This window comes from Cryptomeria japonica, chromosome 3 (genome assembly GCF_030272615.1).
Source record: "Cryptomeria japonica chromosome 3, Sugi_1.0, whole genome shotgun sequence".
In the NCBI taxonomy this organism is placed as follows: Eukaryota; Viridiplantae; Streptophyta; class Pinopsida; order Cupressales; family Cupressaceae; genus Cryptomeria; species Cryptomeria japonica.
This window is the reverse complement of record NC_081407.1, coordinates 198,538,701-198,682,879: the sequence shown is the minus strand read 5'-3', so window position 1 is coordinate 198,682,879 and position 144,179 is coordinate 198,538,701. Positions and strand designations below refer to the sequence as shown.

At 37.9% G+C, this 144,179-nt stretch overlaps 1 protein-coding gene across 1 annotated transcript; it reads left to right on the top strand.

Moving 5' to 3' along the window:
* The first annotated feature begins 67,065 nt into the window (after nucleotides 1-67,065).
* LOC131034252 (protein BASIC PENTACYSTEINE6) lies at nucleotides 67,066-127,452 on the top strand. Its single transcript, XM_057965681.2, has 3 exons — nucleotides 67,066-67,219; nucleotides 67,320-67,387; nucleotides 125,956-127,452. The coding sequence occupies exons 2-3, from the start codon at nucleotides 67,384-67,386 to the stop codon at nucleotides 126,957-126,959; spliced, it is 1,008 nt and encodes a 335-aa protein (XP_057821664.1). The 5' UTR covers nucleotides 67,066-67,219; nucleotides 67,320-67,383; the 3' UTR covers nucleotides 126,960-127,452.
* The last annotated feature ends 16,727 nt before the right edge of the window (nucleotides 127,453-144,179 follow it).

The window sequence follows — 144,179 nt, the reverse complement described above, 5'->3', positions numbered from 1 at the left end:
GTCTCAACCTCTGTATAGCATTTAATGGCCTGATCCCGCTCCCGCTCTGTGTCCCTCAGCTGTCTCCTGAACCTAGCTGTCTCCCGCTCGAGATCCTGGATCTCATTTGCTTGTCCTTGGCAGATCTCCCTCAACTCCAGTATCTCATCCTACTCCTCCTCCTCTCCCCCCTGTACCTGTGGCTGCTCATGTGGCTGCCCCTGCCCCTATCCCTGTCCCTGTACCTGTCTGGGACCCTGTGCTGCTGGCACCTGTAATGGTAAACCACCTCGGCCTCTCACCACCCGAGCTTGTCTCTCCTTGCCACCCTCTCTCCGCGGAGCCACTCTCCTCTCTCCTATCACCCCTCGCCTCCTCCGTCGACCTCTACCTCCGCCATCTCCATCTATATATAGGGGCGTTTTAAGTGTGTCATAGTTTCTCTGACACCCCTTACAGGTCGAAAGCCAATAGCATTCCTTCCATATGCCTATGCGGGAGTTTCACCAATGTGCCGATCCAGATCCCATTGAAGCACCTCTCTAGTAATAGTTGTTATAGCCATGGTATCCCGATTCAAACTCGCCATAGATATATAGGGCACTCCGACAAGGCCCTAACTCTAATTCGAGGAGGGTGACTTATAGATAGGAGAGTATCCACTTGTTCACCTAACAGATGGCCTCTTGTGCTTATGCTTGTTCTGACGCTGGCGGTGGTGCAACTGAAACTACTGGTTCAAAATCAACTGAAGGGACTGGAACTGCGACTGATGAATCGACTGCCCTTACCATTGCTTCCTCCCCTTGGTCTATGTGTGCGTCTTTCCCAAGGTCTCTCTTGCTCAATGTATGGCTCTCAAATGAGAGGGATGCTTACGTAAGCCAATTGGCCCTACAATTCTATGGTGGTCCCTAGTGAAGGGGACGATAGGCTGCCTGGGAAAGGGGTTTACTATGGTGAAGTGCCCACTGGAAAAGCGTTTATTTCTAAGTAGTTGTGTGACCAACCTTGGTGTAGTTGTACGTGCCAACCTTTGCGAGAGAGTAAGTGACTTTGGTTTCGTAGTTGGTGACGACCTCAGCTCAGGAGTTAGGGACCTTGATTCGAAGATTGCTTGTCATGGTTATGCCCTAATAAATGGGGATATCATCCGTTCTAGGGATGTTGTACCTCCAGGATAAGCGGTTGTTCGCTATAGTGGCAGGCCCGATTTGGGGAGGTGCTTCCTCCGATGCCAGCTCCTCCCGACCCTGGTGACTTGGATAGTTAGGGGTTATTTTCATGGGCTGGGAAAAAAAAAGCTGGGCTGGATGCTTTCACAAGTAGTAGAGCTTAGTTTAGGTGGTCCAACGATGGCACTTAAAGGACCTATGTGTGTTCTCCCTACCTATCTTCTGACTGATGATGTTGGGCCTCCGATAGTCAATGCATTCGTGTGGTTTCGTGAGCTGCTCTGGTAGGTATTATTGATCGGTACTGCTTTGGTTTAAAGTCAACTAGAGTTCATTAGGGAGGGAAGGTTCTCATAGCCCTACTATCTAGTTGGCAATGGGGCCAGATTCCGGGAGCTTACCTACCAGAAACCCGTCCCTTTAGAATAGTAGGGCGCCCGTAGGAGGGGTGGGTGGGAGGAGACGGGGCAAGCCAGTTGCCTTCCTTTTTCGTCGAAAATGAGATCCGGAAGCCCTATAGAATTTGAAGGTGTTAGTTTATTAGTTGAGCCAGATGGAAACCCAGCACCACGGAAGGAGGGAGTTGTTACCAGGGGGTGTGGGCAGGAATCTTCGACAGTTTGTTTAGCTTAACTGCCCTGCCCATAGAATTGTAGGGGCCCTCTGCACCGGGGGGGAAGGTAGAGTAGAGCCTTTATTCTCTGCATCCATCCCTGCATCCTCTATCTCTGGCCACATATCCCAAGGCATGGGCACCATCTCTACCAGCTGCATCACTGCTTGATCATATGACAATAACGGCCCGAAGTGTGCCTGATCTCTCATTGTCCAAGCATACATCCTGGAACCCCGTGGCATCCGCTGAATCCTGCTGAACTGCCTGCATACCCTGTCCACCAACTGCCTCTCCAGTACATAGGGCGTCCGCCCAATCAGATACCTACTCCTGAAGGTGTATGGCAGCTCCACTGCGTCATCCTCCCACTCCTTGCACTCTCAGTACGACCTCCATACTACAGTGTCAATATCATCAATGACCTTGTGTCAGTGCTCCAATCTCCCGATCCGCAGCTGAGATGTAATCATATCATATAAGTCCACAAAACTGCGTCCATGGCATTTGCCTCTAAAATGTATCGGTTGGGTCACCAGCAGATGCTCATAAGCCCATACCTGCAATAATGTCACTTCATAGCCCAATCCTACAGATCCATGGTATACAAACTAATGAAGCTCATAATATAAATGTGCCAGCACGCACGGTCCCCAGGCATATCTGGTATGCTTTACCACCAGTGTCTCCAGTGTGCTCCCCCAACCCACAGCCAACCCTTGTGTTGCCCTATCCAGACATAGGAACTGACTGATCACTCCTCCCAGCACCGCTGGTAGCGCCAATCTGGTTTATGTCATAGTATCCCACGCCACATGTCCAGCCCTCATCTCTAGTCCTAGATCCTGAAACACTCGTCTCAGGGCATCCCTATCTCCGTCTCGATCATAGGGTATCAACTCCCCATCGATCGGTATCCTCAGAATCCTGTACACATCCTCTAAGGTGACTGTCATCTCACCCATCGACAAATGGAACGTGCACGTCTCAGAGTGCCATCTCTCAGCAAGTGCAGTCAGCAATCCCATGTTCGCCCGAAACTCAGGCACATACAAAATGAATCGCAAACCCATAACCTCAATCGCGGCTCTGTCCTCAAATGTCAGCTCTGGTCATAACCTCTGAGTCGATGGGAATCTCTCTCGTGACTCCAGCATAGGTAGGTACTTCTGTAGTCAAGCAAATCAACTGTGTCAGTCAAAGTGGCATTCCCTGTTCATCACAAAATGCTGCTTGTTATCCTAAGTGCTTATGATACTCTATCCTAGTGACACTCACTGTTCATCACAAAGTGTTGCTGTTTATCCTAGTGACACTCACTGTTCATCACAAAGTATTGTTGTTTTTACTAGTGGTACTCACTGTTCATCACAAAGTACTATGTGTTTTGTACTCCCTATTCATCACAAAGTGCAGCTCATATTTGCACTCACTGTTCATCACAAAGTGCAGCTCATATTTGCACTCACTGTTCATCACAAAGTGCTATTTTTTTTTAGTACTCCCTATTCATCACAAAGTACTATGTCTGGTACTCACTGTTCATCACAAAGTGCCTCGATCTATCCTATCCTAGGGCCTCTTCTTGAGTGTATCCTCTTGAGTAGTTTCCTCAGAGGCAATGTATGTTCTATCACAAAATTGTCAATCCTAGCCCTATCTGCTATTCTAGTCTTCCCTAGAGGACCTGCTTGAGTGTATCCTCTCAGCAGCTTATCCAATCGATAGCGTATGTTCATCACAAAACTGCCAATTTGGCCTAGAAGACACAAACACACCCTCATGACATAAACACGCTTACATACTGCACAAACGCGCCTTTCCTACACAGACGCGCCTAAAATACATAGACGTGCCTATGCTCTGTACAGATGTGCCCACATTGCACAGACGCCCCTGCACAACACAGACGCTCTCATATTTGGCGCCTTTTCATTCATAGACGCGCCTGACACAAACACAAACGTGCCTAGCTAACCTAGACATGCCTCAGCATTTTTTGACCTTGTTTGACATATTCTAGAATGCATTGATTGTGCTACCTAACATGCATTAATGACAACATTTATTGCAACAAAGTACAAGGAGGTTTTGCAGTACTTACCAGCTCTCCTGCATCTGTTGGCCTCTGAAATCGGCAAACGCGATCGAATCTATGCACTCTGATCTCTTGGATGTGTGGATGACAATGAGGATGTATTCCCCTCGTGGTCTATCTTATAGACTACCCTAGCCCTAGCCCTAGCCCGAGTCAGTCTTCTTTATCCCGTGACTCTGTCACTTTATCCGGTCAGTCCATTCTACCCTTTCTTTCTTATCGAGAGATTGTTTGTGATCTTGTCATACATTTTCATCCAATCTCTCGAGGGGGCATATCATTCCCATCTTGGGGCAACTTTGTATCAATTCATATTATCTTCTTTGAAACAACGCGACAAGCTGCGTTGTCTCAAAGAGGGGCAAAATGTAGACACCTAAAATTGTCATGTCTAATTAAATAAATATCTTTATTTATTTAATTAATTCATTTATCCTCTTCTAGCCTTATTTCTCATTTAAATAAATACATTTATTTATTTCGTTTATCTTTTTCCTAAATTAAATAAATACTTTTATTTATTTAATTAATCCCACTTCTTCTATTAATTAAATAAATCTTTATTTATTTAATTTATTCATTAAGCTTTTCTACCCATGACACATGTCATTCATCTCTTAATTCCTACACTACCTACCCTTTCATTATTTTATTATTTCCTCTACCTACCCTCTAATCATAGCCGACCATTTATCTTTTACACCTCTCAATCTTATCCCTCCATTTCATATAGTGTCTTCTATATAAGGAGATGTTTTCTTCATTATCAGATCCTCAACTAGGCACCTCGACTACAATCTCGATTACGCACTCGACTACACTACGCCTTTGAACTTTCATATGCAATCCTACTTGCAACCACATTTCCGTTCTTTGTTGAGCTCTTGTGCACATATAAAATCTGAGAGCAAATATATCAAACAAGATCAATGGAGATAGGAAGAATGGAGATCCAAACCCTATTGGAGATGTGATGGTATAGTCTTTGTGATTTCATTTGATTTGCATAGTCTTAGGTAATCTTCATATGTTATGGTGGATCTTTGTTGTTGTAAGGTTAGGGTTTTGTGGTTGAATTCATTTAGTCTTTCAATATTATTGTTTTATCCATTTTCACCATATACATGAACTATAAATTTGAAGTGTTGGTAGAATTTTATAATATTATTATGATACTTATAGTTTATGAGTAGACTGAGAGACTATTAGGAATATTTATAAAGAAATTGATAGCATAATAGAATAATTACACTCACCATCAAGATCCATCCTAATAGAGTCATAAAAACATTTATCAATTCAAGAATAGTATGTAGCTCTTTGACCTTACGTCATCATGGTAGAAAACATTGTGGGTGAGGATGGACCAACCAATAGGACTTTCTCATATCTTATTTCCTTAACCCTTGAAAAAATTGATCCCCCTATAAAAACCATCTCCCAGATCAATTTCTATTTGAATTCAAAGTCCTTTGCCAAACCTACAACTGTTGGATTGATAATTATTACCTTTTTATTCCACCTTGAAGGAATCAACCTTATACTAGTTTATGGCATAGACAACTAATTCCATGCGTACATGGGAGGAAATGGAAACTATATTTCTTGATAAATATCAAAATTAATATAAATATTAGGACAAAAAGTAAGAATTTTTTAGAATGAAATAATTGGAAGATGAAGGTGTTGGACACAATATGCCACTGAGAGAGGGGGGGGGGGGGGTGAATCAATGATTTCCAATTTCTTAATCTCTTAATATTAAGAGTGATTACTGGTTATCAATCTTGCTGACTAGCAGTAGATATCCATGGTGAGTAGTCATGTACCTTACCACTTGAATAGGAGCACTCCACTTTGCCTCTTGGCCTTTTGCTTTATACCAGTAACCACCTTGTTTACCGGTTGACATGTTTCTGCCTTCATACCGGTAATGTGCATAATATATTTATACCATCCATCTCTAACTGTTATGCATCTATGGCGACACCTTTCTCCATATGCATCTTGGTAACACCATTTGTGCAGCTGCAGAGCCTCATCTTCATTTGATCGGTTACCCTCTCAACCGGTTTGCCAAGGTAGCAAACTCGTCATATCAACTCTTCCTTCTCTGTCCCGGTAGCACATCTTGACTTCACATACTAATCCAATGCTCATCTATGATCTCAAACTCTAGAGGCTTCCTCATCATCCACATTAGTCATCTGGTCTATGCATCCAATCATCTACCTTTTCTTACTCTTACTATCTTATCCTGGATATTCATGATGTATGCCATGTATATTGTGGGATAAGAAAGGTATTACCACTTACTGGTGGGAAGGATAGACAATTGCACTTCAACTGCCAAACACCGGTGGTGGAGGATCTTTGTCACCTATCGATATTATAGTGGCATCCCTAAGGACTAGATACATCTTCAACTTGACATATGTCCCAGTAGATTTTCCTGTTAGGTCCCGGAGACAACTGAGAAGGGAGGGGAATCAGTTGTCCAATAAATTCAAACCAAAACTAACTTAACCAAACTTAATGCTTAATACCAGTAAACCAAACTTTATGCCGATAGACAGTTTTATCAGTTAATTGCAGTACCGGTAAATATTAATGCATGAAACAAAAAGACAATAACATCCACAACACACAACACCAAAATTTTGTAAGTGGAAACCCTCTAAGGGGAAAAACCACGGTGGGAAACCTTACCCACAATTAGATGATGCTACTGCAGATAGTATTTGTGTATAATATGGAGTCTGCACATGCAGAAAGGCCAACTGCCTAGAGCTCACTGCTCAATCACAAAATGGGAGTCACACTGACTACAATTGGATGGTTAAATCCAATGATAATGTACTGCTCAGAATAGCATCTTCATATGCGAGATTCAGTACTGGCTTAGCTTTGATATGCCTTCTTCAAACCTTCCTTCAATCTTGAATGATGTCTACGTGTATAGCTCTGCTATTATTCACATATACCTTATTACAATCCTTTTTCCCAATCCTATATCAATCTCATAAATGAGATCTTACATTTATACCATAACCTGAGACCAAATGAGTAGGTCGGCTCACTTTACAATAAAATAAATTATAAATGAATCAATATGTGATGCATCATGTTGGTTGAATGCATTTACAATAATTACAAATCAGCTTCATGATGTGTCGTGTTGATCTAGAATAGATATGCTTGCCGGTGCATAAACTAGACCTATTTGCCAGTAACAGCAAATATGCAAACCCGAATAGACCAATGAACAAATTACCAAATCCAAGTGTTCAAACAATGTCTGCGACATAACCAAGTAATTTCCAAGTCATTCCAAGTGCCTGTGAGCAATATAACCTGCCGATAAACCAGATACCAGTGACTGTGCATGTCACTGACATTCTGATAAACATAATCAAAAATATCCAAGTGCTGATAAGTGTTGACAGATGTTGACAAGTGTTGACATCAATGACAAAACCATATCAACATATCCAAAATACCAACATTTCCATATGTCACCTTTACTCACTAAAGCAGCACACTCTCTGTCAACCTTCTCTTCATCCGGTGGGAGTCCTGCTAGTTGACAACATACTAGCATACCATTTGCACTGCTTACCCTTCATTAGTTCATACTACAACAAACTTTACCGATCACAAGCTTGCCGATTCATATCACTCACCGCTCTCTTCTCTCCCAAGCTTGTACAGTATCAACCGCCCACTCTACCGGTGAACACCAAAGACACCACAATGATAGTTGACATCAATGACAGCACATCAACTATTTTCTCATACTAGTTGTCCTGCTATACCAGTAACATGCGATATCAGTTGACATCATTGACAACACAATGCCAACAAAAGGGAGTACCCTCTCATGTTTTTGGTGTGGCAGTTCTTTGATATAGTATTGTTAGTGTCATGTGATGCTATGTTGTGCATCTGTGGGTGTTATGGAGGTTTGCACCACATTTTGAGTATGTTTGACTAGATTGCATTATTGGTTATATCTTTCAAAGCCGACTTGAGTATTTTTGGTCCATGTGGTAGTGTGTGGAGTGAAGGTGATGATTTAGGATTGATTTGAAGGTGTCTTGACATGGTTTGATGCTTCACATATCTTTTTTTCCTTCTACATTTATTTGGAGAAAGTATTTGTGGCTGATGTTATACTCTACATGTTATATCTAATTAGACTGACCTAATTGATGTATCTTCCACGTGCGGATGATATATAAAGGATGAGATATTTTGTAGGATTGTAAGTGTGTAATGAGAAGTGATATATGGTGTGTCAAGTAAGTGAAAAGGTGCATAATTGCTTATGCGTAGTAATGAAGTTAGTTTCAAATGTTTAGAACAATGAAAGTTATAATGAACATCTCAGAGAATGTGCTTCTACTAAGCTCAATAGTAATTATTCTTTGTAATCAAACCTATTGTATCTTGCCCTGAATAAGTGATATTCAATGTTTTGCAAGCCCATTGTATCTTTCCCTAAGGTTGTGAGTCTTTTCCATATTGGGTTTTCCATGTAAAATCTTGGTGTCCTTGTGTGATTGATTGTTTGTTTTCAATTGTTTACATCTGCACATGTGATAATTAGAATGATTGATAAATGAATGGCTAAGTTTTAATATATGTCGATTCATCCCCCCTCTTAGCATCTAGAAGTGTTCAACAAATCATTTGTAACTACCTACCCAACTTGTACCCATAACTAAGAATATAATCTATCATAGCAACCAATTTATAATATACATTAGAATATTATAACGTTGAGCATGATAGAATTTAATGATACTCAACTACACTCCTAAAAATTTACAATAGAAATTCCCTCCATACATTCACCTACAAAAAAATCTAACTAATAGAATTAAAGTTCAAGGAAACTTTGAGAAGTGTCATCAAAACTAAAATATTTTAGAGAAATTCCTAGCTCTATACCTAGAGAAATTCCTAGCTCGATATCCATCAAAACTAGAAGTTGATACTTGATAAAGCTCCATCTCTAGAGAAATATTTAGGACTCTCGATTGATTAGAGAAATTTTAAAAAATCAATATTGAAGTCTTTGTATTATAGGCCATCCAATATATTCCTTAAATAAATTAAATAACCAAGAGTTTGTGCTCTAAAACCCCTTAAAGGAAGAAATTGTCCAACACCATCCAAGTGGGGGAAACATTATTTGATGAATTGTGAAGAAAATTGATTCTAAAAAATATATGAGACCAATAAACCCTATAATTCTAGTGATTATCAAGGGGATGTCAATATCAAATATATTTATTAGGGGTTGTCATCATTATGGTGACCACATATACTATAGATAAATTATCAAAGTGATATATAACCTTGTAAGAGTTGGTATAGAATGCTCTATACATTGCAATATTGGCTAAAGATTATAGCAACCCGAGATCAAGAAACTTCGAGAAAGCACAAGACATATCAACTATGAAAGAATAATGCTATCCAATCAAAAGATGCAAATGATGGATTTTAATAGATTAAATTAGATGTTAGGCTAAGATGAACATAGAATTGTATAAAATCATGACATGTGTCATAATCATATGACTTGATACATAAAATGATAAATATCCTATGCCTAATTTAATTAAATTTAAGTAACATTTATGAAGAGTACATTTAAGTGATGAACAAGAGAGATAAAACGCCCCTATCAACACTAGCACCCCTCCTTGAGTACAAATTAGGGAGGATGCACATGAATGTAAACAATGAAAGATGTAAGATGGGTCTTGAATACTATCCATGTACAAATGCAATGCAATCTCTTGCAGACAGAGAAAAGGAGAAAACCTAGTGGGATAAAACTCCTCCCCAAAAGAGATGATGAAATTGAAATGCTCTTAGTAAAGAATGAAATGGAGAAAATTCCATGTGAGGAAAAATCCTCTTGCAAAAGAGAATAATAAGAAGAGATATCATGCAGGCTCTCACCAATGTAAAGTCTACTACAATTATAGTAGATGCCTAACATTGAATGTTAGAGATAATCCAATCTCATCGAACAACATTCATCCCCTTAGGAAGAAACAAAACCAAGATTGTAGGTAATATGTCTTCACATTCCCAAAAAGAAGAAGAAAGAAAATTAATGAATTTATGTCTTTGAATTCTACTCAAGTATCTCCATGTTGATGATTAAAGTTACCGACATCAAAGTAGGCATTCTAGGGCAGATTGATGATGATGATAATCTGGGATCTCCTAAAAACTAATGAAGAGTATCATCCAAATACAAATATATATCTTCTAAAGTTAAGGAGACCTCCTCCAAATGCTACTGAAAATTATCTACTCATGTTAAATTATGATGGATGATCATGTAGAGAATGAACAAAATGGTCAAATTGTTCCCTCACAACAATTGAAGAAGGATCATCTCCATCAAAGAGAATATGAATGCAATCAGAGGTGTCTCCCAAATATTAATTGTAGGACTCTATAATAAATCTTGCAATATCTTTCCAGTGATCATCCCAAGAAGCCATGTTTGGAAGACAAAGTATTTATTACCACATTGAATCACAAGAAGCCAAAAATATGGTAACACAAGCATTACTAAAAGCAATGACATATGAAGGATATGGAATATCGATACATATATCTAGAACCTCAATAGATGATAGAGATCCAAGATTCAAATGACCATATTGAATCTCCTTAAAGGTGTCCATACTAGATGCCATAGTGTGTACATTAGTTGAAGGAACACTAGGAGAAAAATGTGATAAGGTTTAGACTCATCACTGTTGATCACATACCTATTGGAATCAAGGAACACTTAGAGGGGGAGTGAATCGGTATTCTAAAGATTAATAAATCTTCAAACTTATTCTCAGAACACCAAAAGAAGATGCAAGAAAGTAAAATGCAGAAACACAAGATAATCAACCACAAAATCATAACACCAAGGTTTTTACGTGGAAACCTGGAAAGGGAAAAACCATGGTGGGATTGGAGCCCACAATATGCATATACTGTGATCAAGAGTACATAAATATTACAAAAGGGGAATGCACATGCATTCAGGCACACTGTGTAGAGCTCACTGCTCAGATTACAATATGGAAGTCTCGCTGACTTACTTATTGTTTACAATGAGAACTATAATGACTAAACTCCAAAATAGCAATAATCAATGCCTGGATGAGTTCCGGTTAAGTCCAAAAAGTCTGACTGTAACACATCTCCAACTCTGCTCTATTCTACTTCTCAATTAGCTACTAGATCAAGATGCGCACGTGAAACTACGCCAAAGAGGTTTCTCGATCAATACTCGCTCATAACATCACCAAAAAAGATCTTCTACATCGGTCATATATATCCACAATTGTAAAATAAAACAATCATCAGGTCGGCCAAGCATAATATGCAATGTAACATGTAACTAGGTGTCAGCTAAGATCGGATCATTAAAACATATGCGGATCCATCAAATGATGTCAAAATGACTTCTACAGGTCGTCCCTATCATCCCATGCATGAATCTAACCACCACAATCACCGCAAAGATTCTGGACCAAAAGAGCTCTACTTATCCTGAAATACTGGAGACAGATTACCAGACCACTTCCTCCACCAGTTTCCAAGAATCATGACTACCTGATAGGATTTCCAAGGAGAGTTTCCATCAATGAAAACCCTAATCCATTATCCATGCATTAGAATTCACTGGATGAGTGTTAATTGTCAACAATGTCCCCTACCTACAAAATCCATTTTGGGCCCTTATATCCCAAAATCACATCCTCCATCTTATCTTATCATCACCTCATCAACCAATCCCTTATCCCTATCACCAATAAACTTCCCACTCCTTCAATTCCCTCTCAAGATCAACACAGACACATATTCCTAAATCCTATTCAACATACTAACTGCATCATTCCTTTCATATTTTTTCAATATTATCCAATTATTGTACCCATATGATTACTACTAGAAGCAACTTTGATGCCATAGTGTGTACATTAGTTGAAAGGAACACTAGGAGAAAAATGTGATAAGGTGTAGACTCGTGATTATCGATCACATATCCCCTACCCACTAAATCCATTTTGGGCCCTTATATCCCAAAATCACATCCTCCATCTTATCTTATTCATCCCCTAATAAATCAATCCCCTATCCCTATCATTGATAAACATCCCACTCCTTCAATTCCCTCTCAAGATCAACAAAGGCACATATTACTAAATCTTATTCAACATCCTAACTCCATCATTCCATACATTATTTTTCCATATTATCCAATTATTGTACCCATATGATTACTACTCGAAGCAACTTGGATGCCAAATAGAGCTTGTGTATAACCAAACATCTACCAAAATGTAAAGATCACCATGTCCCCTCAAAATTATATGCTCAAACAAAGAAACATCCAATCTTAAAATGCAGTAAATCCCAAATCCCACAAAGGCCCACCAAAGCAGAAATAAAAACTAAGCGGATCCCAAAGAATGAAGAAGCAATGTATCCAAATTCAAAATCCAATCACAACATCCAAAGTTTGTAATCCACAAGCTAATCGTGTATGTCTTCTATCTCCTAACTCCATTTTGGGTCCTTGTGTCCCAAAATTACCCATCCTAACTCCTTCATCATACCCACATCCTCCATGTTTTTTTCCTCAACTCATGCCATGCCCTCACAACATATGCTAGTGTTAGTCCTAACAACATCCCCCTATCACACTCCTATCCATCCATCCATACAAATACTTTTTGACACCATATTCATTACCCCAAATGTATTCCCCATCAAGACCATCTAATCTATACCTTTGCATAATCCACCCATCCTAATAAGTTTGTACCAACATCCAGTGATCACTCCAAATGGGATCCTATTACCCCGATACAAAACTAGATACGTTATTCCTTCATGTATATCCTTGTCGTCCTAACTTTCAAATCCAATTATCCATATCCTTATCATTATCCATCTCCACCATAAGTTCCTCAAAAAATCTAGAAAGAAAAAAAATCGTTCGATGGATTTCATGTGCAAATGTGTCTTCTTTCATTTTACCCTCTTCCACTAGTTCTTCCCTTCCATTCACACTTGTTATTGCATTATTACCGCATTTAATCTTGCACAATATAGGCTCCTTAGTCTATCCATTAGCTATTACCATAATCATCCATACATCGTGCATGCATCATCTCATAAATTTTGAGAGCACACATATGTTATCTTGAACTTGCATGTCCTCTTGAGAGGGTATTATCACCCTCATCTTCACTTAAATGCCATTATTCCTCCTAGCAACTCATTTGAATGACTATGGCATCTTTCCTAATCTAATCATTTCCTTCTAGGATCATGTTTTAATCTTCTTTGAAATGATGCGACTTCATAACACCATCTAAAAGAGGAGCGGAATGTAGACATCTAAAGTGACCACATTTGGTCAATTAATCCCTATTTCATCTAATTTGTCACCACTTATGCTAATTGAATAATATTATATTATTTAATTAATATTATCCATTTTTTTGTTATTTTTCCTAAGGCCTAGCCCAAGGTAAATAATTAATTTTAATTATTTATCTTTTTCCCTTATTCCCTTCTTCCAAACATAAATAAATAAATTTATTTATATATCTAATCCATCTCACATGTCAAATCCTTCATCACTTTTACTTAACCCCTAACCCTCATCCTATGTCTCCTTAATCATTTCACATTCCCTAATCCTATTTAAGCGGGGTTGACTCACTTCAAATCCCCACATAATCTCACCCTTCAGACTCAACCTAAAATGGACCCCCTTTTGGAGAAGACCCCATGTACTTGGGTACATGAGTCTTTCTTCCCAAGTACCCAAAAGGAATTTTAAATCCCTTTATTTTCACTTGGCACCATCCCATGAGGTGAAAGAAAAGATCATCCTCCACCACAGAACTTCATCAAGCATTCTTGACTCTTCACCCATTTCATCCCAAATCATATATATATGATCTTTTATCGTTTGAGCATCATTATGCTGCCAAAATTTCCTTTGAGTACTTATTCAATCCAACATCAAGGGAAAATCTACACAATGAGAGATTTAATATAGTTTAATTTTGTTAAATTATATGCTTGTTTGACCTTCTTTAGCCTAATATGAGTTTTTGATTGTTTTTTGTGTTTTTGTCTTGTTCTATTGCTAAATCACTCAAATCTTAAGCACAATTTTCATGCACATAGATACATCCAAAAACATTTCCCTTGCATCCTTTTTTTGTATAACAATTTGTTGGTTAAAAATGTCTAAAAGTCCAATTTATTAGAATCAACAAACAACACTCCAAAAAATTGACCATGAGATTTTTGTGAGACATGCAAGTACAAACACAACACCCAACCAAAAACTATTACACATACAACCTTTGATATAATAGAGATCATTACTATTTCTCATATTGAAACCAAAGAAAAAGCTACAAAACTCACAAGTCTTCAAATGGTGCATCTTAAATCCACTAGTACGATATAGACTAAAAAATATGTAGATTCAACTTTCCATTGATAATAAAACAAAAAATTATGCATTGTGCAAATTTATTCCCATGACACAAATATTATATCTAAGAGACCTCAAAGCCAGTATGCTAGAAAAGACACAACTAGGAACTTTTTCTCATTCGAGAGCCCAACAACAAACCACAATATAGATGTTAAGTGACTAATCACATACTAACACACCTGCACAGAGAAAGATGCAACTAACTTCCTCTTCAAGAAAATACAAAACTATCTTTATCCAAAAATCCCACAATAATACAATTTATTAAATAATCTTTCATAGATCTACAAGTCACTTATTCTAACTAAACAAAACATGTACAAAAAACATACATGTAAATTTGAATTTGTTAACGCATATGAAACACCTAGAAAACTAAAACATGTTTCAAATTATGATATATCATAAATATATAAAATGCATGTTCATGCAGACCAAAATGAAAATAAATCCATATAATGTTAGTACGGATTATCATAGGGGATTCTAAGTCATTAAAATATGAACTCTAAATAGTATATACTTGTGTAGCTATTATGTAGGTTTGATATACTATAAATTCATAAAATGCACCAACTTACAACCCACATATCATAATGCAACTCATAGATCACGAATGCAACTAGAAACACCCATATTAATTTTACATGCAACTAAACTCTCCATTTTGAGACTCAATGACTTAAAATATATATTATTGTTGAACTATGATCTCCTCATTGTTATGGTTTCATTTTTTTAACCAGGAAAAAGATTGTCTATGCATAACTTTCACTAAAACAAGGGTTAATACCACAAGGAAGGAAACCCTCCTACGACCAAAACTTGAATTTTCTACCTAATGAAATGAAACTAATATTGTAAAGGTAAATTAAACAATTCCCACATCAATCATAAGAGAGAAAATTGCAATAAATTACAATTTAAACACTAATGATAAAGTAAACACATTACACAAGATATAAATTGGGAAACCACTGTAGTAAAACTTTGGCTTCCAAAGCACATAGAATGTGTTACTGAGCATAGGAAAATATTATAGTACAATATATAGCCTTTCTATGCTCTATTAAGAGAAAAGTGATATTTCTAACCACTAGCTATGTGGAGTCAATTCAACAAAATAAATCCAATAAAATTAATGTATTGCATCTCATTATCACTAATGCATGCATCTAATATATAAGAAAGTTAAAAAATAAAAAGCATGGATAGATTCCTAAAACCATGTATTGAAATCATAAGCAAAATCATCATCCAAATCATGGCTCAAAATCTAATGCTTCACCAAACATAAGCATTATTATTTTGCATGTTTCAACCTTTCATAAAGATGTTCCCCCACATCAACTAGAATCCTCCTTGATTTTCTAGTCCACACTTCATTCCTCTTTTCACGTTTTTCCCCAAAGCACACTTTCACACCTTACAAACATAATAGTTTCTTTTAACAATTTTATTATACTAAATTCTACTTACAACTTATCTAATAATTATTACATTTTATAGTTTTACATTTTTACAAGTGGTAAATAATACCACATCAAATGGGATGCCCTTTTCCATGTGGATACATAATTAATACAAATATAATTTAATTATTGAGAAATTACGAGGTGTAAAACACCTAATCCCAACATCGATATGCCAAAACCATCATGTGTGTGTCTATATATATATATATATATATATATATATTGATGCACGCTGAAAAGGATGCAAGAAACATAAGATTCAAACATTAGTGTTGTTAGTAGCAATAAAAAATGAAAGATGAATGAAACTACAATCCTAAGCATGCATATCAAGAGAGATATGAAACAGATTATGGAAAGCACACAAAAACGAAGGAAAGACACAAAACCCTCCAATATGCTCATAGTTGCTCCTCCCTTGTTCCTCTCCTCTCCAAGTTCCACATGAGTGTAGCCCTCACCTTTTTGCACTATTATGGATGTCTTATGGAGATTCAAGATTATGATAATGCTTAATTATGTAAGTGCAAACAAGCTAAATATGAGAAAATACCTAATTAGTCTATGTTAATTTTAGCCAAAATAAAAAAGAAAAGTGCTTCTAAATGTTCTCTCAAATTTACTATAAGTTTGATGCATACAAGATTTCTGGATTTGGATGAAGAAGGAATGGGCTCTATTTATAAGAAAAATGGAGAAATGGATGGTTGAGATTGAGTAATCTCAACAAGGGTCAAGATTGATGGGTTTGTGATCCATGTGAGGGCTTTCAACCCAATCTTAGGATGACAAATGTCAACATGAGATGGCTTGAGAGGAGAGGGAAGAAGCATTAAATGCTTGAGATGACTTGAAGGTTACCTTAGGAGGTAAGGTTAGGCTTGAGTTGAATGAATAAAACTTTTATCCAATGAATAATGCCTTTATCCAATGGACAAACTCTTGTGCAAGAGTTAGTAGGGATAACCATGGTCAAGGCAATGAATGCTTGAAGAGACCAATAAGTTAAATGAGGGTTGAGTTAGAGGGAAAGTCTCTAACCATGTGGGTGAGTTGAGTTTAACCATTAATGGTTATGTAAGAGCCATAAATGGTTATGTAAGAACCATTAATGGTTATGTAAGAACCATTAATGGTTATGTAAGAACCATTAATGGTTTGGAGGACATTAAGGGTTAACTTGTTGAAAACATAAAGCCTTTAATGTTTTTCAAAGACTTTGGAGGCTTTGAGAAGTGACTTCAAGTTGCTTAGGAATGTGACAATAATTAGGGAGGGTGATTAGACTAATTAGGAAGGGTTTAGAAGAATCTAGAATGGGTTAGAAGAGTCTAGAAGGGGATTAAAAGAGCAAGTGGGTTTGGTGGGTGAGAGAAAATTGATTTTAATTAAAACAAAATTACTTTATTTCAACCAAATAGGTGCAACTTGCATTTGTAGGAGAATGCAAGTGGCGGGCGGGGGGGGGGGGGAGTAGTTTAGGGATTTAAATAAGTATTTGTTTATTTATCTAAAGGAGGAAAGGGGTTAAATTAAATAAATGTTCTTTATGCATTTGTAGGAGAATGCAAGTGGGGGTGGGAGTGGGAGTGGGAGTGGGAGTGGGGGTTGGGGTGGGGGGTAGTTTAGGGATTTAAATAAGTATTTGTTTATTTATCTAAAGGAGGAAAGGGGTTAAATTAAATAAATGTGCTTTATTCATTTAATTGATTTAGAGTGTGGCTTAATGAATTAATTTAATAAATTGAATAATTTATTTAGTTAATAGAAGAAGAGGTTGAGGATGAAATTAATTAAATATTAATTTAATTGACTGATTATTAATGGTTAAATAATTAAATAAATAGAAAATATTCATTTAATTAAGTGGACAGATTTATGTGACTACATTTGTCCTTCTTTGAGACGGTGCGGTTTATTGCGTCATTTCAAAGAAAGAAAAATAGGTGTGAAGAAATATGCCCCATAAATGTTAATTTAGTGGGTGGTATGCCCCCTAAAAAAAATGAGCCGATTTTTTTTCCGAAAAATCGGGGGATCTCTCGAAAAAGAAAAAGAAGTGGTGGGTAGGTAGAATAGAATAAATGAGAAATAATGGTGAAAGAACGGGAGAAAATGGAGTTAAATGGAGAAATTAGAGGCTTCTGAAGTTCACAAGGACCACGGTGGTGAGCGGAGTGAATTAGGGTTAGGGCTGGGGGTATATATGGAGGGGAAGGGGTAAAAACTGGCTCATTTGCACCTATCTCCCTAGCAATTTGGAGCTCTAATAGTGACCTTTTGTGAAGGAGTGAGTAGCAGTCATCATGGTCGTGTCGATAGCAGATCACCGGTTAAAGCGGATCCGTCAATACCAGCGGCCAGAGAACTATGAACCAGCGGTACACAAATCTTGAATTTTTTTTTTGTGTATTTTTGTCATGTTTTTTAAAGCGTCAAAGTCCAAGTAAGACAGTCACCTAAAGTAGCACTATTGTGCTACAGTGGCGCTATTGCATGGTTGTTGTAGCGCTTTTGTTAGTTTAGCGCAATTGTGTTATATTAATAGCGTTGTTGGGTAGAGGTTGTAGCGCTTTTGTCAATTAATAGTGCTATGGTATAGTTGTATTAGCGTGTTTGTTGTTTTAGTGCTTTTGTGCACAAGTTGTGGCGCTATTGCCAGCAAGTAGCGCGATTGTTGTAAAAATGCCCCAGTGTTAGAGAAAATATCTCCTGATGCCTGTGTTAATTGATTGATTAGGTGTTTGGATGAATCATAGCAGCCCCGTTGAGACTAGGTCATTGTGATAAATGTCTGTTGTAGTCTAGGTTTGCCATGATCGATTATTTGTTGAGACCCGAAGATACTTGATCAAAGTATCTGTTGATAATCTAGGTTAAAACTTAAGAAATTTTGTAGCAAAACAACTGATATGAGTGTTGATATGTGTAGGAGGATCTTTTTGTCTTACAGATGCAGGAGAGGCATCCCGCCACACAGCAACTGCGGGAGCAGTTGACGGAGGCAAAGATAGATTGCGTCTGTGCGACTGGCTGGTATGACATGATGTACCTACCCGTGATTTGGACGAATCACGATCTACTAACGGCTTTAGCGGAGTGATGGCACAACGAGATGTGCATGTTTCACTTGGCAATGGGAGAGATGACTGTGACGTTGGAGGACGTATGGAGGATACTGCATATCCCGATAAGGGGGGAGCTTGTTACATATAATCGGTACCTAGGGACGGTAGTTGTGCAGAGAATATTCGTCGATGATATGTACATTGAGGATAGCTCTATGGTATGGGAGGATATAGCAACATTGTATGAGCTGCTACCATCAGTGTTATTAAGGATTGTCGAGGGTTTGCTTTGCCCCGATCGACATTCACACGGATTGGTCATTGGGTGGGGTCTAGTGATAAAGAAGATGATGACTGAGGGGACCTGCTATGCATGGGGGCCATGTGTGTTAGCACACCTATACAGGGATTTACATGAGGCAGTGTACAGAGAGGCTAGGTCACTAGGGGTAGGGATCACTTTGCTGCATATATGGGCTTGGGAGCACCTGCCAGTCACACGACCGGTATGCTTGAGGTTTAGGGTGATAGATCAACCCTATGTGTATATGTATGGAGGTTTGATGAGCCATCCCCATTTAGGGAAGTTGGCGTTTTGGCTGCGGACATTGGATGATTTAGATATGATCATATGGAGGCCATGCCTTGATTGCGAGCCCTGGGAGGATGATGGAGAGGCCCTACCATATGTACTTGTGACACATTTTTTGATTGGTCGTACATCGTACTATGTGGAGAGATAGTTGCTAGGGAGAGTGATGAGATAGTTTAGATGGAGGCAGGGTTTGCCGAGAGGTCCAAGGGAGTATGCACGAGTAGTGCGGGAGAGATTTTAGTGGGGGCTAGTGTTACCTTATGATCAGGCCCTAGCAGAGTTCCAGACATTATAGGCGAGACCATGGCAGATGAGGCCAGAGATTGTAGATGCAGGGGTGACAAAGGAGTACGCATAGTATCGTACCGCGCATCCGATTCCACGGATTTCAGATCCTGCCGAGCCTATACCACCTTTTGAGGATGACAGGAGATGACGATAGAGGAGGGGAGGAGGTAGGGGTGGAGGAGGAGGAGATGGAGGTGAGGGAGGAAGAGGAGATGGGGGAGAGGGAGGTGGTTTTGGTGGAGCAGGAGGAGGGGGAGGAGGTGGGGGTGGATTTGGAGGTGGAGGTGGTGGAGGAGGATGATTACAGAGGAGAGGCCGAGGTGGGCAGCCTTTACGACTATCACAGGGTCCACTGATACAGGGAGCAGCTAGAGAAGGAGGTAGGGATGTTGGTGGGGGAGTGGAGCCTATGGAGATGGGAGGGAGAGCCACGGGTGGAGGAGAAGATCCTATGGAGATGGGAGGGGGAGCCACAGGTGGAGGAGAGGGAGATCTGTGGGAGTTTATGATTATAGGGTTGTAGACTCGGTTAGAGGACAGGGAGGCAGAGATTACAGCCAGGGATGTCCAGCTTTTTGGACGGGAGGCTGAGTTGACTGTAGTGATGCAAGAGAGAGATGATCTGGCAGACAGATTGAGGGAGTTGCAGGATAGAGGACGATTTGTAGCTAAAGCACAGGGTCCGACTGGGGAGGTGCTGAGGGAGATGCGGCAGGCTCAAGAGGAGATAGATTACTGACGGGGATTATATGAGGAGACGGTATCGAGTAGTCAACGACACTGAGCTATTCCTAGATGTGGCAAGCGAGAGCAGAGCAGTCTTAGAGGGTTCAGAGTAGTGGTGGTGTTATGGGTCCTCCTCGGTGAGATGGTGAGGGTGGTGGGCGAGCAAAGGGTGGTGGTGGAGCAACATCTGGTCAGAGTGCTATTTGAAAGATTCTATGCATTTCTTACTTTGTTATTTAGATTGTGACTTGGATGGCTCTTGGTATCCACTATATTTTGACATCATTGTACTCTGATACATGTATTCTTTTTTTTTATGCGATATATGAGGAGATCTCATTTGTTTGTGATGATATGATATGTATATATGATGACATGTATGTTTTTATGCAGGATGATGTTTATGAGTTATGCTTAGATACATGCTATGGATGATTTGCTTTCGAGATGTACATGTTGATGATATGATTCCTATATGCATGCTATGGATGATTTGCTAACATGTGGATGCAGGTAGAGGATGGATTATGCTTTTGCAATGCTATTAATGTGATGCAAAGATGATGTCGGATGTGAAATGATAATAAATAATGATATTTGTGATAGATAATACTTGCTTATGTTGATGATATGATATGATGATGATATGAGTAAATGATGCATGTTTCAAGATGAATCTAAATGTTTATGGATGAATGCCCTTAAATGGATGAACAAACGTTTATACAAATGTTATGTATGTATGCACTTAAATGGATGAACAAACGTTTATACAAATATTATGCATGTTTCTTAGATGAATGCACTTAACAAATAAATGTACTTTAATGATTAAATGAATGCCACTAAATGATAATGAATGACTGCACCTTAATGCAATTAAAGGACAATGAATGCATCTTTTATGAATCTAGATGAAACTAAATGGGTAAAAATGCACCTACTAAACGAGTCTAAATGATAATGAAGTGAATGCATATTTAATAATTTAAAGGAATGCACTAAATGGATAGATGAATGTTCTTGATAAAATGTAAGTAAACGATGATAAATGAATTAAACAACTAAATGATGACGAATGGTTGTGTATGATTTAGATGAATGTAACTTAATGATTGAGATGCAACTAGATGATAGTAAATGTACCTTAATGACTAAGTACATGTATGTCAATGATTAATATGTAACGAAAATGAAGATAGATGAATGAAATGATTTGAAAGGTATTTAAATGAAGCTAAATGCACTCAATGCAACTAAATGAAATGACGAAATACAAGTAAATGAGAACAAATGCACTTGATGTTTTTAATGCACTAATGTGATGAATAAAGCAATGCACTTAAATGAATATCTAAATGAATCTAAATGTAAGGAAATGATAATGAATTGATTATTGTTGATGCAACTAAATGATAATGCCATGCCTTTATGATATATGAATGCGAGTTGGTGAGAATTTGTAGATGTGGAATGAAAATGTGAGATGATGTATCAGAGAAGTCCGTCATGATTTTGTACCCAATACAAACTATATTAGGTGCTTTCTCATAGAAGCCTGAATTACTTGCATGCCAACAATAGATATGAACAATGAATGAGCAAATAGATGGGTGAGATGCAACGGGATGCAATATAAACATATTTGATGAAATGACGATCCATAAAGTATTCATAGTGCTTTATTTTCCTCATCGAGCATTGTAGTATCGTTCTTGGCCGAGGTAGTAGAAACCAAGTTTGAGCATTTCACATGTAAGAAAGCATTGTAGATAAGGAAAAGTTACCCTCCATTCCAGTTCATGCACAAATGGTCGAGGTATAAGTTGTAGTCAGTAAGCCATAGTGATCTATGACTATATTTTGCATAGGATCACGTAGCTTAGTGAACTTCCCACGTAGACACCACTAGTACATGCCCCAAAACTTCATTGGATCAATCTACAGACAACAAACAAAGAAAAAGATATCAGGAGCCATCCTGGCTTACTCTAATCACTTGTGGATATCCTGGAGTAGTGTAGGAGCCTAATATAAATAAAAAAATAAAAAATTGACCAAGTACTTTGTAGCCAAACCGAATTTTCTTGTCAAAGAAAATGTTACCATGTCTTGTTTGTGAGGAAGGATGCATCCTTGTGAAGACAGTTGTGTGTAGATGGTTTGGTTGGTTGGTTGATTTGATAAGTGATCATCGTTTGAGTAGCTCATATGTTTTGTTTGGTGTCTTTTTCGATGTGTATGTACAAATAATTTTATATATTGCAATGTTTTTGATTGATTTTTTATGTTTTTGACATGTTTTGGGATTTTGTGAGTGTTTTTGAATTTTTTTGGGTATTTTTTGAATTTTTACGAATGTTTTTGTTATATTTCCAAAGAGTTTTGAATGATTAACTCAATGAATCACAAGTAATGTAGAATCCACTTCCATCAATAGGTTTAAGAGTATTGCCCCCAGTTAGATGTCGCTATGAAAGTGTGACGCGGGATACATGAAGTAACAACCCTGATTGCAAATCAATAATAAGCCATGGTATAAATGATGGGTGAATGGATGCAATGGATGTGATCGCAACAAGTCTGAAAGAAAATGGATCCATAGCCTTTACGAATGGCGCCTTTTTGCCAAGTTTTCACCACCGTACTTATCCAAGGTGCCACCAGAGTGGTTTTCACTATTTGGATACATGACTTTTCTTTACTATTTTCTTGATTGATTTTTTTTTCTTTGTGTATTTTCTTCAGGACATTTTTCCGAATGTTTTTGGTATTTTTTGATATAGTGGAGGATCCTGATGCTCCGCACAACTTATGTATGAAACCGTTTGAGGTGCATGTTGTTGATCGGATCTTCTAGTGGTTATCCTTCTAAAGTTGCCAACTGATACGCCCCAAACCTGAATACAACAGTGATAACATATGGACCCAACCAATTAGATTCAAACTTGCCCTGTGTTCTCTGTTTGGTTGGTTATGAGGATTCTCCATAAGAATAAGATCACCTACCTCAAATTTATGAGGTTTAACCTGATGATTGTAGATTCTGCTCATGCGTTAGTGATAGGCTTTTAGGTGGTTGTATGCAACTTGTCGCCTTTCATCAAGCAGTTCCAAGTCCTAAAGACAGGAGACTCAATATGCTTCATCATCTATCAGAAAGAGACTCATGGAGATGGTATTTCAACCTCAATATGCAAGATGGCTTCTCCTCCATAAACCAGTGAGTAGGGAGTTGCCCCTGTAGGGGTTCGAATGCTAGTTCGATACGCCCATAGTGTTGGATTTAAGTGAATGTGCCAATCATGACCAGCATAAATTGACTATCTTTTTTAGGATCCTCAATATATTATTGTTTGATGCTTCACCTTGACCATTGCCTTGTGGGTAATATGGAGTGGAAAAACAGTGTTGGATGTGAAACTTCTCACAGAGTTCACGAACATCCTGATTTTTGAAAGGAAGCTCGTTTTTCAGTGATGATGGACATGGGTACACCATACTGGCAGATGATGTAATTAAGGATGAATGAGGCAATCTGCTTACCAGTGACTTGGGTAAGTGGAACAACTTCGATCCACTTTGTGAAGTATTTGTTGGCAGTAATGATAAATTTATGGTCATTGGATGAAGATGGATGGATTTTACCCACAAGGTCAAGTCCCCATTGACAAAAGGGCCATGGTGTTGTGATTGGTTGAAATTCCTATGCTGGTGCATGTATCAGGTCTCTGTGAACTTGACACTTCTTGCACTTGGTGACAAAATAGTAGGATTCTTTTTCTAGGGAGGGCCAATAGTATCCAGCGCACATGATTTTCTTTGCGAGTGAAGGACCGCTTGAGTGAGTCCCACAAATTCCTTCATGTACCTCTTCCAAGGCCTTTGTTATCTCATCTTGTTCCAAACATCGAAGGAGAGTACCATCAAGACTTCGCCTATATAGGGTTTCGACAATAATGGTGTATCGAGCAGTTTGGCGAATGAGGGTTTTGCGTTGGTTATTTGATTGGTTGGGAGGAAGTATGTGATTGTGGAGGTAAGTGAAGAACTCACCATACCATGGGGATTCGGAACCGACAAGGCAACATATAATTCAATTTCGAGTATATCATACACAGGGATCCAAAGTTGTTCTACCAAGAACTCGTAGCATGTTGAATTTTGCAGAAGATCTAGGAGAGATGCAATTGTAGCCATTGCGTCGGCAACTCGATTATGATCTCTGGGTAATTGCTCAAATGTGATAGTTATAAATGATTATTTGTAACTATCCACCATCCTTTTATACGGCATGAGCTTATCATCCTTAGTTTGGTATTCATCGGTGACTTGTCGGATGACTAGCTGAGAATCTCCATATACATGTAGCTCTTTTAGATGCCATTGTATAGCCAATTTGAGCTCTGTGATCAAGGCCTCATATTTTGCTATATTATCGGTGCATGGGAAAGTGAGCCTGTATGATTTCCGGATGTTGTCACCTTGAGGTGTGATAAAAAGAATACCTGCCCCCAAGCCATGTCTAGTGTATGAGCCATCAAAATATAGCTTCCAAGGTTGTGTAGTTGTGATCATGAAGAGATCCTCATCTAGAAAGTTGGAAACAAAAGGATGGTCACCTGCGAGGGGTGCATCACCCAATTGATCTACAATAACTTGCCCCTTGATAGCCTTGCAGTCCACATACTCTATATCAAATTCACTCAAGATTATAACCCATTTGGCCAAGCGGCCTGTCAATGTTGCCTTGTTGAGTAGGTACTTGAGTGGATCTATTTTGATAATGAGTTGTACCTTGTGCGTTAACATGTAGTGCCTCAATTTGGTGGCTGCCAAGATAACTGCTAGGCAAGCTCGCTCAATAGGTGTGTAATTGAGTTCATAGCCTACCAATGTGCGAGAGATATAGTATACATCACGTTCTTTTCCTTCTGCATTGTGTTGTGCCAGCAATACTCCTAATGTCGTATTTGTAGCTGAAATATATAGCAATAGAGGTATCCTTGGATCTGGTGGAATTAACAAGGGTGTATGCATTAAGTAGTCTTTAAGCATTTGGAATGCTTGCTGGCACTTTGTATCCCTTTGAAAGCAGATATTTTTGTGTAACAGATGGGTGAAGGGATGACACTTATCAGCCAATTGTCCAATGACTCTCCGAATTGATTGGAGCTGCCCTTGTAGTGTCCTTAACTAACTAACGGGGGGCATGTCCATGATTGCTTTGACTTTCACCGGATCTACTTCAATGCCTTTGCTTGAGACAATGTATCTTAAGAGCTTCTCGGAGGTTACTCCAAAGGCACATTTCTTTGGATTGAGACAGACATGATATTGCTCTAATTTGTCGAAGAAATTACCCAATATCACCAAATGACCCTCTCTTGTTAATGATTTAGCTAGTAAATCATCGTCATAATCTTCTATTGTGGTGTGCATCATATCGTGAAAGATGGTAGTCATGGCTCTTTGATATGTTGCCCCTGCATTCTTCAAACCAAATGGCATCACATTCCAACAGTATGTTCCCCATGGACATGTGAAAGCAATTTTATGTTGATCCTCTGGAGCAATCATGATCTTGTTGTACCCTGAAAAGCCATCCATAAGAGAAAGCATTGTATGACCCATTGTGAGATCGACAATCATGTCAATGTTTGGTAAGGGGAAGTCATCTTTAGGGCATGCCTTGTTCAAATATCTAAAGTCTGTATAGATACAGATGCCCCCATTAGGTTTACCAACATGTACAATATTGGAGATCCAATCTGCATAATCGATTGGTCTGATGAAACCAACATCTAAGAGCTTTTTGAGTTCAGCTTTGACAAGAACAATAATTTGTGGGTGCATCTTTCTGAGCTTTTGTTTGACCAGTTTAGCTCCTTCTGCCATAGTTAGGTGATGCATGACCAAATCAGGATCTAAGCCAGGGATGTCTGCATAAGACCATGCGAAGTTGATTTCACACTTCTAGAAGAATTCCACAAATTTTGGTCATTCCTTTGGAGTTAATAGAGATGCCAAATGTATTTGGTGAGGAATCTCAGGGGTCCCCACATTGAATTCTTTTGTTTCTTCGATCAGGATCGTCGATCTCTCCTGATTTGTACTAGAGGGGAGGATGTCAAACCTTTCATCCTCAGGCGCCTCAGAGAGGTTTTCACCTTTGGACACGCTCTTTATTTTTACTTTTTGGGGATCAACAAGTGCCATTGTGTGGTTTTCACTAGAAGATCCATGTTTTATTGTGATATTTTTGCAGCTGAAAGGTTTGGCATCTGCCCTAAAGTATGTTGCACTATTAAGTGTAGTGGCAAACCCAGCTTTATGATCCCCACTTGGTATGTTATCTCGTATTTCTAAAAATTCTATGAGCGCCTCATCGTTTTGGAAGTGATCAAGATATGGAGGATTTGGTTGGTTCCAGTCGATGAGTTCGAGGTGGATGATAGACATTACCTCATCAATTAAGTTGAGTTCAGAGGAGGCATCAGTGAGGATTAATATAGATGAGTGAAGTTCATCGATGGTACTCTCCTTGTCAGATTCTGGTGTAGGATTTGACACAGGGCCTATGGAAGTTGCTACTTGCTCAGGGACCCAAAAGGTTTTAATCCATGCCTCTCCATAAACTGGGATATCTTTACGAGGTGGTGGAGGTGATGTGTCTTCCTCATCTAAAGTATTTAGATTCACTGAATCCCATTCCCACTCATGCGAGTCTATCTCTGAATCACTCTCTAACATCCGATTACTGTACCAAGCTAGGATGTCTTTTGAATTGAAGGGTGTATTGGTCACGGGTTATACACTTTTGGAGGTGAGATTGCTGGTGTTGTTGATGGGGTTATCGGTGTTGTTGATGTTTCTTCTGGGAGTATCAGTGCTATTGGTACAATTGGTGTTGGTGCCACAAAGATAATCAAGGATGGCCTCTTTGGGTTAACTGGCTGATATATGGGTTTGCTGGGTTTTCCTTTGAATCTAAGCTTAGGAAGAGATTCCTTTTGAAAACCTACTCCACTTTTATCTTGGGGTTTCAATATAGGTTGTAAGGGCTCATGTCGTCCTTGTTTACAATGTCCTAAAGCACTTTGGCCATCATATCCCATTCTTTGCATGATAGTGAGGCCTTTACCATATTTGTCAGTGGGAAGCTTATCCTTTGGGCTTTCTTTGTTGATAGGGTCTTTGTAGATCCATTCTACCAGGTCCTCATCCATGGTTTCCTCCTCCTAACTTTTACCAGGGATGAATTGTGCCAAAGTGCAAGTTCTTTTGGCCAGTGGTGTTTGAAGCACTTTTGGGGTTTGCCATGAGTTCTAAGGGAGGTGAGTAATTGTCCAACACAAAAGAGTTGGCTAAGATTATATTCCCCGGGACCTTCCTCGGCCATTTTCATTTTCAACTTCTCTTGCTTTGGTATAGGGGTGATTGAGTTGGAATAACATATGATGTGGAAGGGATAGCTTCTTTGTTGTTAGGTATGATGATCTCTGGATGATGGTTAATATTATTACAATACGCAAATGGATTTGCATCACCAAGGATTGTGATTTCTACACCGTTATGGGGAAACTTGATACATTGGTGATAGGTGGATGGAACGGCTTGCATTGCATGTATCCAAGGTCTTCCTAACAAGAGATTATATGGTAAAGGAAGTTCTAGAACTTGGCAGACTATAAGCTTCACCACTGGCCCCACTCTGATAGGTAATAAAACAGCTCCTCTGGAAGAACGCTCTGCATCATCATAGGATTTAATGGTTATCTTTTTGCTGGCATCCACTGATTTTACGGTATATCCTAGTGTTGTGACCAACTACAAGGTGCATATATTCAAGCCAACTCCATTGTCAATCAAGACTCTCTTGATTCTATGTTGGCTTACAAATTATTCAATGTGAAGTGATGCATTATGTGGTTGTTGAAAGGAAGCATTGTCACTTTCAGAAAAAGTGAGGCATGGTGATGACTTGAGACTACAAACCATGGCTTTAAATTGATCTATGTTGATGTTGGCGGGGACTAACGCTTCTTGGAGAGCTTGATCCAAGATTATTTTATGCGAAGGGGATAAGCAAAAAAGCTCTAATATGGAAAAAAGGGCGGGTGTTTTATCCAATTATTCCACAATATTATATTGGCAGGGGTGTCGTTCCTTGTGGTGTTGCTCGAATGGTAATCTTGCTATGATGCATAACAACGTTGCATGCAGGATTTTGATCTTTGATGGTGAGAGTTGCAACTTGTTCATCAACATGATAGAGGTGATTCACAGTATAACTATATGTAGCTTGCGTATAATTAGTTGTAGTATTTGTGTTTCGCCCTGAGGTGGAAGGACCCCTTTGATCATGTGATGGAAGTGGATTCTTGAACATTAGATGATCATCATTGGATGTTTTAGGGTCATGTCCTTCTATTTAAATTTCTCCTCTATCAATAAGATCTTGAACAAGATCTTTCAATCGATGGCAATTACTCATTTTATGCCCTCTTCCTTGGTTAAATTCACAATGCTCATTATCTCTCCACCATGTAGGCTTGACCTGAGGCTTGTAGTTAGAGGTTTTTGGTAAGGTCACAAGATTGGAAGAGACCAATCGACACAAGATTGTTTCGATGGGTTCCACTAAGGGTGTGTATGTGCGTTTTGGCTTGTAGTTTTGTTGTCTTTGTTTTGGTTCTTCTTGTGGCGCATTGCAACCTTGATTTTGTGGATTAGTGATGGTGTTGTTTTTAGGAGGGGGATTTTGTCTTGCAAACCTGACCATAGGTTGTGCAATTTTTATTGTTCGTGCATCCACTATCCTGTCATTAACAACGTTTTTGTTCTTGTTCCAAAAATTTGGTTTATCACTATTATAACATGGACGAGGGCCATCTTTGGGTTCATTGTAGATTTTGATAAGTCCCTTTTTTATGAGGGCTCTTTCACATTTTATTCCTTGAGTGATCATCTCTTCAAAGGATTCTGTACCCTTCATGTCTAAATGGAATTCCATCTCATCATTCAAATTCGAAATGAATATTTCCACTTGTTCTTGCTCAGGTAAATGAAGAGAACGTTTGCTAGACAGTTGCCTCCATTGTTGTAGGAAAGTTGAGAACAAGTCCCCTGGTTTTTGTTTAGTGTTGCATAAATCTGCCATGGTAACATCTCATTCTATGTTGTGTGCATAATGAGAAATAAACTTTTGGACAAGTTCCTCAAATGTTCTAATGCCACCTGGTAATCGGGAAAACCATTGTGTGGTTGTGCCTCCCAAACTTTGAGGAAAAAGGCGCATGAGATATTTGTTCTCATAGGCCATCTCTAAACAAGCTGAGTGAAATTCTCACACATGGTCTCTAGGGTCTCCTTTGCCCCTATACTTTTCAAATTTGGGTGTTTCAAACCCTCACAGAAAAGGTGGCATAAGCATGAAAAGGATAGGGACAAATATCGTTAAGTGAAAACCGAGTAGTCTTCACACCACTATTGAGTTGTTGAGCAAGATTTTCCACTTGTTATCTCAACATGTCTATTTCTGAAGGAGGAGGAGGTGGAGGATTCCCTTGATGATTAAGGTCATAGCGGAAGTAATCTCTACCCCTTCAACCATTGTGACGACTATGTTGCTAAGATGTTTGTTGTATCAGTGCGGTATCAAAGTCAAAGGGTAGTTTGACACCCTCTTGAGCAAGTCTCAGAAAATGAGCATTTGCATTGTTTCTAATTATTTCGTCAAAGAGTCTATTGAATTTGGGATTATGTTGTGCTCTTTCTATATCTTCGGGAGTGGGAGTGTTGGGTTCTTCATCATTAGTGCCTCCTCCAACAACCTCATGAAAATCGTTGAGGTTTTCTTCCTCTTCTTAAATCTCTAGTTGTCGGTTTCTCATTGATCTTGTGTGAGCCGTGTTCTTGAAAGTTTGAGGTTGGTGAAAGTGATTATGAGTTGGTGATGAAATTTCTGATGAAAGACAAGTTTTTGTGAAATGTTTGTTGGAAGATGGATCTCTAACACTAAAGTTTGGATATTTAGCAAAGTTCTTTGTGAAATTCTCTTGTGTTTTTCAACAATTTTGATGTGATGAGGTATAGCAAGGCTTTGTTGGCATATGTGCAAGAGTATGATGACATGATAATATTGTATGTTGTCATTGATGTCAATATGTTGAGAAGTGAACCGGTATATTGAAGTTAAGCAACTAGCAAAGAAGAACCGGTATGGCGGTGTAAACTGGTATATGTGCAATAAGTGAACCGGTATGATGTTGTGAACTAGAACCGGTATGTCAGAACAAGAACCGGTACATGGAATGTGGTAGGACTACCGGTTGGTAGTCTTAGCTTCAGGGTTTCTGGTTGAAGTGTTCCAAGCCTGTGTGACTCAACTGATGACATTGTGTGATGAGTTAGCATTGTAATGGAGATCAGATCATGTTGTCACGTCAATCTCATGCATGTGAAGGATCTTGCATGAAGGAGGTTGATCCTATCTACCTCAGGAATGTGTGAAGTCTTTGCAAACAATGGAGAACGCGTAATGGGTTATCGCCTCCATGAAGCGTTGAAGAATGAACGATGGAGAATGTCTTGAGATATGTTCAAGACCGTTGTATTCAAATGCAAAGTGCTCAATGGTCAGGATTGAACCGATCAATTGCTCAACCCAAGTGTTTAGGGTTTAGGGTTTATGCTACCGACCTATCTGTGTTCTATAAGGCCAATGTTATGTTTCATGTTGAGGTTGTTGGCAAATGTTGTGTGTGTATCTATGTGCAGAGATACGTGATTCTTGCCAGACCAGATGAGAGGATTGATACCTGCATAGTGTGTGTGCAGAAGGAAGGAACTAAAGTGGATATGCATTGGTATTGAGTGCTATTATCAGATCATTGTAATACTTGTTGATCTTTAACTACTTCAACAGTTGGAAAATCCCTTAACCGGGTAGCTTTAACCAGCTTGTTGTAAATCTTTTAATAGGGTGACTCAAAGCCATTGAGTTCATAAAATCCTCTGACAAGGTAACCTCTAACGGGGTTTAACCCTTAACCGGGTATTCTAGCCATCCCTTAACCGGGTGATCCCTAACAGGATCGGTTCCTAACAGAACCTGTTGTAACAGTCTTTAACCGGACTAGGCTCCTAATAGAGCATACTTCTAAAGAGTTAAAAAACAACTTGTGGGTATTCATCCCCACCATGTTTTTTCCCAGTTGGGTTTCCACGTGAAAAATATGTGTGTCATATGTGATGTCTTTTTCATGTGATGCTTTGTTGTTTTCTGTCAAGCGGTGAATCATGTTGATCTAGCAAGTTATTATATTTCTGATGATAGATTATCTGTATATGCATAAGGACAAAGTGGAAATGAGGGAGTAGGTTGTGTGGAAAGCTAAGAAGATTGACCGGTTCATGTCTTTCACAGCTGCACTGTGTTTAATCGGTAGAAGTCTGGTTTGGACCGGTGTTGGAGATTGCCAGTAGTTTATAGTCTGCAATCAAACCGGTTAAGGAGAAGTTTTTTGTTTGTGCCTGTACTGATTCACCCCCCCCCCCTCTTAGTACTGGTTTAGTACTCACCGTTCATCATTGAGTTATCAGGTTTGAGATGTGTTAAAAACCAAGCTACCTAGTAATGAGAGGATGCACTCATAAACTAGTTTTAACCAGTGTAGAAATGCCTCTTAGGATAATTGATCCTAGATGTAGAGACACCCTAAAATTGATTTGTTGGTTTGATTTAAGCAATTTTTAAAAGAACCTAGGACAAGACCTTTTTGTGTTTTGAGGGTTGAATGGATTTGTGATGCGTGGAAGTGAAAAGTGGGTAGAATATGGACCTCAATAAAAACTTTTTGTCACAAAGGGGGTTTCTAATTCTTCCTCTCTCTCAGGGGTTGGTGGTTCCCCTCGAGCTTCATTGTAGGTGATATAGATTTTTGGAAAGAAAGCAGGATTGATCTTGCCCCCTTTGTTTTTGTGATAATCCAAGGCTCTATACTGAGTAAAATCTCCATTTTTCAAAGGCTCTTTGTCAAATTCATTGGATTTTCCTTGAAGATACAAGTGCATATGGAGCAAGGAGGCTCTGTGTGAGAGAAAAAATTATCTATTGATATATAAAAACTTCCTTCTTTTGATTAGAGATTTTGAACCCAATTGTCTCTTCTTCAATTTGGTATTTTGATGAAGATTTTGTTTTCTCAAGATATGAGTGACGGTCATACAAACTGATATTTTGTTTCACTTGTTGATGTTTGTTTTGTTTATCAATGTTTGATGTAAATTGTGTTGGATGGATACTTGGCTTTAAAATTTTTTGGAATTCTTTGACAAGAAAATACAGCAAGCACAATAACCTTGCCCCTTTTCAACAAAAGACAAAAATAGGTGTGGATCTAAATCAACCCAATCATGAACTTTTTGACCCTTTTTACAAATGTATTTTATGTTTCCTAAAGCCTGAAGTCGGCCCAAATTGTTATTGGTCTGACACAAAACAATGACAACTCAAACACTTTTTATCCCTAAGGTCAATGGCCAGTTACGATATTTTCAGCCCACATCTTGATATTTCTTTGACTTTGGTACTACATACCTTATGAATCCCGCCATGGCATGTAAGGATGTGACATACTAAGTCTTGTGTGAGCATAACAGATAGATGATCCCTATGATGGGGGAGTTGCCACTTTCATCAAGCTACAAGTAGCTTTTCAAAAAGTCTTGTTTCTACTCAAGAAAATATATATGGTGAGTATCTTGGGATCAAAACCATCTATACTCTTGCACTGAACTTTTCACAAATATCCTCAATCAATAGAACGGGTGGCCTCTATAATAAAAGATGTATAGTAATGTTTGATGTTTTTGGACGTAAGTTCATTCTGTAGTGACTCACTTAAGAGCCTTGTAAGTTTTGGTAGGGCCCATATGTCCTTTCGACAAGTTACACTGTAGGAATGACTACACCCAATGCTATAACTTTCGCTCTCACCCGATTTCTATAGCGGCTCGAAGGATTTACTGCGTAAGGTCATTCCCAAGAGTGATGTGTCTCTTGGCAAGCCTCTCTTAAAAATAATTTTTTTTGAGTGTTACTAACACTTTTCTCTTGCACCTAGGACCACGAGAGCCAAGGGAGAGGATAGTGTGTGTTAGAAATGGGACCACTCTACAGATTTTTGCACAAGCGTGTCAAACACTGAAAACACTTGTTCTTTTTAACTGTTTTATCGCAATGTGATCTATATGCTATTTGGAGATTTTGCTTTAACAACCATGGTGTTCTTTTTAATCTCACAGGATAATTTGTTTTCTAACTAGGAAAGTGAAAAATCTTGGTCAACCAAATTGAAAGCATGTTTGCTCAAAGTAAAAGTATTTTTGTAAACAAAATAGACAAGTTGTTTGTTCTTTTTTTTTTTAACTTCCAAAATAAAAAGTTGATTGTGAATTTTATCCTTGCAAGAAAAGAAAGTTGTTTGTTTGTTTTAAACCCAAAATGAAAGGTTTATCCCTAACTTGCAAGAAAAACAAAGTTTGTTTGTTTGATTTGTGGTTCTTTTTAACTTTGCAAAATGAAATTATTTTTAAGCCCAATTTGAAATTTTTTGTTGATTTTAGTCCAAAATGAAAGATGAAGTTTGTTTTAAACCAAAAAGGAAAGTGAATTGTTTTTAATCTAATTTTAAAAGAAAAGCTAGAAAGAAAAAGAAATAAAATTCCTAATTTCTAACTCCTCAAATCCTGTACAACAAAAGAAAACAGTTAGTGAAATGAAGGTTTTTGGTGGGCTTCTACAAGCCTAAAATTTTAATTTTTCCAGTTAAACAAATATTTTTTTCAACTCTCTATTGTACAAAAGTGCTACTCTGTGTAAATACAAAAGCACCACTTTAAGACAAAAGCACCGAAGGACTAACAGACACGCTAAAAGAACACCAAAAGCACTAAAACATAGACAAACACGTTAATTAAAACTTCTCGATAAAATAAAAATTCTATCAGATGAAGAGCGCAAAGGCACTAAAAAGATTACAATAGCACTATAACTCGGACAAAAGCGCTAATTCTGAAACAAAAGCGCCAAAACTCGGACCAAAGAGCTAAATCTTCTACTGTCAAAGGCTAAAACGAGTGTCAATAGCACTAAAGCGCAACCTATGTGTGGAAATTTTATGGGAAAATCACAAAAAAAAAAGTTAGTTTTTCAATCATAAGGTTGCGTGTTCAATTCACATCGGGTTCACCAAATGATGCACACTGAAAATGATGCAAGAAACATAAGATTCAAACATTAGTGTTGTTAGTAGAAATCAAAAATGAAAGATGAATGAAACTACAATCCCAAGCATCCATATCAAGAGAGATATGAAACAAATTATGGAAACCACACAAAAATGAAGGAAAGACACAAAACCCTCCAAGATGCCCTCCAATATGATCATAGTTGCTCCTCCGTTGTTCCTCTCCTCTCCAAGTTCCACATGAGTGTAGCCCTCAGCACTATTATGGATGTCTTATAGAGATTCAAGATTATGAGAATGCCTAATTATGTAAATGCAAACAAGCTAAATATGAGAAAATGCCTAATTATTCTATGTTAATTTTAGCCAAAATAACAGAGAAAAGTTCTTCTAAATGCTCTCTCAAATTTACTATAAGTTTGCTGCATAAAGATTTATGGATTTGGATGAAGAAGGAATGGGATCTATTTATAGGAAAAATGGAGAAATGGATGGTTGAGATTGAGTAATCTCAACAAGGGTCAGGATTGATGGGTTTATGATCCACGTGAGGGCTTTCAACCCAATCCTAGGATGACAAATGTCAACATGAGATGGCTTGAGAGGAGAGGGAAGAAGCATTAAATGCTTGAGATGACTTGAAGGTTACCTTAGGAGGTAAGGTTAGGCTTGAGTTGAGTGAATAAAGCTTTTATCTAATGAATAATGCCTTTATCCAATGGACAAACTCTTGTGCAAGAGTTAGTAGGGATAACCATGGTCAAAACAATGAATGCTTGAAGAGACCCATGAGTTATATGAGGGTTGAGTTAGAGGGAAACTCTCTAACCATGTGGGTGAGTTGAGTTGAACCATTAATGGTTATGTAAGAGTCATAAATGGTTATGTAAGAACTATTAATGGTTTGGAGGACTTTAGGGGTTAACTTGTTGAAGACATAAAGTTTTTAATGCTTTTCAAAGACTTTGGAGGCTTTGAGAAGTGACTTCAAGTTGCTTAGGAATGTGACAATAATTAGGGAGGGTGATTAGGCTAATTAGGAATAGTTTAGAAGAATCTAGAATGGGTTAGAAGAGTCTAGAAGGGGATTAAAAGAGCAAGTGGGTTTGGTGGGTGAGAGAAAATAAGATTTTAATTAAAATAAAATTACTTTATTTCAACCAAATAGCTGCAACTTGCATTTGTAGGAGAATGCAAGTTGGGGGGGGGGGGGGTATATTAGGGATTTAAATAAGTATTTGTTTATTTATCTAAAGGAGGAAAGGGGTTAAATTAAATAAATGTGCTTTATTCATTTAATTGATTTAGAGTGTGGTTTAATGAACTAATTTAAATAAATTGAATAATTTATTTAGTTAATAGAAGAAGAGGTTGAGGATGAAATTAATTAAATATTAATTTAATTAACTGATTATTGATGGTTAAATAATCAAATAAATAGTAAATATTCATTTAATTAAATGGACATATTTATGTGACTACATATACATATATACATATATTTACATATCCATATATACATACACACACACATACACACACACACACATATATATATATACATATATGTATACACACACACACACACACACATATATATATATATATACTATATATGTATGTGTATATGTATGTATACATGTATATACATAGGTATATATGTTTGTACATATGTATAAACATGTATACAATTATGTATATATATGTATATGTGTACACACACACACAATCAAAGTGTCAATTTTGAAGAGAGTAACCCTTTGAGACAATTTTCTTTTTTGTTTTTGAGTTGTACACCCCCTGCATAGTGTGATATGATAATTTTAATTTTAAAATAATTTGTATGAATTTAATAATATATATATATATATATATATATATATATATATATATATATATATGTATATATGTATATATGTATATATGTATGTATATGTATATATGTATATATGTATATATGTATGTATATATATATATGTATATATGTATATATATATATATACACTTATGTATATACATATATACTATATATGTATGTGTATATGTATGTATACATGTATATACACAGGTATATATGTTTGTACATATGTATAAACATGTATACAATTATGTATATATATGTATACGTGTACACACACACAATCAAAGTGTCAATTTTGAAGAGAGTAACCCTTTGAGACAATTTTCTTTTTTGTTTTTGAGTTGTACACCCCCTGCATAGTGTGATATGATTATTTTATTTTAAAATAATTTGTATGAATTTAATATTATATGTATATATCTATATATGTATATATGTATATATGTATGTATATATATATATATATATACACTTATGTATATACATATATACTATATATGTATGTGTATATGTATGTATACATGTATGTACACAGGTATATATGTTTGTACATATGTATAAACATGTATACAATTATGTATATATATGTATACGTGTACACACACACAATCAAAGTGTCAATTTTGAAGAGAGTAACCCTTTGAGACAATTTTCTTTTTTGTTTTTGAGTTGTACACCCCCTGCATAGTGTGATATGATTATTTTATTTTAAAATAATTTGTATGAATTTAATAATTAAAAAAATATTGATTGTTTTTTTGTAAAAGTTTCAAAATAATAAAAATTAAAATTTGATATTGTGTAGTGTATAGAAGGTACCCCGTATCAACATACCTACACAGACGCCTTTATTAGACATGGGCCCCATAATAAGGTTGTAACCCTTATACAAGGTTTATTGACCTTTGTTAGGGTTGTGATCCCTATATAAGAGGCTCAACTCCTTTATTAGGGGTGTGGTCAATGTGCCCACATAGCCCTACAACATTCGCTAACAACAACAACAACAACAACAAAACCTATAGATCCACCAATTTTAGCAGCCTTTTTATTAGTTCCTTCTTTTTAATAGACTCATCAAATATAATAGAGTTTCCTAGATTTAGCCCATTTTCTAGATTTAGTAAAGGCTTAATTAAACAAGTTGACTTATACATTTTCCAACGCTTCTATAATTGGTGGTAGTTTCACCAAACTTAGCAGTGATGTTGTGCTAATGTCAACAAGTGGCTTTTGACTTAAGGTCCCACTCTTCATTGAGAGTTTGCATTTTGTAGTTCAACTTCAAAAGTTGATGTCCTGGTCTCACGACCTCTAATTTCTAAGTATTTTTTATATCTGGGGAAGAATTTAGTGCTCTCATAATGATGCAATTGGTTCTTGATTGTGGTGCCTAGTTTTTCCAAAGATTATAGATTCTCACTAGAGTTGTCAAACCATTTTCAAAATGGGGACTTCTAGAGCTCCATTTAAGATAATACAAACTCCTTTTTAGGTACATTTTTTTAATCACATACTTTTTTGTGCCTTAGAGTGTTGCTATCAATTTATAATCATTGTGATAAAAATTTATACTTTCAACATATAGTCTTATTTTTAGTAATTGTAATGTGTTGGGATCAAAGACCAAATAGATTATTATTACAAGTGGAAAATTATAACTATACTAAGTATAGAGTGCTAAAGTATATTTTCTTTTAGGGATTCTATGATTGATTGATTTGGAGGAGTGTATTTGTAGTCTTGCATTTCCTTTTGTTGGAATAGGCTATTTCTTTACTACTTTGAGAAGAATATCAAGTGTATATCAAATCATTCTTCAGTTAAAAAGATGGAGTTGTGTGCTAAGAAGTGTGGAATCTGCAAAAGAGAATCAAACAACATCAAACACACACATAAAACATTACGTTGGAGTTAGAAATGAAAATAGAAACTAAACTAAGTTAGCTTCAAAATAAAAAAACCCCAAGCACGTCTCATGTTCCTCTATCTCCGAGGATCTTCAAGATTCAAGGTGACTCTCACTTGGAAGAGCACTTGATCTTATAGATGTCAACCTAAAGAACGAGATTGAAGGGTATGCCAAGATCAAAATGAATGCAACTAAGATCCTTTCTAGATGATCAAATGATATGAAAAGATGAAATGCAAGATGGAATGCAAGATATGAGACTAAGATTGATTCCAAATTGAAAGATTAGGTATGCTAATTAAACTAACATAAAGATTGCTATGAAATTGATATACAATGGTTATGAATTAAGCTTGCATGAAAATGGGATTAGCATGATACTATCAACATGATGAAAGCTAAACTAGCATGCAATTAAGATGATCTAAGTGCTTGAAGATGACAAATTGAGCTCCTTGATAACCTACAAAATGACTATAAGTTTGATGCATAAGATGATGGATCCTTAGATTGAAAAAATGGGTTCTATTTATAGAGAAAATAGAGAAATTGATGGTTGAGATTGAGTAATCTTAACAAGGGATAGGATTGAAAGTTATCAATCCACAAGGGGAATTCAATCCAATCCCAAGTTGGCAAATGTCACCTTGAGATTGCTTGAGAAGATGTTAAGCAAGTATTAGATGCTAAGTAAGCATTAGGGATAACGTTAAGGGATGACATCATTGGATAATGTCATGATCCGAGGGAGCATGCTATTGTCCATGAGGTAAACTCTTGTGCAAAGTTGAGGGATGGCCAAAGGGACAACCATCATGGGCTAGGGTGATGTCTTTGAAAGAGGCATTAAATGCCTTTGGAGACATTGGAGGTTAACTTGTTGGAAGTTAGATATCCTTCAAGGATTTTGTAAGAGCCTTACAAGTTTGGAAGACTCGACAAATTAACTTGTTGAAGAAGGTAAAGTCTTCAACACATTTTGAAAACTTTCCCCATATTTGCAGTAGTGACTCCCCCAAATTTAGGAATGTGACATGATTGGAGGAATTAGGCTAGTTAATGGGGGATTAGTGGGGTTCTAGAATAATACTAGCATGCTAATGGAAAATGTAGGAGAATGAAAGTGGAGGGAAATAGGAATTTTAAGATAAAATAAAAGATTTATTTTAGCCAAAAGGGGTGCAACTTGCATTTGTAGGATTTTGCAAGTGGGGGGACTATTCACAAATAAATAATGATTTATTTAAGTGCAAAGGAATTTTAATCAAATGCAAATTCAATTAAAAAGGTAAAAGGGGGTTTTAATTAAATGAACAAGATTTATTCAATTAAATGGCTAAAGGGGACTTAATCAACCCAAATAAATGATGATTAAATGAATAAAATTCATTTAATTAGTTGTGCAAGTTTTAGGTGTCGACATTTTGCCCCTCTTTGAAGCAACGTGTGACCACATGTTGATTCAAAGAAAAATGCTCGATATGTCACCAAAATCTTTTATATGGTGTTGTCATAAAAATTGTCAATATGAATCCTTGGATATGAAGAGTTGATTCGATATGAGAAGTCGATATGAATCTGGTGTCGATATGAGACTAATATGAAATTGATGTGGAGATTCGATATGATAATCCCCCCTCGGGAGATCGTTCGTGCACTAAAGGCATGAATGATCTCTCAAAAAAAGAAGAATGTTATTTGAAAGATAGAAGAGTGGATAGTTGATGACATACACGGGTTTGATAAGATTGATTGGATTGATAAGATTGATCAAATTGATAAGAATGAGACCAAGTATGGTTTCAGGAATGGCACCTCCAGTATAAGATAAAGATGATCAAAATGTCTGGTTTTAGGAAAGATATATCCTATATAAGACTTGATCAAAACATTTGGTTTCAAGAAAGATACATCTTGTATAAGACATGATAAGATGGATCAGATGAAATGGATTGATATAATTGATAAGAACGAGATCAAGTCTGGTTTTGGGAATGACACCTCATGTATAAGACAAAGGTGATGAAAATGTTGGGTTTCAGGAATGATATATCATGTCTAAGACCTAATCAAAATGTCTGGTTTCGAAAACTCTCGATGGGTGGAGTTCTGTAACCAAGTACAAATACGAATGGTCCTTGGCGGCAAGTTGGCTCTCTGCCCAGGGGCTCCCAAACCTAGTGGGAAGCCCCTGCATTTAATCCTGCTCGTGCCTCCATTAATGGAGAAGAATAGCAATGGGGTTGGAATTAATACCAACCAAAGCAATAACAGTGGGAAAAAAACATTCCACCAATCCGTTCAAGGGCTCTGCACGACATTCCTAGACGAGGCGAAATTCGATCTAGAGGTCCCTCATGATGTAGCAACAAGCCAAGCCCACAAAGAAGGTGAGGTTGCCTCGGCTTCAAGAGTTGTCATTAAACCTAATTCTTCCATGACTGGTTGCATTTCTAAGGAAATTTCTAGGCTTAGGGATTCTGCAGTTTTTTTAGCAGCCCTTGATGTAGATAGGATGTCGTCTAGACAATATTTGAATAGATGGTTTCAAAATACATGGTGTAAAAAACTTGGCATTCATTTTTCTTTTTGTAGAATGTTGCAAAAAGGGCTATTCCTTATTTTTTTAATGATAAAGAAACACAGAGAAAAGTTATCGATAAACAATTTTGGAATGTAGGAAATGCCTGTTTTAGGGTAGTTCCTTGGACCCCTCTTGCATGTAACGAGGAAATCATGGCACTCTCTAACCCTAAATGGGTATTTATTAAAAATGTTCCCCCATTCTTATGGAACTGTATCACAAAAATTACCAAACCTCTAGGAAAAGTAATTAAAATTGACTATTTTGCTGCCTTATTACCCCATATGGATGTGAGGGTACTCATTGCTTTCAATCCTGGCTCGACTTTCCCCTCTGGAATAGATATATGTATTGAAAACTAGGTATTTTCATGTCCCTTAGAGTATTTGGGGGGAATTAATGCATGTCATAAATGCAGAAGAAGTGGGCATTTCCTTAAAAATTGCCCTGTGATAGGAGGAAAAAATGTTGCCTCTTCCAAGAAGACCTCTATTTGAAACCATCTACATTTGGCCTCGGAAGACCCCTCGAACCCTAAACAGACTGCCCCTTCTCCCCACCCAGTACACCCTGAACCTTCATCTCTCGGCCCATCCATCAATACATAGCCTAACTATACCGACCCGCCACCTCCACCCTTTCGCCCACAAGATTGCCTTGATCCTTCCAGTGCTCCTCCCTCGATTGCTGAGTCTTTACTCAAGTATCATATGGCCCCGAAAGAGGCTAATTTGGTTGCCAATGACTCTAATCCACTAGAATTTGATGTAGTTGAAGTCTCCACTAATAAAGGTGGACCCATAACTCAATTTGCACAACAAATTGTCCTGGAAAAATTGAAAATGGTTGCAGAACATAGAAAACAACTTGAATTACCAATAAGTAACCAAAAAAAGGAGATTGAATCCTTTACCATGCCCTTCCTCCAAGAGTTGATCGAAGGGGAGGATGGTGGTGCTCATGATTCCACCAATGCTACTGGTGTTGCTAGTCAATCCCCTAAGGGGTTTGAATGTAGGGGTAATTACGACCTTCCTGGGGAGATGAGAATTCCTCCAATATCAAATACTCCATTGGAGACCGAGGTTGGTGGTGAGAAAGCACCACACCCCACCAAACCCCTTGAGCTGACATCTGATAACATTGATAGGGAAGTGGGACTTACCATTCCCTCTTTCGACCAACCTTTAGAGAAACATCATAGTACTGGACCTGGATTGAAGTCTGACAAAGTTGAGATTATCAACAATGATGGGGATAATCCATTTCTCCAGATCTTAGAGCTTTTGATTTTGGAACTAATAATGGGGGAGAAGACCTAGTTGGAAATAAATCTAAGAAAAAAAGGAGAAAAAGATCTCCTAAGGCTGCTAAAGAGACTTCAGTTAGGAAGGACTCATTGGGACCCGAGCAACTCTCTGAGCTTAGGAAGAAAAGAGGTAGACCACTCTCAATAGTGGCCTTTGATGCCAGTCACCTTTCTAAACTTGAGGAATGGCCTAAGTGCTTTGAGGGGTTTAAATCCCTGGTGGACACTCCTGAATTAACCTCCTAATGTTGAAAACCATCTCGTGGAACATCAGGGGACTTGAGGCCCCTGACAGGAAATATGTGGTCAAAAAATTTCTAAATATGCACAAGGACATTGATTGCCTTATGCTCCAAGAGCTAAAATAAATGGGATTTACCCTAGAAGTTTGTCTAAAATCCATCTGGAGGGAGGCCACTCCCTTCTACACTAATCACCCTAAAGGAAAAGGTGGAGCTGCAATTTTATTAAACCCTAAATGGGCGAATAAGGTCACTAAATGGGGATAATCCCCTTGTGAAACGACGGTATGGGCTATCATACAGAATGACAATTCCACCTTTGGCATCTGCTCAATCTATGCCTCCAATGACTACCGAGAAAGAGGGGCTATATGGGAATGGCTTGCAAAGTTGGAAGACATCCCCTGGCTCTTGGGAGGAGACTTGAACATGGTAATTAATGCACAAGATAAACATGGAGGAAACAAGGTGGAGTGGAAAGGTGCTGAGAGAATATAGTGGGAAAGGATGGTTAACAAGATGAGACTGATTAATCCTTTAGCAGGAAAGAAGGGAGAGTATAAATCAATATGGTACACCTGGTGTAATCACTAGTAGTATAATAAGAGAGTCTATTGCAGACTTGACAGATTTTATTTCAACAAGGACTTCTTCGAAACTGTTAAAAATGAGGAAGGTATTTGATATGTTGTCATACCATATACACTATCAGATCATCTTCCTATTATGGTTGGGTTAAAGATAACTGATAGTATAGTGGCCCCACCAAACCCTAGCTTGAACTTTAGAATGAACACTAGTCTACTAATGGATGATGACCTGAAATATACCCTGTGTCTTGTTAGAATGTTTAATAAATACGACAATAGCCAATTGTCCAACATTGACAAACGGAACCAGAATGTTAAAACCTGGACCTCACTCTGCCAAGCTATGGGTAAAAAGAAGGCTAAGGATGCTAGAGCCTCTAAATTACAACTGCATAGTGCCCTCCAAGTGGTTGGGCTTGATCTTCAAGGGGATTCTAAGAATGTATCACTCACCAATCAACTTATTAAGGCCAAGATTGATCTTAGAATATTGCAAAACCAGAAAATCAAAGGGTGGAGAACTAGGGCTAAATTAAATTGGTTAGATACTGGAGATCGAGGTTCTAAATTCTTCTTCCAGCTTCTTAAGATGAAACAAGCAAGAGAGAAAATAGACACCATATGGGAGAAGAATAAGAACCTCTCTGAACCAACTAAAATTCTTGAGTGCTTTGCTCAGTTCTACAAGGATCTATTCTTTGTTGAACCTGTTAGGGAGGAACAGGAAAATTCTAGAAAGATAGTCATGTCTTTGGTCCCCAAACTTATTGATAATGAGGATAGTAGGATGCTTGAGACGTCTATTTCAAAAGAAGAAATCAGGAAAGCTATATTGGCCCTCGATAATGATAAATCCCCTAGCCCTGATGGGTTTTCGGTAGAATTTAATAAAGAAAATATTGAATGGATTGTTGATGACCTTCACTCTCTATACACTGAGGCTATACACATTGGATCCTTGGGAAAAAAACATTAACCAAGGTCTGATCAAGCTTATTCCTAAAGAAGGTGACAAAACCCTACTTAAAAACTAGAGGCCTATTACACTGTTGAATGTGTCATACAAAATCTTAGCTAAGTTGACTACATGCAAATTGGAGAAAATCCTACCTAAGATTATCAGTACTACTCAAACAAGGTTTGTTAAAGGATGACATATACTGGAGAACCTAATTACCTATTGGGAATCGCTCCACTAGGCAAAGGAATCAGGACAAAATGGAGTCGTGCTACTCATAGACTTTGAGAAAGCCTATGATAGGATAGAATGGGAGTATATCATTCAGATGCTTCAATCATTAGGCTTCCCCCCTGGATTTTGTAATATGGTCAGAACTCTATTATGTGATGCCAATGCCTCTGTTGAAGTAAATGAGATAAGGTCTTCCAATTTTACACTAACTATATCCATCAGGCAAGGATGTCCTCTAGCCCTAGCCCTATTTGACCTAGTTGTTGATGCAATGTTCTACTTACTTAAGGAATCCTCTATCACTTCTCTTGTTAGGGGTATATCCTTACCTAACAAAAAGGAAATCTATAATGTCTAATTTGCTGACGACATTGCAATATTAATTAAACTCGAGGAAGAAAACCTTGTTGCTCTGCTGAAAAATATTGATCTATTTTACCTAGCTTCTGATAGTAAGATTGTTATGCACAAATCCAATCTCCTTGGTTGGGATGACAACCCCCCGGGCTGGCTTTCAAAACTCTCTCTCAATTGGTTGGGCCCTACCCAGATTGTAAAATACCTAGGTATCCCTTTCTCCATTCTTCCAAATCTAAAAGAAATGTGGGAATGGGTAAGGAATAATATTGATAAGAAGCTATCCAAATGGAACATGAACTTTCTCTCCTTGGATGGAAGATTTCAGGTGTGTCAAAAAATATTGGCATCATTTAATATCTATTTCTCATCAGCTTGGCTATTTAGAAATTACCAATTCAATCATGTTCAAAAGCAGATTAGGGAATTACTATGGTCAGATGGAAAGGGTACTAGGAAGAAACGTGCAGTGAAATGGGAGTGGTGCACTATGCATAAGCTATTTGGTGGGATGGGGTTGAAAGACCTGAAACTACAAGGCATTGCCCTCGCCTCCAAGTGGATTCTTAAGGCCATGGAAGGTAATGAGCCATGGAAAGTTCTGTTAAGAAATAATATTGTATCCTCGGTCCCTAAGAAAGCCAGGAAATGGAAAGATCTCCCCATTCTTGACCTTCTTCTTGGACAGATTGAGGTATTCCCGACTGGTTCTGATGTCTTTAAGTCCTTATGGAAAGCTTGGGAACAGGTGAAGCACTTGGTACATATCAAAGTGAATGGCACTATATAAGGGCAACTTGCCAATAACAGATCAATATGTTGGAATCTATTTCATAATGGGAAACCATTAGCCGCTCTCCAAGGTTGCTTTGCGTTGAAATGGCACAATATGGGTATTAAATATTTTGAGCAGCTATTTGAGAATGGCCAATTGAGATCATGGGAGGAGCTGAAACTTACCTTCTCTATCCCTACATCCCAGAACAGGACCTATAAAATTCTTAAAATGGCTTTATCTTTTGCTCTTCCCCCCTCTCGCCCCCCTCTCCTCCACTCCCCCTTCTCTACAATTTGTTGGGCCGATGGCACACCTCTCCCCTCCCTTAAAGCTAAATGCATCTATTCTTCACTTACCGAGGCTGATACCATTTTTCTTCACCTTAATAGTTGCTGGGGTCTAAACTGGGAACCAAAGGACTGGAAAGATAGGCTGTTTAAATTTTGGATGGCCCATAATGAACCAAAAAAACAATTCTTTGGCTGGTTCTTGTTGTTAAATAAACTCCCCATAAAAGATAAGAAGGGTAATTGCCTAAACTGTCACATATGCAGAGTACCTGAAACTGTGAAACATATATTTTTTCAATGTCATTTTGCAAAAGAAATATGGAGATTGTTCGACTTTAATTTGGAATCTAATTCTCTTGAATACATAGATGTTATTCTAGGCTATATCAAGGGCTGTAGGAAAATTGCAAACATCTTTTGGTCTTGTTTTTCTTTGGAGGTTCTTTGGCTCATTTGGAAGTATCATAATGATGACATCTTTAATAACAGCACCAGACACCTCACTGAGTCTCTTAGGAGACTCATTATTTACTCTATCTCTATGCAGGTCACTGTTGTACTTAAGCTGGACTCAGACAAATTTGACAGATGGATCAAGGAAGGGGCTACTACTGTTTACATCCGAGAGTTATCTCACGGTTTCACTTGGGAGAGGGATGAACCGGGCAAGTCTACATTTGAGCAAGCACTAATGGCCTTTATGAGGCACATGGAGCATAGACAAATACACATGGAGATCACTCAGGAGGAAGATGACTTGATTCGTTAATGCACCTCTCACCCCCACAAACAAGCCATACTTGATGGTCGAGTGGAAGTGTGGCAGGATGGAAACTTGGGGTGGGTGGCTTGGATCCCCCCATTGGGAGACAACTCTTCACCGGAAGCTGAAATTTTATTTACCTAGTTCTCTAATGTTCTTTTTTGGTTGCAAACATGTATATCTAATGTAATCATCTTCTTATAGTGGAGGTGCTCATTAACTGTATATTTTTGTGCATGCACCTTCCCTTGGTGCCTTGATACCGTTGAACTCATAATTTCCTGATGCTATGTAATGTTTATATGATATCTAATCGAAAAAAAAAAATGTCTGGTTTCAGGAAAGATACATCCTATATAAGACAAAGATGATCAAAACGTCTGGTTTCAGGAACAATATATCCTGTATAAGACTTGATCAAAATGTCTGGTTTCAGGAAGGATACATTTTGTATAGGACATGATAGATGAGAGTTGGATGAATGATAAATATATGAAAGTGAAGAAAGATTCCATGATGATGTGAGAGATATGCGTGTGATGGATGTAATGATGAATGTTACTATATGATGATGATGATGATATACAACTAAATGCCATGATATGATAATGCAACTAAATGCAGATTTTAGGAATGATCTGAAAAATGCACCTAAGCACTTGACAATGATATGAAACCTGATATGAAATGCACTCTCGTTCTTGATATTGTCACCTTTTCAATCAAATTAGATATGCTTCCTTTTTATCATCATTGACCCTTTGATATGTTGAAAGTTGATACAAGCATCATGGTATAATTGAACCATGATGGCTTGAGTATAACTTACATGAGTTTTGATATTGCAAGATAGCACAAGCGTTGAGGTATAATTGAACCATGATGACCTGAGTGCAGCTTGCGTTAACAGACAAGAGTTAACATTTGTCCTATACAAATTGGAAACGTCCTCAGTGATATGCCACCAGATCATGTAGTAGAACAAATTTGCATAGTAAAAAGGCTTCATTCACAACCAATAAACAAAGAAAATATAATACTCCTTCCTTGCTTCTCTCGTTTCAAGACATCCTTGAGTTGCTTGGGATATATGATAAGAAAAAATCAGAAACAACCATAGATAAACATGCATGCCATCCTATGTATTTTTGTCGGATAAAACATCTTGCAAATGCCTCGTTGTTTAGTTTTGATCAGTTCATGTTTCTTTGTTTTACCATTGATTGCCGTGATCTTGTTTTCGTCTTGATGTGTTTGTTGTGATTGATTGTCTGTTTGAACCCCAAAGGTGATCTTCCCCTAGCGAGGTTAGGATTTTCCCCCCACTGTAGATACTACTTACCATATGGAATATGTACATTGACCACCAAGCCATGGCGAGATATGATAGGGATAATTGTTAAGATAATCAAGGACAATGACTATGCTAAGTATGTCCAGGATTGATAAGCATTAGTGAAATTGTGATTTTCTTGTGATGGCTTAGATGGGTGGATGTGATATGTACAAATAGATGGAGGAACCACTCTATCACAAATAGTGAGTTTGTTTTTAGGTTTTCACCAATTGCTTTTATTGCACTTTTTTATTTTTATGATTTTTTGAAAGATGAAACATGTACTGCCATTAATTGACAAAGATAAGGCTAACTAGGACAAAATCTAGTAGTCATACTGATCTATGCCATTGTTTTGATTACTCGATGATTGATAAGAATGTATGGTTTCAAAGAGTGAGTACCCTGTATAAGATCGATCTGTCTGGTTTCGAGTGTACCTTTTCCTATATAGGACATGTTGATGTTGATAGATTTAGAGTGATGGATTGATTAACAAGACATGTGATCAGTTTGATTGTAGACTTGAGAGTTTGCATGTTGTTGATTTGATGGATGGGCCATGCGTTCATGCTTTGATTTTCAATTTTTTTATTTTTAGTTTTAGTTTTTCTTAGACATTTTATTTTATTTTATTTTTGGAGATTTTTGGATTAGATTAAAGATGTATTTGGTTGCCCCAATGTATAGCAAGACAAGGAATATTATGAATGGATGACTGAATCATTGATGTGGAAATGGATAGGAGAAAGACGAAGGTAGCTTATGAGGAGACACGTCAAGAGCTTTTTGAAATCATGTGTTTGTCCTTAGTTTTGATCAAGATCAAGGATGGAAAAGAGGATATGGATGGATATAGGATATGGATAGGAGAATCAAGATCATAGATAGTGATAGATGATGGAATAAATGAATAGTTAGGATAGATGGTATGGATTGGCATGAAGAAAGATCATAGATAGAACTAGATTAATTTAGATAGGGTAATGGATATTGGAGGAAGGATAATGGGAGACATGGTATGAAGAATAGAGTGGATGAAACTTTGACCACAGATATAGAGGTCTACATTTGCAAAGAGGTGATATGTAAGATTGTCATAGTATTTAGAACCACCTGAATAAGTGTTCCTGAAATTTTTCAAAGATAGAGACCCAACCCACCCTTAGAACCTCTGAAAAAATTCAACCGAACATATCTAGCAACTACGAAGTAGACTCAAAAGGGAAGAAGAATCCCAAACTGGATCAAGGTACTTAGTCTTTGATTACCCATGTGTGTGTAATTGGGTTCATTCCGGCTCATACGATCATTGTAATCTTCAGAATCCAACGTGGCTAGCTACATGAGTTACCTTGACTTCAAAAGCATCTTGGATAGAGTCTCACTGCCAACAAGTGTCCATAGCTCCGACGAGGTCATCGCTATAATATCACAAATATTGCTCCATTTCCAGCTAGGCGTCCATAGCCCCGATGGAGTTACTCGCATGTTCCCATAGCCAAGCATTTTGATATTTCATTTTTCTTTTGTTTTCTTGATATTTATTTTCTTGATCATGCTTTTGATCTTTTGATATTGTCTTTTTCTTTTCTTATTTTGATTGCATTGGCTTGTAAGTAATGAAACTTACATGGGTCTGATAATTAAAGTGGCGTTGAAGCAAGATTTTAGATTTTTCACTAGCCATGTCTTCGACTAAGAGATCACAATGATTTAGAGAAACTGATTAACTGTATGAGATATAGTAATCAAAAGATGTCGGTACCAAGATACGATAAGTGGTTCTTTTCTGGATTGAGTGTGTATCCCAACCAAAAGAAAATGTTAAAGAGGAACTTGACCTCAGATTCTGAAGTGTTTCATGAATAGATATCTAGGAAAAGGACTGATCATGAGATTTGAGCATGGGCAATCATGTGACAAAATGACACAAATGCCTATTTCACAGATGATGAATTTATGCAAAGGATTGAATGAAAGGAATCAAAGGATAGAAAAGAGGTGTTGGATAATAGATAAAATGTTTGAAGATTTGTGCGAGGATAGGTGGAAATGTATTCAAGATGAGTGTTGGTACACAACTTGAGAAGTGATGAAGAGATGGAGGAAAATTGAATTTTGGGACATAAGGACCCAAAATAGATAAAGGAAATGATGGAATAATAGTTTTGGAAAAATGTTTAGATAGATGGTTGAAATAATTTCAAAGATGTATTCCTTTGTTGATCTTTATTATGGATCATTTGAGGTGATGGATTGGTGGATGGAGGGAGGTAAGGACCCAAGATGGATGGAAGGGAGGGAGAGTTTGACTTTGGAATGAAATGACCTAAAATGGATTTGGAGGATGAAGAGTTTGACTTTGGAATGAAAGGACCTAAAATGGATTTGGAGGATGAAAGGATTCCTTGATCTTGATCTTGACTTGGAGTAGGATCATTTGAGTTTGTGCTTTTCTCTTGATTTTGAATTAGATTAGTGCAGGAGATGGAAGGGATATCAGGCTCTTGCTTAGGAGGTGGATGTTGAATGTGACTCTGCTCTTGAGATAAAAGGGGATAATCGTGGATGGAATACCAAAATCTTATGGGATCATCATTAGACTATTGATAGGTAGGATCTTGATAAAAAATGGGATTAGATTGGAGCCCCATGATATCTTAATCTTGATTTAGGCTAGGGCTCATTTCCTTTGAATAAGATTCTTCTCTTTCGAGTGACAAGGGATGGTCACACGAGTGGTAAAAGTTTCAGTTTGGACAGGTTGATGTTGTTGACTTGATGGATACTTTGTTTCAGGTACTCAAGCTTACTAAGTCGAATAGAGGGTTTTTTCTATAGGCCCCTATCACAAAGCACGTCAAATGATATGGATAAAGTCTCTCGATATGGAAACTTGATTTGACTAACTTGAATACCTAGCTAGGTATTGTTGTCGTTGAGATAGTTGGATGATAAACTCTTGATTACTTGGTTTGATACTCCCCTAATATTGTTGGATGAAAGTCTTGCCTAAAGATAGTTGAAAAGTTAATAAACACCTCAAAAGGTTCTTTGTTGGATTTGTACACTTCTTCATTCTATGATTCCTTTGTTTGAACTGATTTTTTTTTTGATTTGTTGATTGATACTTTGCAATATGCTTGATCATTTGTGACAAGAATACATAGCACACATGAAGACAATGTTCATCCTATTGCTAAACATTTAGTGTATGTTGTTTGGGGATGTGTTCAAATCCTCGATGTTTTCACTGGTTTGGATACAAATAAGACACACTGAGTAGACTCTTTATTCAAGGATCATCAATAATATCATAGCCTACAACTCGATACTCCTTCAACTCAAACAACTGTGTCACCCCCTAAGGGCACCCATTTTTTTGCCTTTTTCCAGAAATTAACCCAAAGTGGATTGCTCCTCAATTGGGTAGTTATCTTGGGAGATGTATTGTGAGCGATCTTGGGGGAGAATTCTTCCCCACCCTTGCACTATGATATTGCCAGTGTATGGCAACTAACTCAGCTCAAGGTTTCTACTTCTATAGTTCATAATAAAGGTTTTGTTCGACACGACAAATGATAAACTCAATTAAGAGGCTTTCCAACCTTTAAAACAAAGGTTTTTTGCATCTCAAGGATACTAGGGGAAGGCTATCAAATACACACTTCTGTTGGAGGAGATTTTCATCAGCTTCCACATTTGGTTATAGTGGGTAAACTTGGCTATAGTCGTTGCCCACTTGGGTAGTACCCTTCTCACTAGCCCCCTCAAGGCATTTGGGAAGGCAGACCCTCTAAAGGTTTTAATTGCTTGAAAGTAAATAAAGTGTGAAAAGAACGGGTTTGGCTTTTTGGTCAGCCAATTAACGGGAGAGAATATACCTACCACTCAAGACAAAGCATGCAATGGTCTTTTTACCTTTAAAAGCAATTGTTTTCTAAGTCCTAATTGGAGATGTTGCTCCAATAAAACATAGTGTTGTTTTTAGTCCCACATAGAAATGATTTTCTAAACTAGGAATTGGAAATCTCGGTCAGAAAAATGAAAATCATTGCAATAAAGTAAATCATTTTGCAAAAGGGACAAGTTGATTGTTCTTTTTAACTTGCAAATAAAGATGTTGATTGTTCTTTTTATTCTTGCAAGAAATGAAAGATTGTCTTGTTCTTTTTAGAGCCCAAATAAAGTGTGAGATCCTAACTTGCAAAAATCAGAAATTTGAGTTTGTGGTTCTTTTTATCCTTTGCAAGTGTGGTTCTTTTTAAGCCCAAAAATTGAAGTGTGATGTTCCTTTTAAGCACCAAAATAAGATGAAGTTCTTTTTATCTTGCAAAAATAAAAATATGAGTTCTTTTTAGGCTAACTTAAGAAAGTAAGCAAAAAGAACTAATTAACTCCTCCTTTAACCCTGCAAACCACTTGTTAGAATCCTGCAAGAAACTTGTTAGTGAAAACGAAAAATCCAAGGTGGGCTAGACAAGCCTAGAATTTTGAATCGTGTTACAATTTTCTGTAATTTTTCATTTTTTATTTTTTCTATCACACATGCACTAAAACAGAGTGAATATGCACCAAAACAATCCACATATGCGCTAAACCACTTCACATGTGCGCTAAAACAATCCACATATGCGCTAAAACACTTCACATATGCACTAAAACAATCCACACATGCGCTAAAACACTTCACATATGCGCTAAAACAGTGCACATATGTGCTACAGGATTAGGTAAACAAATTTTTGTAATTTTTTTTTTCTGTCACATATGCGCTAAAATAGTCCACATATGCACTAAAACACTTCACATATGCGCTAAAAGAGTCGATGTATGTGATAATTCGAACCACAAATGCGCTAGAACAGGCTCTGTATGTGCTAAAAGATTCTCTATAAAATTTGGGTCGGACCTGCGCAAAAATGTTAAAAATTTGATCAAATTAGGGGTCTAGCCCCACGGTGGACGCCAAAAATGTGTGCTCAGAAGTGTGGAATTTGCAAAAGAGAATCAAACAACATCAAACACACACATGAAACATTATGTTAGAGTTAGAAATCAAAATAGAAACTAAATTAAGTTAGCTTCAAAATCAAGAACCCCAAGCATGTCTCATGTTCCTCTATTTCCAAGGATCTTCAAGATTCAAGGTGGCTCTCACTTGGAAGAGCACTTGATCTTATAGATGTCAACCTAAAGAACGAGATTGAAGGGTATGCCAAGATCAAAATGAATGCAACTAAGATCCTAGCTAGGTGATCAAATGATATGAAAATATGAAATGCAAGATGGAATGCAAGATATGAGACTAAGATTGATTCCAAATTGAAAGATTAGGTGTGCTAATTAAAGTAACATAAAGATTGCTATGAAATTGATATACAACGGTTATGAATTAAGCTAGCATGAAAATGGGATTAGCATGATACTATCAACATGATGAAAGCTAAACTAGCATGCAACTAAGATGATCTGAGTGCTTGAAGATGACAAATTGAGCTCCTTGATAACCTACAAAATGACTATAAGTTTGATGCACAATATTATGGATCCTTAGATTGAAGAAATGGGCTCTATTTATAGAAAAAATAGAGAAATTGATGGTTGAGATTGAACAATATTAACAAGGGCTAGGATTGAAAGTTATCAATCCATGAGGGGAATTCAATCCAATCCCAAGTTGGCAAATGTCACCCTGAGATGGCTTGAGAAGATGCTAATCAAGCATTATATTCTAAGTAAGCATTAGGGATAACCTCAAAGGGATGACATCATTGGATAATGCCATTATCCAAGGGAGCATACTATTGTCCAAGAGGTAAACTCTTGTGCAAAGTTGAGGGATGGCCAAAGGGACAACCATCATGGGCTAGGTTGATGTCTTTGTAAGAGGCATTCAATGTCTTTGAAGACTTTGGAGGTTAAATTGTTAGAAGTTAGATAACCTTCAAGGCTTTTGTAAGAGCCTTACAATTTTGGAAGACTCAAAAATCTAACTTGTTGAAGAAGGTAAAGTCTTCAACACATTTTGAAGACTTTCCCTAAATGTGGAGAAGTGAGTCCCCCAAATCTAGGGAAGTGACGTGATTGGAGGAATTAGGCTAGTTCATGAGGGATTAGAGGGGTTCTAGAAGAATATTGGCATGAGCTAATGGAAAATGTAGGAGAGTGCAAGTGGAGGGAAATAGACATTTTTAGATAAAATAAAAGATTTATTTTAGCCAAAAGGGGTGCAACTTGCATTTGTAGGATTTTGCAAGTGGGGGGACTATTCACAAATAATTAATGATTTATTTAAATGCAAAGGGATTTTAATCAAATGTAAACTCAATTAAAAGGGAAAAAGGGGGTTTTAATTAAATAAACAAGATTTATTCAATTAAATGGCTAAAGGGGACTTAATCAAACCTTACTTTAACTAATAGGTTAGGCTAGAAGAAAAGGATTTTAATGAAATCTTTAATTTGATTAATATGCTAATTGGAAGAATAGGGATATTAATTAAACCTTATTCTAATTAATAGATGAATAAATGATGATTAAATTAGTTGTGCAAGTTTTAGGTGTCTACATGAACTATATGACTTGGTGAGATGGTATGATGAAACATATTAAGTGGATTGAGCTCTTTCCTTGCTTCTTTGAAGTGGTTCCTTAACCAACAAATGATTGGAAAAAGATAGAGTGGTATCTTAAGGCTAGTTATTTTCTTATTGTAAACTCCAACACAAGGACTACCCTCTCATATTTTAATTCCTCCATTGATTCTTGGATTAAAACTGGAACATGCATGGAGATCCATATGATCATCCATTCCTAGATGGTCATATTTTGGATATGTCATTTTTATTAGATGATTGTGATAATATTCTATATGAAAGTTCGAAATTTTCTAATAAGTATTGAACTTAAAAGGGCCATCAAATCTCCTCCTCCATAAATTAAAATTGATTCTTAAACTTTTCTGAATCCTATTTTTAGATATAAAGTATTGTCCTCCTACATTTTCAAGTCAACATACAAAGGTTGAGGGCTATTCACTTTTAACACTTGTAGGTTTAATAGTTGCTCATGCTCAAACTTGATGCGTGTACACTACATCATGGGATTCTTCATATCTTATAGATTGTTGGGTTTATTTCTCATAGGACATACATTATTTGTTTGTTGAAACCCAAATACGAGATGTTGATGATAATATTGAGGATATTCATCCCCTCTTTGGTGACATCTCATAAAAAGTTGGATCATATCCTTTAGATGCTTCGAGGGTACATTTAGATCCTCATGTTCCTTCTTCACATATAAATGCTTCCATATTAATAGATTCTACAGATACTCACAAGTTGATAGTTTTCAACTCAATCACCAATCATGTCGACATCTTTTGCAACTTGGTACTCGATTCTTTATATTAGTGCTTGTCACTGTTTGGCATCTTTTTGGATGAACATTTGGAGGACACACCATCATTTTTTTACACGTTCTACATTAGTTTTCATATTGTTCTACATTGTCACCTTCTTTAATTAAGATTGAGACTCCTGATATTCCAATGTTTGAGAAAATTTCAGAGACTTGTATCCTTCTTCCCTCATATTCCTTACAAGAACAAGAAGATATCTGGCATGCATTACTGCCTTTATTTATTCCTAAGGAGAGGAATGTTGTTTGATGATTTTTTACCTTCTCGAGAGTTCCATGTTGAGCATCCACCACGTTGAGTTCCATGTTGATTCTCTCTTATAGGGGGGGACTTTTTTATCGCTTAAGGTTTTGTCCTTATTATATTTTAGAGAGAATTTTTCTTGTTTTCTTCTCTTTTGGGGAGGATTTTTGTCCCACTAAGTTTTCTATTTTTCTTTAGTTGCGAGGGATTACATTTTTACATGGGCACCTCATCAAGCCTAATAGCTAGAACCCATCTTTGCATTTTTTGTGTCCCCCTAAATTGTATATAGGGAGGGTGTTGGTGTGTGTGGGGGTATTGCCCAGCTCATTCCACAATTATGTCCTTTTCACACGTTATCACCTAAGTTTTCTCAGGGTACACTTATGATGCTTATCTTTTTATATTCATATAATAGGATCAAGGAACTTGCCATAATCTTATGTTTTGCTATCTCACCTTGGTGCATATAATAAAGGATCTCTCATATACTGTATATTCAATTTATAATTTGCATTTTTTATGGGAATACAATTTATTCTTATCATATTGATCTTTTAAGTATCTTGTGCTTTTCATTAGGCCTTTACATATTGGGTGGTTATCTCCATAGCCAAATATTACAATAGCATTTTGTAAAATTATACTTTAGTTGTGAAGTGTATAATTATTTTTTAGGAGAAAAGGTTGCGGGAAGCTATATTCTAGCCAAAGGGGCTTTGATTGAACTTTTTGATTAGCCATGTTTGTTGGCATGTGATGATTTTTTTATAGCAAATAAAAAGTTTTGATAATTTATCCCAAATCTTAATGTTCCTACCACTAAGTTTTAATATGTATACTTATGATAAATACTCTTAAATAATGTGAGGTTATTTTAAAGTTTTTTTTTAAAAGATAAGTGCTATCATTAGTGGGGATAGCTCCCTATATTGCTTGAAATTATGAAAATTACATATGGTTTTTTGACAAGAAAGACCCACTTGTCAATGCACACCTAGCCCTTTATACACATATACCCAGGTTTATATAAGGATCCAAAAAGTTATCATCCCGCACTAATCCAAACATATCCTACAACTATTCCGACACTACCCTGTAGTTACACCTGCCCCCCGATGGCTTGATAGATTACAACAGCAAATTCACCAATGCTGATTGCTTTGCAGGTGGAGTTCTCCGGAAGCCACCAATCATCAGACTCGGTTACCCTTCAGAAAGGTTCCATGTTTCCATTAAATACCGCTCATCTAAATATCTCCCACGCATTCTCCCCAAAAGTCTTCAATCTCTCCTGCTCTTCTTTCCAGACTTCCCTACGGGCCATCTCATGAACGGTGTCACTGTCTACAGATTCCACATCCTCTGCATACTCCTCACTATCTTCCCCTTCCTCATTACCATCTTCATCCCCATCGCCATCATCCTCCGAATCCGAGGGAAAGTAGTTGTCAAACTAGAAGTATATCTTCAGAATGCTCACTTTGACTTCTTCCTCCATACTCATAATGGCATCGACAACACTATCTGCGATAAAAGGTTTTATTTATCCTGTTAACATTTCAACCACATGCTCCCTCGACTCGATGATATCCACCATTGGCAGGAGAACGACTTCCAAAACCATAGCATCGCACTAGTGTTTATGATAATTTAGAGTGATGCCCACGAGCCCCCTCACAGAGTCGTACACATAACCTTCAGTGCTAAATAAGTTTCTCAACTGCATATTCAATGCATTTTCACAGTTCACACAACTGACCCTTCCAAAATATGCCATTGCCAAAAATTCCTCTGCAACACTCCCGAATTCACACTCGCATTTTCCTGTTTTACCTTTTCCCTATGAATTCGCCATATAAAGTTTGTCGGAGATGTCAATCAAGTGCACACTGTCCATATCATGTTAGGATCTCTCATTCTGCAAACATGCCATTATTGATGTAGTAGAAATTTATAGGCATCATGATGAGCTGCTCGGGTGCCATGTGATCCTGCCGCCAAGGAGACACTTTTCCTACTCGCAGCCTCCAGTTCGTACTTCTCCAATGTTTATCAAGTTGCCACCACAATGTCCCGACAACCGATAGAGTCCAAACAATCATATACATGCTACCCGATCCCCTGTCAAGGATATCTTCTGCAGTCCTTCAGACATTGTCCTTTGATATCCTCCATTGCAGATGTCTGGCAAAAGTAAACAGGAACATCATATTCTCCCACACTGAGGTTCGCAAGGTAATCAACCGCCTGATTCCCTTCTCTGTAGACATGCCCAATCTCATAGCTCCCAATACTCTTCAAATGCTCTTTTTATCATAGGGACCCATTTATTCAACTACCAATTATGAAAACTTGGTCGACTGATCCCAGATATTATAATTTATGAATTGCCCTCAATTATGATTCTAGACATTCCTTGTCTGACATAGAGACGTAATTGTGCCTCTAATGCATGAATCTCTACTTCGTTGTTTGTGGCAATTCCAATGCCACCAAACAACCCATGAAGGATATTGCCCTGTTCATCCCGGATTATGGCTCCGATACCTGATACCCCTGGATTCCCCTTACTGGCATCGTCAAAGTTTAATTTTATCCAACTCCTCGGAGGGGTTGCCCATCTGATGGTACTTCTATCATGGCACTCTGTTGGGACCACATTTATTTGTGGCTCTTTGAAGACCCATTTCTTCTCCATCTGTGCATCCCAGTTAGTGTATATCTTAGCCCTTCCAATTGTTTTCTTACCGTTCATTACTTCTTCTATTGTTGTTTTGATATTTTCCACCAACTTACCCTATGACAATGATGTCTCCTTGAAAATCCTCCTGTTCCTTTCTTTCCATATGTGCCATACAATAAGGGACGGGCCAGTTAACCATAAATCACACCATTTTGTTTTCTGATTGACTGACCATGATAGAATGAATTCACAGAGTCTTTCATTTTTGATAGCCACCTAGTTAATACTTTCAAGGAACCAGTTCCAACAAAATTTTGCAATCGGACACCCAAAAAGCAGATGATTTGCTGATTCTTCCTCCGCACAGCACATAACACAACGATTAGGGCCTGAGATGCCTATAATTTTAAGTCTGTCTCCAGTTAGAATTTTGTTATGTAATGCGATCCACAAGAAGGCCCTGACTTTTGGGAGTACTTTACGATTCCAACATAGTTTATGTGGCCAACTGTTAATGGATCCCCTTTGTCGCTATACTTCATACCCAAGTTTGGCGTTGTACTTTCCTGATTTTGTTGCACACCAAATTATGTTATCTTCTTCTGTAGTCTCAGGTATTTTCCTATCTTTAATTGCTATCCATAATTGTTCACATAGTGTATGACTCCCAATGTCTACTTTCCTCCATATTCTTATGCCACTTTGATCAACTTGTCTTTCCATGTAATCGCACACATGCCGTCCTATACAATTCTCCACCATGTCCACCCATCCCTTGTATTCAAATGTATCTGCTAATGTAGGAAACCCATCCCATGAGTCTCTCCAAAACAGAGTGGTGCAGCCATTCCCAATTTGCCATGAAATGTGATTTGTGATAATGTGTCTACTCTCCCATAGAAAATTTCAGGTTGCCGACCCTCTCTCCAAATTAGCCATTGTGAGGATTCTATTGGTGTTGTCTGTATCCAGATACTTCTTTTAGAATATTCTACACCACAATTTTTGAGATTCCTTACACATTTTCCAAGCTAGCTTCGCCCCAAGAGCACAATTCAGTACTTCCATTTTTCTAAGACCAACGCCCCCGTCTTCCTTAACAAGGCACAAAGTGTCCCAATTGATCAGTGGAATTTTCCTGTTGTCTTTGGCTCTACCCCACACAATTTTCTTTAGTAGGTTGTTCAGACTTTTGCCAGCCGCAAACGACAATTTGAAACATGACATGTTATATATAAGAATTACTGATAGAACTGACTTGATCATGGTAATTTGGCCAGCTTGAGTTAGCCATCTGTTTTTCAAATTATCTGATTTGGCTTGACAAGATTTGATTACATCTTCCCAAATTTGTGTTTGCCTGCACCCTTTGTTAATTCGCACCCCAAGTACTTGATTGGAAGCTCTACAATGCTTATATCCAGGAGTTGTGCAATTCTGCCTCGCGTTTGTTTATTAGTATTGAAGAAGAACAACTGAGATTTCCCTTTGTTCATAACTTGTCTCAAAGCCAAAGTGTATTCCTCCAATGTGCTCTTTATATCCACAGCTTCCCGTATGGTAGCCTCACCAAAAATGATGGTATCATCTGCAAACTGTGAGTGTGTGATTGCCTCAAACTGATCATGAACTTTGATTCCTTTCCATATGCCTTCGTGGTGCCTCCTTTTGATTAATCTCCCCAACATCTCTGCCATAAGTACAAACAATGACGAAGACAATGGATCTCCTTGTCGTAGGCCATTCGTGGCTTCAAAGAACCCACTTACATTCCCATTGATTAGTATTGAGAATTTAACAGTACTAATGCATAATTTTATGCATTCAATCCATTCATCAGGGAACCCAAATTTGATAAGAACTTGGCACAAGAAGCTCCAAATTACTTTATCATAAGCTTTAGCTACATCAAGTTTAACGATCATACCTCTTAGTCTTCCTTTATGAAGTGAATGAATGACTTTCGACACCAATATTATGCTGTCCGCAATTTCTCTACCTGGAGTAAACCCATTCTGGTTTTATGAAATTAATTTAGGGAGCACTTTCTTCAATCTTTTCAGCCATAGCCTTAGAGATTATCTTATAGATAGTATTGCATAAAGATATTGGCCTATAGTCAGACATGGAGTCACGGTCTACTTTTTTGGGAATCAGACAGATAATGGTATGGTTCATTTCCTTAACAAACTTGTGTTTTTCCGGAATTCTTCCACCACCACCCATATATCTTTTCCCACAAATTCCCAACTTTTTTGAAATAGTTCCGCCGTACAACCATCCAGTCCAGGTGCTTTGTGTGGGTGGAGTGTGAAAGTAGCCAATTTGATTTCCTCCAAAGAATAAGGAGACACGATCATGTCGCTGTCAGATCTGGAAATTAAGGGGTCTATGACTTCTTCTATGACTATTTGTGTGCCCGTATCTCCTTCCTCTGAGCTGCCCAACATGTCTTCAAAGTATTCAAGGGTAATTCGTTCCATGTCCGTATCCAAGGTTTTTAGTATCCCATTCTTATCCTTGATCGAGCAAATTCTGTTATTAATCCCTCTAGCTTTTGACGATGCATGAAAGAATTTTGTATTAAGACCCCCCTCAGAGATCCATAGCTCCCTAGACTTATCCTTCCAATAAATTTCTTCCCTCTTTAGAATTTCCATATATTGCATTTTTAAGCCCTTTTCCATCTCATATTCTTTATTTATCATACCAAATTGCATTACATTTTTGCCAATTTCTTCCAATTTTTCCTCAATTATACCTTTCTCCGCAAAGATATTTTTAAATGTGTTCTTATTCCAATCCTTTATCTGATTTTTTAAGTGTTGTAGTCTCTTGATAAATTTAAAACTAGGGGAGCTAGAGTGTATGTTACTTTCCAACCACCAAATATTTAAGTTTTCCAGGAATGTTTCATCTCTCCACCACATACTTTGAAATTTAAAATAATTCTTCTGACTACACACCTCTTATGCAATGGATAGAGATAGAGGTAAATGATCCGATCCAACTTGAGGCACAATTTCATTTTCTAAGGAATAATCTCCGTTAATCCACCACTCCCCCACCAAGAACCGATCCAACTTTTTTGATATATTGGCAAAATTCAGTCTTCTGTTTGTCCAAGTGAATCTACCATTCTTCAGATGGATATCCACCAATTTACACTTCGCTATAAAATCCCTGAAATCTTCAATCACTTTGGTGGGCCTAAGGAGGCCACCCATCTTTTCATCAATGTCTAAAATGGCGTTGAAATCCCCCGCGACAATGACCTTACCACCATTTAAAGTATTATTTTTTAGCAATAGCTAATTAATTTTTTAAATGCATTCACTAAAATTTAAAGATCATTATACAAGGAAAGAAAATAAATTTACTATAAATTTTCTAAACTTTTTCCATGAATTAATTAACAATCTATTTTATCAAAAAATAGTATCCAAATGAATTTTTAGTTAAAAAAATAAATATAAACATTTCAATAATTTATACCAATTTTTTTTAAATTAAATATAGTAAAGCCAAAAAAATAGTGTCACATCATTAGATACAAGAATACCATGCTAGACCAAGCATCAAAGAAACTGGTGAGTAACTACAAAGCAGTATATCAACCCATCCCATATTTGTTCAAAAGGAAATACAAATTGAAAACAATTAGCCCACGATCATCCCCAAAAAGATACATACAACCAACCCCAAGCTGAAGCAAACAACCAACACATGACACAAGTAAAGATAACAGACCCATCCTATCAAAAATCTATCTCCCCATCAAAAAGAGTAGTCTTTCCCAGGGGGGGAACCCATGCAATCCATCCTAAATTTCCTTCCTGCCAAACTTTGACCAGATTGTTTAGGATTTTCTCTTCGTGTGGATGCATCACCCAACCCTGCATCAATTCCTCGTCTCGGTGAATCAGATCTAGCCGCACCTGCCTCTCCTCCAGGAAGTGCATGAAACTAAGGAGATCCCCTTCAAATGGGGCTTTACTGTTGTCTCCTCTATCCCAGGTGAATCCGTGACAGAGCTCTCTTCTATGGATATAAATAGATCCATCCTTCAACCATTGATCAAATTTGTCTTCATCAATCCTAATAACAAGGGAAACCTACATAGAAATCAGATGAAAAATGACCTCCTCAAAGACTCAGTAAGATTCCTAATCCTGCCATTAAAAATATCATCATTACGAAACTTCCATATCAACCATAATATTTCTAAAGAGAGACAAGACCAAAAAGAGTTAACTACTTTCTTGCAACCTTTAATGTAACCTAGGATAATATCAGTGTGAGAAATATTCATTTCACCAAATCTAATACCAAACATTTTCCATACTTCTCTGGCAAATAAACAGTCGAAGAACTAATGTTGAGGGGACTCAGGGAGGCGACATGCTTTACATAGAAGGAAATTACCACTATTGTCTTTCAAGGGGAGTCTTTTCAAAATCAGTCACTAGACAAATAATTTCTTTTTTGGCTTAGATGGCCCAACCCACCTAACACTTAAAGACTTGCTCCACTGTGCCTTGTTCCAGTTTAGGCCCCAGACAGAGTTAACATGCTCAATCACAAGAGAAGAATCCACCAAAGTGTCATAGATAATTATGGTCTCAAGGTATGGGAGAGGATTATTATCGATCCAACAATAAGAGGATGGATAAGTGGGGGGAGAGTAAGGGGGGCAAGGGAGATAAAGGGGGAGAGAGCATCCTTAAGGACATCATAGGTCTTGTATTGTGAAGAGGACACCTTATATCTAGCAACCACCTCATCCCAAGACAACAACGGACCATCCTGAAAAATATCTCCAAACACTCTAATACCACTGTTATACCATTTTAGAGCCAAGCATCCTTGTAAAGAAGCAAGAGGTTTCCTGTTATGAGAGGCATTCCACCAAATGGACCTATTTTTAGCAAGATTGCAATCCTCCCGTAAACATTCATTTTTCTTGACAAAATACTTACCAACTTCCCAAGCCTTCCACAGAGATTTAAAGATCTCTGATCCCTAAGGAGTCAACTCAAATTTTCCAGCTATTAAATCACCAAACAAGAGCCCCTTCCATCTCCTAGCCTTTCTAGGTACCGACCTTAATATATTTTGCCTAACCAACACTTTCCATGGCTCTTCTCCAACTATGGCCCTAAAGATCCACTTGGAGGCTAGGGCAACCCCTTGAGTCCACAGATCCTTAAGTCCCATACCTCCACTCTCCTTCTTTATGACACACCAGTCCCATTTGACCGCATGTTGTTTCCTATTCCCTTTCCCATCAGACCACAAAAAGTTCTTGATTTGCTTTTGGATATGGTTAAACTGGTAGTTAGAGAAGAGCTAGGCTGAGGAGAAGTAGATGTTGTAAGAAGAGAGTATTTTCTGGCAGACCTGAAACCTTCCAGCTAGAGAGAGGAAATTCCTATTCCATTTAGTTAGCTTTTTATCTACCTTGTATCTAATCCTTTCCCACATCTCCTTTAGGTTTGGTGCAACAGAGAAGGGAATGCCCAAATACCTAACAATTTGGCTAGGTCCCCCCCATTTAATTGAAAATCTAGATATCCAGTTAGGGAGATTGTGATCCCATACAAGAAAACATGATTTTTGCAACGCAAATTTACTACCAGATGCTTTGTAAAAGATGTCCACATTCTCTAACAATGCCTCCACATTATCTTCTTCCAAAGCTAACATAGCAACAATGTCATCTGCAAACTGCACATTAATTACTTCTTGTCCATTAGGTAGATAGATCCCTCTGACCCTAGGAGTAATATCATTATCCTTAACAAGATAATGTAAGGCATTTGCAACAATTACAAACAGGGCCGGAGCCAGTGGGCAGCCCTGCCTAATGGATCTTGACAAAGGAAAACATTCCGACCGCAACCCATTCACTTCAACCATTGCATTTGCATCACAAAGAAGGGTTTGAACCAACCTACAAAAAAATTATGGGAGGCCCATACTGCTAAGCATCTGGAGAATAAATCCCCATTCAATCATACCATATGTTTTTTCAAAGTCAATTAATAACATTGCTGCATTCAAACCAATATCCTTGGCCCAATTCATGGACTCCCAACATGCAATTAGATTTTCAAGTATGTACCTTCCCTTTGCAAAACCGGTCTCAGTAGGATTGATTATTTTAGGGATGACCTCTTCGAGTCTATGAGCTACAACCTTGGCTAGTATTTTATACGAGACATTCAGGAGTGTAATAGGCCTCCAATTTCTAATTAAGGTTTTCTCCCCCTCCTTTGGAATCAACTTAATAAGCCCTTGATTAATCTCCTTTCCCAACGAGCGTCTATCAATATCCTCCCTATATAATGCAAGAAGATCATCCGATATCCACCCGAGGTTAACTTTATAAAACTCTACTAGAAATCCATCGGGCCCCAAGGGACTTGTCATTACTCATAAAATTAATGGCCTTCTCTATCTCCTCCTTCCGTAGAGGCATTACCAATATGGGAGCAATCATCTACATTTAGGACTTTTGGCACCACCCTCTCAATCACTTCCCTAGCTCTGCTCTGGTCAACCCCCTTGTCCTTTGAAGATAGCAAGGATGTGTAGAATTGAGCAAAGTGCATTAATATTTCCTTAGGGTGTGAGATATCCTTATTGTCTTCCCATATATTATGAATCCTTTCCTTTGCCTCTTTCACCTTAAGCATTTGAAAAAAGAATTTTGACTCTCTATCTCCAACTTCAAGCCACTTTAGCCTACCCCTTGTTTTCCACCCATTAACTTTATCATTCTGAATCCTCCTCAACATTGCCTTAGTTCCTATCAAATCATGGGTAAGATACTCATTTTCTGGGTTTTCCTGCAGTTTAGACTCATCTACCGACATAGCCCTTTGCCAAAACATCTCAGCCCTCCTATTATCCTTAACCTTCTTCTTACCAACAATTTGACACAACTCTGTCCAACTCTTAACATTCTGACCCCATCTCTCACTGCATGAGTGGAATGATTTGTTATTCTTATTGAACATCTTGATAAAAGCCAAATCACACCTGACATCCTCATCCTCAAGCAAGCTAACATTCAATATAAAGAAGGCATCTCTGGGGGGGTTAGGAGAACAACAAAAAACAAAGCCCAACTGAATATTAATAGGATGGTGATCAGATAACATGTAGGGAATCACATAATACTTCTCCCCCTTGGCATCTTTTTGAATCTCAAAAAAATATTTGTTAAAATAGAACCTATCCAACCTGCAATAGACCCTCGTATTGAGCTGCTGATAATTACATCATGTATACTAGATAGTATTTAGTTCTTAATTTATACCATTTGAAAAATTAAAACATATATATTAAGTTTCAACTAATTCAAGCTAAAAAATATATTGATGCTATATATTTCTTTTCTAAAATTATGACACATTACTGAAATTTCACCTTTTAACACTACAAATGATGGAAATCTAAGATTGTTATTTCAACTCGAGCTTAGATTTGTAGCGATACAACACATGACATATTTTTTACTATAACAAAGTAATCTTTTTAAAAGGTTCATGACTAAATAAAATTACATTTTTGTTTCCATGATTAAAATAGATTATATACTTTAAGGATGTTTTTAAATATAGTCATACATTGAGATCAATGATCAAAGACTCTAAAAAGAGCAATCTTTCTGGAAGCAAATTTAGGGTGAAATGGGAGAAAAGGACGTGGAGCTATAATCGAGCATCTTAGGTTTTCACATCTAAAAGAGTCATTTGAGAGTCTTTGGTTTGTCAAAAGAAGTACATATGAGATTGAGAACAAATATGATGAAGAAATTCTCTTATTGACAACTTTTGGTATATAAAAGATCAAAGATAGTAAACCTTCTTAGCTTGTATAGTGAATTTCTAGATTCTATTAAAATACTTGAGCTGAATTCTAGCACAAAGTTCAAGATCTCATCTTCAGTTGAACTTACTGTTGTAAAAAAATGCAGAGAGAGATTATATATGATTGATATTATAATATTTACAAGATACGTCAATATTGCAAGGCCTACCTCTCCACTATTGAGGGACAGGGTGTAATCTCAACAATTGAAACGTTCAATTTGACATTCTTGATAAAATGGAGAGTGTAATCCCAACCAATAAAACATCTAATTTGACATTCTTGAATATATGAAATTTATGTTGTAATATAAGATATGAGATCCTTGATTTTAAAAATTCCTTTTATATTCTTTGATATTAGGAGCACCTTCACAAGATACAAGCGTTGAAAACACGCACTAAAGATAAAAAAGACATCGAAATCATATTCTATCCATTTTTAACTAAGATTCAACTCTCATAATATTTTTAAATGTTTTTAAACACAAAAAATACTAGAAATTTTGAACTAAATTGTAAGCTATATAAAACACACATATTCTAATGTGCTCTTTTCTTATAACTTACATTTAACCACTTCCATAAAGATTAGATTTATGACTGTTTTTCATAAGAACCTAACCTAATACTCACATAAGGATCACCCAAAGATTTTTACCATGCAAGGGCCCTCATGACCCATTTGCCACTTAAAGGTAGGTCTTACCATTGTTTGAGCACTAAAATTAAAGCAGTTTCAGTTCTATCGAGTGTGTTTACTTAATGAAGGGCAATGTACTTATTTTATAGAGAAAGCGAATGTTTGGCCACCTGTAATAAATAATATAAAAGAAACATAGACGACTTTCTCTCATCTGGCTTTTCGCTATTATTTTCTTTACTGCTCTGCAAAACGAGGAGAAGTAATATTTATATGTTCTACGGAGCGAGCGAGCGGGTAAGCCAAACATCTCACACTTAATACATTTTGTTCATTCTTCGATCTTCCAACCTAGCTTGGTTCGATGTTAACTTATCTTGACGTTAACTTACCCCAGATTAATGCTGCTAGACATCTCACAAATACGAGGCACTGATCGTCTTCTCAGTTGATGGTATTGAATGAGTAAGTGCGTGCGTGCCCGTCTCTAATCTGCTTTGATAATCTGGATTACAAAGTTAGTTTGGTTATTTTTCAGGGTGGGCTCTGACCTGGTTTTTCCACTTGGTTCATCTGCTATTAGTGATAAAAAAATTACGGTAACTTGTATGGATACATGAAATGGAGTTTCAGCTTTGAATTCTGAGATGGGTTTTGTGTATTGGGAGGAAATTGAATTTGGGATTTTATTTTCTTGAGGTCACTAAGTGTTGAACTTCATATTTACATCCCATTAGACTCGTCTTAGGGTTGAAAGCTAATGCTCTTTGACATTTGACCCACACCACTTTTGCAATTTCTTTTCGCAAGATTTGATTTTTGTACAATCCCACTTGAATCTCAATAGAGAACTGTCATGTATAGGCACTTATACAAAAAACCTACAAAAAATTTAGATTAATGGGGGAAACTACACGTTCTCTAAAGTTGATTGCACCTGCAAATCCAGAAAATCATGGAGGAAACACTTCTGCAAAAGACGGGAAATGTTACGTATTGTTGTTTATTATGAAAATGGGATTGGTTGCATAGAGAGGGATTTAAATCATGTAGCTTCTTCCACAAGCTACCTATATATAACCTTATTGACTAGGTACAGAAACCTATGTGCTATACAAGTGGCTTCTAGAATGATCTATTTATTTGAGAGTCACCTCCTCCTCATGACCCCTTTACCTATGTTAGATTATAACTTACACGCACCATAGCATTGAGCTTAAAGTACAAAGTAAGGGTTGTACATAGATTTTGTTCAAATGTTGCATTTAAGTATGCAAAAAGCACATTACCAATCTTGGTGCTAATCATCCTATTCCCAGAGTTTAAGCTAGTTACTTCGATAGTCTGCATGGGGGCTTTATGTCCATCCTTGTTGAAGATACAAGAATAGAGAGAACTGGGGAATTTTAAGGCTTGATTGATGATGTTTTGCAGATTTTTTATGCTTTCAAGAATATAAAATATTTAATAAATTAGGGAAATCCTTTTTGCAACTGCAGTGGCATGCTACTTCAAATGACACAAGATTTAGATCCCTTATCTGCACCAAGAAACAACAGACTGGTCATCTTCTATTCTATAATAGTTTAAAGTTGTTTCAGTTTTTCCAATCATTTCTTTCCTAAAAATAGGGTTTTAAACATTTGCATCAGGATGAGGTATCACAACTTGCAAAAATGTCCAACATTGTTTGTGAGCAAATCATGGATTCCTGATTAATGGAACTAACGAACCTTAGTGGGTAGTAAGAAAGTTTCTGGTAGTATGTTAGGAAATCACAGTGTTCATACATATATTTAATGCATGAAAATATTGGAGGGGAAATGCGTTGATGTTAAATACTGTTGGAAATACTTCATCATAGTTAGGTATATTAATAGATAATAATGTGGAGCGTGGCACTTACAATGTTAATTAGGTTGATAGAATACTAATAGGTTGTTTGTTATACTCGTATAAATGAGTTGGTTGTAAATAGTTATGTAAACCACTTTGTTTATTTAAGAATACCTATTTTTGCTCACATCATTCTCACTTAACATATTTTTTTATGGTTATGGTTGTTTGACTGTCTAACTGCTAAATACAACGTTAAATGTTACCTGTGTCCTATGTCTAAAATAAAAAGTGACCCCTTTATTGGTTTAAAATTTATTGGTTAGAGCTTTAAGACCTTCGCCTGCCTTGATTATATAAGTGATTTCATCAGCATGTGAACTTCAGAGTCTGGTGAATATATATTGTAAATTGCTTGGTTGGTACTTGGCTACCCTCTTGCATTTTACATGTACATGAATTACATAATTTTGGTAAGAAATGTGATTACTTATGCTTCTTTGATCACAGACCAGTTTTACAGATAAAAATAACAAACAAAATGTTGACCTAAACTTTTAATTGTAAGAAGTGATGCTATGAGTTGAATCAAATCTACATGTTTATGTCATCCCTTGTGAGTGCAGTCCTAAATGAAGAATATGCAGCCTATTTGCAAGGGTAGAGTGAGACACTCTCTTGAGCTGAAACCCAGCTGACCCTACATCTCTCTTTATTAGGCCACTATGTTCACTGCATCCCAAGAAAACAAAAGGAAAGATTCACTGTGTCATGAGAAAACAAAAGGAGGGTGGGAGCGCAAGGGGCCAACCTCTTTAGATACTGATTGATCCCATTGTTTGTTTTAATTTTTGTTGCAACAGTGGTGTTTGATTGGACAATGGTAATTGACTATGATTTGCATTCTAATGTTATATATGTAGTATGATCGAGAATGTACCTTTTCATTGGAAAATTTATTCTTCAAGTGACTGTCCTGAAGATTCAGCCCCAAATATGATAGTAAGTCAGCTAGTTTTCCTGTGACACATCATTAAACCTTATTACAGTTTCATACACTAAGAAATGTGATGAGGGCCTAAAGTGCGATTTATTAGTCATTTGTCAAATTTCTTGGTGCAGGAAAGGTCAAATGCAACAAAATGAGAGGCACAGTTGTTTTAGGGCATCATACACTGGGGCTTGGCTGTTTTAGGTCTGCAGAAATAATTTTATAGGTCAAAAGATTGGGTAAATTGTCTTTAATGACCTGATTTGGCTGTGTTTTCATACCCTTGTGGTCATAAAGTAATAAAAAGAAAAGAAAAGAAAAAAGAAATAATAAACTAAACCCTCAAATTGAAAAGATTACTAATATGAAGTTCTAAAACATAAACCCTCAATCCGCCATTGTTGTGCATACTCTCCACGACTTGCCTAACCATTACCTCATTTTCTTGTCCATTTGTTTGGAGTAAAGATTGAAGAAGACCACTGAATAGTTGCGCTAGATTATATAGAGGTAGGATTTTAGTGTTCTTAAAGACTTGCCTCTTAATTTTTAAGGCGGAAATCCTAAACTTGTCCTTGAAGCTCTTTAGGAAGTTGGCATTACAAACTTCTAATGTTTGTTAGATTTCTGCCCCTTTGATTAAGTTCAAGCTGAGGAGGAAAAGGGGGGTTTCTCTTTTGCCCTTATTCCATGTAGAAAAAATGCTTCACAATTATCACTGGGAAGGAAGTTAACAATCCAAAAAGTTCTAATGAAAAGGTTTAATGAAGCACTATTCAAATAACTAGATCATGTGCAGCTGAAATTATATTGCTATAATAAGCAAATTTTGGCTTGTCTATATTGCCATTCAATTAGACAAGCTTCCTTATTTTGGATAATTTATGCCACATGTCAATCTCCTAGTGTAAAAAGAGAGGTCATAGTGATTATACCATGCCAAAGATAGGTTCAATTAAACCTGGATCCCAAGTTACTGCAAAACTGTACCTACTTTGGTTCAATATTCAATAACCAAGCAACAGCGTACTTGGGCCTCATCCGTAATACCCAAATGCTGAGCATCCCAAGGTTGATCAAAGAGCCTTAAGTTTACGATAATGTGCAATAATGCCCACAGTACTTTGGAGTAAGGGATCCCAAACACAAAAAGAAAGAGTTAGCATGTATTGCAACATTTAGCTAGTCGAGAAATTTGCTAGGCTGCAAAATAATTTTATCGTCATGTAATACAAATGACATAAAATCTGAGCCCTTTTTCAAGAGCACATATACTGTATTCAAGTTTATCAATTTCTGCAAACTTGTCTATCCTTAAGCTTGCTTTGCAAATAAAGAAACGTGAATACAATCAATATAGGATTCCAAATCTGAATTAAAGTGTTCTTATTCCTAATGGATTAAAACCAGTTGTGTGTGCGTCACATTAGCTTTAGCCCAAGCTCATTTGCTAAAAAGTAATAGTTTAGAGGGCAAGCAGAAAACTTTCATAAGCAGAAAATAATTCCTAATCATACTTGAGTAGGTAGGATGAATGCTTTCACTGAATCTCTTTTACTTATCTGATACACGAAAACTTTCTCTAAGCTCACTCTCAATCTCATCTCTTTAAATTTTTTGCAGAAGTGCAAATGGAAGGTATGAACATGGGTTTGTGTAAGGGGTGATTGCAGTTAATCTGATATTCTCTCTGAGTCATCTCTCAATTCTCTTTCACTCACCAAAGGATTAGGAAGAAAGAATGAGTTCTCAAGTACCATGAACTTTAAAGCCTCTGAAATTCAACCACATCTCCACATTATATATTTATGCTGTAAAGTTTGTGCTATAACATAGCAAAAATATTTAGTCTGAATCATTCTTTTAATCTCAAACACAGCCTCCTAAGTAATTCAGAAATTTTCTCTGTTTTTTTAATGTTCACGTTCTCTTGTATTCTGCATCACTAATGCCTGCACAATCCATTTGTGCCATTTGCATGGGATTGCTAATCATGCCTTCCACAATTGGAACCACTATATAAAATCAGCTCCAAATATTACTGCCATACCTGCATAAGCTTTTTGATATCCTCCAGCTAAGTGTGTGTTTCTTATGGTTGATTCTGTCATTATGATCATTGTGCTGCCCCCTTACTTCCACATTTTACTTTGTTCTGTTGGGTTATGAAGCAACTGACTTTTGATAGCATAACCTTGGGTAAGTTATCTGCTGGCGTTTAGATTCTATAATTCATAGGTAGTTGGCTTCTTTAAGGTTTTGGGATCACCCAACCTAATGTCTTATATAGAGGAGCTAGGTAGTTAGTTTTTAGGCAGCAAATCGTCTGTTTTGTTCTTAGGTGAGTAATTTTGGTAGGCTGCATTCTGCTTTCCTTTAGTAATCAATATTTGTCACCAACCTATCTAATTTTAGATCTCTAGATCTATGCAGTTCATTTATTTCAATATGAAGATGTGTTATGCTCCTCCTTATATTTTATGTTTTTGTTATCTTTTGAATATGTTCAAGGAAATCATTTGGAGGAGAGTAAGGTTGTAAAATATTCTTTTGTTCCTTTCCAACAAAATGCCCCAAAATGAACACACCAAAGTCGTCTTCAATTGAGCTCTTCATAGTTAGTGATAGACATGTTGCTGAAGAATGTTTGGAAATACCCAACATGTTTCTAGTTTGTGGACAATTTTTCTAGATGGCAAATGAACAAGAGATTTAGAGGCAACCTTATAGAGAACCACCTACAAAGGGCTTAGGAAGTTATGTTTGTCAAAAGTAAGAATTTCATTCAAGGTACTCAACCAAACAAAAGCATTGCGCTTTGGGGGAGTAGCCACAATCCAAACCATATCATCTAGCTAGTTTTGGAGAGATAGGGTGTGTTGATTTGAAGCAAATCATAACTAGGTTGAAACTATATTTCCTTAAGGAATCCTTAGTTCAATGGAGTTCATCGAGGTGCTCCAACTAAGGGATGCAAATACCTTTGAGAAAAAATGAAATGTCCCTAGGGTTTTATATTCTGCCCTAACTAGTCTCAAATGGATGTTAGTAGGTTAAATATTCACACTACAACCTTCATTGAAATAAGAAAACGATTTCCATTTGCTTCAGTTTACATAGTTAACCCAAATTGAGATTTCAATCACAAGATGCATAGCTGATCATGATATCCAGTTAATATTTAATTTAGATCTGATACAAAACAACAGTTATGGACCTGGCACAAGGCATGGTGGAAATTTGCTATTTGTGAGGAAGTTACAAATATCTGAGAATGATCAGTAGTAATCTGGTCAGATAGCCAACCTTTGAAATCCTTTTGCCTTCATGATTTGGCTTGCAGTGGGTTTCTATGATATGCAACTAGAAAATTAAGGGGCTCATCACCATCAGATGTCTAGAAATGCCTTATAGTTAGTATCTGTCCTTAGATTTAAGGCATGAAACCCTTAAGTGTCTGCACTTAGTTGATTGATAACCTTTGGCGATGCATGGAAAAGGGTTTGAATCTCTCAAATGCCTACAGTCCACTGACAGCAACCTCTGATAATGTGTGGGGAAGACTTTTGCTAGTGTCGCTTGATACCAAATCTGGTAGACCTGTTTGCCCTTGGTGAAATTCAGCACCTAGTTTTCAATTTTGGGTGATGGGATGATATCAAATTGGTCTGCCTCAGTCTGCCTTTTAGTAACTTCGACCTGGTTCCTTGTTGCTTAAACACTCTTCAAATAGTTTTTTTTGCTCCACCAATGGTTCGAATGGCGAACACACCTCTGCCACCAGTTGACATTGATTTGATTCCCTTGGTATTCATCAACTACTTCATATGGATGATTTGCCAAGCTTAAAGTCTTATCCTGATCTCTGAATCCAAACCTTAACCTGGAACAAATCAAGATTCTTGCTTAGTTCTGCTACAACCCTAGATATGAATGCAAATTGAGGTGACGGCATGGTTAGTTGATAGAGGGGTTTCATCCTCGCTGGAGTTCGCCAGTTATACAGTAGAACAATGATAATTGATACCAAAAATCGAGAAATGAACTTGCTTATATACCTTCTGTACAAAATGAGCCCATGGGTACTATGCTTTGTGCCAAGATTGAAATTTGAAATTTGAAATCTAAATTAATATATTTTATATTTAAATATTTATTAATTAATATATACTTATATTTATGTGGTGTTAAAAAACTCCTTTATTTTTGAGGGCATTGGAAGCCGACTTAAAAAGGGAGGGACATTACAACACAAGAGAGGAGATTCTTTTGAGCAAGTGGGATACCAAACATTAAAGAAATCTCTCCACCTTCTAACTTGTTTGCCATCTTTCTAGTCCACATGTTAATACTCATGAATTTACAAACCCCAAGTGTTGACAAGACAATCACCATTTTGGTCTAGACTCGAGGTGTTACAAAATCAAGGATTACTAACCCAAGAATCCAACTAAAAGTTAGTTGAAGAATCATCACAATATCCTAAGTAAGCAAGCTATAATTAGGTCATGAGAATGCACCGTAAAATTCTAAATTGCAAACCCATGAGAGAGCTCCTCTTCAACAAAGAAACCTAAGGGAGGATTGATTACCTTTATATGCGTATCTCAAAATTGAACACCAAAATTGAGAGGGATCTATAAAAAACACGAAGTCAACTTCACATCTAAGGCCTTATTCTAAAGTGGCATAGGTCCTTTTTGCTAGCTCCTCCTTGGGATTTCTTTAGACAAACTTTCTAAGTAGGGAAGCATTTTTTATCCTTTCCTACCCTTACTATAATAAGTTACAACACATGTTGTAAAGCTTGGTAAGAGAGACTTTAGAAATTTGGAGGACGAAGAGAAGATAAATGAGAATCACTTGGAGGATCACGTTGATTTTAAGAATTCTACTTACTAGACTAAACCATTTCCTATACCACAAAGCTTGTTTATCTTGAAATGGTCCAAAGTTTCTTTGCAAGAGAGGAGTGACAAGGCCTCTTGAAAAGGGGGAGACCCTTAAATATTTATTAGGAAGAGAACTAGATATGATCTTGAGGATTTTACAAATTTTGATTTAAGTGTGATGAGCAACAGTAAAGAAGATTTAGATTTATCCCTGTTGATAAGTTTACTAGAAGTTGCTCCTTAACAATTTAGAGTCTTGTGAAAAACTTTCCATAGACTTACCTTTACCAAAGAGAGCCTATCAACAACACGTTGAAGATGGGTGATTGGATGAAAGTGGGGGCCAAAGCAATACCGAAAAAATCGCTAGCATCCTACCTAGACTTTTCAAAGGGACCAAAGGCTTCCACCATAATAATAAACAAATAAGGAGAGAGAGGATTGACTTGTTTGATGCCTCTTGAGAATGGAAAGAACCTTGCCGGGCTGCCATGAATCATGGTGGACCAAACTTTAGACATCATATTCATGACCCAAGTAATCCAAAACTAGGAGAAATTGAATGTCATAAGGACTACCTCTAGAAAGGACCGATAAATATACTGCAAGCTTAAGCAATGTCCAACTTGTTCACCATACCTTTCTTGCTGGAAGATTTTGAGAATGCAGCACATCATGGGTTATAATAATGCCATTTGGAATTTGTTGCTCATTGATGAAATGTGTTTTTCTAGCAAAATAAGGATAGGAAGAAAGCTTTTGAGCTTCTTGGGTATTGCTTTTGAAATGATATTATTAATAGTATTGCAAAGGGCAATAGATAAAAAAAAGGAGGCTTGGTTTGGTTTTTAAGGATTAGGGTGAGAAAAGTACATTTGAAGTCTTTGAGCAATTTCTTGGAAGCAAGAGAATCATTGACAACCTTTTTGAGATCTTTGAGCAATTTATTGGAAGTAAGAGAATCATACACAACCTTTGTCAAATCTTTGAGCAATTGAACTCTTTGAGCACTTTCTTGGAAGCAAGAGAATCATTCACAACCTTTCTGAGATTTTCACCCATTAATTCCCAACACTCTTGAGAGAAATCCACCAGAAAACCATTATGATTTGGGGCCTCACTCCTTTCAAGGTGGAGGCAATCCCGTGAATCTCTTCTTCAAAAAAATGTGTAAGCAAATCCCAATTGTCATAAAAGCCCAACATGGGAAGACACTCCAAGAGACTTGCAAAATCAAAAGTATCAAGAGCCTCTTGAGCAATGAACAAAGGTTGAAAAAAGAAGACGACTTCTGCTTCAATTTTCTTGGGAAGAAAGAGAGGTACTTAAAGAGGAGAGGATATTAGTGATTTTGTTGATGAGTTGACTCATCGAAATGATAGCTTGAAAGTACTTGCAATTATGGTCATTTCAACCAATCCATCATTGGATTTTTTTGGATTTTTTTTTCTTTGTAAAGCACTTGCTTGATAAGGGCATCCACAAGACCTGAAGCTTGGATATTGAAACAAACTGATTACAATTTTGGCTTTTTCCACAAAAATATTTCCAAGTGGCTTCCTATTTTATTATAGCAAAAACTTCCGACCATGCTTGAGCTTATGATGAAACTTAAACATGATAAAGCTAGAACAAGAAGGGCTAGAAGACCACCAAGAATTCAAGGATGAGAGCAAACTTTGATGTTGAAGAAACAACTTAAATTTAATAGGGCATCTAGGAGTTGGGGAATCAACGATTAACATTCAATCAAATTGGGAAATGGTTTGAACCTCACTAAAAGAACAGATTTTTAGAGCATCAATCTTGTCAAACCAATTGGCAAAAACTAAAAATTGGTCCAAATGCTTTGCAATATAGCAAAAGGTCCTCTGTCATATTATTCCAAGAAAAATCATCTTTCTAATGCATTAAGTGAAAAAAATTATTATCATGAATAGAAGATTTGAAATCAACCTTAGATTGAGTGACCCTGCTGGAGCCCCTCCACATGGCTGCAGCCTTGACAATAACATTGAAGTCCCCTTAAAAACTTGATGGTCTTGCAACAACAAGACTTGTTGAGAGGCTTCTTCCCAAACTGTCCTCTTTTGCACAATATTGTTGGGACAATGCATATTAAACAAGATATTGTAGAAGTTCTCTAAGACTGCCTTAAAGGAGCAGCAAATCCAATTAGATAACTTCACCAATACCTTCACCAATTCGAGAATACATGGACCCTTGGAAATACCTACTACATTCACAAAAACACCCAACCAAGATATTCCAAGAATATGTGAGGAGAAGATAAATATCCTTCTCCACCATTTTAGATTCTTGCAAAAAAATATCATTCAACTTATTAAGGGAGAGTTGGTATTTGATCAATCTTTTGTTTGTTAGGAGCATTCAAGCCCCTAACATGTCAAGAATGAATTTTCATCTCTCAAGTGGAGGGTCTCTCTCCCTTTGTTGTAAAGAAGACAAAAAAGATCCATAATCTACTGTGAGCCAATTCATGTCTCTTCCAATGTTGAATGAGGTGCCTATCAACTTCCACTTTTCTGATCACTTATTTTACTTTCAGATTGAATAGAATCAAGGTTTATTTTAACACTAGAGATTCCGCCAAGGGAGTCCATTCTTTTTTCCACTTCTAGGTTAGCTAGCTGAATTGAATCATCTTTAAGAACCAATTCCAATTGTTGAAGATGAGGAAGGTGAGCAACACCCTTCATTGAAAGTCACCGCCACCATCTTCGTCCCTTTAGTGAATGGAAGAGCCTTTGGGATCACTTGAGGAGCTACCACAGATTTGCCACAATCTAACTTAGGAGATGAAGAAGATCCTCTCAGCTGGTTACCATCTTTGGGGATGCCATGAAGACACTTTCACTTCTTTGAGAGAAACAAACACCACAATAGACTAGCAAGATCCTTGGAGAAGAACCAAGCATGCTCACAAAGCAAGAGAAAGTCCTGTCAATTATGAGAGGTGTCTTTACATTGCCAAGTAATTCCCAAAGAAGACTTTGGCTATTTGAGACAAATTGAAGAATGTTTGAAATGAGGTTGAAACAAGAGTGAGCAACATGATCCATCTGTTGAAATAGTAGCTAGCTCGGATACCTATCTATTGTATTTTAATGTTGTCAATGACAATTAAAATATACATGTATTATCTATTATGTAAATTGAACTTAGGGCTGGGCCCTATAAATGTAACTTGCAATTTGGTCTGACCCTAAATAGGTGATGTAACTTGTGGTCCTATACTGAATGTAACTTGTAGATAGGGTAGACCCAAATGTAACAATTATCTATTTTTTGGGCTGGGCTCAATTGTAACGTGGTGGCTATTGGGCTGGACCCAATACCTAACGTGGGAAAATGTATAATATTAATTATTTGTCTTGCAAGCCGACTTGAGGATGTTTAGCACCAAAAAGGATGGTATATAATCCACTTGAAGATGAAGTCATTTATACAATCATTATTAGCAAATGCAATCTGCTCTCCTACATTTTAGCGAACTCTTCACTTGTGCGAATTCAGTCAAGGATATTGTTGGGCGAAGTTGTCAAGATCTTCTGCAATTCTGCTCCAGCCTATTGTAGTCATCTGCTGCTGATCCTCTCTTTTGGTCATCTACCGTTGATTAGGGCTGCATCCTTCATTACCTTGTCAACTTGCTGTTTGGACAGCATTCTGAGATAAGTTTGCTATATTGTAATTGCCTACAATTGAGATAATACATAGCATATTTAAGGCTGGGTTTTTCACCTCCAAGAGGGAGGTTTTCCCAGGGTATTGGCGTCTTGTGTCTTGTGTTTTATTACTATTACTGTTTATTCACAGTCTGATTATAATTAATTGGTTAGATTAACATCTGATTGCTTGAAATTAACACCATCTTATGGTAGGAAAAAACATTGAAATGAAACCCTTTCATAATGCTCTTGAAAAACGCCCCAAGGGAGGGAAAGGATAATTTGTTTTGTGAGGGGAGATCCTAGCAACTTTAAAGAAATCATAAATTGTGTGCAATCTATTTATAGTCCTAGAGTCGATTTTAATCTCTTCCTCTAACCTACATTCTTAGCTGAACTATCTTGACTCGAGCAATCTACGGGCAACCCATAATGTTTGACCTAGATCTTTGAGATGGGGTCACAATTGAATTGTAGAAAAAATTGTTTCCAGGGATGAAGAGTGATCTCCCAATCGTGGTGAAACCTATAGGGATTGGAGAGAGCCTCTACTTGAAGAATTTGTGAAGGAAAAAGAAGCACGAAAAAACCTTTAGGTAGGGTAAAAAATTTCATGTCATTGTTTCATAGTTTAGTTACTTGTAATTTTGTTTCTACCAGTGAAATCCATGGGTTCTTGCAAAAACCTAGTATTGCCAAACTTTGGAGAGAATAAGCCTCCAACACTATTGCCATGTTTGAGAGTTCCACCACCATAGCCTTTTCCACGACTGTCACCAAGTGCATACGAGGGATGAAGCTCTCCAAACTATGTTTCTTTAGCCTATCTTTCACAAGAGGAATCATGTTAACTCTAGTAGCCAATGATGAGGAAAGCTGCATAGAATCAAGCACGTCTTGTTGAAACAAATGAGCAAGACTCATTTCTAATGCTTTTCTAAGAGAATATGAAAAAGAGGACGAAAAATGATCATCCTTAGGAAACATCACATTGAGCCTAGTGAAGATACTTTGTAGCCCATGGACAAAAGACAAATTGACAAGAGTCATAGATCTTTGTAACTTTGATCAAGAGGGTTCCCATTATCTAAGCAAATTCTTGCATTGAGCAAAGCCATTAGAGCTATGCCGCATTGCTCATGAACATCAATCTTCCACTTCCCTTCTCAAAGGGAAAATATCAACATCCCAAAAGGACCACTAGTATGCACCTTACAATATCCTTTGTTTCTATTTCTTAACTAGTTATTCAATAACTCGATACAAGCACATACTACTATGCCTTTAAAGTTTAAAGTGAAACTAAACATAGTTTATTTCCCATCACATTAACCCTTAGAGGAAAAATAATGTAGTTTGTAGATCTAAGTAAATTTCAGCAGCCTATTGGAATGTAAATTAACACTTCATGAATATGAAAGAAGAAGAACAAAAGAGAAGAAACACTAATATACGTGGGGAAAACTCTTTCGGGTAAAGAACCCCACACTCTAAAGCATTGAAACAATGTATTAATCTGCAACAACAAACGTGTTACAATAGACTTGCAGGCTCACAGCCTTAACATGGAGATTACATCTTGCTCTTCTAGAGGAAATTTGATAGCATAACCTTGTAATGACTAATTCTCCTTTCTCAACTCCTTAAGCAAACACCCATATTTATAAAGCTACAAGATAGATGCCCAGAAATGCCACATGTCATCATCCTCTTGACTACATGCATGCAAGATTGAAGATGAACATGCAAGGAGCCTATCTTATCTTGCACATGCAAGCGGTCCACTTAACAAGCAAGGTACACGCATGCATGCAAACTCAAACTTTGCATGAAAAAGTACCTACATGCATAACTTGACCTGTTTTAGCAATTTCCAAAATTGACTCCTCTGAAACAGTTCCACAAGAGTTAACTAACAGTATCAACTTCAGTCAACTCATACAAAGTGAGACACCTATCTCCAAAAAATAGGAACCATGTTATCCATGCCGGTTTACATGTAAGATGACAACTCAGAGTGCCACTTCCACAAATGACATCATTGGATGCACATGAAATGTAATTACATAGGCTAAAAATAATAATTAATTAACATTATGCCTGGACTTGCAAAGGTTGAGACATCTTAATCCCTACACCTTCAGCTATTATTAGTCTTTGCTTATAATTAAATTTATTCAATTCATATTGAATTTATAAATTATAGAACTGTGGAAACTTCATCTACTTTTACTTTTTAGTTTCATTTATCTAATTCTTTTTAGAATTAATAATTACAAAAGTTTGGAAAGATTATTTGTAGATTATGCAAAATTGTAATATTAGAAAAAGTGGAAAAAGAATGCAACGTCTCCATCAGAATAGAAAAAGAAAAAGTGAGATTAGAAGGATTCAAATTAGGAAATTTGATTTATTTTTAAGATTTCAAGTGTTGTGCAAATTTACAAGTTGCTTTTGTTAAACTTTACTATTAAATGTTGCGCAATTGAATACTAATCCTTTGAAATTTAAGAGAAATTTTCTTAAAATCTCTTTTCAAGAGAATAATTTTATTGATATGTTTTACAATTATTGTCAGCTGTTCAAAGTGTGCAAACTTGTGTGAATAATGATCTTGTTTTAATATACCCAATGTTGTTATTCAAACTAAGTATGCACCTTTGTCTTCATTGTTTAACCCTATATTGTAGCCTTATGTAAGATTTTATAGGTTATAGGAAATTAATTGATAAATTTGGGGTTTGTACTAGGTTGAATCTTGATTGATTATGACATGGTGTCTTCCATTGACTTTGCTATTTTCCTCCTAAAATCCATAAAATATTGTGCATCTGTGTTTATTTCAGCAATACCTGTTTTGTTTATGTTTACAGATTTCTTTTTTGGGCAATCTACTTGGAATTCTGTGCATGTGTTTTTATGTTTCTAACCTAGAAAATCTTAACATGAGACGTTAAAATGCTTATTTCAGCCAAAGTTTTGTACGAAGTCCCAAAAACAATGTATTGGATTTTTATTTTTCCTTATTGTTCCATGGAGTTTCTAAATTTTTTTTGGGATTTGTGGGGGGCGGGGGATGGATTTAAATGAGGAACATGGAACTCTTTCCCTTTTTATTAGCTTTCATGACGGAACATCCAATACATTTCAAAGTGTATTGATACCGGTAGATGGGTGAATGTTTGGAGTTGATAGAAGATCAGATTCCCCCAAATAACTTAGATTTTCCAAAGAGCAAAAAGCATTCCTATTCAAACAGCTATCTCTTTTATTGTTGGCTTTGCCTCACTATCTCTAGAGTCCTCATCAACCATACCAACAATGTGAACAAGGAATTTGATAGCTTGTTTGGCCCTCTGAGCCCTTTCACGTTCAATGTGTGGGGAAGTTGCTATTCTTGGATGCCTGAAGATAGAGAAATCAAACCTTGACGGTGAAGAGCTAACTCCACCTTTTATCACTTGTTCTGGAATGTCCAACAATGCTTGCGAGCACTAGGAAATAAGCCTCAACCTCTCTCAATGTAGCCATCAAAACGACTTGCAGAACTTGTTACTTGTGATTGAAAAGTGGATTGCTAGGGAAAGTCATGGCTACTTCCAAAGCAACATCCAAACCTCTCTAAAACCCTAATGAATGGAATGCTCTTCTAGGAATTTTCCTTCATAACATTTCATATATTCGACACCAACATTGAAGTAATGTATGAGTTGACTCTACTTTGAGGATCCACCTCAAAGAAGTATGATCCTATTATCTCCTTCAATGTGTTTTGAATTGCCTTGGATTGCACCACAACGATTTTTGCGAACCTCTTATTAGACATGGGGTCCATGACAAGCTTTCTTCTATTTTTTGGCATGCAAGTGGAATTTTGGTTCCTTTGTTTAATCAAAGAATTTTTTTTGAAAGGAGAGGTATGTGTCAACTTGTTTGATAGAATAAATCAATGCAAATGGCCCAACACACAAGTACTGCTAGGCGTGATACTTTCACACATCATAGTAAGGGAAGTAAATCAAGGAGTACAATCTCGCTTCAATTAATAATTTCCAATTTTGATCCAAGATCTTTCCATCCATTGGCACTATTGTCAATAATGCAATCCTCATTGAAGTTTGTTTACTCCCTACGGTGAATTGTTCAAGTTCACGGAATAAACAATAAATGCACATTGAACATATAACCAGCAACTACAATTATATTTAGAACATTAATTTAAGTAACATTCACAACAATATGGCAAAAAAATGTTTCCTTTATTGCATTCCAAAAGCTAGTACTACAACAACATTGCCATGGTTCCCTTACATTGGACTATATAAGACACCCAACGGTTGGCGGAGATGCCAACCATCACAACTGCTGACTAACCCCTACGGGAACCAACAGTTGTCTTATTACACAAAAAATAACTTAGCAAATCTATAAGTATTAGCCTAATTGCTGCCTAACATCAGCCCCCCCAAAAAGTGGTCGTCGTCCAGACGACGAAGACAAAATGGGAGTGGGTCAATACTGAAAACTAAGACTAAGAGGGATGAGAAGACATCCCTAGGGTGGTAGAAGCTGAAGCCTGCTGTCGAGATTGCTGCAGTTGCTCTGTACAGAGCTGTAGGTCCCTCTCGGCAACCAGTTGGTGTTCACGACCTTTCTTCACCATGAGAGCTACCTCCATCAGATCTTTATCCTTCTGCTCCACCTCACGGGTCAGGACCAAGATCCTCTCCTCCAATGTTTTCATCTGAATACTCTGTTCGGCCATACGGGTCTTCTGTAGTGCAGCCGCCTCCTCTAGCTCATTTCTAATCTGCTTTTCCACATCAACAAGTTCTATACGTTTATCCAACTTTGTCTGAAGTACGGCAGTCTCTTCCTTGGTAGCTCGCTGTTCAACCTGGTCCCGCTGCATCTGAAAATATAGCTTCCTGTAGGAGCTCTCCATACCTTGCAAGGTGGGGCCAAGTTCCCCCCGACCGTGCATGATGTGTGTACCTCGCCAATTTGCCACCATCTCAGGAGTCTTGGCTGCTGGCCAGCCATGTTGGACGAACTGTTGTGTGAAATCCTCTTGGCATTCGGAGGTCACAAATGCCAGAAGCTTCTCCACTTTTGGTAGGGCTCCTGCATCTATGCGTAAAGCCAGGTCGGTGATGCCTCGCGCTACCTCTGTAAAGCCCCACAACTCCGTCATGAACCGCTGAATAGAGCCGACGGGGTCCTGTGCATCTGGCTGTGAAATATGAACTCTCATATGTATCCTTCCCTGGGGGTGACTCCGTGTCCATCATCCCGTTGTTCTCGGATTGGAGGCTCTCATCCTCCAAGTTGATAATACTATGTGTATTCTCCTGTTTGCTCTCCCCCTTCCTCAGGTTTTGCTCTATGTTTTCGATCCCCTCATCTTGAATTTGCTCTTGGGCAAGTGCCATCGTGTGTGGTGAGGAGGGAGGTGGTGTGTGGGGTGCAAGGGCAAACTTCCCCAACCAACTGTCCAGTGATGCATCCACATCTTGCTCTTAATCTATCTCACCTGCCACGAGAGCATCCAATACGACCAGTTCCTCCTGTAGTGGCCCTTCATCTGTATGCACTCCGCCATCTACACTCTGAGCTACTCCTTCGGCCATAGTCACCTGTACATCTCCACTCGAAGGTATTGCTGTCGGTACACCACCTGAGGGTGTTGCCACTGTCATCCGTACATCCCCTGAAGGTGCTGCCATCTGTACGACTGTGTCATCTGCTGCCACCATCCACACATCTCTCAAAGGTGCTGCCATCTGTATGGTTGTGTCATCCGTACGGTGAACTGTCAGAGGTGTGCGTACGACTGCCTCAACTAACCGTACCGCCCCGGCTGTAGGTGTTTGTATGACTTTGCCCCTTGGCTGAACTACTCCCCCGATAGCCAGCCCAACTTGGGGCAAGGACACTTGGACTGGTGCCCGTGGGGATCCTTCGGGAGCTTTCTGAAACAACACATCGGCTGGGGTGACGTCTCCCATCGGCGTAGCCATTGTCAATGCTTGTGGGGGTACCAGGTGAGCCGATGAGGATAGCTTTGGGGCTGCAAACTTTACCCGTGCCATAGTTTTCTCTTGCGCTGCAGGTCTCTCTACCTCTTCCCCTCCTTTCGGCTGCACTTCCATCCCTTCTACTTCTTCAACTTCATCCGAGTCTACATTGTGCGGTGCCATCCAGAACCCCTCTTCACCGCTCTGGCTTGCCAAATGTTTCGTTTCTTCCTCTTCCCCTTCGGTATCATCATTGGAACTTTCCTCTTCTACTTCCTGTTTCCTCTTCTTCTTAGCCGGTTGGGTAGCGTCACCATTGCCGAGTGTGTCCAATTGCATCTAGTAGTACATAGCAGGTTTATTCGGTTCTACTCTTCCCTGCGGCTGAAACCTCCCCCACTTCTCGGAGGGTACCTGTGTACGAACAATTTCTAGGAACAAGCTGATGGCGTGGTGGCACATGTAGAACGTTTTATGTTCTAGGGCAAGAAAGTCATTAATCCTATCCAAGAGTAGCTGCGCCCAATTATACATGTGACCTAGTTTGAGTCCATTCATGTGGCTGATCATCCAAATGGCTATGTTGGAAGCCCTGCTTGCCCCTGTCAACCTGCTTTTCACTAGATCCATTAGCATCCGCTAGTCACAAGTGGCAATGAAGGAACGTTTCAGTCCTTAGCTGTTGTTGCTTGCCCACAAACTCTTCCATTTTGCAGAAGTCAAATTGCTATGACACACCAACTTCATCAGGAAATCTTTCCGTTCCTTGGTCATTTTGGTGGTTGGTTTTGCCGCCGACTCCCCCCTGTCTGGTATTCCAAGTACCCTTCAAAAGTCACCAGTCTTGAAGGAAACCGTGATAGTGCAGCCTTGGTACTCTATTACAATTTTTTGTCTGCGAGAGTCATAGCCGACCACCATGGTTCGAAGAACTGACTCGAAATCTATTATGTTGAAGGTTGGCATTTGAATGGCGTGGTCTACCTCGTCCTTCCTAAGAGAGTTCTTCAGTGCATGGTCCGGAGGGGTTTCATCCCACCAGCTGCGACATTCACTCCTTGTGACACTTTCAAATGTCAAGGTTTCTACCGTCACTTTCTCTTGTTGGTCTCGTTGAATTCTTGGCCATACTTTGGCCTTCTTAGCACTACTGTTGCTTGGTTCTCCTGTCGTTGTCATGGTTGTGTGCTTTGAATTCTGTGTCTTTCCCTTGTCTTTTTCTTGCCCTCGACCGTTATTATAACAGTTCGAAATTTTTGTTCGGCTGGGATCACCTCAACTTGTCCTTATTATATCTTCAACTGCTCCCAAACCCTTGCTGCCGTACAATGTTGTCAAGCTCACACCATACGGACTCCCTTCGGCTAGCTCCGTACGAACTCCCTGCAATCTCGTACGAATGCCTGCAAATTTTTGTCTAACTTTATCTCGCTCTGTACGGAATCTCCCTCCACACTGCTCCGTTCCTCTTCTGGCTTCTTTCAGCCGTACAGGTCCATACGAGACTAACCCTTGCGTGTTTGTTGCCTTTCGTACGGGTCCGTACGAATTCTCCTTCAACTTGCTACTGTCGTCGTACGGAGATCGATGTTGACACCACTCCCCTGATTTCCTGCTGCCGGTGTACGTATTTTTATGTTCGGGTCCGTACGACCAATACCCCGCGTGATCTCTTTCTCGTATGAAAACTCGTACAACAATCGTGGGAGCCTTTTGCCGATGTCGTATGATGCTATTTCCTCCCCTTTGTTGGTGATGCCGTACGGTATTGTCTGAGGTACGAGCCCGTACTGTGGTGTCTCCCCCTGCTTTGCTTGTACAGATTCGTACAGTTTTGCCTTCCTTGCTTGTGCGGGTGTGTACAAACTCTGTTCCTACAATCTTCCTTCTTGCAATCGACTGGATGCTGTGCCAAAACCTCTCCGCCTGTTTTCTGTGCTTAGAATGGCATGATAAAAGCATTTATAAAGTTTCTTTATTTTTAGGTTTAGGGCGTAATGCAACAGTTTTGTATAAAATAATCTTTTTTCCACCACCTTTAATTTTTCTTTAACTAGCTTTATAATAATTGCCCTTTGTTTTAATTTTTTAATAACTCCTAACCCCTTCCTTTTAATTTTCAAGTCATGCCTTGCTTTTTCTAATTTTAGTATTCTCCTTTTAAAATATCTTTTGAATATTTTAACTTGGCAAGGATGTTTAAATTTTATTTCCCGTACCTTTAGGTGGTGATAGTATTGAATTGCTTGCTTCCCCTGACTGCTTGCTTTATTGTTTCCCTGTACCTTGGAGGGTCCCACCTCTTCTCTTTGTGTTTTTACCGTCTTCTTTTGCTTGCCCAACTTAGCTTTATGCGCCACCCGTTTCACTCTGTTACCCAGCTTTACCTTATTGCTAACCTCCTCCTTCAACTTTTTGCTTGGTCCTTTATGCTCATTATTGACATTTCTCGCTTCCTCCATTTTCCTCTTTATCCCAGTAGGATCTTCTTCGGGTCTGTTGACGTGTATTTTGTACACAATCATACACAGAATAAAATACCCAAAGGCATCTTATCCTCTCTTGAGTAAAGCCTTTGATTGCTGAAGATATCGCGAAAAAGGATCAATCAGGATGACTTCAAGGTTCTTGTATGTAGGGTCTCTACGTGTGGATAAGCTCCAGTGGTATGATGTGATTTGCTGGAATCACAAGGGGACTTACATCTGATGATTGAACTTCCGATCTGCTTTGCTGGAACACAGGCTCTTACTGGCTTAGATTTGAAAAAATGGAAAAAGGATGAGGGCGAAGAGAAGATCTAATCCTAATACTAAGAATGTAGGAGCAATGATTTGATTTTTGATGAAACTCTAACTAGGTCTTGTTTTGACATCAATGGACCATCTCCACAAGGCTAGTGCGATCTTCTAAGGGAAGCTTTATGATGTTCAAATCATCACCGCAGGCATAGACACCATCAAGTTGATGCATATCAATGAAGAAGCGACAAATTGAAATTGAGCTTAAGCTGAATGATTCCAGTTGACTACACAAGGCAAGTCTGCAATCAACAAACTGCTAGTAGTATGGATATACGAATTCCACCATTAATCAATCGCATTTCCTCCATTCATCTAATCATCTACCATCTAGGATTGAAGACTCAACAAGAAACCATGCAAATTGCAAGAAACGACACACTTCACCATTACTTCAATGAAAATGGAGTTTGTTTACAATCAATGGCAACAATTTCTTGCCTTGTCCTCCTATTCTACTCTAATTACTATTCTATCAATTTCTAACTACTCTCTATCTAATAACTGCTTTCTATTATTTACAACTCTCTCTAATTGCTAATTACAAAATGAAATGTCAGGGCTTATATAGTGCCCACAATACAATTTGATGGCTTAGATCAATTCAAGATCAATGGCCAAGATTTAACAATGAAAACCCTAATTAGGGTTTGTTACAACCATTACATAACATTTAATGCTTGACCAATGATAAAATTGTATTGCTTGGACACATGTCCCCTCTAGAAAAATCGACCAATGGATAGCCGGGGTAGGTACATCGGAGTTTGTGCCACCTTCCATGAGTTAAGTACATTGAATCTGGACATGCTGAGGTGGACCTCACTGATTGGAGAAATGATGACTAGGACGCCACCTCATTTGACACTTGTAACTTGGCAGATATTCAACTTGATGTTGTTGAGAAGCTTGCTTTAATTAATTCATCTGGAACTATTTACTTCTTCAACGAGCCCTTGTTCTAACTCCTTGTGTCCTTGATGTGCAGGATGATGATGTACCTCGCCTTGGAACGCTGGATTGAAAGAGGTCACCCCTGTCCTGGCTTGATCGTCCCGGCGAAGACCGTCCTTGATCCGACTTGATTTTCCTTGATGAGATCTCCATTTGATGCCTACACAACATTTCAAAATTAGTAACATGATTTTGCAATGAATAGCATAGATTAAATTAATTTTAGGAAACCTCATGATAAGTCCTTGAATTATCATTTCCTAAAAAACGATTGGGCTACTGGAATTCAAAATTTCAACATTCAAAATTTAAGCTATGACGATCAATGTTCAAAATTAAAACAATAAAACCATATCGCCATACCTCACTAGAGAGCTAACACTAGAATGCAAAATGAGGAATTTGCCTAGGCAAAATTAACGTTAGAAGCCTTCAACGTGATCTGCAAGGATAAGGAATGTCCTCTTTATCAATTCGCCACCCTTGGAGTCTTTGATGTATTCTTCAATGTCTTTCGCCTTAATTCAAACTTCACGTTCGCACTCCTTAGATGATGTTTACGCCTTCCTTTGATGAAATTCGCACCTTGAACACCACTCGCACCTCCTCTTGAATTATAATTTCGCACCACCTTGAATACAATTCGCACCTCTCCCTTGTCTTCCTCCAATCGCATGTAAAGATGATTAAACGATGATGTAAAAATGCAATCTTTCACCTCCCTTATAGGCGCTCACCTTCATATTGACCCTAGGCCGACTTTGGTGAATAAGGCAAATTTAAAATAAACTTAAAGGCCGACCCTTGTAAAATGAAACAAATTTTAAATCAAGCGCCCCATTTTTATTTATAATTAATTAATTTAATGCCTATAATTATAAATAAACTCGATTTTTAAAAGGCAAAATTTAATTAATAAAGGCCCATGCGCTAATTTTAAATGCTATTTTAATTGAATTTTTTTTTTGATTTTGTCGATTTTAGCATTTAAAATAAATTCAAAAAATGATTTAACGCCAAGAATTTTAAAAAGGGTGGAAAGATGCAAACCTAATGCTCTGGTCCCTGACTGAGGGACAGGAGCGAAATCTCAATTTGGTCTTGATTCTTGTGCTTTTGACGTTAAAACCTCCATCTCCACATTGAATTTGGCATTTTTGCTGGGAATTTCGAACTTGACTAACTTGATTTGGTGAATGAATGCCCTCTAAGGTGGATATCGCCCTGGTCCCTTGGTGAGGGACAGGAGCGAACTTCCATATCTAGCTCAAATTGGTAACATTTTGTCGTTCACTTCTTTTGTGTCGCCTTCCAAATGACGTTTTAAACCTTTTGCAACTTTGCTTTGACATGATTTTCGAAGGAAAATGAATGATTTAGCTAATATCGCCCTGGTCCCTTGGTGAGGGACAGGAGCGATCTTGGTGTTTCTCCTTAATCTTGCTTGTTCAATCACCAATCTGCATTATATGGCAAGTAATGACGTTGTCCCTTCATTCCACTTTACTTCACTTGGCTTCTACGAGGCATATTTGATGTTTGGAGGATTATCGCCCTGGTCCCTTGGTGAGGGACAGGAGCGATCCTGAAGTTCTAGCCAAAATTTGCTATCTTCCAACCTTTGTTCTTTGTTCATTGCTTCCTAAATGATGTCCTTGATCTTGTGTATCCTTGCCTTGTCATGATTTTGAAGAAAAATGAATGATCTTGTGCAAATCGCCCTGGTCCCTGACTGAGGGACAGGAGCGATATAGGTCCCTTGGTTCAATTGATGACCCTTTGACGTTTGAAACCTTTACATATCGTTTTCTTAAGACACCTTTGATACTTTGCAACTTCGTATAATCCTGACTTGGCATGATTTTTGCATGAATTGGCAATTATGGTGAATATCGCTCTGGTCCCTGCCTGAGGGACAGGAGCAAACTTCAATGTCCTGGGCTCATGCTTGCTTCCATCAACTTGTAATTACTTTCATAATGTAGAATGAGGTCCCTTTGATCCCCTTGGACACTTGATACTTGTTAAACCTTCAAAATCTAGGCCCTTATGAAAATTTTGCTCTGGTCCCTGACTGAGGGACAGGAGCGAACCTAGGTATTTAAGTGCAAATCCTTCGTTTTGGCGGTCCTTGTAACTTTGTTCTTCATCAAGATACCTTAAAACGTCTTCGCCACCTTGTACTTCGTCTTGGAGTGTCTTGAACTTGGGATGAAAGCAAGATAACTAAGATATCGCCCTGGTCCCTGGCTGAGGGACAGGAGCGAATTTGTGCTTGTAGGCTTCATCTCACTTTGCTAACCTCAAAAATTATCTTCAATGGTCTTGTAATGCTCCGTTTCACTCATCCATGCCTTGGAATTTGCTCTTACTTGGCAAGAAATTTGTCTAAGGCAAAGATCGCTCTGGTCCCTGACTGAGGGACAGGAGCGAACTTGGGCATCTGGGTCCCTTGTTGATGTTTCGTAATCTTCAATTTGTCTTCAACGGGTTCAATTCATTGTCTTTGCTTGCCTCAAACCTAAAACTTGCTTGATCTTTGCCTGAATTTTGCCTTATAAGAAATTTCGCTCTGGTCCCTGGGAGAGGGACGGGAGCTACAATGGATTTCGCCCTGGTCCCTGACTGAGGGACAGGAGCGATTTTTGCAATTTGGTCCACTTTCTTCATGTTTGTGCCTTCAAATTATATTCAATTGATAAAATGCATCTCCTTTGATCTCTTCAAATCGTCAAGTTGTTAAAATCCTGCAAGGACAAAGCAATATTTGATTTTGAGCTCCGGTCCTTCACTGAAGGACAGGAGCGATTTTGCTTCCTGAGGCATTTCCGTGTTCGTGAAATTCTTCAATTTATATTCAACGGAAAGATCACGCCTTTCTTTACCACTTCCACTCGAAAAATCATCTTGATCCTGCAGAGACAGTAAGATTTTTGAAAACGAGCTCCAGTCCTTGACTGAGGGACAGGAGCGATTTTGCTCCTACAGGCCAAAATATCATGATTTCACAAGTTTAATCATTTCTCAAGGCAAAAACAAATCATTTCCAATGCTCGGGATCAAATATCAAAAAACTCAAAATTTGGTCAAAATCACTCAATTGGACAAAATTCACAATTTCGTCATTCACACTTAGACAAATTTAGGACTATGCATTCAAAATTCCAATTGAAAATAGACCATTCTGGCGAATTCACTTTATTCAAAATTGCATCCTACGAAAGGAAGCTCAAAAAGCTCTCAAGATTGACTGGATTCTGGCCTGAAAACGTCAAAATGAAAAAACCCTAAGGCTTGACCCTAATCCAGACAACTGACAAACTAAACCAAAACCCTAAAAAGCAAAGCGAAAACGAGCAAAACGAGCAAAAACATGGGTCCCCATTTGCAATGGGGCGATGTGTGAAAACGTCACAACAGGGTCTCACTCTGATCTCCGAGTCATGCAGCCATGCACATACGTGCGGTAGTCTCCTGTAACATTCTTCAAGGCAAAACTTGCCCACATATTCTAGGTCCCATATTTTGTCCACTAATGGTGCTGGTCCCACCCCTTTATAACTTCCATCTATGTACTGACCTCCATACTACTGGTACCATGTCACTTTCTCCCCATCCACCTGTGGTGGGCCCATGGGGTTAGGGATCACCCGGTAGAGTGCATTGGGGCCCGCTTCCTGCTCGCCAGGTTGTAGTGCTATCACAAACAAGGCTTTGACTTTTAGTACCATTTTCAAACATGGTCCCAAGGTTGCACCGTACTCCAAGTCTACCTCCTCCAAGTCGACTGGCTCCTCTTCCTTCTCGGCAAGTTTCGCCTTCCGTTTAGCCTCTGCTTCTTCATCAATGTCGTATGCAATATAGCCTTCGCGGAATCCTCCGTATGGAGCTCTCTTCCTCTAGTGCCCCGTGATCCTTATCCATACCGCCGAATCACCGAAGTAGGCATTAGTAAGGTGCTTGTGAATTCTGGGTACTGCAATGCCTTCAAATTGTTTGGGCATGAGTCTTTCTTCTATGAATGTGAGCGGCTTAGCCCAATTTTCATCATGCCTGTAGGGTTTTGCAGCGACCACAAGATCTTCCTCTACTTCCTTCTACCAATGGTCCAATCTCCCTTTGTGGCATATCCCAACATGTTGATTGATAGGACTGGTTTATCACGTTCTCGATACAGTTTCAGCTTCGAGCCGTTTACAAGGTCGTGAATTGGATTATCATCCAGGGTGGAAAGTTTAATTGCTCTATTCTTCCCCACTTCCTTGATCTTATAGGGCCCCAACCAACGAACTTTGAAATTCCCAGGACGAAGTTCGTTGCGGCCGTTATACTTGAGGACCACCTGTCCGGGACGAAAGTTTGTTTGTCGGAGATGTTTGTCGTGCCAGTACTTTCGCCGACGTTGGGCCACTTCCGTCGCCCATTGTGCCATCATCCGACGTTCATCTTACTTGGTGAGGTTCACAAGACGGGCCTTCAGACTCTCCTCATCTCCAAGTCAGTTGTCTACGGCAATCCGTAGGCTCGGTACGATATATTTTGTTGGTACCACCGCTTCTTGGCCGTACACGAGCTGGAACGGTGTATGGCCCGTCGTTACCTTGTACGTGGTATGATGCGCCCATAATACCGTTGGCAGACGTTCCTCCCAATCCTCCCGTTCCACTCCACAGGATTTGTAGATGATAGACACCAATACCTCATTGGTAGCTTCTGCCTGGCCATTTGCCATTGGGTAGTACAGGCTTGAGAGGTTTTGGAAGATTTTAAACTCGACCGTCATTGTCCAGATGACTTGGTTAACAAAGTGAACCCCTCTATCACTTGTGATTTGAATTGGAATCCGAACCTGGTCACAATCTGTTCGTACAAGAACCTCGCTGTACTTATGGCAGTGTTGTCTAGCAGAGCTCTAGCCTCGGCCCACTTTGTCGGGTACTCCGTGGCTACCACAATGTACCAGCATCTATGCATATTGCTCACCTTGAGAGGCCCTACAAAATCCAATCCCCATCTTTCAAACAGTTCCTGCGGTTGGGAGGGAAATAGGGGCATGAAGTCCCGTTTAAGAGGCTTCCCCGCATGCTAGCATGTGTCACATCCAACCACCCATTCGCGCGCATGAGTGTGCAAGGTCAACCACCACAGTCCTGCCAACAATACCTTACATGCGGTAGCATCAGGCCCCATGTGGCCCCCGATCAATCCGTCATGAGCTTCCTTCACTTGACCTGGAATTTCTTCTTGCATCACACATCTTCGATGGATTTGGTCTGGTCCTATCTTGTATAGTAGGCCATAGATTAGTTGAAAGGTTTTACTTTTCAGTGCCAGCTTATGTCGTTCCCCTGGTGGCATGTCCCGTGGAAACGTCGAGGTGGATAGGTACTCGCCAATGCTCTTGTACCAAGGAGGTAGTATGGCTATTTGGAACAAGTGGGCATCCGGAAAATCCTCATTTATTCCTTCCGCAGGCTCTCTGGATTTGATTCTTGATAGTTGGTCCGCTATGACATGACTCGTCCAAGGCCGTACGACGATTGTAAAGGTGAATTCTTGGAGTAGTAGCAATCATCGACTTACCCGTCCTTGGATTATTGGTTTGTTCACCAGGTACATCAGGGCTTGATGGTCTACGTAAAAGGTGAATGGTGTCGCCAAGAGGTAGTGGCGGAACTTCTGCACTTAGTACACCATCCCAAGTGCCTTCCTCTTTGTCGTACTATAGTTCCGTTCTGCCTTGGAGAGCAGACGGCTAGCGGAATAAAATAGGGTGGTCCAGCCCCTGTACACCTACTTGTGCCAGAGTGGCACCGGCGACAAAGTTGGAGGCGTCCACGTGGACATAGAACTCCTTGTCCTAATCAGGGTACGCCAAGATTGGTGCACTCACCAATCGGGATTTTAATTCCTTGAATGCTTCCTCCTGTTCTGCTCCCCATGTGAATGGTTTACCTTTTCTTGTCAACTTGTCCAGAGGGCTTGACACCGTGCAAAACTTTTAATAAATCTTCTATAATAGCCGACATGTCCCAGGAAGGATTTTACCCCCGTGACATCCGCGGGACTCTCCATGTTTACAATTACCCCTACCTTGTTGGGGTTCGTCTTCAACCCTTCCTTGCACACAATGTGCCCCAATAGCTTACCCTGCGGTACAATGAATCGGTACTTCTTGGGGTTGAGGGCTAGTCGAGCCTGCCTACATCTCTCCATGCACTCCCCGAGTGCGTTCAAATGGGTTTCCTGCTTGCTGTAGATAGACCAATCATCCAAGAATACCTTAAAGCTTCCAACCGACATCCTGTCAAAGATGTGCAATATGATCCGTTGGAAGGTGGCCGGGGCATTACACAGTTTGAACAACATGCGATTGTATGCATACACTCCATCCTCCACTATAAATGTTGTTTTCAGCTTATCTTCTTCGACAATGCTGATCTGGTTATATCCAGAAAATCCGTCTAGGAACGAGTAAATCTCGTGGCCCGCTACCTCCTCCAAACTGCTATCAGTGAATGTAATTGGGAACGGGTCCTGGATAGTCACAACATTCAAGCATCAAAAGTCCACACATATCCTGATTTGTTTTGCTTCCTTCTTTAGAGAGATGACAATTGGCGATACCCAGTCGCTGGTTTCTACCTTAAAGATGATTCTGACCTCCAACATCTCTTCAATTTCTTCATTCACCTTTGCTGCATAGTTCTTATTCATTCTGTACGACCTCCTTCGTATGGGTTGGGCACCCAGTACAAGAGGTATTCTATGTACTCACAATTCTAGGGGTATCCCTTTCAGGTCCTTGTACGTCCACGTGAACACATCCTTGTATTCCAGGAAAATTTTAAATGTCGTCTCTTTCAACACGGGGTTCCAATTGTCCTCGACTAGGATTACCTTCGGATCGGTTGTTCCCCAAATTCACTTTCTTCACGTTGGACTCCTCATACTTGATGACTTTGTCTTGTTCGAACCGGTGCGCGGGTGTATCATCCACCCGTGCTACACCCTCACGGTACTCCCCGTACTTTGGGGGAAAAGTTGCATCTTTCGTACTTGCACTTGATTCCCCGATTTGCAACATGTGGCAATCGGGGTGGAATACTTCATAGTCTTCCATCTGCCAATGGAAGAGCCCGGTGAGGGAACTTGTTTCATCCTCTGAGCATCCTTTTCCTGCCATTCTCTGAGCCCCATTCCCAGTTATGCGAGTCATCTGAGTTTGAATCGGACGATGCCAATTCCTCACTTACGACTTGATTCCTCAGGTCGATCACGTACTTCCGGCCTTCACTCTCAATGGAGAGCGTGTTTTTCTTCCAATTATGGTTCACCTTTGCCATAATCAGCCAACCCCTCCCTAGAAGGGCGTCATAGGCCTTTTTCTCCAACGGTATGACCACGAAGTCAAGGAAGAAGTGAAAAATAAATTGAATGAATGATTCAATAATCGGATAATCTATTCAACAATATACAAGCGTAGATAAAGAGATTACAAGGACGACGTTCTAAATTAAGAACAAGTTGTTTAAAGTGAACTAAATGCTAAATAAAGCTTAAAAGCTAATTAACTAAAAAGAAAAAGCTAAATGCTAAATAAAGCTTAAAAGCTAATTAAGTAAAAAGCTAAATGACCATTAAACAAGGAACTAAATATAGGTGACTAAAATATAATTAAACATTCTAATAAGAAGTTTTGGGTACCGACAACAACTTTTTGTGCCATGAGTGTCCTAGGGGCTTGATTCCATGCTGGTTGGCACCAACCAGGTGGAATGTTGGTGGCCAGAGAGTTGGCTTGCCTAGACCCCTCCATGTCTCCTCCGGTAACACGTTCACTCCAAAGCTGCCGTCAACAATGGTGTTCGTCAATTTCTGTCCCATTATCTCCATCTCGACCACGACCGACTTCCGATCAATGCTTACGGTAAGCAGGGTGGCGTTTGTAGCAGATGTACCAGGTAATTCTATTGCCGCCATGGGGTGTGTGCTAGATGGTTTTGCTGTCGTCCGACGGTGTTCCTGGTTGGCAATTTTGTCACTGACTATATTTGTAAGAGCCATCTTCAATTGTGGCATTGTCTGCAGATGGTCAGACACCCGTACGGGTATGGTAGTTTGCAACATCTGTTTAATGACAGTTTTCTCGGACTCTGACCGGAGTGGGGTACTAGCAGTATTGTGTGAGGCCATTCGTTCTCCCGCCATTGCCCGTTCCACATCAGCCTTAGCTTCCCGGAGTCTCTCCTTCTCTGTACGGGGATTGGGGTACGCTGCCTTCTTACTCTGCAATCTTGTGATTGCTAGCAACTCCTCGTCTGGCTCCTTCACGTCCAACATATTTACTCCCTTCTGTTTTGGGCAGTCAGTGTGTTCATGGTTTCCGAGACCACACCATTTGCACAACAAGCCTCCACCATTGTTCCTGCTTTGACATTCCCGAGCAAAGTGGCCCCACTCATTGCATTTCCGACATTGGATCATGGGCCGCCCCTTTGCATCATACTGAATTTTGCTCCTTGGCATGTTATTATTGGAACGGTTGTTCCTGCGCCGATTATTGCGGTATCCTCCTGGTGAAGCTTCTGAGTTTGCTGATTGTTTAGGTGGTGTGGCTGGTGGTGCAACTTGCTCACCTTGAGTGTAGAGGAGCACTTGTGTGCTCTGTGTTTTTAAATTATACTGGCATTCCTTAGTGGAATGCCCCAGTACTTGATAGATTTCACAAAAAGCTTTCCTCGAACATGTTCCCTGCGTATGCCCTTCTGCCTTGCAGTCAGTGCACCAAAGTTCTTTGCCGTTTGTGCCACTTTCCTTATCAGCCTTCAACTCCTCCATCATCCGCAACATGTCCTTGCGGAGAGCTTGTACGGTTTTTGACTCGCCATCGCTACTCCTGTCCGTACTGTCATCATCACTTGCCCTCTGTTTCCTCTTCAATGTTTTACTCTCGCTTTCAATATCCATCGCTCTGTCATAAGCCTCATCATATGACGGCAAAGGGACTACCTTCATCTTCCACCTAAGGGACGGTACCAACCCCTTGACAAACCATCTTTTCTTTAGCCCATCCGCTGGCTGGTTCTCCATTTTGTTCAATAGTTCCTTCAACTTTCGGTTATAAGCCCAGACACTTTCACTTTTTCCCTATTTGGTATTTTAAATCTCAGCCACAATTTCATTGTCGTCACGCAGGAGTTTGAATTCCTCCTGGAAGGCCCTCTTCGAATTGTTCCATGATGTTTTATGCTGGGCATCAAGGTCCGTGTACCAGCCGATTGTTATCCCTCGAAGGGTGGCCGGGAACACCTTCAACCAGTAATCCTGGCCATTCGCTTCCCAGATGGTTATGCATGTCTTGCAGTGCCGTACGGAGTCCTCCGACCCGTCTCCCATGAATCTTGGAAGCTTCTGTTTCTTTGGGGTACTCTGGTTGTGTGCCATTGCCTTCGCTTGGAGGGTTTTATGTGCCGCCTGGAAGGTATTATATGCCGCGTGAAAGGTACCGCACGCATTCGACTGGATCGGACCGTAATGCTCAGTGCATGATCTTTCTACGCGTCCACCCGCTTCCTCTGCGCCTTGGTCACCTTCCCTCCTATAATCCCTTCTTCCCGGGGATTTTGGTTATGGCCCTCCTATTTTTTATTCTTCCACAATAGACAAATCTCCAATTCGGTACAAGTTATTCTCAAAAAGTTCAGCGACCTCACTCTACAGGTCTCGTACAACCTCTTTGTCGCGGTCAAATTGCTCTGATGGATTGCTCTCAGACTGAGTTCCGGATTCTTCACTCGACGTCAAGTGAGCAGGCGGGTTGGCGAGATCCTCCTCCACTACATCCAGCAGTGGGAGGTTCTTGGCAACCCCTACCAACTCGTTCCACGTACACGGTTTCTGTCTCTCTCGACTACGGCTCCGACTCATTCTCCGACTCTTGCTTCACCTTTCCGGACTTTGCGGGCGTTCAACAATCTACCACATTCGACGTCTTTGCTCGTTTTGTTCTCTAATACGTAGGGATCTCCGTACCGACCCCTTGCCTACTTCTCCATTGGTACCACGCTGTCGGTCTTTGTTGGGACGTAGGGGCATTAATTGCTAGGGGTACGACGTCTGCTCGTATCCCTCTCTTCCTCTTCCCTACGACTCCTTTCTTCGTATTGCTGTAGGATTTGCTGCCGATGACGTTCACGACTGATTTCTTCCCTCTATTCTTGCCGTTCAATGAGGTTTCGTGCCAACAGTCTAGGAAGGCTCCCAAGAAGATCAAACACGACAAAATTTACTGTGAGTTCCTCACGTATTGTGCCCTCAGGGACCGCTCTCTCCCGAGCTTCCCTCTGCACGTACTGAGTGATGGAAACGTCCCACAGTTCCACCAAGTCCTCCGTCAATTGATCCTCCCTTACTTTCGCTTGCGTGGCCTCTTTGTGTGTATCAGCTTCAGTGACTATCAACGTCTGTTGGAATGGTCGGCCCATTAGTGGTTACCGCCTGCCGCCATATTGATCTCCGGAATTCGAATCGGCAACAGCGCCAAAATGTTTACCCCCTATAGTGAATTGTTCAAGTTCATGGAATAAACAGTTAATGCACACAGAACATATAACCAGCAACTACAATTATATTTAGAACATTAATATGGCAAAAAAATGTTTCTTTTATTGCATTCCAGAAGCTAGTACAACAACAACATTGTCATGGTTCCCTTACATTGGACTATATAAGACACCCAGCGGTTGGCGGAGTGCCAACCGTCACAACTGCTGACTAACACCTACAGGAATCAACGGCTGTCTTATTACACAAAACATAACTTAGCAAAACTATAAGTATTAGCCTAATTGCCGCCTAACAAAGTCAATGGCATAATTGGCAAGAAAATCAATAGCTCCATTCATTTCCTTGTAACAATGATTCACCAAGAAGGAATTAAATGTTTTCAAAAGGGGCCAAGGGGATGTATAATAAATTGATTAATATATAATATAGTTAATATATTCAATACTATTAATATATTATATAATTATTGAATATATAATTAATAAACGAATAAGCATTATTCATCCATGGTTTACTATGGTACTCTCAAATCCTTTGCCTACCTCTGCGTAGTCTCACTTAGGCGCACCAATTGGTCTATTATTCCCTTTAGCATTTGCAAAAGGAATTGATATCTCCAACATGCATTCTAGATCCAAATTTGGGACTTTTGATGGTGGCATTCACACCTATAGGATTTATATGTGAGCTGATTGCAAGTATTCATTTACTCTAAAATGTGAAGTTCTTTTAGGGTTTCTTCAATTAAGATCTTGGGCTCAACTTCTAATCCTCACTCTTTCCTTGTAAAGGTAGACATAGCTGCATCTCCAGGTGCCTTGGTCTCTTTGCACTTGTTCTTTAAACAAGATTTCATGGCTATCTAGGACGACTCCTCTATGAAGGGCATCAAAATGCTAGCAATGGCTTATTAAATTTTAAATGGACATTGTGTTGTTGATTACACGAATGTGCGTCTTAAATCCATGGGCCCTCCCTTGATTCAGACTGTTAATCCTCCCATTGACAACCTTAGTAAAGAAACTCTACAGGACCAAGGAGTGCATAGGGAACATATGTTGATTTGTCACTTCCACAATTGGTGGCCAAATCTAGTGGAGCTTAATAGGTGGATCCTTAGAACTAGTAGCCCATCTTACAAAGTGAAATCTGCATTGGTCTATGTGGTAAAGGATTCTTCCTTGTGATTTGTGGTTGCTTGAATTGTAGTAGGCTTTTCCAAACCTTTTCTTTCAGAAATCGGTATCAAGGCTGAGAACAATATTTGGAACCACTTGCTGGATCATGATAGATTAGAATTCAAGTGCAGGCAATGTTATATTACAAGTTACAATGTGGATAAGAGTCTGAAAGCTTAAGAAAAAAGGCAAAAACCAAAATGCATTCAACTTGGTGGAAAGGTGCAAATCTGAGTCATCAATAAATTTTTCTTGTTTAAAGAGAAGGTGTTGAGGAAGTGACTGTATTGAGCTCTGTTCTGCCAATTGCCTCTCAAAGAGGTGTGACTCCTGAAAGAGCTGAGCCTTCCCCTCCTTGAATTTTAAAATTGAAAGACCAAATCAAGGAGAATTTATTAGAGGTGGCTCCTTCACAAGGCCATATTCCTATAACTGATGATCCTTCAAAGGAAAGCACAAACCAGTGGACAATAGTCGAGTGGAAGGAGGCTCTAAGCAAAGTAGGAAAAGAAAATGCATGATAACTTTGTATTCCCATGACAAGATGGGACAATAGGGCCCTTAGGCATTTGATTTTTGTGAGTATTATTTGTCGATGTTTTTTGGTAGGGCAGCTTTTACTACTAATTTCTTTCCACATCGTGTGGGTTGAGTTTTGTTGTTACTTTTTTGCACCCCTATTCATAGGATTGTTGCATGAACCTATTTTTATTTTAAGGTCATGGCCCTAAAGGCCACACTTCACTGAAAAAAAAAAGGAAAAAAGAGCGCACGCACACACGCACACACACAGTAATAGTATAAATTATAGTAAACTATTTTTTTTAAGTTATATTTAAAAAAAGACTGAATGAAGAGGATAGTGCAAAGGTTAAGAGGAGCGGTTGCATAATACATAGCATGGGGGCTTAAGGAGATGGCTGCACAGTTGAAGTGAAATATTGTCATTCTTTTTATTTATTTTCTTCTTTGCTTTAGTCTTGTTATTATTTACACATAATTAAATTATTTCAATTTGTTTTAGAATTGATAAATATAAAAACTGTGCAAATTTCAGCTAATTTTAGCCTTTGCACATGATTAGATAATATAATTTTTTTGGAATTAATAATTACAAAAGTATGCAAATATTTTTAATTTGTGGTTAATGCAAAAATTGTAATTTATAGAAAAGGTGGAAAAAGAGTGGAATTTTCACCATAATAGAAAAAGCAAAACTAAGAGTAGAAGAATTAAAATAAGGAAAGTTGATTTATTATTCAAGACTTTCAGTGTTGTGCAAGTTTCCATGTTGCTTTTGGAAAACAATTTTTTTTTAGTGTCGTGCAGAATCTGCAGATTGTAAAAGGATCTTTTGGAATGATAGGCTTTATAGAGAGTTTCATAAAAGCTCTTTCCAAGAGAAGAATTTTATTGATGTGTTCTACAATACAATTCTTGTAAGTTGTTCAAAGTGTGCAAACCTGTGTGATTGGTGATCTTGTTCTGATAGATGCATTTTTGCTATTCGGACTGTGTAATACACCTTTGTATTCAACCTTGTGTTGTAGCCCCGTGTAGGATTTTACAAGTTATAGAAAAATAATTGATAAATTTAGGCTTTTGTAAGATTTTACTGGTGGTGGAAAAATAATTGATTAATTCAGGCCTGTGCAGCTTTGTAGCATGAGTTGTTTAATGTTTGTTATAGCCCAAGTCTTGTGCAAAAACCCAAAAATATTGCAATGAATGTTTTCTTTTTGTGTTATTGCAAACACCCATATCAAAGTTTGGGAATATTTTAAGTGTTGTACATAATTTTATTTGATTTTTGCATAATGTAGCTGTCTCTTTCAACTCATCGGGAATTACATCATTTCTAGTGATCTTTTGATACATTGTCAGTAGAAATTGTCATTTTTCATTGGGCAAGTCACAAACAAACTCTCATATAGAAAGAGATAACTATTTGAAACACTAACATGTCACAAGATTCTGTAGCCATTTTTGGAAAGCACTTTTGTCAATGATGGACATAAAGGTAATGAAGTCTATTGCATCCCATCATTGAATTGATGGATAGATTGAAGGGTGGTCACACATCTACTCAGAAGCACTGCACTTGAAATGAGAGTCTCACTTTCATTCAACATATAGGTACAGCAGAGCTTTGCACATCTCTACTCAACACAACCCTTTTTAGGTTTCCTTGGATTTCAAACTGGCACGCAGTGCTGTTCACCAATGTTGATTGTTGAAAGTTTGCTTACAGGAGTTCTTAGTAATACCTTGTGTTGTTGAGTTTATAACTACACAAACAAAAGCCCAAGTGAATTGAGACTTCTTGCACTACAAGGAAGACATTTTGTGGCTGCTTTGTTTATTTGAAGAAATTTGGATTTGTTACCATTAATTGAGAATCTACCGAGTTAGGATATCTAAGTTGAGCAATAACTCAACCAAATTTAGTACTATTTTTCAGAAGGAAATTGAGAGATGTCACATGGTAGGTAGTATTATAGTAAATATTTATCAGTTCAAGGATGGCCAAACAACAATCTGAAAATTTTTACATTCAGATTCAACCGCAAAACCATATATTGTGATGGAAGTTCCATTCTAAGTTGCGTACCTTTTGGTAGGCAACTCTAAATTAAGTTCAAACATTGGGAAAATATGATCAAGAGGTTCCCATGATGCATCATTTGACATGATGCTAGTAAAATGATGGAGGCTGTCTTGTGAATTGTGAAGTTAGGAGCTTTGATTCTACAAACTTAGCAAAAAGGGTAAGTACTAAAGATGAAGAAAAGCAAGATGGCTTTTATCAAGAGTACCTAGATAAAGTGGACCTAGAACTTGAGGTAATCTATAAAGCTATTAAGTATGATATATGCTAGGGTGAGCAAGAGCATCACCAATTCAAACAAAAGAAGAGGTAGACATGATATTTAATGATCCTGCCAACTATCTTGACTAAAATGAAGGGGATAAAGAAGACATCTGTGTGATAACAGATCTAGAGGAAGCAAAAGAAAAGCTGGACAAAGTAATTGCTGAGCAAGTCAATCATCTTCAACAAGGAGATGGTTAAGAGTCAAGACATCCAAAAGGTGATACATCGATGCATTCCATGTTGGAAAGGTGTGTTGTACACCTTGTGTAATAACATTAAATATTGGCATATATTTTTGGGCTTTATGGAATGGGATATCACACTTGGTTGTTAGATTGATTTTTCTTATTGCGGTGGTAAGATGTTGTAATTGCAAACATGTTGGGGGCTCACAAAAGGGATAAAGGCTCAGAAATTGAAAGATCATACTTGGGCATTTGGGTCAAATAGGTCAAGGAGAACCACCTGAGAGGCCTTGGGAATACAGAATGAATATTCAGAATGTGAAGAGTAATACTTGTGGTGCTTGCATGAGGTGAACACATGGCTTTTTGGCTTATGGTTTTGACTTTTGAGAAACCTTTGTTGATTACTTGTGTTTGTCATGCTTATATAGAGTCGGTGGGTAATTGCTTTAGTGTGTGCATTTGTGTAGTCATGGATAGATGGTCCATTGAAAGATAGTTTATTCATGCAGCCCAAACACAGATAAGAAAATGCTGGCGACAGCGCACAACAAAAATAGATAGAAGATAAACTAGATGTCATAACTTAGTGATAGTATAATCAAATGAAAAACTTAGTCAAAACATACATGCCACAATGAAGTGTGCAGTGACTTAAGTTCAATAATAAGAATGCTTGTTGCAATCTAACATTCCTGTGAGCTGTGTGCCCATTACACCAATGTGGAATCTAAAGTTCCCAATTCAGACTATCTCCTCTTTTCACCTTCTTTTCCAAAGAAATTAATTGCTTTCCTATATCGCCAACCAAATGGTTGTGAAGCTTAATTTCGTTTTCTAGACCAAGTTGAAGTATTTTAGTCTAGCTTGCCGGTTCGGGTTCGAAGAAACGGTACGCCGGTATGGCAAAATTTTGAAAAGGGGTTTGGGTTCGTTTGGGTTCATTAGTAAAAAACATGTAAATTTTTTTATATATATATATTTTAATATTTGTGCAGCCTATAAGCATGAATTAAGATTAGCATGTCACATAGCATCATATAAACAACAAAACAAACATAAACTTGTAATCATAACATCATGATCATACCATAATAGCATCATATACATCAAGTTTAATACCAAAATGACAAAATATTCAAGTATCATTGTTTCAACTTTCAACAATATAAAGTTTAATCATCAAATGGATCAGCTAATTCCTCCTCCTCCTCATCATTGACATTGACATTAGATGAGCCAATGCCACTTGCACTTGCACTATAAGTTTGCTCGCTCTCTGAGTCACAAAGTGTCAATGCGAGAAGTTGAGAAGCGGGAGCATCCAAATCAGTATGCTCTGGCTCTATATCCCACATCTTCGTTTCCCCTTGTGTGTAGTCACGTTGTTTGTATGAAAGAAGACGTAGGTTGGAATGCACATATACTAAATTCTCCGCTATTTTTGATAGCAACCTATTGTGCTTTACTGAGTGGATGAAAGAGTATGTGCTCCAATTTCTTTCTGAAGCAGATGAACTAGCAACCTATGAAGACAAAGTAAACTATAAATAAACTTGTGATAAATTTTAATTAATTAAACTTGTGATAAAACTTTTGCAGTGAGGGGTTGTAGGTGTTGGAAGCATGCACCATGGAAGTACCACCAGCTATGAGCATCCTTCTTGGATCTATGACGAAGTGCATCAACACTTAGACCATTCCCATTTGCGAATTCTATGAACTCATTTGTAACATTATCTCGCAAATCATCATCAGGATATAGTCTAAGAAATGCTGCCTTGTACCCATCAGATACTTCTAGAACTCACCATGGTGGAATCCTTCCTGGTTTATCAAGAAACTAATTGCTATAGTACTTTGGTGTCAAGGCATAGGCAAGAAGATGCAAAGGAGTGGTCATCTTATTCCACCTTTCTACAATAATTGCTTTCACCTCTTTGAAGAATTTCTCCTCAGGGTCATTCTCTTTTGCATTTATAGTGAACTTTATTTTTTCAAGCATTGAGTCAATGCCATCATAAATCTCACCAATGCAAGGCCTATCCATGTCGGTATAGCGAATCATACTCATAATGGGCTCAGTGATACTCAGGAGATATGTAACAAGATCCCACCATTTCTCATTCAATATTCTCTCCCTAATTTTTTCTGCCCTCTTACTGCTACTCTGCTTCCATACGGTCCAATTGTTGCTGATCACCATATTGCATAGTGCCACTCTAACTTTCACAAGTCATCTTAAGATGATTGTGTTTGATGCAAAACGGGTCTCAGCAACCTATAACACAAATTAATGCCAAAATGATTAAAAAGTAAAGCCAAACATTAAATAAGAATACATAATATAGCTTACACAATGATATTATGAACATTGAAATTAAAAAAACCAGAAAATGTAAAATTAAATTACTATTTCACTTACCTTCAATAGCTCCAAATTCGAAAAGGATCTAAAAATCCCTTGAGACATGTGATGGTTTGTGATGAACATCTGGATGTCCTCAGCCTCTGCATACACATCTCTGATCCATTTTATTTTAGTACCAATCCTTTGTAGCATAAGATTGAGTGAATGGACCGCACAAGGTGTCCAAAAGATGTGATCATAGCATTCCTCAACCAACAAACCAACATCTCTACAATTTCTTGCATTGTCCGTTATGACTTGGACAACATTGCGGGGTCCCACTGACTCAATGGTGGAGATGAGAGTTTCTGCAATAAATTGGCCATCTTTTACTTGGCCCTCACAATCCACAACTTTAAAAAACATTGCCCCTTTAGGGGACACCACTATGACATTGATCAAGGGACGATTTTTAGCATCTTTCCACCCATTTGAAACAATTGTTACACCTGTCTCAGCGCATGAATCCCTTATGGGTTTCAATGCATCTTCAACCCTCTTCACCTCTTTGTCCAATAATGTTCCACGTACCTTCTGATAACCTGGGCCCTTATACCCTCTTGGAGCTTCATTAACACTTTTTATCATTTGCTTCCAATATGGGGAGCGAACAACATTGAAAGCCAACCCATTTGCACAAATGCACCTTTCTACGTCTTGGTCAGCAATGTCTCTACTCTCATTTTGAAATGCGGTTTCTAAAGGCCCCTTTGTTCTTTTGCATGTCAAGGGTGGTTCACTTTCAGGTTCATTTGTGAAAAAGAAGGGGTGGTCTTATACTACAACATCAGGATTAGATGGGGCTTGCATTCCACTTGTTTTCTTTGGTGAGGTTTGATTCAATCTACGGGCTTCTCTCTCTTCTGCCTCCTCATGCTCCCTAATATATTTCATCACTGTCTCATCTGGTATAGGTTTACCATCTTTTGCAGGGCATTTTTTGATGCCTCTTCCTTTTATTCCACAGAAATGGCCTACCACCCGATAATATGAACTATTACGCTCAATACCACACCCTTGGTATCTCCAACGAAATCCCCCACCTCCTGGAAGTGGTTTTAAAATGTCTACATACTTCCATAAGGGAGAATTTGGATCATTTCTTTGTTTTGTAATTGTTTGTTCATTGCCAATGGAGGAAGAGGTAGATGCCATTCTAGTTCCTATGGCAAGAAATAACATAAACATATTCAAAAACAAAAACAAAATAATGAAAAACAATTAATGTTTCATGTTTGACAATTTGTGAAACAAAAATAGTTGGAAAAAAATGTTACAAAAACCTACCTCTTGTAGCCAATGGGAGCTTGCAAATGTATGGAAATGATGCTGCAACACTTGTTGAAGCTTCAAAAATCAGTCTTCAACTCCTCCTATTTGATCTTGGAAGCCAAACTTTGTTCACCCTTTCTACAACCTGCTGTCAAAAAACTTATGTTTGCAACACAAATGAGGAGAAATGAGCCAAGATTATGTTTTAGAAGTCACTTTTAGGGTATAAAATTCACTTTGTACATGGCGGATTCGATTTTTTTTTTAAATTTTGCATAAAATATGGCTTTTTGGGCCGCTAAGCCACTCAAGTTCGACTTGAGTCTGCCTAGGTTTGACCTGGTTCGATCTTGGTCCGCCCGGGTTCGAGCCAGGTTGAACCCCCACTGAGAAATTCAAACCCTGGTCAAACCAAGGCCGGACTAGATCCGAACCAAGGACCCGGACAGTACCGGACCCAAACCAGGGGTGTCTAGGGGCGAACCCGATAAGCTAGATTTAATTAGTGGTGTGAAATCCAAAGGGCAAGTTAAATGTTGCAACTTGCTGATCCAAAGGGCCCGTAGGTTGAATGATGTGTGTTGTGGGATCCATATGGTAGAATTCAATGCTATCTAGGCCATGAGCCCCTTTGAGACACTTGAGCTTAAAAATATTATCAAATATTACCACAAAGCTTGGATTCTTGGGGCATTGAGTTTTTGATTTGGAACTTTGAATGCTTGAAATGGTAATTGGCTAGGAAAATGCTTTTGTAGTGCTAGATATTAGCTACAATGAGAGACTAACAATTGGAAAATAGCTAGAAACTTGTAAAACACAACGTAATGCAAAATAAAATATTTTGGGTGATGCCGGATTGCTTGACCCATGAGATGCTCTTACATCAGGCATCCCAAGTAACAAAATTTTGAGTATGGTGCTCAAAGTGAAGGAAGTGAGGGAAGTTGCTATGGCTAACCTAATTGACCTACTCCTCTAAAAAGCTATGTATCATGCTCAAGTTACCATTTTTCCATTAGATTAGGTATTCCTTCTTGGTTATACTCAAATGCTCACTCAAAATTTGCTCAATTTAATTAGGAACTTGCCACTTTCAAATTGGCTCCCACAATGAGGTCATTCTTCTCCACCTCTTCAACTCCATCTTAATTCAATAGATCAACGATCAACAACATTGAACACTAGTGAGATGTCTAAACCTTTTGGTAGTTTAATCTCATAAGCATTCTCAAAATTTTGCATAACATTCTACATGGCCAATATCCTTGGGCTTCAACTTATTTTAGGTTCACCGAGGGAATCTATCCTTCTTGAAGTATGCCATATCCAATTTCCCCGTTGAGTAAGTCTTTTCTCTTTTGTGCTCGTATACACTTGCCTCATATTGCAGTGGTGCTCCTCTCCAACTATTTCTTCACTTGTGCATGCACCTCCTATATGCGTTGTACCCATTCATTTGCATCTATGTTGATGTGCTTTGCTTCATGTATCTCCAACAAATTTGTCACACCTTTGGGGATGTTCCGTAAATAATTTGAAAAGGGGTCTTGTTGGTAGATCAATTCACTGTGTTGGATGCAAATTCAATTTGTGCCAACAAAATATCCCACTATGCCAATTTGTTTCCTGCCAAAATTCTTAGGAGTTTCCTAGACTCCTATTATCAACCTTTGTTGGACCATTTGATTGTGGATGGTATGTAGAACCATAGTTCATTTGTGTGCTTAGCCCTTTCCACAATGTGTGCCAAAAATGGATCAAGAACTTAATACCCGTATTTGAGATGATACTTTGTGACAGCCAATGTATCTTCACAACTTTCTTGAAGAATAAGTCTACAATTGTGTAAGCATAATTTCTCTTTTGGCAAGGAATGAGTTGTCTTTTTTGAAAACCTGCCAACCACTACAAAGATTGAATCATTACCTCTTTGAGTTTGTGGCAGTCCAAGGACAAAGTCCATAGAAAGTTCCTCCCAAGCTTTCTTTAGAATAGGTAACTACTTATACAAATGGCTATTCTTGGTAATACCTTTTGCATCCTGGCAAGTCTTGCATCTTTCAACAAAGCCAAAAATACCGTTCCTCCAACATGGCCAAAATCTTACCCACATTGAAATGTCCTTCCAGCACTCCACTATTTATTTCCCTAACAATATTCTCTCATTGAATTCTGTGGTATACACACTTACCTTATTCTAAACAAATACCCTTATTGCATAAAGTAATCCTAGAAAAAACCCTTACCTCTAATCTAGGGCTCTACACAACTCTTCCATGTCTCCACAAATTCCAGATCTGTGGCATATAGACCCTTCTCCATCTCCATCCCAACACTAGTTCTATTGTCATGGTAGTCAATAGTGCATGCCTCCTGCTCAAGGCACCCACCACCTTATTAGTTACACCAGATTTGTGCCTGAGAACAAAATAAAACCCCGACAAATACTCTACCCATTTAATATGTTTTTAATTCAACTTCACTTGGCTATTAATAAATCTCAATGCCAAATAATGTCTCTACTTCCACAATGCTTGATCAATGGCATAATTTATTTATCATAAACTAAATGCTTCTGTTTATCTTCATTCAACTTCTAAGTAATTTATGCAAAATTTATCTTCTTGGCTCAGGAAATCACCAAAGCCTTAGTGTTAGCATCGCAATTTACTTGAAAATCTTTCTCAAAATTTGGAAGCACCAATATTTGGGTCTCTGTCACTTTCTTCTTTAGTAAGTCAAAACTCTTGCCTGCAGTAACTATCCACTCAAATCCACCTTTTTGCATGCAATGCGTTAGTCATGCACAAATCATGCTAAAGTTCTTGATGGAATTTTGGTTAAAGCTTGCCAATTCATAAAAACTTCCAACCTTTATGACATTCTATAGCATTAGCCACTCAATTGGCTCCACTTTCTTTGGATCCATCCGTATACCATCTTGGGATATCACAAATGCCAATTCTACTAGCTCCTTTTGCATAAAATTACACTTTAGGTTTATACACAACTTCTCCTTCGTCAATAATGCTAAAACTTGCGGCAATCGTTCAAGATTCTCCTCTCTCGTCCTTCTAAACACCAAAATATTATCTAAATAAGTAGCAGCAAACTTACCTAAGAAAGGTTTCATAACTTCATTCATTGGCCTCATAAAGGTACTTGACACATTGGTCAATCCAAAGGGATTAACCAACCACTCATTCAATCTATCCTTGGTTTTGAAAGTTGTCTTCCATTCGTCTCCTTCCCAAATTCTAATTTGATGATAGCCATTCTTGAGGTTAGTCTTGGAAAAGTAACATGCCCCACTCAAACAATCTATTAGGTCATCCATGCATTGCAGTGGAAACCTATACTTGATGGTGTTGGTGTGAAAAGGGATATTATCTTAAGTAGTTCCACCATTAGGTCCTTTTCGCATCTTATCACTTAAGCTTATGTAGGGTATACATAGGCATCTTTCTAGAAATCTCTAGGGGTCATGTGATCTATCTTATCACTTTATGCCACATAATCTTATGTTATCCTATGTCTCACCTTGGCCTATATAATCAAGAGGTTCCCTTTGTAATCTCATTCCTTTCTTTTGGATCCATCCATTCTATTTTTGCATTCTTTGATAGGAATACAATTTATTCTTGTCATATTGATCTTTTGAGTATCTTGTGCTTTCCATTAGGCCTCTATATCTAGGGTGGCTATCTCCATAGCCAAATCTTATAGATGGCATGGAAGCGTACAAATCTTGCATTCTCCTCTCTTCTTCAAGATAGGTATTGTAGGTAGAACACAAGGGCTCATACTTTCTTCATCAACTCTTACACCCGTTTGTTTAGTAATGCACTCACATTAGAATTTGTCTTGCGTGGTGTTGTGACCTTTTTCCACACATCGCCCCATTGCTATTGGGGACCCTTTGATTTTCCTGCTTTCTAGGGTTTTGTTAGCGTCATTTGACCTTTTGCTGCAGTTTCACCAAGCCTTGTCCAGTTCAGAGCATTCCAGGCCCTGACAGTTGAAAGTTAGTTTTTCCAAGTTACGTGATTCCGAAGTATGAACACCCCCAAAGTGCTTAGAGAGACCAAAGGACGAAGATCGCAATTGATTTGGACGAATTTGTTTTTAGAAAGTTTGCTTTTTTGCTTTTTCCTATTTTTTAGGAAGTTTCGTTTTTGGCCTTTTTAGCCTGATACCTGGTATGGCTATTTTTAGAAAGTTTTCCCTATTTTTTTAGGGATGTTTGCTTTTTGCTTTTTCGGAATGGGAACCTAGGGTTTACACTTGTACTACTGACTAGCTTCGACCGGAACTCGAAAATTCCAAGTTTTGACCTAAAAGGCTGAATCCCTAGATTTTAGGCTTTTTGCTGCTTCAGATGATCCACCTAAGCATGGATTTCAAATTTCAAGTTAATCCGGATTAAACTGTGAAATTTTGAAGTTTCTCTGAAAATTATGCTAAGTCTGGCTAACAAAGGTTTTTGAAGTATTTTTGCAGGTTCAAACCCCACCACGATGCAAGAGAGGCCATGAAGGAGCCTTGCCTGAAGTCCGCCATGCCTTAGGAGGCTGTGTGGGTGCTCACCCTGAAGTCCGCCATGTTTGGGGAGGTCACATGGGAGCACTCTCTAAAGTCCGCCAAGGTCTAAAAGGTCAATGTGGAGAGCCCTCCAAAGTCCGCCCAACCAAGAGGAGGGAAGGTTAAATTCCGCCACACCTCAGGGGGGCCATGAAGGAGCTCTCACCAAAGTCCACCATGAGTTTGAAGGAGGTCATGTGGGAGCAAAGGCTAAAGTCCGCCCCAATGCCTTAGCCAAATAACATCAATGATGGAGGCCATGAAGGTGCCTTAGCCAAAGTCCGCCATGCATTTGGAGGCTATGTGGGAGCACTCTCCAAAGTCCGCCCAAGGTTGGGAGGCTAAGGAGGAGGAGTAATCAAAGTCTGCCCAATGAGGAGAAGCACTAGAAGTCCGCCCAAGATGCCAAGTCAAGCAAGGAGGAGCACTCTCCCAAGTCCGCCAAAGTTTGGGGGGTCACATGGGTGCTAAGCCCAAAGTCCGCCATGAGTTTGGAGGCCATGGGTGTCATAGCCAATGTCCGCCAGGATGATGGAGGCCTTGAAGGTGCCTACTCCAAAGTCCGCCCCACCTAGAGAGGCCATGGAGGAGTCAACACCAAAGTCCGCCATGCCTTGGGAGCAACCTCCAAAGTCCGCCATAGACTAGGAGAGATGCCTAAAGTCCGCCATAGGCTAGGAGGGTCCTGAGGAGAGGTCACCAAAGTCCGCCCAAGATGGGAGAGAGGTCACCAAAGTCCGCCATACCTTGGAGAGGTATCCAAAGTCCGCCAAAATTTGAAGACGATGGAGATAAAATTCGAAAAAATCAACCTACACATGGAAGGTCAAACAAAGTCAACATGATGTCACAAAATCCACAGAGATTTCAAAATTAAATCCAAAATGAAGAAATATTTAAATAAAAAAAAAATCCTCAAAATAAATCCAAAATGGAAAGTTTTTTTGAGAATATTGAGGGAATATTAAAAAATTATTGAGATATTAATTCAAAATGGAAAGTTTTTTTTGAAAGGGAATATTGGAGGATTGATGAATATCTTCAAACTTAAATCAAAATGGTAAGTTTTTTTTTAATTAGAAGTATGAGTTGGATGATTTTAGGGGTTTTGCTTAAACCTTGTCTACAAATACTTCATTATCAAATTCATTATTACACCAAGAAGTTCAAAATTACTAAGGAGAGGTTAGTAAAGTATGTCAGTTTGAAGATCATCTGGAGAAAATTCTAGATATTGTTGGAAGTGGGATAATATTTTTGGCAGAAGGCTTACAGATTTCTGGAGAAAGGCGTCTTTTCTGAATTTTCTCAATATTTTGGAGAAAAGTCTAGCCTTACTCCTATCCAAGTCAGATGTGAAATTAAAATTGTCAATTTTCTGAATATTTTCCAGAATTTAATAAATGATTTTTTCGAAAATTTTGGAGAAAGAAAATCATTTTTTTTTGGCTAAGTATGAATTTTTTTTGAAAGTTTTAACACTTGATGGTGACTTCAACCGACCTCAAGGCTGAGGGTCTGGAGGTGAAAATTCAATTTTTGTGGCTAAGTATGAGAGTGAAAAATGGAAAATTTTCCAACACTTGGCCATTTCGCGGCCCTGTTATTTTTTTTCGAAATTTTGCAGAAATTTTCTAACTTAAAGTTTTCATCATTCATCTGCAGGTCTTAAGCACCATGAAATTCCAGGTAGACAAAGATGCTCCTCCAGAGTCGAGGATGACTTCCAAGTGGAAGAACATCAGCGACACCAACCTCGGACACATCAATCTGAGGGAGTTTAAGAAGCGAATGTTTGGTCTGGACAACCTTGTACCTACCACCATTGTGCGAAAAATGATGAAGAGTGGTATCGTGCACGCTGCTGGCTTCCTCCCCACCATGCAGTGCAATGAACTAGTAGTTGAATGTGCCAAACACTACAACCCCATCAGTAAGGATATTGTTGCACCTGATGGAAGAGTGTTGGCGAATGTCCGCGATGAGGCCATCAGAGAAGCCTTCAGGATCCCTAAGTACCACAACGCAGTATATATGACCAAGGACGAAGCTGACAGTCTGTACCACGATCACCTGGAAGAATATGATGCCATAGTTAATAATTCATGGCTAGACAAGCCGAGGAAGGGTGCCTCCAAACTCCAGAGAAAGAGCCTAGTGCGAGCATACTTCAAGGAGGACATTGGGGACATGATTGTCTTGCTCAATAGAATAATAGGAAATCCTCAGGGAGCTCCATTCGAACCCTGGATGTATTATTTCATTAACGAAATAATCAATGGAGTAAATATGATAGACTGGGCTTGTATGATTAGCGACAACCTAGACAGCCAGCTAAGGAATCTGGAGGCGAATAGGACTTTCTTCATGAGTTCTTACTTGTTCTATTCTTTAGCCAGGACCTACAGGTACAAAGGTCTCACTTGTAGAGGAGAAGTTGGGAACAAGGAGAACCAATTTCCGGTATATGATTGCTATCCCCAGCTCCATATGGAGGAGAAGTTCCATTTCAAAAGGGTGAATGATGCCTTCTTGATGCACATTACCCGGACCCTTCAAGGTGGCCTGCACTAGAGGCTCTCTCAAGAGTCCATGGACTTCATCGGTCGATTGGGGTGGTGGTACATCCAATATCCAAAGTTCACTTACCTCCGAATTCAGGGATTCTCTGGGCCTCCATACAAGCTTCCAGCTTACCCTACTAATCGAGTGGTGTTGCTCGAGGTTGTGAGACAATTGTAGGAGTATATAGTGATTCAAAGGGATAAGCAGAAGAAGGCAGGGACATCCTCACTCACAATTGGTAATGGGCTGGAAACATGTCCATCATCACAGGCTGCAGCTACCGCTAAGAAAGAACTGGCCTGGTATCCCTTCTACCAATACAAGGCAAGAAAAGATTTCAATCCATTCCATAGGATAAAGAAGATCGAAGGGACAACGTTTGAGCACAAACTGGATCTGGAAGACTACTGGGCTAATGCAGCCGATAGTTTCGAGATCCGGAAGAGGTTCTGGTCAAGAATTCCTTTAAGTATGGTGAGAGCAACGGAAGTGTTCAAAGTTGCCGATCAGGTGGAAGAAAGCCTAGAACTTCAGCAGTTGGGTTTTGAGAAGATGAAGAATGAACCTTTAGTCTTGATAGATTGGACAGAGGGAGAAAAATCAGATCTAGCAGACCTCATGAGGTCGGTGGTTGAGTACTCAAGGTGGTGGGCATCTGAAAAGACAAAACAGTTGAAGGCCAAAGGTGTGGTTCCAACTTATGAATTAATGGGAGTAGATGATACTCTGTCCGTCCATCCTTGTACCTCTGCCGGTGATGCTCAGAATCCAGAAAGTGTTGGATCTCGAAAGAGAAAGGAGTTGGGTGGAAGCTCCACAAAGGTCACAGGGAAAAGGGTTGTAGGTGAGAGAAGAGAATCCAGCGAAAGTCACTCCATCTTAAGTGCTGCTTCCATTGCGCCTGATCAAAGTACAATTGGGGAGCAAGAGATGAACATCTATGTGATTGATGATGAAGTAAGAGTGCTTTCCCAACCAGTTGAGGAAGTGGTGGAGAAGGTCTTCTGAACTCCAGACAGGGGGTAGATTGAAGCCTCTACAATCTTCTTGGATGGCATACCAGCGAACCCAGGAGAAGCAGACGATGAGTTTGATCTGAACACTGTAGAACAATCAACCATTCCTGATTGGCTGAGAGCAAGGATAAAGGCCAAGGTTCCCAAGGATGCCCACTCAACCGAGGAGGTTACCGCAACATTCCTGGAGAAGGTGAATGAACCTGCTATAGCTAAACCGCCCAAACCAGCCAGGAAGTTTTCCCTAATTCAGAGAGACAGTGCCGGATTCAGGACAGTCCAGATGGCAGTGCCCAAAGAAGGGAAGACTAGGGACAATGTCACCGCAGATGACTACAAGATTACCACCACAGAGATGGGTAAGCCTACCCAGGACCGGGAGATCCAATATTTTGATGACTCCTGCAACGTTCTAAAGACAAGGTTGGCTCATGAAAAAGAAAAGAGGAAGAAAGTGGAAGAAGAGAACCAGCAGTGGAAGAAGTATGCTCTCCATCTTACCAGCCCGCTTGACCATGAAGTCCCGGCTACTCCACCACAGCCTCTTCAGCAGGGATCAATGAAGGACTATGATGATATGAAGGGATCATACACTCAAGAAAAGGAGTGGATTTCAGACGCTGTGATACGTGCTGACACCCTGGTAGAAAACTTAGTATCAGCACATGAGGCAACTTCTTTGTTGATTGATCGTATCCAGGATCTAGCATCCAATTGGGAAGAAGTGGATGAAATTCAGAATGAAATACTCCCTCACCTGAAGGTTATCCGAGGCATGTCAAAGAAGAGCTTAGTGGATGCAGGCATCATACAGACAGGAGACAGGTACGACTTTGGCACATGGTACTATGTCTGGTCACTCGGATTGAGGTTCTGAAGAAATCCGAGACCAAGTGTTTTGAGACAGAGGCAAGGGTTAGAGAGATCTTGGGCAAGGTATTCTGTGTGGCATCAGAGATCTGGCAGAAGGAAAGCCTAAGGGAGAAGCATTTACAAGCAGAGAACCTGAGAGCCAGAATTCAGGCAAGCTTCTTCCGAGATTCAGGGATGATTAACAAAGGCGATCTTTCGAAGATTGCAAACTTCCTCTCCATCGATGACAACTTCCTCACCCAAGCAGTGGAGTGGGAAGGCATCCATGCCACATGTGCCGACGATGTGGATCTCATCAACTTCCAGATTGGCGGTTTGCCAAGTGTCACCATGGAGGAGGTCAAGCTCGTGGTGTCCAGATACGTTGAATCTCTGAAAGAGGAAAGTGGCCACTCACCTCAGTAAAATTAGCAGCTGCGCCACTTGTCACTCTTTCATTTGCTTGAATTGATAGTATTTCGGGAAACCCTAATTAGGGTTTAGGACTTTCAATCTTGGCCCTTGATCACTGTTTGATCTTGGCCATTCATTTATTTTTGAGAAACTATATAAGGTTGCCTCCTCTCATTTGAAAAGTGAGGTTTTTGATGTATTGTTGCTTAAGGTCATTTCCAGATAATATATTGCATGTGCGCTGCTTTGTAATCTCTATTATTTGAATGATTTGCATGGTTTCAATTGCCTCAACACTTAGTTAGAAATAATTTAGATTTGCTTTCATTTTTGATAATTTGAATGAAGGATTTGATAAGTATTAATTGATGGTGTATTTCCACTCATACTTTTGGTAAATGGATGATTTCCATTCTACTGTGCAAAGTTAGTCTGAGCCCATCCCTTGTGCATCCCAACATCTCGATCATAAGCACAACCCATTGAAGATTGCACCGGCCTTGTGTAGTTGTCCCTAGTGTGGCGAAGCAAGGTTTGGTTTCTCGAAAGCACCCAGTTGATACTGTATCTAGAATTCGTAGGATCAGATTAGCCTTCTTGAACCCTATCTCTTTTTCCCTTTCTTTTGAAAGTCTAAATCCCAGAAAATCCCCCCCCCCCAAAAAAGAAGAAGAGCCTAAAAATTGCTAAATCCATCTAAGTCCAGCAGTTCAAGAATACTTGTCAAACGTAAGTCCCCCTTGAAAATTTTAGCATACACTACCCAAGAAGCTATTCCACTAAAGTCGCTTGTTCGCACATATAGACCTTGGAATCAGTAGTGATTTTTCAGGAGAGGATAGAATACCTTCGGGTATCCTGTCCTAATGTTTGGTAGATGATAAAACAGACACCAACACGTGGCATCTTATTTTTCAAATCGTACCCTAAAATCAAATCCATGTAGTGCAAAATGTTTTGTACTAGTGGCACACCCTCAGGTATTCCACTATTCATGACATCCTCAAGCTCCCTTATTAGTGCTTCTCCATCGCTGTAGGTTTTATAACCAACACATGACACTTCTTTGATTCTTTAAACTCTTTCAAAAACTGCTTGGCTGATAAGAACATTAGGTGGCCATCTACAATGTCCTTGTCTACCTATAACGTCTTCAACTCAAACTTCTTTCCACCCTTAGTGATGGTGAACATGTTCTTTCTTCTACATATTATGGATGGCACAAAAATCATATTACTATGGTCCTCCTGAACACATGACAAGCATCCGTGAGAAGCACGTCACACCATACCTCATTTGCAAAGCCTCCAATTTGAAATGCCACGAAGCATTGCTCTCTCACAGTCAATCTATTGACCTTTCTATAGCCAAGAAACACGGTAAGAGCTAGGATGCAGTATTGGTTTTAGGTCCAACTTCTTTGCCATTTTAATGTACACTAGGTTGTCTGTGCTTCCTCCATCTATGATCACCTTACAACTCTTTCCATGTCACTTACACCTAGTGTAGAAGATTATTTTCCTCAACCATTATTTTACATCTTCTTCGATAGGCTTTAGCAAGACCTTGCACAACATCAGGGTCCATCCTAGTATCACTCTCTCTATCTTGCTACGTGATTTATCACTTCCTTGATCAATGTGCACTCACTAATAGCGTGTCCAGTTCCTTCATTGCTTTTGGGCATTCAAATGTTTGGTGGCAGGGGTTTCGTGCAGCCCCATTGGATGTTGCACTATCCTTTTGTGCTCCTTGCAAGCTGCATTGCTTGTTCCTTCTGACATTACCCTGGCCTTGTGTTTTTTACTTCTTGCATTACTTATCTTTTTCCCTCAACACAAGTTGGTTGCCCCCCTCCACAAATTGATTGGCAACTAACATTTCTCATTCTGAATTTCACCTCATAAACCATCCAAATATTGAGACACCGTCTTGGCCTCCTCCACATGACTTTCTTAAATATTGAGCTTACTGGACTCTTCAATGTACTCCACCATAGTCATTCCCCACTTCCACAAATTTCAGAACTTCTTGAACAACTTCAAGTTATAATTTGTAGGCCAAAACTTTTCCTTCAATTGCTTCACCACCTGATCCCATCTAGAGATCTTCGGCTTTGTTCTTTTGCACCTTATCTTTCTGCACATACTCCCACCATATGGCCGCATGGCCCTTCGATTTGGTAATTTCATATTAGACTCTCTTAGGGTCGTCAATGGATTCAAACTCAAAATACTCATCCAAATCATGGATCCAATCGAACAACTCTTTAGGATGGAAACCTGAATAACAAGGAAGATCAAACCTTGGCTTGCTTCTCACTCTCATCATTGCTCAAGCAAAATTATCTTTTGCACTCAATTCTTCCCCTGAATTGGAAGCTTCCTTATTGCATGGGTCTTGGACTGCTCATTCCTCACCATTGACATCTTCAGCTTCAATTGTTTTTTGCCTTTATGCAGTCTCAAGGGCTCACAACCTTGCTTTGATAGCTCTCAGAATGTCATCAGTTCGCCACCTTGCCACTCCCTTCGGACATCGACACCATCATGTTGTTCTCTTTGATTCTTGCCACCTCTTCTTTTGTTTACCATCTTCCTTTATGGCTAACCCGTAGTGGAACAAATGAAGACATTTCTACTAGCTGCAACTAAGTTTTGATACCACTTGATGCAGTCATGTATAGAGGGTCCAACAGAAAACAATCTATTTGTGCAACTTGAACACATATAAGCAAAATGGTCATGATAGCACACAACAGGAACAAATAGAAGATAAATAAGATGCCACAACTTACTGATATCATTACCAATTGACATGTTTATTCAAAACTTAAATGTCGCATTTAAAAGTGTGGTCATTTTCAAGCTCATGAATAAGAATGCTTGTTACAATCTAACATGCCTGTAGGTTGTGTGCCCATGACATCAGAGTGGAAACTGAAGTTTCCAATTTAAAGTTTCCCATGCTGTAGAAGTTGGCTAATGAGTTGGTTGCCCTCAAAAGGCAAATAGCTCAAGGTGTATTCTCTTCCCCTTATGAAGACATTCCAAGGAGACCATACCCAAATATTGCTCCTAGTTATGTAGCTGAAAATAAAGATAAGCTTCCTTCATCACCAGAAGGGCTTGCTCTTGAGGCATCGCCAACAAATGCAGCAGTGGAGGATTCTGAATTTGAACAAAGTGATCTTGCTGGGCTCTTCCAAGAAGATGAGGAAGCAGACGTAGCTGGTGACTCTCAAATCTGGTTTATGCAGTTCCAGAAAGCTGATGAACAAAAAAGAATGGACCATGCTAGATACCATAGACAATGCACAACAAGAGGTTGAATGCCATTCTTCCAAGGTGCTGATAAAGGAGGATAATCATATCATGGGATGTGAAAAGATGGTTTATGAACATAAGGACAATTCTATTTTGAATTTTGGAAAGTTTGATGAGAGTTGTCATGAAGCAAATTTCAGCTCTCCTTTTCAAAAGATCAAAGAAGATTTTGAAGAGGATACATTTTGGGATGAGATGGAATTGTTTTGTTCAAGCTTTGCTGTCAAACCAGTATCCTGTAAGTTAAAAGATCATGAGCAACTTGAGAAAGATGAAAATCAAGAGTCTATTTTCCAAGATGGAGGTTTTGATATTTGTTCAAGTCCTCAAGAAAGTTCTATAGAAGAATCTTGTTCAAGTCTTGTTGACGATTCTCTTTAATCTGAAGTTTGTAAACAACATACAGAAGAATGCAATGCAGTCATGGTTTCATTTGAATCACATGAAGATCTCTCTGTCCAGCATAAGGTTATGGCTGAAGAAGCAACTGATAAAGATGTAATCAGCAAGAAGAATTATGTTTTTGTCCCATCAAGAGGATGTCCAGTCGGACATCTTTCTTGGTTGGAAGCCAATGGGAGGACAAAGGTTTCACTTGTTCCTGAGTCGGTAGATACACTTGTTGAAGAGGCCAAACATGCATTTTCAGCTAAGCAAGAGCAGTCTGGTTTCAAAAATCTACTTTGGAGCAGCAGTACACATGATTCATTTCAAGAGGAAGGTGAATTTGTTCATCTTTTCCAAGGAGTGTTTTATCAAGTTCTAGTACAATTGTTTGTTCTTCAATTGGTTGTGGCTGCTCATGATCATGCAAGGTACTATAAGTTGTTGAAGAAAGACAATTATTTTGCTGAGCTAGTGAATGGTTTTATTTGAAAGGTTTTCATTGTGGCTAGTTTAGGATAGGTGGGTTTTCATATTCAATAAGTGTAGTTGCACAAGTTAGCGTCTTAGTTAGTTGCTTTGTGTTAGTCATATCATTCGTCTTGTCATGCGTGTCTTTGTTGCTAGACTCTGTAACCCAATGGATACTAATGCACTTAGAGTTCTGGATTCTACTCCCTTCAATCGCCTCAACAATCAAAAGAAGTTCCCCAGTTAGAGCCAATTGTTGTCCTCATTTTAGGATACTCAAAAATGTGACAACACCTACAAATTTTTGCCTAAAAAGTGTCATTTTTGTCTCCAAGGCACGTTTTACGAGGTACAAAACTCACATTTGATAGTGTCAAATCATTGGGGGGTGTCTTTGCCATCATTGTCCAAGTTTTGGTGAGTTTTGGTTTTCCTTTTCCTAGCTTTTTTGTGCAATTTCGGGTTTCAAAATAGTCACTGCAGGTTGAAGATTTTACTCTATGGCACGCTTCCTGAGGACAAATTTAGCCTAATCCTTCGAACCACGTTTCGAATTTCATCGCATTCTGTGTTCGTTTGCGATGTCTTTCCTTCAATTTCAGGTTTTTTCTCCCTGACTACAAGTGGGAAATTTTCCTTGAATTGCAAGTTTTAATGATTTTCATTTGTTTTGGTCTTTGTAGGGAAATTTTTGGTTAATTACAAGTGCACTTTATTGAAAAAGGAACTTGTAACTTACTTTTTATTTCCCCCTTGATGTTTTTTGGCTTTTTAAGTTATAGTAGGGATTTTTTGGATAAGTTACAAGTAAACTTGTAATTCTTTTCTAAAACCCCTACTTTAATGTCTTTTGCTTGTAATATGGATTTTAAACCCCTATTACATATGTGCAAGTTATTAAAACTTGTTGTAGGGATTTTATTTTCCCTTTACAAGTAATTAAAACTTGCACATCTCTCTCCAAAACCCGATTTTGCTTAGAAATGAAATAAAGTGACAATTAAAACTTGCTATTTTGCTCAAAAAACCCGATTTTCTCCATAAAGTGCAAATTGGGGAATTTTAAACTTGCAATTGCATTTTTAAAACCCGATTTTGCCTTGTTGATGGAAAAAGTGACATTTTAAACTTGTAATTGCATTTTTAAAACCCGATTTTGCCTTGTTGAGAGAAAAGTAACATTTTAAACTTGTAATATGGGAATTAAAACCCGATTTTCACTATTACATGTAAAATGAAACTTGTTGTTCTTTCCCAAAAACACAACCAACAATATTGGAGGATTTTGTTGAAGATTTCCACCGATTTTTGTGGAGAAATCTTGGGAGGAGAAAGGCCTTTAGGTTTCCTTACTATTTCCATGCATTTTGAAACTCTTCTCATGCCATTTGGTGGATTTGTTTGCTGGTTTGAAGGCGTTTTAACAGCAAAAAACGTTTTTGAAAATGCCACGTTTTACTTCTTCAAATGCCACGAATCATACCTCTCCTAAGTCGTTTTGGCTTGTCTTGCCTAGGCATGGAGGTTGGGTGCTTTACTTGACCGATTCTTCATGCTTTTAATGGGCATTTTGATACATATGCTGTTTTTTCAAAAACGTGGCTAGGGTTTTGGAATACGGTTTATTGTTTATTTAAGAGTGTTTTTTTTCTTCTTCCAAAGATTAATCATCTTGTTGAAGAGGCATTTTCAGATTGGAGCAAGGTAAGATTTCTTTTCTTCTTGTTTCATTTTTCTTGTTTTCTTGTTTTCTTGTTTTCTTGTTTTTCCTTTCTAGTTGTAAATTTGTAACTATGATTGGTTCTTCCCTAAAAATCGGTTTTGTGAGAGAGATTTTCCCCTTTGTAAAACAATTTTAGAATTGCATTGATCTTCCCCATTTTCTCTCTTTACTTGTATTTGGGATTTTAAATCCCGTTAAATCCCGATTACAAGTTGGATGAAAATCATTGTTCTTCCCTTACGGATAAAAAATTTAACCATCTTTTGTTGAAATTCCAAGTTGCAAAGATGAGAAATACCCATCCTTTCAAAATCAAGTTTTTAGAACCGGATTACATGTTGAAAGTTCTTCCCATTTTCATAAAGATGATCTTCCCAAAATCGTTTCATTTTCACTTATATTCATTTCCATCATCCGTACATACCATTCATACCATTTCATCCACTCATTTCACACCTTCATTCATTTTCCCCATTTAAAGTCTACCTGCGGTCAGCCATCTAGAACCCGAAATTGGTCCAAAATGTACTCAAAAAACACTTGAAAATGAGTTTTAAAGGTCCAATTACAAGTGCAAACTTGTAGTTACCCATTATACATATGAAGTTGCATGTTTTTTCTCCACAATTGCAAGTTAATACTCTTGTTTTTCCAACACATATAATGCAGCTTCCAGAACCCGAAATTCACTTGTGAGCCCATTTTTGCATCAATTTATCCCTTCCCTTGTCAGTCCGGTTTGCACACACGACCTACCAAATCGATAGATTAAGGCATGGGCCTTATTTTGCAAGTAGATTTCAAGATTGGAGGATGATACAAAGAAGAGATACAACAACAATTCATGGTTGAGAGCATAGAATGCTTTCAAGACAAAGATGGTAATGACATGAAAAGAGGAAGGCAACCTTTTCCCTCCTGAAAAGATAGTACTACCCCAAGCAAGAAGACAAGGATGCAAGTTCCCGTTCCGGTTGAAGATGTCTTAAACAATCCAGAATATTTAAAGCTCTAGCATCCTGAAGCGACATGAAGATCATCACAGACAAAGGATGAAGCAATTAGAGTCGTGTCTTTGGACACATGGAATAGTTTTAGTTATGCATTTGTAATTTTGTTTTGACAAGTTACATGTAAAATATAATTTTGTAATTGCAAGTTAACTCATTACTTGCGCTTTTGTAATTACATGTAAAGCAACTACAAGTTGTGTTCAATTAGAACTGTAGTTGGAATAAGTCATAGTTAGTTATTGAATAAGTTTAGGTGGTTGAGAGAATTTCTCAAGTTAGTTGGGATCCTCCCACTTTTTTCTCATGACTCCTCTCCTATAAATACTTGAGGGGGTTTATTGTAATTTTTATCTTTGGAAAGCAAGCAAAAACTCTGTCAAATTTGCAGCAAAGAAGTTTTTGAGCTTTTATGTGTAAATTGAAAGATTGAAAGGAATAGAAGAAAATTACTCAAGTTTTGAGTCTTTGTGCTACATTCTTGAGTTGGTGTTCCATATTTCCTTCTTTGCAAGTGTTTCTTTGAGAGCTTAATCGAATTTGATTTGCAGTCTTTGAGCTGCAAGTATTGAAGATTAAATTAGTTAAAGTAGAAGTTCTATTTGAAAAAGCTGTAAGACTTTGTTCTTACACTTGTTCTTAAACAGAATTTAGAAGTAGATTTTGTGGGAAATAGCTGTGAGTCTTTGAGCTTACACTACTTCTCTTTGTTTTAAAAAAGAAAAGAATAAACATATTTCAGTCTTTGAGCTGTCATAACTTGTCCTTTATATCATTAGTATAGAAAAGGGTAGATAGGACTTCATATAATCAAGTCTTTGAGTTTGATATTGCTGTCTCGTCCCGAAGGAAGTGACGGAAGTCTTTGCGCTTTCAGGAAACTTCATTTCCTTTCTCTCATTTCATTTGAAAGCGGTTACTGCTGTTTATATCCAATCGCTATCCTTTTCTGTGAAGAGAAAAGGATATTGTTTTTCTTGAAAGAAGAAGAAAGATTGTTGTCCCATCCTATTTTATTTTCAAAGTCGTAGTTAGATAGGGGGAGCCTTCCCTTAATTAGGAGAGTTTTACTCACACGCTGTGGTTGAAACCACAATTTTGTATATTTCCCCAAGTGTACAAATTTTTCAACCAACAATTCAGAAGCTACAAAATGATCCGACAGGGGAATCGTATTGAAGCATCAAGTTTCCACAAGCATATATCATAAGCAGGACGACTTTGAGGAAAATGATAGAGGGAGGGGAAGTTGTGCCCCAAAATGTCCAACATACCTATTATTATAATGAAATAAATCTTAGTAAATTGCTCATATTTTATAACTGCACGATTAATATATATTGATTTATTCCACGGACCAAAATAATAAATTAGTTATTTTAATGTTATTATAATTTATATCAATTTTTCTGTTAGGATTCTTACTCCATTTTGGGTTGCAAGTGCACTGACATTTACTTTTCTTACTCCATTTTGGGTTGCAAGTGCACTGACATTTACTTTTTGAAAATGCATTTGGAGTTGTGGGTGCATTGCATTTGCTTTTTGAAAATGCATGTGTTCCTCACCTTGATTTGTTTTTGTAATTACATTAATTGTTGTTTACTAAAGCACATTTTCTGTTATACTGTCGTGCCTTTTTTAGTGCAATTATGACACCACAGAAGGTTACATTTCAAGTAAACTGAGGTTTCAAATCTCTCACTTACCTTTCTAATTGAAATTCCATGTTTGCACTTAAAATTTTACACATAACCCCGTACTACAGTATTTTATGACTAATGTTGTACAGATGAAGCTGATCTAGTGATTTTATCTGTTGCTTTCAGCGAGTTTTGATTGTTTAGATATTTGATGATGTCTTCTATACATTGTGGATAAGACAGTTTCTTAATGGTTGGGATAACATTGACATCTAACCTACAAACATTCTTTCTTATGAATATGTTGGGTTTGTAATCATGTCCATGAAAAATAATTTGATCATGGAAAAATTTCATGTGAATATAGAGCCCATTAGCTCTCAAAATGCTTATAAACTAGATATATACACGCTACTTTGGCAAAAGATGTACTAGTGACCTAAAAGTTATTTTTAAGGCAATATAAATTGTAAATAGTTAGCTCTCAAAATGCTTATAAACCAGATATATACACACTACTTTGGCAAAAGATGTACTAGTGACCTAAAAGTTATTTTTAAGGCAATATAAATTGTAAATAGTTTTTAAGAAGAATTTGAATAAAATCTGTAAAACAAAACAAGTGAAGTAGAATTCATGAGTGGAAAATTAGAATACAATTTTTCCTAGTAGCCTCTATAAACATTAGTAGGTATTAAGGTAAGGACCATGCAATGTAGATCTTATCTGTGCAGGGAATGGGAATGTGAAGGCTAAACTATCACCAAAAATTAGCTTGACGAGTAGCGCAGACAGTCAAATTCCTTGTATGCATAGGACTCTCATTGATGGTCCTAGAATGTTATTGTATCATGTTCAATTTTATTGATCCACACTAACAATATCTTATTTAATGATCATGCCATACATTTAAAAAATAAATTCTGTACATTTATATTTCTAATAATTCAGACTCAATGAATCTTAAAAATCCAAAAATACTGAGAAGGATTTGCTTCTGGTAGCTCATCTAATCAACGAATGCTGTCTGACACCCATGAGGCTTAAACAATCTTGGACTTTCTTGTGTGTACATGCTAAGCTCCCAATAAATAAAAATTAATAATTATTTGTATTGTCTTTTGAATTTGACATATGTTTGAGATATTGCTGTCACTGAATTATTAATTCCACCCTTTCAGTACAATTGTCATGAGTAATCTGAATCAGCATTTCTTGCTTCATTCATAATACACTTGCAATAAAACTAACGTTTGAGTTTCTAATGCTTATAATTTTAAGCACGTATCTTGTCTCTCAAAGCTTTCATTTAATTATTGTGAACTCCAATACAATCCTTTAAAAGTGATTTTTACAAACTTTTGATGCTGCAGAGTACATGGATGATGAGGACAGAAAAGGGTTACTAAATTCCTTGAATGATGGAAATTTGGACGAAAAAAGTCTGAAGGATTATGTGGCACTTAAATTGACATCTATTAAAGCTGAACACGATGCAGCTATTCGTGAGAGGAATAAAGCAATTGCAGAAAAAAAAATTGCTATTGCAGAGAGGGATGCAGCTTATGAACAGAGGGATGCTGCTATTGCTCAGCGAGAAGAAGCGATAATGGAACGAGATGCTGCAGTTGCGGCTCTCGAAAATGCAAGGGAAGAGAGAAGTCCTGGATGGCATGCTTACAAGGCTCAATTAGCACAGATGGTGGGTTCTCCACACTTAACACAGATGGGTGCTTGTAGTAGAGATGCAAGATTTTTTCAGACCATAAACATACACCATGAGTGTACATATGGAATTGGAAGTGATGAATTTCCTACCCTAACTGCTGGGACATCTGAACTAGTACCAGTCTTGGAATGTGAAGCAACACCAAAGCCTAGTACCCAGATTGTTGTCAAGGAACCTAAGAAAGGAAGAAAATCAAAGAAAAGATCTCAAGATGTGGATGGTAGTATCCTCCAAGCTCCCAATTCCTCTAAGGGGTGGGTGCAAGGGCAGCAGTCTGAAGTTCCAAATGGGATGGAAGTTGGTCCAGAGGGAAAGGATGGTGAGAACAATTCTGATAATGGTAGTGTTGTATCTAATACACCCATGCCTATACCATACTGTTCATGTACTGGGGCAAATCAACTGTGTTACAGATGGGGAATTGGAGGCTGGCAGTCAGCTTGCTGCACTACAATGATGTCTATGTATCCATTACCTATGAATCCTAATAAGAAAGGCTATCGGTTTCCAGGTCGAAAAATGAGTGCAGGAGCATTTCAGAAACTACTGCTAAGGTTGTCATCACAAGGAATTGATGTGACTAAACCAGTAGATTTGAAAGATCATTGGGCAAAACATGGCACAAATCGGTATGTCACCATTAAGTAGCAGTAACGAGGATTTATTCAACAAGCTTGTCAAGTCCAGCTGTAAATAGAGTTGGTCCCACTCCATAAAGCATGGAACAAATGTCTAGAAACTGCTATATAGTAATACCTGGGTTTTTTGGATGAGCTTTTGAAGCATAGAAGGAATCACTTTGTGTTGTCACTTATACAGACTATATAGCAAGATCACTTAAACGGTTGATAAGTGTGAAAGTTCTTTGTAGAATGACAATCAAAATGTTACAAGTGAGAGGGAATTCTTCTCGCATGGGACAAACGACAAATGATAGCAATCACACGGTGTATAGCTATGTACCTGTATGACATGTTTAATACATTGGATTACCATTCACAATAGTAGGTAATTACGCCCTGAATTCCACATGAATTCTTTGCTCTACTAGTTCAATTCATAAAGATAGAGAAACAATGTTTTGGATTCATTGAGTGAAATAAAAGCATTGTGATTTTTCACACCTTTCTTGTGTCACAAATGGCATTGAATCGAAATTGCTCTTGCAATCATTGTTTGTAGAATAACTTTTCCTTTTTGAGTGCTATCAAATTGAACAGACCCAAGAGAGTTGTATGAAGCTCTTATTCATAAAGGTGGCCTGACTGGAATTTTTTTTGGAGGCATGTACAGAATATTTTTGAGGCCACACAGCATGGCCGTATTAACAAGAGAGAGTAAACAAGGCCTAAATTTTGATAGAAGCTGGATTAAAAAAAACCTCAAAACAAAAGAGGAAAATGCTCATACGTTTGATTATGAGCAGAAAGAAACATTAGTGATAGGACTAAATGCCTAAATCACATAATCGACAGTTTGTAAGCTGTTTAATATGTTATATAACCAATAAAAGTTATGTTTGTGACGTCTTGCCCAATAATTCATTTCGGATGTTATAAGATGAAAATTATCACAATCCTCAGTGACAAAATTAATGTGATGCCTGCCAAGAAACCCTAGAGAGTAGAGCCAAGTAACAACCTAGAGATAATTAAAAAAAAAATTAAAGATAAATAACAATACATTAACTAAAAAGATCACATCATTTTAAGTGCACAAGCAGAATTAGAGATACAACATCACATTATTCTTTAAGGAGTTACATATATTTAAGCTTACATGATTACATAACACCTAAGCACAACATATATAATCTCATATTAACTCATTTACATTCTCTAAGGTTTCCCAATGTCATTATTAATAATGCAACAACTAAAAGATACACAAGTTATTTCCCACTTAAATTGTTACCCACAACATAAGAAAGTTACCTTCTGGCCATAGAATTATAACCATTAAACATTAACTTATTTAACAGGACTAAGTTACTACATTCATTTTATTTCTTCAATATCTAATTGATTCTTAAGCTATAAAAACATTCAACATGGTAGAATCTACCCATTCCTATAATATAATTGGCACCCATACCACATAGAATGAGCACATGATACACATCTTTACATTATGTATTGCCTCTCATACATGGAATACATAAAAGATATAAGTCATCCAAGAAATAAGAACATCGTGATACATTAATAATATGAATGATATACAATCACAAGATCATAGACAAGTATTCCCAAATAATAGAGAGTACATTCACATCATAAATACATAGCATTGGAATTGAGGAGAAGAAGTAATACCCATAACAACTCTTTCACATAATCAAACCATTTCTAAATAGAAGAAACCACATAAATCTTATTACATGTTTGCATGCTGCGTAATTACAACTCATACACGATAATCCATACAATACACATTATCTAGTCCAACAAAGAATCATAGTCTCTATCTACAAGAACAATTATCCAAAACATTACAATGGTATCTATCAATCATAGAGTACAAATCATAACTGCGCCAATAATCCATAGCACAAAGCTGAAGAGATGAAGAATCTTCTATCTCGCACACGAACATCCAATGAAGAGAATCCCAATGGAAGAAGGCATTAAACCACCCGACCATGTGGAACCAAAAAGATCCACCCCTCGTGCTCTAGAGAATGACATAATGTCCCACACACTCTAGACCTAGACTGACAACTAACATCCAAGGACCATAAAACATAAACAATCACATCTGAAGACTAGCCACATAAGACATAACCCAAAGCACAACAAGGCTCAATCATAAACTCAAACACAAACCCACCAGAGATTACCTTTTAACAAAAGCTAAGGTAGTAGGCCACATATAGGGAGGAGTGTCATCACATGCTATCAACAAGGGTTATCCTGGTAGTCCTAGACCTTGACACCCATCAACAAGGGATCCCCTAGCAGTCTCTCTCTAGACCCTGACGCCCAAGTGATACCCATGCAGAACCAACTCAAGCTTTCATGAAGACAAAGGAGTATAGTCATGCCAATAATGCCTTCACAATCTCATCTTGAGCTTGTATAAGCACTTTAGGCCATGAGTGAGGCACCACAAAACATTTTCTTATCTTGTTTAATGTGATAGCTACCCAAACCCCCCAATCAATTAATTAAGAATATCACTTGTTTACAAAAAAACTTCCAATGAAATCTCCTAGCGGTCTCTCTCATGACCTTGACACCCACTTGGAAGCCACTCCCCCTATCATGTTCCTATACCTAGGGTAAAACATAACATAAATATGAAGGATCTCAAAAGATTCTCATATTACATCCATCCAAAGTTCCATATCCAAATCTGAATCAGAATCACAACTGAATCCATAATACCAATATCCAACATCCTCGTACATAGGCCAATTTTGGAACCAATAATCTCAACATCAACATATATCCAAATATGAATCCATCGATTCGATAGCAAGGCATATCACCTTTCTCACAGCCATAGTAGATAATACCAAAATCATCAAGTCAAAATTTGGAGAAACATCACAGGGAATCACAGAAATCCTGAAATCAAGCCTTTGATCAAACAAATTACAAAAATTGACATAGAAAATCAATTGGAAAAGCCAAATGACAAAACAATGCCTTAAATCAATTCCAAAAGCCAAATCTCAAACCTTAAGCGATTCCAAGATCTATTTCTTCCAGCAAAAGAACCCCCATGACAAACTCAATTCTTAGTATATCAAGAATTGTCCAAAATCGTACCTCATCACACCAATAATAATAATAATAATAAAATCACCAACTCTCCACAAAAATGGAGAAGAAATAATTTAAATAATATTATTAACCAAATACAACTTCCAAAAGCCAATAATATGAAAGGGTAGGTAAATAAACAAACAAACAAATAAATAAATGGTTAAACAATCAAATAGACCAATAAATAAATAATTAAATAACAAAATACAAAAATAAGCATAAATGCTCAAATAAATATAACTCCACCAATAAACATTAATTTATTATAAACTCCAATAATTAAATACATATTTATATAAATCTTTACCTACCATCATTTATTAATTTGCACCAAGAGCTATATATAATAATTAATTAATTAATTAATTACCACTACTCCTTATAGCCAATAAAATAAATAGTTAAATTCATATATAATCATAAATGTTCAAATAATATAATTTAGACTTAATTACCAATAATATCTCCTGCAATTGTCTTCGAACATGTAGTCTCGCAGTTAAAACACTTCGTTGGTGGAGTAGCCACCAAGGTTCAAATCTTGTCAGGCCTTTGTGCTCACAAGGCCTTGTGCCTTCGCTCTGCCGTTGTGCTCGCGGATTTGAACAAGTGAAGTGTGGGGATGAGGTCCCCCGTTTGTGGCCTCACTGGTTCATAGCTCTAGGTCAAAAGCGTTTAACCCTTGAATAAAAAAAAAAAAAAAAAAATCTCCTGAAAACACCACGATTGCTCAACAAAACTAGCTACATCCTATTCCCAAACTAGTTACACACAAGGCTATGCATACCAAAATATTTATTGATCACCACAACATCAATCGACAATCAAACTAAGATAAGTTTGAGTTGTAGAAGGTTGGACAGGTCTTTTTCTTTTGTTCAACCTTTCTTGTTTCAGGCTTGCTCTGATGTGTTGTTTTTACTGCCTGCGGGCTTTTCTTTTTGATAGTCTCTAACTGTGTAAAGGGTTGGTGCCCTAGTTAATGTTGCCTTTTTAATAAAAAAATCAAACTAAGACCACATTGAACCCAACACGACAACAAGGCTTAAACACTAAAACTAACAAGATATCAACTAGGTTTAAAATGTGGTAAGGCCTTATGTCACCTCCGATCAACTGCCACTGGGATTAAAGGCACACTCAGACCTATGGGACCGGGTGAAGTCGATGCCTAGTAACTGCATTCTATATAGCACCAAACATCTATACACAACATAAACTTAAGAAACACAAGTAGGTGAAAGAGAATCGCAACATCACACCTTGCTCAATTATGATTGATGTGACTTCGTCCCTTTCACATTCACAATAACATGACATCATAGCAAATACATAACATAATAAGTTACATTAGCATCATTTGTATCTAATGTAGACACCAAATTAGGGTTAGCACAAGATAAATGATCATAAACAATAAACATGAACCATATTTCCTAAATAGTGAATAATCATGAAGCTGATCCTAAACTTAACTTTAATCATTAATCCAGAGTATAGAATCAATGTCATCATAATAATCATAATGAATCCACTGATATCAAGAAGAATATCAATATAAAGAATGAAACAAGAATCAAGGAGTATCAAGAACACAAACTCACAAGTATCTAACACATCCAATCACAAATGATGGTTCGGGGAGAGGCACTACAATTAAGCCTTCTTCATTAAGTGGGAAAAATAATAATTAATCAAAGGAAAATATTTATTAAATTAATAAGAAAGTTAATAATTAAATAGTAAAATTATAATAATAAATAAATAATAGATACTGATAATAATAATAATAAACATATTTTTTTATGAAAAAAATAAAAATAAAAAATAAAATCTAATATATTATAATTAAAGTAAATAAATAAAGACAACAATTAAGGGATTATTATGTGATAGTTGAACTAAAATTATTTCCAAGGTAAAGATGATGTGTTTACATCAATACAATAGTTAAACAATAGTTATTCTCCTTGATTTAGTTATTTGCATGAGAAAAATAATTTCTTTTCAATTAGTGAGTTGCATGAGAAATATAACTCCTCTTTAATGTTAACTTACCAATTCGCCTAGGGAAAGCCTTGGGTTCTTGTCTAGGGGGTGTGGGTCTAGCCCTTTATGGGTATGGATAGGGTTAAGTTACCGATTCACCTAGGGAAAGCCTTGGGTTCTTGTCTATGGGGTGTGGGTCCAGTCCCCTATGGGTCTGAATAGGGTTCCACCTATAATTGTGGGTCTGGCTTGGATGAACTTGGTGAACCCATGGAGTATTTTGCTCCTCACATGCCCAATTGATGAATTTGCCCATTTATTAATTTTTATACTGTTTTTTTACTCCAAAAAGCTACATTTGGTCCCCTAATCCTAAAATGTGACATAAAAAACATGAAAAAGCAAGCAAACTCATTTTCTCTATTGTGAATGAAAAAAATTATTGTCTTCTATTGTTCAACTTATTTTTTTGCTTGTCATTGCACAAATAGAGTTGAAGATTGATCATTGAATGCTCCAAGCTGGTTGTTGTGCTATTCTTACACATTTGCAAGTGTTAGTTTATTGTCAAGGAGATCGTAGGGCGAGATTTCTTCAAAAGAGGTAGGTTTTTTGAAGTTTTTTAATTTTTAATTTTATTTTTATTTCATATAGATTTTTTAACAAATGACCTCTATTGTTTTGTTTTGAAGTTTTTGGTTGGTGGGGTCATCCCCAAATTATATTTTAAGTTGTTTTCATAATATTTTTCGTTTTCAAATTTCATTTGTTTCAATTCTTCGAGTGTGTTGTTTATTGGATTTGTTTTAGGTATCGCAATGACAACTGTTTTTAGCTTTGTGAACCAACCTCACATCAAAACAAACCCAAAATTTCCCCTTTGAAAATATGTTGAAATGGTACAACTTCTAAGTGGTGGAGGTTATGTTTGGATTTGTGGTCCTTATAAAGTTAGATTTTTAATCTCATACAATCAAGTGAAATGCCATTTGTATAAGATACTTGTACTAGGAATCAAATTTTGTCCAGACAAAGATGATAATGATCTTCTAGATACAAAAGCCTTGGCATTTATTGAAGAGCAAGAAAAAACAAACCAAGCATTAGATCATAAATCAAATCATCCTTTGGTAAAGAAAGGATTTAGAGAGATGAAGCCACCTACATTGCCTTCTTATTCTGAATCTATAGACAACCACCCATTTTTGTGAATACTTGAAGAACAACAAGTGACCTTGACACATAAGAGATCAAAGGGACCATTGGAAATGACATTTTAGAACAAGTATGGAGAGATTACCAATCAAGACAACTATACGTGTCTATGTGAATGGGTTAGCACTCAATGTTGTCCATTCACTATATTAGCAAAAAATGGTGAAATCAATTAATGAACTCCAAAAGGGTATAAGGACCAAAGTTTTGAAAAGGTGTGTGACCCCTTATTGGATAAGGAGGTGAAATTTGTAGAGGACTTCTTGAAGCCCATAAGAGATTCATGGATAGAAACATGAGTGTCCATCATTTGTTATGGATGGAAAGATGCAAAAAATTGCCCATTGATCAATCTTAATGTAGTAACCCCCAAAAGGGCAATGCTTTCTACAGTTGTGGATTGTGAAGGAGAGGTCAAGGATGGTGCATCTATAGCTAACATTCTTTGTCAATCCATTGAGGAAGTGGATCCTTTTATTTGTTGTGCAAATTATAACAAACTGATGCAAAGCATCCACACACACAACCAACTAGGGGAGATCTTTCTCCCAACTCACCTACTCAAATAGGTGATTACTCTTCACAAAGCTACAAGAGCCTCACAAAGTTACCAGGTGCTCATATGGCTGCAACACCCCCAAAAACACACCCATGTCTCTCAACCCTTATCCAACCATTGACTCATGCTCAAATAGGACAAATCAACATGTCTAAGTCACAATCCAACTCTCCAACATTCAATTACCACCAATACCCTCAAACCTCACTCAAAAAAATTAACCTTCAACTAGGTCTTCTATTTGCTCTTAGGCACTCTCCCAATACCAAGTGGGTACATACCATCCTAAGGCACTGCATGACAACTTCAAGGGAACTCTTTTCATAGCCCAAAACACCATGCTTCACCCTCTCAACCACCCTAGAACACATAAAGAACCATGTTGCTATAACATTGTCCTTTTATGATAGTCACACTCTCATGGATCATTCCCTCTTGAGAACACCCCAAACCCTATCCAAAATGTAGGAGGACTCCTCTACTCACTCCTCTGTCTTCAAACTCACCAACAACTCACACTCCAACCTTGCAAAATGTAATGATCCAAAGCATAGTCAAACTGATAGTCAACACAAGGTTTAGGACAGTCATACACCCTCACAGATTGATTGGCTTCTTTGGTCACCAAAAACTTGGATTATGTTTAGATCTCCCTCACAAATTCCCCACTCCCTTCACAAGACCATTCAAGGACCCTTGAAGCAATTGCACCATCCAAACTCTATGCATACATCGTTAAAAGACCCTTACACATCATTAAACATCATGTTAGACCCATTGGTACACATTGTCTACATAATGACAATTTTGACAATATTTATCAATATGACTCCTCAAAGACTCAACACATCACCTGATGGTCTTAATGACCTTTATCACATCAAATATGGTCTTCTAGGACCTTATTCATGACAAGAACTCAAAAATCTTAACCTATTACCAATTTGGCATCATGGTGGCCATCTTGTGCTAGGTGCTCCTGCACCACAAACAATTCCAAAAATTGTAGTGTTGTTGGATTATTGGTTGAGGAGTGTTATTCATACATTTTTTGGACACCTTGTGTTGTCCACACCATCAACCGAATGCTACAAAAAATTTCCACCAAAATTGATTAGATCAAACATACATGTATGTAGAGGCTCAAGAGATCCAAATGTTCGTCACCAACCACCATATGTCACAAGACATATTTAAAACACTCTTAACATTGGAGTTGTTGAAGGTAAGTTAAATAATAGATATGTTTCACTTTAGTAACTTTTTTATTTTAATTTTTTTAAAATTTAATTTAATTTATTTTGATTTTCAAACAAGTTGTTGAGACATATTTTGCCTCAAAAACAATTGTGTCGAGACAACTTGTGTAGGTTCATGAGACACTTTCTAACATGATCATTAGTCCAAATTAGTCAATGTGGAGCCAATCTAGCACTGTAGGGGGATCAAAGGTTAAAGAAATGTTCTTAGACGATATTTGGTAGGATCGCGTTGAGTATCTCCCTAATTTCACTAAGCACATATTGAGCATGATCTGTTATACCAACATGGATAGGCCTTGTTTGGGCGAGGTATATGATGACATCAACTCAAGGATTGAGAAGACAAAAGTTATGATAAATGTAAAAGAGTAAAATCTTGAAGAAAATTTCTTTAAAGAATTAAACAAAATCATTGTAGAGATGGAACAAAATTACAACTCTATTGCATCTTCTTGCCTTTGCATTAAGTCTCAAATATTATAGAACTTAGCTCCTTTCAATGACAAAAAGAGTTGGCCCATATAAAGTTGCTCAAGGGTACAAGGTAACACTTTGTAGACTCTTCACTGAACGTGACATGCATGATGCAATGAGAGCTGAGTTGATGGGTTTTGCTTGCTCCAACGTTTGTGGTATTGATGGTCATTGGGACTAGCGTATGGTTCATGCTTATAGTTGGTGCTATTTATGAATCATACATACACCTACAAACCTCTTGCAATCAAATTTTATAGCAAGTAATTTTTATAAGAAAAAAACTTTTATCTTTTCGGTTTTATTTATATTTTAAAATTTAAATTTGTATCTCTTAACTCTCTAATTTTGTCTTGATAGGTTGCTAGTTCATCTATATCCAAGAAGAATTGGAGCACATACTCCTTCATCCACTCAATAAAGTGCAATAGACTATACTAAAAAAATATAGAGGAGTTGGTGTATGTGCATTCAAACTTGTAGCTCCTTACAAAGAAAGTGGCTACAAACAAGGAGGTACAAAGAAGTGGGATATCGAGCCAAAGTGTATTAACTTGGATACTTCTACTACCCATTTTGCTATGTTTGATGTTGACGATGACTATGAGCCACCTAGTGAGCATAAGAGTGGTAGTGCCAATGCCAGTATTTATGGTTCCTCTAATTTACCACAACATAAATCATCTAATATGGATGATGATAATGATATTTTTTATGACCCATATGATATTTGATCAATGATGGCTGATTGTTGACACTTGACATTATTATTTTTAACTTTAAAGTTTAATATATAATATGACATTCGAGTTCCACTAATATTTGACTATTAACATGGTGGTGTATTTTAAACTTAATTATTGTTGCAAATTTGTATATATTTTTTATTTTTATATGATTTTATATCCACGAACCCAATCCCCCAAAAAGTTTTGTTTTTATATCGATGAACTCAACCCCCCAAAATTAAAGGAACCCAAACCCCGACCGGAACTTAACTTTAATGTATGCATGAGAAAGATAACTCCTTTTTAATATATGATTGCATTTTGATATTACAATAGGATTTCTCTAAAATTATAGAAAAATAAAGAAACATAGAAAACAAAATATATAAATTTAAAGAAAAGAATGGAGGCGGGGGCAGGATGGAGGACATTGTAGGAAAAGAAAAAGAAAAGTGAAGGTGATAATAGGGCAGAGAACTTTATGGTGGAGGAAATTTCAGGTATGTTTGATGAATTGAAAGAAGAAACAGATATTTTCCTTGCTCTGTAAAAACACAAGTACTACATACCTTATAGTACACCACTGACAACTAGAGAGAAGAAAATCAAATGCAGCATTCATGGAAGTCACTAGGCCAAGTTTTAGGGGAAGAGATCTTATTTATACTAGAGTTATTGGTTAAAAACATTGACCACATAGCCAGTTGCAATAGCTTTTACTTTCCATGGTCTTTCAGGAAAACCATTTTGATCTAATCTTTCATTCTCAGCTTTTCTTGAGATCGCATTTCTTTGAGGCATCTTATGCATGCTCAGGATTTTCTCTCAGTCATTAATTCAAACAATTTCACACCCTCCTTTTAGTTCCAAATGGTGTATAGGAAGATAGGATGCTTCTAAAATATCAATCTGTCATATTTGGATAATCTAATCCCACTTGTATTCTACAATCGCCCCTTATACTGATAAAGGTTGAGGAATTGGTTTTACACCAGCCTATACTAATGGTTTTACATCCTTAGTTTTTTCCTGCATTCATCAGCCAATTATGAACTGCATAGCATTTCCTTATTCGTAAGCACAATGTGCATGCCAGAAAAAATGGATATAACATTGTTATAATAATTTTAGTATACCTTTCCAAAGGGTATTTGATTCTATAATTAAATACAATATAGCACAAATGCTTGGCTCTCTGATTGCCTGGCCAATCTAGCAAAACCACTTTAGGATCATTAGATCTTCATACTATTGACCACTATAGTATAATTGTAGGTTTTAAAGAACAAGTTCATAAATAAATAAAGGACTTTGCATTAGTATAGGTTTTAAATTAATAGATTTTCATACTATTGATCGCTATGGTATAATAGTAGGTTTTAAAGAACAAGTTCATAAATAAATAAAGGATTTTGAATTAATAGAAGTCTTAAATTAATTTGTTTAGAAGTAAGGATTTCGATTTTATTTTGATTTTTGATTTATGGTTAGATTAAAAGATAAAAAATTTATGATAAGAAAACATAAGAGCTACATAATATAGAGAATACAAAAAAACCATCATATTCAAGTTCATCATTCCATTATACAAGAAGTTTTCTTAAAGATGTAGCCTATTTTACAAATAAACAAATAGTAACGTGTTTGCTTATACTCGACATCTTGAATAATGTTACTAAATTTTTTTTAAAAAAAAAGCGTGTAACTCCCTTTTACCTATTGAAGATATTATCAATACTTAAGTTGTTAATTATCTTTATGACTAGTTTCTACTTAATCAAGAGGACATGATGTGTAATGGGATATTAAAGTTTCAACATGGAGAAAATTTAGGGATAGTTACTTTGATGTAATAATAATGAAATCATTTTAATTTATTGTAGATTAAAATAAAAATACGGTAGTTATATAAAGTGACAGACAAGAAAGGTTAGTTGATTTAGACAACTCATTTTTATTATTAAAGATGCATTGAAGTAGTAGAAATATTTTTAAAGTAAACATCCTTCAAGCATCTATAGGTGTATGTTCTTAAGTTTAAAATGACACTAATAAAATACAAGCAAATTACATTAATTAGGAGTGATAATTCAAAAGAAAAAGTCATTCTTTTTTACTAAGGTATGTAGGGATCTTAAAAGAGTCCAGATCATTATACAAAGAAACAAAAAGAAGCAATAAACAAGTGTCCCGACTCTATACAAAGGCTACCAAAAGGCTGGATGAATCGAGACCAAACATTCCATAAACAATACAAACAAGAGAAAGAGGAACAATTAAAGCCAAGCTGCCAAACAAGGCCACAAACAAAAGATAAAGCAAGGACTGTTGGTTTCCCACTTAGATAAACCTAGGTCAGGAGCCAGTTAACCTTTCACCTACAACTCAAGTATGAGTTTGGGAAGAGGAAGGAGAAAGACCTTTTGTCCTACTAACAACAATCAAAGAAATAATATCATCCAAATTCTTAATGCTAGACAGATCATGAGAAGAAACCCCCACAAAGGGCTTAAAGATGGAGGAATAGGATGATGAGGCGAAATGAAACCATCCAACTCATGAAAAATCTAAATTCGAGTTGAAGCTACAAGAAAATCAAGTTGCGAGCACAAAGTAAGAGATTTTCCACTAGGGTTCATTGAAAACAATAAGGCCACACCAAAAACTAAGGGCTCATCATTATTCTGAGAGGAGCCGAGTCATTTAACAAAGATCAGAAGCATTGATAGTCAAGTGATCTCCATTAGCATTCTTCCACCAAGTAGAGTGCCTTTAAAATGTGAGAGAGAACAACTCATGGCTAAGTGATCAATTGAGAAGCAATGGTGAAATATAAAAGGGAGGCTGTCATAATCAAGTGGTTGAGTCCAAGGCCATCCCCCAACCATCATAATCACATCCTTGTGAAGAGGCTTGGAGATTTCAATATCTGCTAGAATGTGAGAAAAAGTAGAATGCCCATATATGAATTGGAATCAATAACATTCAAAAAGTGACCAATAAAGTTGCCAATGGCCTCATTACAAGAATCCTCCAAAAATTGGATGAGAAGATTTTGAAGTATAACCCACACCAAACACACATTAAGTGGTTTGGTAAAGGGGTTAAAATATGTTGTCCAAGGTTTGATCGAGATGGAGTGCTCTTCCCAAGCCCACAATTTACCTAGCACCAAGTTTTTGTCCTCTGAAGAGGCAAATTAAGTAATGAAAAACCTTTTGCATAGGGGAAGAGCTCAACCTTACTAGTCATGAAGAACCTTTAGAAATCCAACACCCCATTGTGTATTTCAAGAAGAGAATGCCAAAGGTTGAATAATCTGCACACCAAACCACTATGTTGGTAGAAGTCCTCAATTTCCTCCACATCTTTTTCATAAACTACCATTGGGGAGGATTTAGCACAAAGGATGGGATGAAATTTCTCCTTCAAAGGGCAAGCAACAACAATGCCAACACTAGGACCAACAACATTAGCAAAGCTTCGATGATCATAAGACGTAGCTGCATCATTAGTGACGACATTAGTGGTGCCACTAATAGCAACCAAGGAAACAATCGTCATAAGAGAATTAGGGCAAGCCCTTGTCAGAGAGAGGGAAGACATCATGAAACCACAATTTACTTAATGCAAAAGTATTGTTTCCATTATCCTTTGTAGCAGGCCGCAAACTAGGAACGTCTAGATAGATGTGTCCAGGAGTTGTTGCACCAGGTCACGAGTTTGATTTGCCACTAAATAGGATAGGGAGCACCATCAAAAGTGATACATTTTGTTAATGAAAAAATAATTATTTCTAAAAGATAAGTAGGGGTTTTGAAAGGGCCCAAACCCTTTACAAGAGGAAATATTTAGCAATAAGAACAAGACAACTAAGGATAGCTAGAGAATAACAAAGAAAATACAAAAGATAGGATATTACAAAACCTTATAACCAACCCAAAATCTGGGTGGTTTATAAAATTGTTCCAAAGGATCCTTCTCCTGTTAACTTCTTTTCTTGGAACAAGAAAAATTTATAAGACCACGAGTACAATCATCTTCCAACCCCAAAGCTTCAAAAGATAAATCCATCATCATATTGTACACAAGAGATTTTCCTTTATTGTCTTCCTTTTACACATCCTCAAATGATGTAATAGACTCCTCAATATTAACAAAAATGGTGTTTCTTGTCATTTGAACAACTCATAAAAGTATGGTCCACTTTATAACAATAATAACAAATGATACTACTATACCCAAACACCATATTTGGAAGACAAAATAATTGGAGTAGGGAGCACCATATCTTTCTCCACAAACAGAGAGAATATGGCGAATAAAAAAACTTTTTGAATTTTGTGATCAGATCAATAACACAATTGTGCCTAAAACTATTGGCAATTGTATATGGTGAAAAGTGATGATGATAAACTATTGTAAAACCATAAAGATCCAACAACAAATTATCTAAGTCCTACAATGAAACATTCACCAATACCAATAGAGATACCTAAGATCATGTAAATCAACAAATAAAACAATATTACCATTCACATGTCAAGTAGGGTTTCAATCTCCATTGTCTCGTATCTCCATTGATCTTCTTTGATATATTTTCTCTCACATTTTATGTGTGCACAAGAGCTCAACAAAGAACGGATTGTGGTTGATAGCTTGATCGCAAGAAGGCTTGATTGACACAGTCATTAGTGTTTATAATGAAGGACAATATCATCTTATATAGAAGACACTTTAGGAAATGAAGGGGTAAGATTAAGAGGTGTAAAGATAAATGGTCGACTAGGTAGAGGAAATAATTAAATGATAAAGGGGGTAGGTAAGAGAAGAATTAAGAGATGAATGACATGTATTATGGGTAGAAAAGGCTACTGAATTAATTAAATAAATAAAGATCTATTTAATTAATAGAGGAAGTGGGATCAATTAAATAAATAAAATATTTATTTAATTTAGGAAAATGACAATTTAAATAAATAAAAGTATTTATTTAAATGAGGAAAGGATTAGAAGAGGATTAATAAATTAATTAAATAAATAAATATTTATTTAATTAATAGAAGACATGATAAAATAATTCAATAAATAAAAATATTTTTTTAATTAGACGAGACAAATTTAGGTGTCCACATTTTGCCCCTTTTTGAGATAATGCAGCTTGTCGTGTTGGCTCGAAGAAGATAAGATAAATTGATAGAAAGTTGCCCCATGACGGGAATGATATGCCCCCTCGAGAGATTGGATGAAAATGTTTGAAAAAAATCGCAAACAATCTCTCGAGAAGAAAGAAAGGGTAGAAAGGACTGACAAGGTCACACAAGAAAAAGACTTACTCAAGAGGAATTAATGTAATCGTATCTATGTCCTAAAAGGCCAAAATTGATAGTTATGTGATGAACATACACTATCAATTGGATAAGTTGCTGAGAGGGTTCACTCAAATAGGTTCCCTAGGGAAGAAAAACTAGAAAGAATTCTAGAATTGACAATTCTGTGATAGACATATGTTGCCAATTGGATAAGTTGCGAAGAGGATTCACTCAACAGGTGTCCTATAATAGGTAGGTTTGCTAAGTTGAGTATAGGATAAGTCGTCGAATTGATAAAATCCAGCAAGTGCTCTAGTAGAATAGGATTAAGTGCAATGTGACAAACATATACGCTAGGATGGAGCGCCATGTGATAGACATAAGCACTAGGATAGAGCCTGATGAGAAACACCATGTGATGGACATAGGTACCACTAGGCTAGGATAGGATAAGATAAGCAACACTATGTGATGAACATGAGTACCACTAGGATTGACACGATTGATTTGATTGGATGCAAGAGTACTTACCCCAGATTGAGTCTAGAGAGAGATTCCCTGTGACACAGCGGTTACGAACACATTTGATAGTTGAGGACCACACCGCGATCAAGGCAATGGGATTGAGACACGTTATGTATATGCCTGAGATTTGGGCAAACACAAGACTGTTAATTGCTTTGGTGAAAAGATGGTCCCGCAGGGTCTGCAGGAGGGGACAAATGAGATGATCCAGGGGCTGGTCCTTCGGGAGCTCAGATTCCTTCGAGGTCAGCTGGCTCTGAGGGAGGGTCTTCATCATAGATCTCTTGGATCCCATTTTGTATTAGTTTTTGTATGATGATGTAGACACCTTTGGGTGATTTTGTAGCCATATGAGATTTTGACATCATTGTATCATGACACTTATTATTTTTTGATATATATATATATATAAGATGATCCATCCTTGCAGTAACTATATGCATGTGTACTATGTGTTTATGATTCTATATGATAGTGCAATTTATTTATGCATGTTCTGCTTATGATGATGATTATGATATGGATGCAAAATATGTACATGATGAGATGCATTATTTTTTATTAATTTTTTGGGTTTATACACAGATGAGTATATGGTAATGATATAATATGATTATTTACAGGATGTGATGTACGATGTGTCATTATTTTGGCATTTTATGTTTTATATGAGAATGCAGTTACTAACCAACGATATATGCAAGATGTGATGCTATTGTGATATCTATATGTATGTATGGAATGAGATATGCTAACATGTGATGATGCAGGTGCAAACTACATGATATGCATATATTTTTAGCGTGTCATTATACTCAGTCATGTGATAGTGGGCTACACAGACTCATGGAAGGACGATGGAGGTCAATCGCGAAAAGGGGATGGAAGATATAATATATGTAAGTGAAAGAGCTTCTTGTGCTTTATCATCATTGAGATTTATTATGGAAAATAGGTTATGACAATCGAGGTATAGGTTCAACCCATAAAGTCATTGTACTCGTTTGCATGGAGATCAGACAGTCGCAAACAAGGAATGCCCCAGTTCACATTATACTCACAATGTCCTAATATCCTTGGACAAGTCATAGCATTACTAAGATACAAACCACAGACAACAAAACAATAGGTGAACATATCACATCCTCACCTTTCTAGTGAAAGACATCCTCGAGATAGAATCTTTAGTCAGAGATATCCTGAAAAAGCTAAAAGACATGTCACCAAAAAGATGAAATTAAAAGAAAACCAAGACTTGACACCAACACACAATGAAATCCTCATGTTATTTGTGTTTCTTGCCACATATGTTAACATGTTTGATTTGGTCACAATGTTGTTATGCTGATAAAGGATAAATTACGCTGAAAACCATGTTGTTGCCAAAGTCTAATGAAAGATTTGATTTGTTGAAAGCCCACTATTGCTTGTGTCTCATCTGAAACTGACTGAATCCATGAAACTGATACTTTATTGTGAAGAAGAATGAAACTTTATTGCAGATTGATGATGCAAATGACTTCTTATTGCGGATTGTGTGCGAAAAGGATGAATGAGAATACAATACTCCTCAAAACATGTGATGCTCAGGGTACCACTTCCATCACTAGATTTAGGATTTTGCCCCAGTTATAGATTGGACCTAATTTATTATGGAAGGAAAGGGTGAAAAGGGGAGGGTTATTATGAATGGCTAACTAATCTTAGGTAGATCAGTAACAAGCCATGATGGGAATGAGTAGGTTTAATATGGATGGATAGGTTGTTAGTGTGTGCAAGGTGAAATGATGAGATTGAATCCTAAAGGAGGGTGGAGCAACATCTCTACGCATGGTGCCAGTAACCCGGTTTTCACAGTGGTACTTGGCCAAGGCGCAACTGAAGTGGTTTTCACCGTTGGACGGATTTATCTCTTTACTTCTTTTTTTTTCATTTTTTTTTGTCACAAGGCGTCTGTTTGCCAGTTTTTCATCAAGTAACATTTATTTTTATTTTTATGATTTTTTTTATTTTTGATATTAGGATATTTTGAAG